Source organism: Danio rerio, chromosome 6, assembly GCF_049306965.1.
Source record: "Danio rerio strain Tuebingen ecotype United States chromosome 6, GRCz12tu, whole genome shotgun sequence".
Classification (NCBI taxonomy): domain Eukaryota; kingdom Metazoa; phylum Chordata; class Actinopteri; order Cypriniformes; family Danionidae; genus Danio; species Danio rerio.
In genome coordinates, this window is record NC_133181.1 from 26,347,966 (window position 1) to 26,468,515 (window position 120,550).

The 120,550-nt window shown below is 35.9% G+C and overlaps 2 protein-coding genes across 5 annotated transcripts; both read right to left on the minus strand.

The window, feature by feature from the left end:
• Window positions 1-4,418: 4,418 nt before the first annotated feature.
• gng12b (guanine nucleotide binding protein (G protein), gamma 12b) lies at window positions 4,419-97,823 on the minus strand. Of its 3 annotated transcripts, XM_073954088.1 has the most exons (4): window positions 97,507-97,823; window positions 89,923-90,013; window positions 9,741-9,853; window positions 4,419-6,679 (listed from the first exon to the last, which is right to left on the minus strand). In XM_073954088.1, the coding sequence occupies exons 3-4, from the start codon at window positions 9,831-9,833 to the stop codon at window positions 6,554-6,556; spliced, it is 219 nt and encodes a 72-aa protein (XP_073810189.1). In that variant the 5' UTR covers window positions 9,834-9,853; window positions 89,923-90,013; window positions 97,507-97,823; the 3' UTR covers window positions 4,419-6,553. The 3 variants fall into 3 exon arrangements, with proteins under 3 accessions (XP_073810189.1, XP_021332779.1, XP_068078069.1); XM_021477104.3 differs by lacking the exon at window positions 89,923-90,013; XM_068221968.2 differs by lacking the exons at window positions 89,923-90,013; window positions 97,507-97,823 and adding an exon at window positions 46,552-46,627.
• A 1,735-nt stretch (window positions 97,824-99,558) lies between these two features.
• On the minus strand, window positions 99,559-109,250 carry dr1 (down-regulator of transcription 1). 2 transcript variants are annotated; one of them, XM_009302372.5, is made up of 4 exons: window positions 109,000-109,249; window positions 108,526-108,901; window positions 102,878-103,041; window positions 99,559-101,035 (listed from the first exon to the last, which is right to left on the minus strand). In XM_009302372.5, the coding sequence occupies exons 2-4, from the start codon at window positions 108,743-108,745 to the stop codon at window positions 100,889-100,891; spliced, it is 531 nt and encodes a 176-aa protein (XP_009300647.1). In that variant the 5' UTR covers window positions 108,746-108,901; window positions 109,000-109,249; the 3' UTR covers window positions 99,559-100,888.
• Window positions 109,251-120,550: the final 11,300 nt, after the last annotated feature.

The window sequence follows — 120,550 nt, forward strand, 5'->3', positions numbered from 1 at the left end:
AAAAATCTGCTCTCTGTTAAACAGAAAACGGAAAAAATAAATAGGGGGCTAATAATTCAGGAGGGCTAATAATTCTGACTTTAACCAAGATTTATGCAGCAGATGGCCTTCCAGCTGCAACCCAGTACTGGGAAACACTAATACCCGCACATTTACTCATACACTAAAGCCAGTTTATTTCGTCCAATTAACCCATAGCACAGGTCTTTTGACTGGGGGAAACCAGAGCACCAAGAGGAAACCCACGTGAATATGGGGAGAACATGTACAGTAAACTCCACACAAAGTGCCAACGGAGCCAGCCAAGACTCGAACCAGGGACTTTCTTGCTGTGAGGCAACAGTGCTAACCATTGAGCCACTTTTTTAGCCAAATAGTGTAGCAGCTGGGTATTTGGACAGGCTCAAGCACATCAAACTAAAAGCATATTGATGGTCAGAAGATTGGTCAGAAGATTTGATGAGAAACTGAAATATGACATTGTTGATCTATTTTGGCAGAAGGGACAAACTGCAAGCTTTGGATGTGCACATCTTTTAAATTCAAATTTTGTCATTGTACTGGAGTACAATATCTTATAAATATACTAACATTCTGTTAATAACATTTAAAAAACCTTTTTGATTTCACAGGGTCTTTAAACCTGATTTCTGCCTCATGACTGTCGTGGTGTCAGGGTTTAGCAGAGAGTCTGTATGCACTTCGGATAAAAGTATAAATTGGCCATCAGTAATAGACAGTTTACTGCTCTATGAATAAAGTGCAGTGATACAAATGAGACTGATAGCTTATATTTATAATTTTAAAACATTGATCATGACGTTGATGTACACTAATTCAAATACAATATTTAAATTCAAATCTACACAGTATGTGATTTTGAGCACACCAACAAGCTATAAAAGTGTGTGTGGAAGGCAAACGTCCTAAAATTAAATGTGTGAAATTTCAATGTGTCTAATCATATTCACATTATGATCATGTCATGCAAATCCAGAAAGTGAAGAACTTTAGTATGTTAGACATACACAGATCCTATCATGGCAGCATTTTTTTGGGGGTTGATATAACACCTGATGTTTGCATATGTGCAATGCATGGCAGTATACCATGGCAATACCCTTCATAAATAAACCTGTGAAGTCTGATGTTTATATACATACATCCCTCCATATTACAGTGTCGCATAAACAAATATTATCTCAAACACAGCAGTTTTATTAGCTGTTGTGCTTCAGTGATTGCTTCTTGGGTTAGGAACAATTTACTCTAAATGTATGTATAAAGGGCCAAAAACCAAATGTTATTGATAGCTGTGGGCCAAAGATAAATATACCCAACTGTACTACAATCAAGTTGCCATAGGTAATTTCCTAATTCATTTTATAATATAAAAATGTAAGAAGAAAGCATTACTTTGAATCGTAATAACTATAACGTTGTATGACTTTTTTAATTAGAACTTAGTGAAGTTTATTTATAAACTAATTTAGAGAGGGTCACGTGCTTATGATCTCTTATGATGTTATGTTCTCAGCTGCTCCCGCATCAACTCATGATTGATTCTTCAATCAGATGATACCTAACTCACTATAATTGACCAGAGTTTTCTTATCTCAATATCTTCATCTTGAAGAATCCCTTTCCCCACCCCCCCTCCTTTCCAGATGGGTGACAAGGTGGCCCAGTGATTAGCACTGTTGCCTCACAGCAAGAATTTCTCTGGTTAAAGTCCTTACTATCCCAGATGGCATTTCTGTGCAAAGTTTGCTCATTCTCCCTGTGCTCACGTGGGTTTTCCCCGGGTTCTCCAGTTTCCTCCCGCAGTCCAAAAATGTAATAATATAATAATAATCATCAGCTAAGTCTGAACTCTTGAATTGGATAGAAACATAAAAAATGGCATTTATAACACAGTGGAGTTCAATACTTAATACACTAGTCAAGCAGAATCTGCCTTTGCCTTGATTCGCTCATCAGAGTCTCTGCATTGTCCTCTCTGTTGTGTGTACATTTTAAACTAAATCTGGTTAATTTAGATCATTTACATTTAATTTCAAATAGCTTTTTTGTAGCTTAACAATAAAAAAAGATATATATATATATAGGTTACATTAGGTTTACATTACAATTGAAATGACAATCTCTAAACCATTCGCAGAAGGCATTATATTTCTAAAATATTTCTGCCCATTTACTAAAATTCTGTTCAACCACAAATAAAATTTTTTTTAGAATGATTATGAAAAAATCAAATAATATCAATGGATTACTTTGGTATTTTACTCTGCTTCTGAATAAACTCAATCATTATAAATATAATACAAAATAGAATTGCTATTGTTTGTGTTTGTATATAGTAAAATAATGCAAATTTAAATCTGGATTCAGGAAAGAACATACAAGACAAAACGATTGAGAATAAAACTGTATTTAATTGAAAAAAATACATAAATAAAAATACAACCCAATGTTTTGGGATCCAGCTCTGGAATTTTGCACAGACAGGAATTCACTAAAAAATGATGACAATGAATGATCTTTATATATAAAAAAATATTTATAAAGGCATAAAGAGGTAAGAAGGCAGACTGAAGAGCTAGTGTTGACATATTTACAACACAACTGCACCTTCAGAAATGACCACAGAAACACTGTGACAACATTACTGTTGGGAAACATCACAGATCTGTCACTTTAAATGCAAAACTCAACAAGAAAGCAAGGGTGAAAATGTCATTCACAGCATACTGGTGTTCAAATAATGCGGTATTAGAAAATTTTGATGCATGTACAAGTTCAGTTGCAAACAGTCTTGGATCAGCCAATAATAATAAAAAAAAAAAAAAAAAGTCCAAAGATGAAGACACAGTGAATGTGTCTGGTTCACAGTAGTTGAACTCAAGTGGACAAGACAAAGCAATACTACCCTAAGGCTGGTTCAGCTGGTCTGTGTACTTATTTTGTGTCACTTATTTTCATTAAACTCATGGAAATTCACATTGTCTTGCTGCCTTAAATTTTTATTATTGAGTCTTACATTAATCAAATTGACAAAAAAATATTAAGCAAAATTTTGTTTAACTTAAAAAAATTTTGTCAAAACCTGATCAATTTTTAAAAATAAGTTAAAGCAACATAAAAAGCTATTCATTGTCATTGTTTCTTTTACATATTTTCTTTTTTTTTTACAGTGCAGAAGTTGTAAACATGGAATGAAGCCAAAATACATCTTAACAGTCACAAAAATCCCTACAATAAGAGAAAACAGCATGTGCTCAGTGTATATCAGACAAAATCAAATGCAACCCTGCATATATTAGTTCAGAGAATAAGATGGCACAATGTTATAAAAAGAGACCTTTTCCAAAACAAAGCATCCAACGAAATGTGAACATTATCAAAGCATCTCGTAAGTAATCATTAAAGGGTTATTTAAAGTACATTGATCTACGATAAAGTATTTATGTAAGTTCTGTATTTGTCATAAAAGGGGAATACATGAAACAAACTATCATTCTGCAAAATCAGACATTTTGAGAATGTAAAATCTGATCTACTGAAAGAGGACATTTAAAGAATAGGGGTATTAGGAAAGGGGCAAAACAAACACAACTCGGAAGCTTTAAACTCCTAATTTGCTCTTTCTCAAGTTTATGATGTTTCTTTTTTTTCAATAGAACATTAAAGATGATTTTAATAACAAACAATAATTGTATTAAAAGATTATTTTATTGTTTTGTATTGTAAAATATGGCAATGCCAGGACTCATTGGTCTCAAATGTGAAAGAGTGCTTTAAGGAAGCATTATACACCGTTTGTTTACCTAAATTGCCCACCACAAAGTCCAAACCATACCTGTCAACATTGGGATGTGAAAATAAGGGATGTGCCCACCATAATAAGGGATAAAAAAATCTTTTAAAAATTCCCAAATTACTAAATATGTTCAATTATAGCAGTTTCATTGTAAATGAACAGTTTAATGGTCAGTAATATGTTTTATTATTATTTACAAAAAAAAAAATAGTATACATTAGCAGCCAATAAATTAGCAAACAGTCAGGTTTATTAAAATTAAAAGCTATTATCAAGAAATAGAATCAAGCTATCAAATCTCATTAGCCGCTTTTTTTCACTGTATAACTTACACATTCTGATTAGAGTAACATACATCTTATTTATTTAGATTTTTTTTTTTTTCGTTTGATCACATTAAATAACAGGTGTCACTTTAGAAATGCGTTATATTGAAAGCATTTGATTGATTTTCTAATTTTTTAAGCTCATTTAGGACAAAAATAATTGTGTTTGAAAAAAACTACACCAAGATCGACATCTTTAGATATTATTATTATTAATTATGTATGTATATATATATATATATATATATATATATATATATATATATATATTATGTATATATTAAAACCCAAAAAGTCTTTTGCTCCGCTATTTAGCACTATGGAGCACGTCAGCTGACAGTCATGCACCGCTATATGACTGTTTTGAGGATTGCATTTGTAGGGGAGACAGCACCTTTAATGAAAAAGAAAGGGAATCCCAACATGAGTAGTCCTTTTGCCATTTCAAAACTTGAAACGATAGACTCCACCCCACTCCAAGCCTCACAGGACAAAAAGTCGACCACCAGCTAACCACGTGGGAACCCCCGCTCAACAGAGAGAGTCCTTCACATCGCAAAAGGAACGCCTCCAGATTACCACTGAACTGGTGTAAATTAAATTTAACTCTAAAGAACCAATACAAGGGTTAAATTGATTATTTTTAGTTCGCTGGGTTTGTTTTTTTGCATCAGTACACTCTTTTAAACTCTTATTTTTCTACCTTTACTCTTTTTCTACAACCCGTATGAATGTGTGTTTGTGTTAGGTGTAGTTTCTGTCTACACCTAGTCAACTGACCGTTAGAATGATCGCTGGACGATTCATTTGTTCGGATTCAAAGAGTCGATTCATTTGAAACCCCATTTGAATTCAAATGCACCTGCTGAGTAGTAGACAATTTTTGACGTAGCCAAAGACTGTTTTTGGACTTTTTTTTAAACATGTATATATATACAGAGATTTCCCAGTATTTCTGTGTTGCAATCGGTAGATATAGTTATCACAAACTAAAAAAAAGCCTCAAAAGTACATTATATTGTCCAACAGCAGCAACATTTGTCAAACTGTGAATTGTCCTCTATTTGTCGTTGTATGTGGGCGGAGTAATACACAAGGGTGAAGAGGCTGGACGAGTGCTGTTATTTGCAGAATATTGCACAGCTATCAGCCAATTAGATTCAAGAACCAGACAAAACTGTTATATAACAAAATTACCTGTGGTTCTTGATGATACAGTACATTGACCTCTTAAGCTAAATAATTGGTTTGTCCAAGAAAATAAACATGATTTAATACACTATTACCTGCAGAGCCTCAGAAAAATAGTTCATTGCAGTTCACTCCAACTCGTGAAAATGCTCAGGACCATTTGCAGAGGCTATAGATTCCAATACAGAAAATAATGTTTAAATAATGTTCAATTTCTCACAAAGACATAAGACTTGTACCAAAAGGAGTCATGGATATTGCTTGTATGTGTCAAAATACCAGTAAATGATTTGCATTTTATCAATCACCAAAGACACCAGTTTAAAAGTAAAACAAAATAAAACATATATAATGTTTTCACTGAAGAAAGGAAGCTCTCTAAAAACTTCAAAATAAAATCTAAAATCTAAATTTTGTTTGGCTACTTTAAAACTCTAAAAATGCTGATCTGCAAGTTTTGGGAGTATTTGACCTTTTGACACAGTTCAGCTGGTTTACTGTGAGAGAGAGACATGGTCATGATCTTGTGAGTAGTGATTTGACAGAAGGGGTCAGCTTTATATCACTCTATTGTTCATTCACAGTGAGTTAATGAGGGAGGGCCAGAGCAGCATTGCGTCAATGTGACGCCTCTGAAAACACCTGTTTCCTCCTCCACTGAGCACAAGCACCCTACACACATTCATGATGGCGACATTTCACCCCGTTCATCAGCCTCCAACAATGCCTCGCTGTGACTGCCTGCCTTTAAACACATCAGACACAGTCGAAGCTCTGCTGATGAGGCTCTGCTTATCTGCAGATATACATTACAGAGAGCAGTCATTAAAAAAAATATCATTTCCTGTGCTTCGTGGTAAAAACGCCCACTCTGACCTCACCCTTTATTTGCAGAAGACACAACCACATCAGTGGACACAATCACAAAGCAAACAACTCATCTGTGCTCTGCCCTAAAGCTACGGATTCATTCATGGGCTGGTTTTGTCTCTGCACAACAAATGGTTTTGTTTACTACGTGCTTTGGCTCTCCTTTTCAGATGGCAGGAACATTTCTAGTCAGTACTTTTGTGGATACAATTGAAAAATGGCTTGAGGTTTAGGTCTTTTTAAGGCAAACAGTGATTGTAATGAACGTTTGAAGATGAACGCTTGGAAAAAAAAAACAACAACAATAAAAGGCAACATTAAGAAGACACATCAAGAGTAAAAGCTCTCACAATATAGTGCAGGGCTTTTTATCTTTGAAAGGGTTTTCTGAAGCTGGGATGCCCATGAGTAGAGGATCATACTTGGCATGTTCACTGCAGTAATGCATGAGGTCTGCAGATGCTTTAGAAACCTGCAAAGAAGAGACCAAAAAACATCAGCTATCAATTAGTCATTTGACGGAAAGTTGAAATTCAAATTTTGTCAGTTCTGTGGTTTTTGTTATTACGCAAGATGTAAAATGGAGAATATGTACACAGTTTATATGCGAATGGTTTTATGCCTATGATGACTAAGATGGCCCATTTGAGTATTAGTAGACTGACTGCTTAATATCTGTTGATACTGCTGCTAAATAGACATTTAACTGACTATAAGAAACTTTGCAAGTACATGTCAATTTACACTAACCCTAAAGCCTGGTTTATACTCAACGTGTTCGCTTGTTCGCTTGAGTGCTAGTGGCGAATGTGACGTCATCACGGAGTTTGCGGCTGTTCAAACTTTGGGTGCAGGCGACATGATTCGCGGCGTGTTTGATTTGTGTACGCCTGTACACATATCTTTAGGATCCATGATCATAGAGATAACCTAATGATCAATAATTCTTGCCTATAAATTGCAACAGCCGTGGGAAAGGAGAAAGTTTTTGTTAAAAGGTTTGAAAAAACCTGAATTATAGAATATGTTTTTCCACCAGTTAAAGGTTTTATACTAATGTGTATATAACAATTTTAAAATTAAAACAATTTAATAGTTACAAAACTATAATGAAGTCCCAGAATTATTTCTTTGATAACTGGGAAGGAATAACTACATTATACGGATGGCCTGTTTTTCTAGACTTTATTGGTTATAATGGTAAGGAATGTTAGATCATTATTGCCTTTTTAGCATAAGTATAGGACAAAAACTAGCCAGATAGTAATGTGTGAACTGTGGTAAATTTTTAGTTTTTTTTTTTTTTTGCTTTTATTCTTGCCATAATAAAATATATTTGAAGAGCAACTCATGTTCTCTTGTCATTAATACTTTAATAAACTTTAATAGGTAAAACTGTCCGAGATATGAACAAAAGCAAGTGATGCGTCAAAGTTTGCTAAAAAAAAATCTTGAATGGTTCTAAAAATCCTTATGATCATTAAAATAATTAAAAACAATAACAATAAAAATAATTAGTTTAAAAATATTGAATGATATGATATGATGTAGTTCCGTTTCGCAAGGTGCGCGCGCAGTCAGCGGAGGTGTGCGATGTGGCGCCAGGCGAAAGTATAAATCCAGCTTAAACCTAACCCCAACCCTAACAGTCTACCTATAATCTTTTGAGAATTAGTAGGCATATCGATGCAATGTTACTTGAATTCAACAAACAGACCATCAAAATAAAGTGTGACCAACAAATCTGATTGATTTGTATAAATCTAGATTAACTATCAGTTCAAACCTAACTAATAATAATGACACATTGAATGACTTTTATAGACAAAAAAAAAGATAGTTAATAAAAAATTATTCAACTGATCTTTGTATATGAAAAGAATAGAGTACAAAACTACAGTATATGACATGTTATAAACACCATACATTTTTCAGATACTAATTATTACACAGTAGAGGGTTATTTAAAAAAAAAGGAGAAAGAAATTCCTATTAGGGGACGACTTCTAATTTAAAATAAAAAAGAGAATGTTTCATTAATTCAATCATTCTTTTTTTTCGGCTTAGTCCCTTTTAGTAATCTGGGATCGCCACAGCCGAATGAACCACCAACTTATCCGGCATATGTTTTAAACAGCAGATGCCCTTCCAGCTGCAACCCAGTACTGGGAAACACTGACACACATATTCACACAAACACTATGGGCAATTAAATAGCTTTAAGATGGCATCTTTAACCTGGATTATTAAAGCTCTCTTTTGTATCAGTTGTGAAATACAAGGATAAGGATGCACAGACTGACAAGAAAGCAGAACTGAGCAAACAAGCAATCTCGCAACAGGAAAAAAAAACAAGATATTCTGCGTCACATTCCCAAAGTTCTCTAATATGTTCGGAATCTGACAATTTTTTTGAAAAAGAATTGGCCATGGAGAAATATAAAGCATGTTCTTCCTGTGTTCGCGTGGGTTTCCTCCGGGTACTCTGGTTTCCACCACATCCAAAGACTTGCGCTATAGGTGAAATGGATGAACTAAATTGGCCATATTGTATGACTGTGTGTGTGTGTGTGAATGTGAGAGTTTATGGGTGTTTCCCAGTACTGGGTTGCAGCTGGAAGGGCATTTGTTGTTTAAAACATATGCTGGAATAGTTAGCAGTTCATTCCGCTGAGGTCACCCCTCCCTGCAGGCACAGGACGTCAACATGATGTCATATTGACGTTGTATCCCAATGTCGTGGGGACAATGGATTTTGTTTGTAAACCAAAAACGGGTTGATGTCAGAACCCAAAGTCAGGCCAACATCAATGTCCAAAGTCCAACCTAAAATCAACCAAATATCAACATTTTATGTTACATCTTAACGTTGTGTGGACGTTACCCCTATGACATCTATCAGATGTTGTATTTTGGTCACTTTCCAACACAACCTAAAATCAACGAAATATCCACGTAATATGTTGTAACATTGTCCTTAGAAGCTGCCTAGACATTGAATTTTGGTCACCTGACATGATCTAAATCTAACCTAACATTAACGTCTTATGATGTTGTGTGCCTGCTGGGCTGAACTGAGCTAAACTGAACTCTAACTCTGAAAACTGAACTACATGGTTTCAATTTACTATGATCTTTTATGTGAAGCTGCTTTGAAACAATCTACATCGTAAAAGCACTATACAAATAAAGGTGAATGTGAATTGAATAAATCAACGAGTAAGCCGAAGGGAAATGAATGAATGAATGGGAAATTGCAGCATATTAGATTGGTGAAACTTTTTTTTATTTATTTTAATTTTTTGTGGCTTCCTGTTCAAAGAAGGACACAAGCAGTTTATAAAAAGATTTAATTTCTGAATATTGTGACATGTATGTTGTGCATTAAACTGGTTTTTCCATTTACAAACAACAGAATTACACACTAAAGTAAGTCAAAAATGTAAAAAGCATGATAAAACCCTTTTAAATCAGTATTTGATAGTAACATCATGAAAAAAGTGTAGATTTCTAAGTGTAATGCGGGAAATTACCTTTATTCTTTCTACATTAGCTTCTATCCGTAGCTGTTGAACGTTCCTTCTGGCCTGGGCTATATTATTAGAGCTTTGCATCTTGGACAACATTTTCGATTATCTTCACAGACCTGGATTGAAAATGAACAAATAAAAGTTCACACTGACATGTGTTCTGTGAATACCAAAGCTAAAAATAATTGCAGTCCCATAATTCAGACAGCACATTCTTATGTAAAACATATGCAGGTCAGGGAGACTGGGATTTTTTTTGTGTATGTTAATGTTTACACACAGGGGTAACTCAGGGCTCTCTTTTAACTACTGCAATGGGTGGGGGTGTTTAGTGCGTCAAACCCCCAGCAAGGGGCTTTTTACACTTTACAACTGCAGGAGAGACAACTAAAGCAAGCTGTGTGTGTTTGAACAGATCACAGGCTGCCAGCAGCTCTACTGACTGTTCCTGCAGAGCACTCTTTCCGTAAGCCATCGTCACCAGTTACTCTGCCAACTCATCTTATGCAGTGAACACACGTGCTCAGAGTCAGCACTGCAGTCGCTCAAGCAGAAGGATTGGGAAATGCATGTGGCTAAAGGAAATGGGGGGAGAAAGGGCAGGTGGTCTCTCACTGACCAGGAGATAAAGTGAAGACCGTTAGTTTGCTACTTATTGACCTTACTGGGAATGTGTTGTAACAATAACACAAATTCAGTAGTAGATAGCAATATTAATGAAATTTCACAACAACAGCAGAATAATTAAATATTTTAATAAATGAATAGATGCATGTATGAACAGTTATATAATTTAAAAGAATAGTTTGGTCACCAAACATTTTTATCAATAGAAATATAATAGATTTAAATTCAAAGTAAATATTACAATGACAAAAAGTTAACTAAATTCTAATTGTTTATTTCTCTTGACTGAACAAACAAGAAACAAACAAACAAAAAACATTTCCCTAACACATTAATGTGGGTGTAGTATTTTTTGGACCGTTATTATAAGTTATTTTGTTAGATTAGCTCCAGATTTGTCTTTGTCTTGAGTTTTATGCTGAGCGCTATATATAACACTATATAAAATTTCAATAAGGATTATGAGGGAGAAAATCTTTTTTAGCATTGAAAAATAAAGGCTTAACGCATGAATCTATTAAAACTTGTTCCCTCATTAAATAGAGTATATGCAGAAAGACTTTTCATTTTTTTAGTAACCCGGTTCAATCCCTTCTGGTGAACTGTATGCCATTACAAAATCACAGCATTTAGGGTCTGTTTTTTTTAAAAATCAATGATCTCCACTGCCTGATTTTAATATGATATAAAGTGAGTATCAGAACGTACAAGAAGCACTGCAATATATACCTTTGATCCACACCACTATCATATGCCCGGTGCAATAAGGTGCAAAGGGTGTTTGGCACGATTTGTTGTTATTTTTCAGACCAGTGCAACAATAATTTTCATGTTTTATGTTTGCTGAAAATTAGAACTGAATTTAGAAAAAGGTTTAAAACAAATCTTTGCGTTTAACAGCCAACATTAAATGTGTAGGTTAGTGGATGTCTTCTGTGTAGTGCGTACAACACCTTTCCTTATCCACAAAAGTAATGGAGTAAAGAGTAGTAAAATAGTAAAGAGGCCGAATGGAGGAGGCTCATTCTTTACCCTTGTGCTGCAGATGATCTGTTTAACTGTTTTCTCACTAGTGAGGCATTCAGTTTTTCCACTTACAAAATCCAGCATGTAAATATTTCTTAAAGGGAATGAGAGATGAGACTTTGATTGGTTTAATGCAAGTTATGCTCAAAGCACACCCATAACTCATTAAGAGAATAAGCACAACCCTGTTAGACCATGTGCCGCGGCGCATACCATATTTCTCCATCCCTAAAATAGCAAAAGTGCATTCGGACATGCTCTTATTGCGTTTGCGCCATCCACTTTAGACTTAGTGTCTAGATCGCTAAAATAGAGCCCAAAGTCTTTAAAATATGGAAATTTATTTTACCACAGTATTTTTAATGGAGTCTCAGCACTCACCTACTGCTTCTAACGGCACTGGCATTTAATCGTCTTTTCATCTGGTTTACACTTGCACAACTAAATAAATGCATAAGTCTATATAACTGATTATACTTTAATTACATTACAGCATTGATGCTGTAAAATTGAACTGAATGAAATTGAAATAATCTCATAATGATTTCACTAAAAGTTAACTTGTAGGGGAAAAAACACTAGCTTTGCATAGACCCTATTAGCGTGGAATCTACAATGACCAAAAACGTCACTTTTATCTTTTATTAATTAGATCATACTATCGACTTCAAGTATTGTAGTTAATTAAACTTGTAAGTATAAGTCAATAAGCATATCATTAATAAAACTAAAAACATAAAATAGAATAGGGGCGGTGGGGGTGCAGTCGTGATATCTGTCTGCCATCGGCGATAGACGATTGCATCGTCTTTCTACCCAACCTTACCGCCAACTACTCCGGCATATATTTACAAAGCAGATGCCTTTACAAACAGCAACCCAGTACAGGGAAGCACCCATACACTCTCATTCTCACACACACACACACACACACACACACACACACACACACACACACGCACACACACACACACACACACACACACACACACACACACACACACTCATACACTATGGCCAATTTTGTTTACCCAATTCACTTATAGCACAGGTCTTTGGATTGTGAAGGAAACTAGAGCCCCTGGAGGAAACCCACGCCAACATGGAAAGAACATGCAACTCCATACAGAAATGCCAACTGGCCAAGCTGGGACTCAAATCAGCAACAATCTTGCTGTGAGGTGACAGTGCTAACCACTGAGTCAACATGCCACCCCACAAAAAAAGTTTTATGAAATACATTTTTATTTTGAAAAAGATTTCCAAGCTACAAGTCTAATATAGCTCAGTATATCATTAGAACAGCTCTGCAAGCACGCCCGGTTTTCCCCAAAATAATTACTTGCACAATTATAGCTATGCACAATGTTTGATTAGGCACTACAAACAACTAGTCAACAGTAAACGTTGATGCTACAATAGGAACAATGAAAATGGTCAAATCAACTTTATTTTCAAAGAAAATGTATTGAACAGACTAACAATCTTATTGTTATTGCTACTACTATGACTACTACTTTGACTACTACAAATGTGCAAAAGAGGAAAAAAGAAATAGTGGAAACAGTAATTCTATAATCTGGTCATTGTAATAGGGTATATCCACTGCTAGTGTTTTTCCCCTAACAATGAACTTTTGGTGAAAGGTTAATGTGACTATTTCAGTTTTGACGGTACGATTTTACAGCATCAGTGCAAATGAAATATAACCCTTTAAATAGACTTGTGCATGCCATGGAGTATTGTTACAACAGCATTTTTCTTCCTACTGTTGTAATGTCAGTTTTGGCAACATGGCAAATGTTTAACTGTTTAGCAGCTTCCACATTATTACACGGTCAGCTGCATAATCTCTAGCACAACAACCCCTTATATCCCACTTCCTGAGAAGCCCAGACAAAGTTTTATCAAGCATTAAGAGGAAGAGTGTACGGCTGTCTCCTGTGCGGCAGACACTGCACTGGTATCTCTACATGGAGGTCTGTGTTAGGAGGTGACATTATCTGCTAGCACACCAGACAAACTCAGAAGGGGTTAAGAGGTTTGGATAACAGCTAGTTGTTAATGCAGTGACATAATTAGTGTGAGACAGAGGCCGCAGTTGCTCCCACAAGCCCTGAGGTCAAGAGGCCGTCCATACATTTCGCTCTAAAGAACACACACACACACACACACACACACCGCTTACTGCAGCTTAAACAACATAGACAAAACATGACGCCTCTGACGACAGTGTTTCACTAACAATTGTACTTTCCAGGCAATAAAGCATCCCAGGTTGCTAATTTTAGTTGCTCAAATCAAACAGGTCAAACTGTTGGCATCCATGTCTTTTGTTTGCAGGCGTTAAATGGCAAACTTGATTAACAATGCATGAGAAACTTTGCTACGCTACAATGGATGTCCATCTCTGACTTTACTTCTCTGTTATTAATTAACTTAAACTAAAATAAAATAATTGTGCTGGGTAAAGATTAATTGTAATTAATCACTTCCAAAAATAAAAGTTCAATTTGAAATAATGTATATGTTTGTATTATATAGATTGGTATCACATTGATTTTTGATGGTCCCTTTAATGCATAATGTTGAATTTAAATTAAATTGCATCCACATGCCAAGTAATTCTCACTAGATTATAAGTAGACTGTTAGGGTTGGGGTTAGTGTAAGTTAACATGTACTTGGAAAGTTTCTTATAGTCAGTTAAATGTCTGTTGAAGGAGCAGTATCAACAGATATTAAGCAGACAGTCTACTAATACTTGAATGAAAGTAATCGGCATGCAATGCAACACTTAGTCAACAAAATGTGCAAGAGGGACCATCAAAATAGTGTTACCCATCACGTATTATGTATATGTGGTAAACACACATATGCATAGAATTTATTTTTTACAATTTTCATACTAATATTTTATAAAGTATTTTATAAAAAAAAAAAAAAAAAAAAATATATATATATATATATATATATATATATATATATATATATATATATATATATATATATATATATATATATATATATATATATATATATATATATATATATAGGCCCCCTGAATTAATAGCCCGTCTGTTTATTTGTTCCCCAATTTCTGTTTAACGGAGAGAAGATTTTTTCAACACATTTCTAAACATAATAGTTTTAATAACTCATTTTTAATAACTGATTTATTTATTTATACAAAATATTTGACAGTACAACAATTTCCTTATTTTTATATATAAAAAAAAATATAAAAATATATTAAAAAAATCCAATCTGGGCTAATAATTCTGAATATATGAAATATTAAATTGATGATATTAAATTAAATTTAATATTAAATATATGATATTAAATTGTCAAAACAAAGTTTTATTTTGAATGCAATTAATCAGGACAAATTTTTCTTAGCAAAAAAAAACAAAAAAAAACAAACAAAGCAAAAATAATTTTTATTACTCAAAGAAATATATAAAGATATTTTAATATGAAAACTTTTTTAAGCTAGATATGAACATAATTCTCATTGTCACTAGCATACAATGAGTACAATGAAAATTTATTTTTAAAATGATATATCTAATTTATGCTACATAAAATTTGTACTATTATCTGCTTTGTAAAACAGATCGATTCCACTCCAGTTCATTCCACTGTGGCAACCTTTGATTAAGCAGGGAATATGCTAAAGGAAAGTAAATTTATAAACAAATTTATCAAGTATTAATATTTTAACATACATCATATATTCATGAACTAATTACTAGAAATACTAATTACTACAAATTACAATACTATGTTAAAACTATAACCAATCCACAACACAATGCGTAATCTAAAGAAACAATATAGTATATAGTATATATATATATATATATATATATATATATATATATATATATATATATATATATATATATATATATATATATATATATATATATATATCTGTACATACACACACACACACACACAAACATTAATAATGCATTTTTGTATAGTTGACTTGATTGGGTTTATTCATTTATTATAATTTATGTATTACATTATACTGCTATGATATATTATTTTTTTATTTTATAAAAATGTAAAAAAATAAAATAAAATTTCCAATAAAAATGACATTTGATATCCTTTGGCTTTGACTTCAGATTTCAGTCAGGAAAAAAAATTCAATGTCATAAAAAAAAGTATAATTTTGTCTGCTGAGTCCTGCAGAGTTCTGCAGAGTCAGACTAACAAAACAATATGATTTGTTCAAGGACAGCTCTCAGTTGATCTCAGTCAAGGCTGAGTAAGAATGGAGCTCTTTGAAAGGCTGCAGTGTTCCTGCGAGTTAACGGTTCATTGGCTCAGAGTGGGCTCAGAGTGGCCTCAGCGGGACAACGAGTTAGTTTTCTGCAGACGCAGCACAGAGAGCAGAACTGTGATGCAGACAAACACAACTCAAAACCTGTGTCAATCAAATTACTCACTACTCATGATCTCTGACCCTTCAGGCAGATTGTTTCCCATCCACTGATACCAGTCAAACACAGACTATTGTGTGTTTTTGTATCAAAATGACAAAATGATAATATGACAACAACTTACTCAAATAAATCTCACTTTTGGGCATGCCCAACCAACACTTTGACTCAAAGTGATCCATTATACGTGTTTTTATGAGTTCATGATGTCATGTTTTTGCCAATTCATTCAGCAATCCAGTTACTGTACTTCAACAGTGACTGGATTGACAAAACAGTTGAGACATGGATCAAACAATTGATGAGCTGGTGATAAGCATATTTGTGTTTGGTCTGTGACAGAAACTGAACAATATTTAGCACACTACTGTGTTTGATCCACAGCCTTTGGCAAATCATTTTTTTGTGCTGTCATACGATTAAAGTCCATGTGAAATCAAAATTTACAATGTTTATTTTCTAGCACACATTGTTAGTCTTTAAGGTGAACTATTAATCCTCGCAAACTGATCCACTGAATTGGTAATTTTTTTGTTAATTTTCAATCAAACTGAACGTTTGCTTCCTCGCTTGTCTTTTTTTACATCAGTTTGACAGCTTTAACGACAATACTTACCCATGCCCCTCTTAACATGTTTGTTACAAGGGAATAATGGACAAAAAGAAAGCTCCGCACCCTACTCAATATTCTGTTTCAGTTGGAAGTACATCAGCATACTGATATTAAAATTGTCATCAACTTCCAGTTTATGCACACTTTAATCACAATTAACCGCATCTAAATTAAAAGTTGGTATTCACATGGTATATATTCAAGGAATAGCACAAGGGGCCTCATGCATCAACGCTGCGTACGCACAAAAACTTTGCATACGCCAGGTTTCAGACTCCCGTTTGGATTTACTAACGATGAAATGAACGTGGGAATGTGCGCAGGTCCGTGCCAACTTCATGCCTGGTGTACGCACATCTCTTGTGTGTTAGTTTTATTTCTATTGGCAAATCCTAGAGGCAGTTGTGTTAAATTGCACTCTACAAAGTGTCTTTGAGCCGTGCAGTGGCAGCTGTATGAGATGGGTTCATCTGCATGTCTAGCAGGTATATAAGGTTTCCATACCATGCAGTTGACCAGCCAAACATTAAAGCACAATTTGCAGCAGTTGACGTTTTTCCCAATGTAATTGGAACGATCTACTGCACACACATTGCTATAAAGGCGCCATCTGAAGATGAATTTGCAAACGTGAATCAGAAACATTTCCATTCAATAAATGTGCAAATAAAATATGATGCACAGACTTATTAATGATTCCTATTGTCTTCCTCATGATGAAGAGTATAGGCAAAATCTGATATGTTGAAGAGGGGGGTGGTGGTTGGGGGCGAATAAGTTCATCAGACGCTGGATTCAAACTGAGTTCATGCTCGCACATGTCAAATCATGTTTGCCACGCGTATCACGAGCTACGCCACTCACATTGCTATACACTATTTTTTTTTTTATCCACTCAGTACAATGTTCAGACCCAACTGTGTTAACCGCGTCAGCTAAAATCTCCCACTCAATTTTTTTTATTTTGTTATTAAATTCCGGAGAACAAACTTGCAAATAACACCGTTGTTCTCCGGTCTAACTCCGAAAGCAGCACCTCTAATTCACATTCTGTTCAAAGTTTCTTTTTTGCTTGCTTTTGCCTTTGCTTTTTCGTTGGGTTTTGCCAAAGTAGAGTGATTAGCATATTCATACGGGTGAGGAGGCAGGGTGGGGTTTTGCGCTTATGCATGTTGCGCTCAATTTCACATTCTTTCAGATGTACAAAGAGAATATGCGTGGGATTCAACATACGCAGTGTTTCATACATCTGAATTTTTTACTGCGTACACACATTTACAGCTTTGTGCGTACGCAATGTTTTAGTATGATTTCAATGCAAGTCTTCATACATGAGGCCCCTGGTCATCGAATTAGTGAAATAATACACCTGAGTATGTGATGAGGCTACCATGCTAATTTTTGGCTGTGAATTATTTTCTAATAATTCAATGGAGCTTTTACTTCAATTGCCACACGTAAAGACACTTTTTAGATGGTCTATTTCAAGACATTTGTCAGGCTTTTGTCCTCAGATACTTTCTTATGCATCTCAAAAGCTGTGCTCTAGATGACATAGGGTATGAGTTAAATGGAACACAAATGATTTTTTTTTATTACACTTATTTTTATCGTATGAATGAGTGATTATTTTCAGTGTAAATGCACTACTTGTACTATTTATGATACAAAATAGTGTGTAATAGTGTTTAAGGATACAATCTGGGATGCACCAAATGTGTTTTGTTCTGTTTTCACTTGATTTTGACTAACTTTTTCCACATTTTTTTTAAATCTTACCACCTTATTGCAAAATGGATTAAATTCATATATTTCTTCAAAATTTTACACACAATACCCCATAATGACAATGTAAAAAAAGATTTTTTTTTAATTGCTGAAAATTTATTAAAATAAAAAAAAACCTGAAAAATTACATGTGCATACAGTAAGTATTCAAAGGCTTTGCCCAATACTTTGATGAAGAACCTTTGGCAGCAATTACAGCCGCAAGACTTTTTTGAATATGATGCCACAAGCTTGTCACACCTGTCTTTGGAAATTTTTGACCATTCCTCTTTGCAGCACCTCTCAGGTTGGATGGAAAGCAACGGTCCTGCTGGAAGATGAACCGTCACCGCAGTCTGAGGTCAAGAGCACTCTGAAGCAGGTTTTCATTTAGGATGTCTCTGTACATTGCTGCATTCAGCTTTCTCTCTATCCTGACAAGGCTACCAGTTCCTGCTGCTGAAAAACATCCCCACAGCATGATGCTGCAACCACCATGCTTCACTATAGGGATGGTTTAAGCCTGGTGATGAGCGGTGCCTGGATTTCATACACATCATTTCAACATAACTCCTGGCATTCACTCCAAAGAGTTCAATTTTAGTCTCATAAGACCAGAGACTTTTGTTTCTTATGGTCTGAGAGTTCTTCAGATTTCTTTTGGCAAATTCCAGGTGGGGAATGGCTTTCATCTGGCCACTCTACAATACAGGCCTGATTGGTGGATTGCTGCACAGATGGTTGTCCTTCTGTGAGGTTCTCCTCTCTCCACAGAAGAATGCTGGAGCTCAGATAAAGTGGCTATCGAGTTATTGATCACCTCCCTGACTAAGGCCCTTCTCCCCTGATCACTCAGCTTAGATGGCCGGCCAGCTCTAGGAAGAGCGTGGTTCCAGACATCTTGCACTTACGGATGATGGAGGCCACTGTGCTCATTGGAACTTTCAGAGAGGCAGAGATTTTTCTTTAACCTTCCCCAAGTTTCACGGCAAAGGCTGTGAATACTTAAGTACATGTGATTTTTCCGAAATAAATTAATTTAATCCATTTTGGAATATTGCTGTAACATACAAAAATGTGGAAAAAGTAAAGCGCTATGAATACTTTCTGGATGCACTGTATGTTAAAAAAGAAATTAAAGCATTTAATTCATTTAATGTGATTTGTAACACATTATGTGATTATAACACACATAATGTGATTTAAAGTCCATATTAACCGGAAGTTACTGAGACTTTTATATAAGTATGTTAAACAGAATATTGAGTAGGCATGTGGCTTTCTTTTTGCGCAGCATTGCCTCATAACAACCTAAGAACAAAAAGGGTGTGACTATTATAAGATATAATAGTATAAGAATATTGCGTCTGAAGCCGTCAGTCTGACTTCTGCAGAGAAGGACCAACACACCAAATGAAGAAACAAATGGTTAGATTTTGATTGAAGACTTTAATTTTCCAAAAAATTTCAAAATAAATTCAATTGATTAACTATATATACAGTATATATAAAATAAATATTATCCCATATGAGAATTTTAGGTTCTAAAATTCTAACAATTTTTTTTTTTAATGTTCATTCATTCATTTTCATTTCGGTTTAGTCCCTTTATTAATGTGGGGTCACCACAGCGGAATGAACCTCCAACTTTTCAACCTCCAACTCCCACATCCAGCACGTTTTTACACAGCGGATGGCCTTCCAGCCACAACCCATCTCTGGGAATTTTTTTCATGTTATTAGATGTATAAAAAAACCTATGTTTTGAACCAACTATTAACATTAGTTTTTGACTATATAGGAACATTATTCTAAATGTTTCAAACATTTTAGTTTCATATTATAATAATGTTCTCAAAACATTTTAGAGCATTTTATTCACATTTATATTAATGTTTCTATTTTTAATTAATTTTACAAGAACGTTCCAATTAATATGATTTTTAAAACCTGATGTGCTGACATTTATGCAAATGCTAAGGGACATTAGCTGGCATTCATGTATATTTTGTAAATGCAAACTTTTATTTTAGATGCAAGTAATCAAGAATAATTATTTGACAGCACAAATTCGTTTAAGAGAACTAGACGAACCTAATCAAACTACACCTCTGAAACAGTTGACGGCTCAAATGTGAATTGTGAAACAAACAGACACTGCAAAATATCCATGCTAATCAAATTCTACTTGTTACTCGCTCACTCATGCACTCTGACCCTCCAGTTCGATTGTTCCTCATTCACTCACACCAGTCAGGCTCATGTGTGGAAACAGAATCAAGATGACAATTTGATTAACTGCCATATCCAGCGCCCAGAGAGCTTTCCAAGATCCCACATCCGTTCCTTTAACCCACTCACTCTTCACCCTGCTGTAAAAATGATTAAAGATGTGTATGAATGTATAAATAGCAATGGAACAGGAAGAGGGGGCGTCTGTGATCCTGGACTCAGCAGAGAAAGGGTCTGCTAATAACTGCATATCCGGACCCACGGGATTTCATTCATCCCTCTCATGTTCACCCTGATAAAATCCTTCACATGCTACAGAACTTGTCCTTTCCGTGCTGGGAATCTGCGTGTGACATTTCCGCTCTACTAAAGTGCTGTTAGCGCATGTCTACTGCTGTCTATGCAACAGTGGCTTTGGGCTGTCCAGCACTGGCATCTATATCAAAGGGACACAGGGTGCTGAGAGAGGACACTCAAGGTGCACTGAACTGTGCCGAATGGCTCATCTGGACATTTTACTGTAATTACAGCTTTAGAGCGAGAGAGAGGCACAAGAGTCAAGAACACTCTAAATGCTCAGGCTGACGCTGCAGCCTTCAGTCTTTTGTTACACCTCTCTCACCTTTGCCCTAGATGTGACCCTGCCCCCCAAAACCAACAGTAATATGGTGAGAATAAAGCTGGTTCACACCAATGCACATTTTTTGCAAATAATTAAAATAAAAAATAAATAAATAAAAACAAAACAAAATAACATGAAATATATAAAATAAAATAAAATTTAAATATAATAAAAAATTAAATTAATTAAATTAAATAAATAAAACAAAATAAAACAATGTAAAATAAAATATAATAAAACAAAAAATAACTAAATAAATAAAATAAAACAAAATAAAATAAAACAAAATTGATAAAATAAAAAAAAATAATAAAATACCAAAACTTAAATTTTTAAAAATAAAGTCAATAAAACAAAACTAAATAAAGTAAAATGAAATGAAATAAAATAAAACAAAATAATCTAAAATAAAATAAATAAAATATAATATAATAAAACAAAACAAAATTACAAAATAAAAATAAAATAAAAATAAAACAAAATTAATAAAATGAATGAAAACGAAATAAATTAACAAAATAATCAAAATAAAATAAAACAAAACATTCATTCAATAATTTTTTTTCGGCTTAGTCCCTTTATTAATCAGGGATCGCCACAGCGGAATGAACCACTAACTTATCCAGCATATGTTTTTTTTTTATGCAGTGGATGCTCTTCAAATACACTACGGACAATTTAGCCTACCCAAATCACCTGTACCGCATGTCTTTGGACTGTGGGTAAACCGGAGCACTCAGAGGAAACCCACGCGAATGCGGAGAGAACATGCAAACTCCCCACAGAAATGCGAACTGACCCAGCCGAAGCTCGAATCAGCAACCTTCTTGCTGTGAGGCGACATCACTACCTATTGTGCCACTGCGTCGCCCAAAACAAAATTTAATTAAAATAAACAAAACAAAATTAAATAAAAGAAATTTAATAAAATAAATAAATTAAATAAAAAAACTAAAATAAATACAATAAAATAAATAAATAAAACAAATAAAACAAAATAAAATAACATAAAATAAAATAAATTAAAATATATTAAAACAAAATAACAAAATTAAGTAAAACAAAACAAAAGAAAAAAATATATATACAAATAGAGACTAAATACGATAACATGAAATATATAAAATAAAATAAAAATATAATAAACAAAATAAAATAACTAAATTATTAAAATAAAACAAAACAACATAAAATAAATAAAATAAAACAAAACAAAATTAATAAAATAAAATAAAATGTAATTAAATTATATTAAATTGAGAAAAAAAGTCTGCAAAGTGCACATTTTACAAAATATGATGTGTAAACACTGCAGATGCTGATTGGTCAGAGAGAATCGTCACTACCTGTGTCACTGGATTTGCTACACAAGATTTTCTAGATTTAAATAAACAGTCAGCAACAGCAACCACATAATTATTTTAAAGAGCTCTTGTGCATAAATTAGCATAGCTGTACCATGTAGTAAACAATACAGATGTTCCTATGAGTTACCTGCAGTTTTCCAAATATTTATAATCTTCCCAGATTAGGTTTCCACTAGTGCACTTTTGTTAGAATATGCTTTTGTTTTGTTACATTATGCCTGGTGTTTTTGTTAATTAAAATAAAACATGCCTCATTTCTGTCATACTGGTGCTGTATATAGTCACATAAACTTGGCAATATTGTGCAGTCCCAAAAAGAATTGCGGAAAATTTGTAGTCAGATTTTTTCACCCAGAATCATGCACCCCAATTAAAACACATTATAGCTGCTGTTGATAAGTGATAGGGTCAGGAAGGGTTAGTCGCATGTTTGTGCTGCAAACATACAGAAACAGTGTGAGGGAGAGCAAGTGAGAGAAGCAGGAATGAAGGAACTGTAACTGGCTTTGAAGTGTGTGACTCAAGCTGAATCACTAACAAACAACAAGAGGGAGAAACTAAGACCACCAAAAGGCAGAGTACAGACCACCTTGGGGCACAGAGGTACTACTGCTGCAGACTGAGCTGCCCACTGGGCCACCCACACCTCTGCACCTCCCTCTCGATCTGGCACTGCCGAAGTCTGCTGGATCTCAGCCAGAACCAGACGGCTCCAGCCACAGGTCCAGCCTCTGATGTAGCACTCCAGGAAAAACAGAGAGCTGGCATACTGAGACCACCACTGTGGCAGACAGAGAGCGGGAAATCACTTTCAAATATGCTTTAAAAAAATTAATCTTCACCATTTCTGAAGAAAATTGCTAGTAAGAGTTAAGCTATATGGTTTTAGGATGGATGCTAAGTGGTCACTAGGGTATTTTGATATATAGCCTTAAAAGCAACACTGAAAAAGGAACCCTCATTATATTTAACTGTTAACTGCTAGACTGTTATGCTACAGTCCAAACCAAATGTATAACTAAGTAAATAAATACAAAATCAAAAATTATGGAAAAAGGAAATGTCACATCTTTCTTTCATCACTGATTCACAAGCTTTTACTCTGTTAATTAATTGGCACAATTCATTAAATTGCTAATTAAAGCAATGATAAAGGGAAAGTCTACCTATAAATGAAAACTTGCATATCCTAATGCCATTTGAACTAAACTTTTGTTTTGATGCTCTCTGATAATTTATCCATCTGAAATCCATATTTAATAAAACATCCATCTATAAATAAGTGAATCCGAATTTAAATAACAACACAAAGTCACAGTATTGCTTCCTCTACAGTGTGAAAAGTTATTCATACAAATACATTTCAAATGTATACAACTAGGTGCAGGGCAAAGAAAGCAACAGCAGCTTTAACATTTTCAAGACTGAGGTTTAAAAAAAAAAAAAAAACACATCAGAGATGCACCAAAATAAAAATCCTAGGCCAAAACCCAAAACTCTGGTTCCTCTTGTCCAAAACTGCTTTGTAATAATCATTTTCTATTTTAATAAATATATGAAGCCATTTTGTAAGATTTTTTTCTTTCATTCATTTTCTTTCCAGTTTAGCTCACTCAATTCACCTATAGCGCATGTCTTTGGACTTGTGGGGGAAACCTACGCAAGCATGGGGAGAACAAGCAAACTCCACACAGAAATGCCAACTGACCCAGTCAGGACTCGAACCAGCGACCTTCTTGCTGTGAGGCAACTGTGCTAACCACTGTGCCACCAAAGCTTTTCAAATTTAGCTCAATAACTTAAATCTTGATTTAAAAAAATGTATATATATTTTTTTTTGGAGTTTAAAGGGCTACCAGCATTGCAATGATAGCACAGTAGCATGATTACAAGGAAAATAACAAATTACAAGCAAATTACATAGAAATGTCCCGCTGACAAGCTATTTGATATATCTGACTTTGCTTTTTCATTGTGCTTGTGCAGTTCATGCTTATTGGCCTGTTTCCACTGAGTGGTGAGGTACGGTACAGTTCGGTATACTTTTATGGCTGTTTCCACTGTCCAAAAGTAACAAAAAGCGAACGGTATCGTACCATTTTTTGGGTAACCTTTCGGAAGGATACCTAGCATAACAAAAGGATATTAAAAGGTGGAGCCAGATGTGCAACTGAACGCTATTGGTTTACAGAGATACGTCACAAGCAGGAGAATGAAAACAAAGGAAGTGCCATTTTTAAATACACGACCGAGGCATTACACTGTAATAATATATACATATAATAACGAGCCAAGGTTGATCCGAGCTTAAACAAACCTTGTTGTTGTCTTGATGTAGAGCCACAAAGCCAAGAAGAACAAAATCACAAAATCTGCCATGTTCTGTTGTTTTACGAGGCTGATGATAATAAAATGTGCGAGATTACTAAATAGCTTCTGACATCTAATCCTTTCAGAAACGGACAAACGTGAGAGTGAAGCGTAAAAAACCAAAGGAGCAAGTGATTCTTTCAGCAACCTAAAACATGAACAAACTGCCACGTTTAACTATTATCATTACCTTTTGGACTATTATGAACTCTGAATTACTTCATTACAAGAGGTTACATGTGCTGGTAAAGATTAAAGATACAGATGAGAGGTTTGCACTGACTGGGCTGTATGTTGCGTGTTGTTTTTTAACCCAAATACGGACTAAATGTATGCTGTGTGCAGTTTTTCTGTATTTAGTATTATCGGAAACCATAAAAAGCTGTATGTGTTCATATATGTTGCAATTATTTATTTATTTTATGCAGTTTGAGACAATACTGTAGGCTATTTTATTCATTTCATTTCATTCATTCATTTTCATACATTCACTGATCTGCACTTAGAATCAAATCCTGTTCATAGAGAGTTTAGTAATGAACATTTATGCACAGGTTTTTAAGTTTTAAGCATCTGTTTTGTGAGAAATGTTTCTCGTATGATATGTGAACGAACTCTTGACATTTCCTCAAGCAAGAATAACGTCGACTTAAACTTTCTGTCGTACACCATGGCCACCATAAGGATACCATTGGTCCCCTTTGGATCACAATACTGACCTATTTTGAACGTTGACTGCAGCACTAACACAAGCTACTTGACAGTACACTCTGCTGCTCTTTTGTTTTGGCTGATGCAGCAACAAACTGCCCTTGTGCAGTGCAAGCCGTTGAAATGAATGGGTTTCATAGAGCAGTGAATAAGGCTAGAGAGAGTGAAAAACCAGATTGCTGAACACTTCAGACCAGTGCAGCAAAGCAAAGCCTTTTTTTAAGCTCCTATTTTCAGACATTGGCTGCATCCGAAACCGCATACTTCTATACTATATAGTACGCTAAAATCAGTATGTGAGCTGAGTAGTACGTCCGAATTCATAGAATTCGACAATCAGTATGCAAGAAGAACCCGGATGACTTACTACTTCTGACGAGATTCAGAAGTGCACATCGCATGCACACTGCGCTATCCCATGATGCCCCGCGAGAGAATTCATAAATGGGAATAAAGCAATGCAACTGATGCAGACGGGTCACGTGACCATAACAAAATGGCGGATGTACTGTAGCATATGCGAATTCCATTCATACTTTTCACGTTTATACTGTATAGAACGTACTTTTCTAAGGGCCGAGTAGTATGTTTAAATTCAAATGCAGTACCTGCTGAGTAGTACACGGCTTCAGACACAGCCATTGTTCTCTTTTGGAAAAAATCCAAAAATGCTATTTCAGTCAATCATTTTCAGCGACTGATATTTCAATGCATCCCTATAAAATATGCAGAAAACTGCTATGAGCAATACTTATACTAAAACTAAACAAGCACAACTACTATCCCCCACTTTAGGTATGAGAACTATTTCAAAAATGCATTTAGTTAGTATTACTATGTGCTCTCTGCCGCAAGAATGTTGATATGTCTAGTACTGAACACCTTTCACTAAACGTTTTTCATATGCACACACTAAACTAAGATTGTGTTATTTTTATTTTTTAACAAGACTCGAGGAGAACTATGTACACAGCTGAGTTTCCAAAGCTCAGATGGGAATTTGTTGGCTGGTCGTACCTCACATGAGAGCCTCTACCACAATGACAGCCCAAGTCTGACTGGACCACCATCACTGGGACAGAATCCAGCAAGTATGCACATTAAGTCTTCAGCATTCTGAACATAACATCTTAAGATGTACATGAATTGAGCACTGTGTTCCCTAATGACTGGGTGGCGGCATGGGTTACAAAGTTCTCAGGAGAACAAGCTATTTTTTAACCCTGCTGTCCCACAATGTTCTTTTGGCAGGTCTATTATCTCTTCTTCACACGCCTGATTGCTAAGCGATGGTTTTGGCTTAAAACTGTGCCTTGTTGTACTCTATTAACACAATAAGACTGTTGAGTCCTGGCACACAGAACACTGAAAGGACAATGAAGACTGTGCTATCAGGGAACGGACGCACTCCAGCTTGTAAACTGAGAGATTACGGATAGACAGCAAAACATTGTAGAGGTAACCAGTTTAACAGCACCTTCATGGAGGCTAATCTCCATGAACCTGATGCTATCAGACAGACAGGCTGAAGCGTGGGGAAGAAGGGAGACAGCCTCTCTCACAGTGACGCAGGGCTTTGGGAGCAGAAAGAAAGGGGTGAGGAGTGTTGACAGAGGTGAACATGCATGTGTTTGTTTGAATAGAGAGCTCGAAGTCACCGAAAAAAAAAAAAGATTTCCACCCACATTCAATTGGCAAACTGCAACAATCACTTTAGTGCTGTGTGTGTAGGTAATTCTATAGATAAGAGCACATTAAGAAACTTAATTATGACAGAGTAAAGATGAGAGATTGCAGAGTGAATACCTCAGAGGTGTCAGGTATAGGCGATTACAGAGGTTGTTTTATTTACACTGTGTGCTCAGGGCATTTAGTCGGTGAGTCACAGGCTAAACGTTTCTCCCATGTCTCCAGAGAGTCTCGGACCGAGGGAATGAAGAAAAGTGGTGAAAAGCAAATGCACACCTACGTACATCCCTGACACATCCGGGACAGTAAAGGAGTGGTCACATTTACTGATGATCTGCAATCATTTTTGAGGGCAAAATCCACAGATGTGGTTCTTGTTAGTCACGCAGAGTCACCGCAGTGACCAGCATTAATCTGCTCGTTTTGAAAGTGATTTCTGTATGAGATTTTAAAGCTCTGCACTATTGAACAATTTCTTTTTTTATGCATTTTCTTGCAATCTTGCTATATTGCTATATATCATATCCCATATTGTTATTTCAAAGGTTCTTCATTTTGGAGGTTTCAGACAAAAGGTTTACATTAGGGGTGTGATGAGACCCAAATCGGCAAGACAAGAGACTGGGTTTATGAGAACGAGACAAGATCACATATTTAGACTTTAAAGAAATCTTTAATGATAGAATATGTTGAAATTTTTTTTCTTCCTTTTTTTTTTACTGAAAAACTTAGGTGCATTTTGAGTTCAACATGTTCTTTAAAATATAAAACTTCTGGTTTAATGCATTATAAAACACACACACACACACACACACACACACACACACACACACACACACACACACACACACACACACACACACACACACACACACACACACACACACACATATTTATATGTATTATTTGAAGGCCACATTTCATGCATTTGTAAAAGGCATTTTTTTCTTTAAAATGTTGTCAAACTTTGACATTACATTACTTAATTTAATTTCACATTGCATTAATAGACTGTTGAACGGTAGGCCTAATTTACAAATTTCAGCTGGTTCAAAAGCCAGAAGAATGATTATATATTCAAATATATATAAAATATATGCTGGAATAGTTGGCAGTTCATTCCGCTTTTGGCGACCCCTGATTAATAAAGAGACTAAAGCAGGTCGCACACCAGCTCGCACATGACAGTTTAAAGTATCACACACCTGACGCGCACATTCGAATGATATTTAACAAGAAACTAATCAGATGGCGCTTTGTGGCGCGGCTGAAAAATGAACTGCGTCCTGAGCCGTGGCTGGGCGCCGCCGACTTGCGGCGCTGGTGTGTGTATCCTGATAGAAACCTATGTTTAGAATTCTAAAATGCATGGCGCTGCGTGGCGCTGTGCGGCGCGCCGCAGAGCGGCGCTTCTGGTGTGCGACCTGCTTAAGTCAAAAAGAAAATGAATGAATGAATGAATGAATAAATAAAAATAAATAATAACAAACAAATTATTTTAAGTGCAATAAATAACCACAATATTCAGCTATAATCAAAGTCAGGACTTGATCTCTAGAAGCCTGAAGTGCAATGGCACTATAATACCGTTTTCCCAGAGATTATGAGCAGTGATAACGGTAACACGATCCCACAAGGTCTTGTCACAATCCTGCTTTATATGCATCCTGATCCAAAAATGCTTTCATTTTCTTATGATATACATCGCCTAATTTCTCAAAAAGTCTCATTTAAAGATTTATTCTTTCTAAACATCTTCTTTCTGAGTGGTTTACTGTTGATTGTAAAAACTGTACGACAGCAACGATTATGTTGATTTCACTAATACTAAGAGCAATCATTACATAAAAAGCCACAAAAATGCTGTAGCAAAAAATCTGTATCCTTATACAGCGAGTAACTGTAAATTGACTTTTCCTAAATTCTCTGCATGACACTTCACTTACAGTATGCTTTTTTGTTGGACATTGCTATGGTTGTTTTTAGTTTTTTTTTCACATCAACATCAGAGTTTAATCTTACATCTACTGTTGATAAATAATATTTATTGAATTAATTTTGGACATGATGTTGTTCGGTATTTTTCTCTGCTTGTGAAAAAGCTGTTTTAGATGAGCTTGTAACTTCATGTAACTCACGTTCATCACCACCTGCTTTTGATGGTGTTTTTTTTTCAGCAGTGTATTTCAGTTTTTGAGTTCTTATATGACACCTATACACAGTTACTCATTTGTTTTCTTTCTGTTTAATTTATTTCTTATTTGTTGATCATGCACTATGATCTTTAAAGCTTTGCAGAACTTTTGCACTAACGGATATTACACTATAACACTTTATTAAATATACATTTAGAAAAAAAAAATAGTAAGGCGCTTTAATAGCTCACATATAATGAAATGTCATTATGTCTAAAGGCAAAGCTGATTTTTTTTTTTTTTTGCTTAGGAGGCAAAAACAGCTAGTACCTCAAAACAATATACTATTAGCGAACATTCTAACATCCTGCTGACAATGTTAAGCGCATTGTTTAGATAAATATGAAAAGATGTGCTTGCATGTTATCCTCCAAAAAAAAAAAAAAAAGTCAATAAGAACCATATATCAGTTTAAAACAATTGCATATATCTTTTAGCTTTCCAGTGTTTATTGTTTATAACCATTGTCATGGTTGCCTGACCTTGTAAAACTGAGCAGAAGTGATGAATTGATCAGCACACCTACTATATTATGTAATCACTATAGACTAATGGCAGTTGAAAAGTGTTTACCAGCTGGAGTAAATTTTTCCAGAAGGTTTGCTTTAGTAAACTATTTCAGACACCCAAAACGAACCCCAAACAAACTTTGTTTAGGCCCTAATTTGTTCCGGATGACGTCAAACCAGTCCTTTCTATCACATCCAAAAGAAGAAACAAGTGCTCGAAGCATTATTTAAAAAGCTAACATTGTCATCAGATCTTCAACAGCATTTCAACTGATGCAAAAAAAAAAATCAGCTGAAATGTTATGAAGCCACAAAAAAATTGCTTTAAAAAACAGAGGGGCTGTTTGGTATTTTGATGTTCTGACAGGTCACCTCAGAAGAAAAAAGACAGTGGCAAGGAAAGAGTAAATGTAATTTTATAAAACAATGTACAGATTCAAATAAAAAAATCTCATAAAACTTGGTCGTATAAATAAAGGCAATGTGTGATATAATTCAAACCAATGAACCACAGCACAACTGATTAAAATCATCTTCTGCAAGTGACTTAAAATATAACGATTTAATAACAGAGCCAAAAATGTTTATAGTGAATATAAATTTGGTATAAATGCCACAAAATACTCTCAACTCATCCTTTTCTAAAAAACAAAACACGCTAAATATAAACATTTTAAAAAAGCACTGCAATGAAATTAAATTGAGCCAATTTCTGAAAATATATAAAAGGAAAAGTGAAACATTTGATTAAAATTACAATAAATCCTGAGCATTATATTTACTGACATTTTACTGTTTATGGGACCATGGCAACATGGGTGCATTGGAAATACATGCTATACAGCATAATACAGTCTACAAAACCGTAAAAACTTGCTTAAAAATACATTTGACTGCAGTTAGGTATAATGAAAGCTTTGGGTCAACACCAACAACTTTTCTTCTTTTTTAAACTAATGATGTTTATAGGGACATATTATCAACAACTAAAAGATTATCTTTGTGCAGTTCTTTGCACAACACCAACTAAAATAACTTAACAATGTCAATGATTCATAACCAAATATGGCCACAATGGCTATTTCTGCTTCAGCTAGATTATTGCAAAGCTATTTTATATTAAATATATAAGTATATTTAAAGTATGTTTTTATCAGCTGTATTCAAAAGACAGCCAGCATTTTACATTCTTTTTTGCGAAAATTGGTATACTCATTAGAAATTTTTAGAAATACCCATATCTACGGTGGCCGGGAGAGCTTAACGTGCTGCAATAAAAAAAAAAATAATAATAAAAAAAAATAAAAAAAAACAGCAGCAACTCAACTCAATATGACTCTTTGGGTACCAAAGTGCTGTACATAAAAACACATAATACATGCAAACATAAAAGGAGCCAAAGTTCATAAACTTACAACACATGACTAAAAACTAAAGAAAAGTGTTTTCAGTGACCTCTGAAAAGACTCAAAAGTTTGAGAAGTTGTGAAGAGCGATGAAGAGCGAAAGATCATTCCAAATACTTAGAGCTGCTACTGAAAAAGCTTGATCACCATGATTTCAAGAGTGATCGTGGAACTTGCAAATAGAGTCGATCATTAGAGCGAAGAGATTTTACGTGTTGGTGCATATTAATTTTGTACTGGATTCTAAACTGGATTGGTAGCTAGTGTAGGAAAACCAGTACAGGTGTAATGTGCTCTCGTTTTTTTGTGCCTGTTAAAAGCCTGGCAGCTGCGTTCTGGCCCAGCGGCAATTGCGAGAGAGAGGCCTGACTCAAACCCAGATCCAAATTACTGAGAGGACAGACTTCAGCTTGGCAATATATCTAAAATATAAAAGACTGTTTTTGACAACCGCACTAATTTGGTGATCAAATTTAAACTCAGAGTAAAAGATGACATCAAGACTTTTTACAGAGGAAATGCAGTGAAATGTTGTGAGAAAATGCAGTGCACATTTTGCAAATCCTCACAACGCAAACACATTTTTAAAAAAAACTCTCCGCATTTGTTTTTTATGCAATGCAAACAAATTAATAAATGAATAAACGCTGCATTTTCTCACAACACTTTTAAATAGTTCGAAACACAACAAAAATATTTTAAGGAACCCTAATACATGATGGAGCTGGTTATTTAGGTTATGGTTATTTAGGCTAATAAATACTTAAGACACAGGAAACTCAACTTTCAAAGATCCCCTACAACTTCACTGAGCAATAGTCAAAGCGTTACGGCGTCCGTCATGTTTTGGGTCCGCTTGAAACATTTCTGTTGCGTTTCGTTCTTTTCGAATTGTGAGAAAATGCAGCGCGTTTTATTATTTGTCTGCATTGTGGGAAAAAAGGCAGCACATTTTTTAATGTGTATGCGTTGTGAGGATTTGCAGCACGTGTGCTGACAAACAGATGAAGATCTTTTGCTGGTGTTTTTTGTAATTGCATGTGTTTTCTTAAATTGCAGAACGTTATGTTCTCTCAGCCACCAAACATATCTCACGTGCTGACAATGCAGCTATGAAGCACGTTTGACTAGAACACATTGAGGTCAGAAATGAGGCATTTTGCTGAAATTCCTGAAATTTACCAAGAGCAACGCATGTTTTTGCAAAAAAAAAAAAGAGAGAAAAACTGAGGCATATTTTCCAATGAGCCTGGGCAGGGTCATGTTGTTTTACCATTTTACCATTTTTATATTTTTTTAAACTTACAACCATGCATAATACACAAATTGTCTTGAGATGTTACAGTTACAATAATTTTAAAGGCATTATTGTTCACATTTGCTGGCACAGTCATTCTCAGGATTTAGGGTGTGTGAGCTGATCAGACAGTGATACCACAAGTGAAAGTGCAGCATTACAATGCCTTTGATCTCTGTCACCAAACACAGACATTAGACCTCTCTCTCCTCACACATTCCTTAAGCCGGCCCGCACACAATTCTGCCCAATTTAATGTGGATGGGCCAGGTGAGAGACTTCAGAGACATCGGCTTCACTTTCAAGTGCATGAGCATCTCACCACATCTGTGGGGCAGAACGAGGGCCAAAGAAGAGAATCACCATCAAATGAGCGGCGAGGAAGGATGTTTGCAATGGGATGGGCGTCCCTTTCTGAGGTATAGCGGGGCAGGAAATGGGTCGGCACAGTAGGGAGAGTTCAGTCAGAAACAACCAGATGCAACATCAATGAATAAACCCACCATCTGCTTCTATTAATACACCAACATAGCATAAAGAGAGAGATGGGTGGGGGAGAAAACTCAGACCTGGTGAAGAAGTCTGTTTGCTTTTAGACCTCGGCTATTGAGCGAAACAATCTTGGCATGAAATGCTAATGAAATGGATTGAGGCTGTGTGTAGCTTGAAGTGGCCTCAACTGGCCTTTTGTAGCATACTTTCACCCTGAATCCTTTTACTATGTTAAAGCTTTTTGTAAGTTAAGGATCCACCATTTCCGGGACCTTAAAGTAAGCATTAAACGTAAAAGGGTTGCTACTTGGAATGAAAAAAGTATACACTTTAATGTTGTCAGTGTAATACAGTTAGACACCAAAGTACTGCAGAAATGCCTACAAAAAAAAAAAAAAAAACTAAACTATAGACCACAGGTGTCAAACTCAGTTCCAAAAGGGCCGCAGCTCTGCACAGTTTAGTTCCAACCCTAATTAAACACACCTGATCAAACTAATTGAGTCCTTCAGGCTTGTTTGAAACCTACAGGTAAGTGTGTTGGAGCAGGGTTGGAACTAAACTGTGCAGGGCTTCGGCCCTCCAGGAATTGAGTTGGACACCCCTGATATAGACTGTAAAATATATGGACGTAGTATCTGTGACATCACCCATAGGTTTCTTAAGAACACAATAGAAGCTACAAGTAGGCGTGGCCAACCGTCGCCATTTTGTTCGCACGTCATCGCACCGACCAGGGGATACCAAACAAAGGCAAATAGGCGGAGCGTGAGCGAAGCTACAGTTGCCTGCTAGCATTTTGCTTACACTGGCTTTTCTTTGGGAGAAACGCGTAATACTTCATTACCTGCAACTCATTTGTGTTCTGACCACTTGTGCTTGGTTGTTAACTATGTCAATAAAATGTTTAGATTTTTAAAAACACTGTTGTAATACATTGAGCCACTAGGCATAGTTCTTGTGACGTTTTACTACAAGAGGAAAACGCAAATTACTTCCAAACACTTAAAAAATAGTCTGTGTTAGTAAATGCAAGGCTATTTATGAAAAACAATCATAACACATGACAACGTTTCAGATGACTGTTTTTTTAGCCTACATCTAATCAATCTGTCAGATTCTGGAGTGCATTCAAGTTCTAAAGAAAAATATAAATAATAAATTATCTTAAAACAAATACATTTATAGATATGGTATAAGTATGTAATTTCACTAACCTGGGAAATAGAGGCCACATAAATAGTTTGTGACGCTGTTCAGCACCATAAAATGCACAGAGCATACCATATCATCTGATAATTGAAAAACATAAAGCAACTGACTGTGTAAAGCCGCATGAAACAAAACAAACAAAAATACAATGCAGAGTTCAGCTGCTAATCAGCAGGAATCAGCTAAGATGAAGTGAAGGTGACCGGCGAAATAATATAAATAAACGAAACAGATTAATCATAAAAAAATTCACCCCCTTACAGTAGTCATGAAGGGTAATATTAGCTATATAAACCCAAAATCTTTGTACCAGGCTGTAAACACTTTTTTTTCTGCTGTAAAATTGGCCATTTTAACAGTGGGCTTAATAGAAATCTGCTCTATTATGGAGCCAGGACTAGCGGAACTACTTCCATATTTGGAGGTTGCCGCTTGCTAAAAACCCTTTGTTTTAGACATAACGGTACACAATGTCCTAAGGAGAGACAGCACAACTAATCAACACATGGACTAAAATGCAATAAATGTTAGTTCAATGTTAGTTAGTTAGTATGTTCAATGTTAGTTTTGAAGTCAGAAAAGGCCCAGAATAACCTATTACTTAATTGCTAAACATAACAGTTGTAGTTTGTAGGTGCTAAAGCAGATATTTCCAGATTCTGATTCTGTCTTGAACACGTCTACACAAGAGGGCTGAACAATATTTTGTTTGAGTATCAATATCGTAATGTGTGTATCTGCAATAGTCACGCAGAGGATTATACATTCATTAATGAAAAATAAAGATATTATTAAATAATATTATTTTGTAATTATTACAATGATGACCATGTTATTTTACATTTGATTGTTCAGTTTCTCTACTTCAGTACCGTTAAGACTCCCCAGAAAACCATAAAACACTGTTAATTTATTTATACATGCTTGTAATTTACTATAATTTATGCAGATACACTGAATGGAAAAAGATCAGTTGATGTAATTTAATAAAATCTCTCCAAATAGAGATATTCAAACCATCTGGTGAAATTAAATTCATAATAAAAATAAAACTCAAGAAAATATTGCAATGTCAGATATTTCCAATATCATGCAGCCCTACTACACACAACACACTTTAGTTCCCATTACTAACTACTGGCTTAATAAGTGCTTAAAATTAAAATATATATAAATTTTTAAATGTACTAAAGTAGTGAAGTTTTTTCTTTCCAACTCTGGATAAAATGCATGTTTAAGTCGATGCAAAAAAAGTGCCTACTAGACAACATATTACTTTAGATGCAATGTTTTGAAGTACTATGGAAAACTTAACTGGTTCAGCTGGGTTTATTTAGGGTTGGAGCTAAACTCTGCAGAAACTGAACTGGACACCCTGTTCTAAGTCAGACAGAGTAAACACTGGCAAAACAATTTGTTGTTTTGGAAGTTCTGTTGAATATTTACCCCATAACCTCATGAAATATTTAATCCCCATGAGTCATCGGCACCATTTCCACCTGTGTTTAAAGATGCATTTCCACCTATCCCAAGGGTGTCCAATCCTGCTCATGTAGGACCAACATACAGATTTTGGCTCCAACAACATTACCCATCAGCTTAAGTCTACAGGACAGCGAAACAGGTTTAGGTACCTTATCTGATCACAAGTGGATGACATGTTTTTAAATCTCAACCCCTTCTAATGGCAGACAAAAATGCATCCAGATTGCGTTTGCAGCAAACAAGTTCATGAATGCATTTGAAGTTACAAAAGACCTACTGATTTCTTGCTGACCTACAATGTGAGCATTATGGTATTTGTTTTTTAAAAGCACAAACAGACATCATTTAAACCCTGATATATTATATATAAACATCAATTACAGCTGAAATTGCCATAATCATTTATTTCATTCGCCTTATTTCTGGCTCGCTAAACAAGATAATGTCTTCATTTAAGAAATCCTATTTAGACTAAGTGAAACTTGTTTAGGCTTTTATCAGCAGCAGGGTGGATTACTGTAATGGACTCCTTACTGGCCTTCCCAAAAAGATAGTCAGACAGTTGCAGCACATCCAGAACGCTGCGGCCAGGATTCTGACCACAACCAGAAAATCAGAGCACATAACACTCAGGATGATTAATCAAAAAGTAATTGAAAATGACATTCAGAACCTATAATCGATCTAGTTTTTCTCTGTTAAAGTCAGAGGGGAATTATATTTCTGCGACCAATTTTTAGCCACTTCTGATTGTCAAGTAGGATGATGGACCAATTATAGAGCCTTACTTTGCACTGACATTGATTGGAAGCTGCTCTGAGATGCCTTGAGATTTTCCATTATATTAAATTGTTTACATGAAAATATTTGTTGACAGATGATGCAAGAAATGCACTGTTTAAAATATTATTGGCAGGATATACACGAGTTATTTTATTTAGAAGAAACACTTCTTATTTTCTACTTTTAATATGAAAAACACTGACAATAATTAATTTTGTGTCCAAAAGTTCCTGCAATTAATTACTTTTTTAATAAGAAAATTGGTTCACTTTAGGCAATGTGTATTTAAAAATATGATAGGCATCATATTTAAAAAAAAAACATTTGGCTGTGGACAATTAGGAGGGATGATCATGTTGCCTTAGTTCATTTTAACCCCTGGCTGACTAAAAAAATTGACACAATTGTAATTCGTCCAACACAAAAAAGATTGAGTCACTGATTCGCCCTCAGCTAATACTAATGGCCCAAGCATACTGGACCTAGGTGACGAAGCTCCAAAGCTCCAAATGGGTCTCAGCGCTAGCAATACTGGAAACACGAAATGCAGGAAATACCAAGATAGTTAACTGAACTATGGGTTTTATTCCATTTTCTCGAAGCAAAGAGTCCCTGACCCAGACACAGTGCATTTTCTGCACCAAAGTTCTTTCTAATGAATGCATAATGCCGTCCAAATTATTAATACATTTGCAGACGACTCATCCCCAATACTGTGACAAGCTCAGAGCAGTTTTTGTGCACAAGGCGAAAGAACTGATACACACCCAAAATGAGATGAAGGACATCACAGCTACTGACAGGAAACTTTTAAAAAATTGGCAACTAATAAATATGGCCAATTTAAATATGGCTTTTCAGTCACATATGGCCTACTGATGTTTTGCTTTTATATTTTGCATAAAATGCATAAACATATCTAGATATACTAATAAACATATTGTTTGTTTGAAAACAACATTTTTTGTCATCCTTACTGCAAACTTATATGAGCGATAATATCATTAAATGTTTAGGGGGCCTTACAATATTTTCCAGGGAGAAAAGGGGGTTTCATGCAAAAAAGGTGGGAATCAATATAAACAGATCACTCAAATCTATAGGATCATATAAACTAAAAATTCCAAAGGTTCAGTCAAAGCAGGGTGAATCTGTCTTCAGCTACTACGTGCCCTGCTGCTGGAATCAGCTTCCAGAAATGATCAGATGTGCTCCAACATTAGGCAGATTCAAATCAAGACTGAAAACACACCTGTTTAGCTGTACCTTTACTCAACGAGCACTGTGCTACATACATATTATGCCTTTCTTTTCTTTTCCATTCTTTTATAACCTGTTTTAACACGTTTTAATCTGTTTTTAATCAATTGAATTATTTGTTTTTATGTTCTTATACTTGTCTCTTTTATTCCTTTATAAAGTGTAAAGCGAACAACAATGACCATTTGTCATCTGATCACTGACAAAGAGAAGATTATGGTCTGCACAGCAAAGGAAACAGCAAAACACATCTAGAAACTCATAAGATGCTATATCTGCCTCAGAGATTCTTTGTGTTCTTTCGTGGCATCAGCAGCTTTTATCATCAATGTCACCAAGTTAAGTGCACCGACAAAACAAGATGAATCACTCAATATCCTCAGAGCTGCTGGTGGCCAATCACCTTTTCTTCACCTCACTGTCATATTATGTACAAGTGTGTGTTTGTAAAGATAAAAGAGGACGAGTGAGTCATGCGGAGGTCATCTTTTGCGGTGCGCATGTTCACCTTCGCTGAAAGCTTGTATGAGCAGGTCACAACTTAGTACAGCTTTTGTTTGGGTCTCAAGGTGTTCTATCATTGAGTGGGGTTTGATAGGGGCTCTGTGTGTGGCGAGAAAGCAGAAAGACATCCTTCTGTCTTTGAACAAACAGAACAGGCACTGCGCAGCATTGACTCACCTTTATAAACCTGATAACACATTCCAGACATGAAGACGAGCAGTCTGTCTGGGCTCTCTTTGTTGTTCAGAAATGCACAACAGACACTTTCATTTTTCAAACTTTTTTTATGGTTCATGATATCTAAGTGGATCCTTTTCCCTCCTTGTGATCGTGGCCAACAGACAGTAAGGAAGTTGTGGTTGCAAGTGTGCTTTAGTATTTATAATATGAAAAGAACTGCGTTAAGTTTACCAGAAATGATAGTAAAAAAAATAGAAGGATTGCAGTTCTCTGAATCTCAAAGACTCGTTGACCTGCTGAGAAATGTTGCACTGGTGAACTCTACTTGTGAGGCCTGAACTACATTTAGCTTACGGAAGCAGAAAAAACTTGCAATTTCACCCAAGTAAGCCACTGCTGAGAAACACTCAAACACCCTGTTTGCATAACTTTGAGGAAACAAACAAAATGTTCCCATCATTAATTGAAATTAAAGATTGAAAATAAAGATCTCTATTGAAAAATAGAGATTTTCAAAAATAAAAAGTTGAATGAATAATAAAAGGCTATAACCTTAGAACAACATGTGAACAATTTGGAATGAAATAAAACCAAATGAAGCCTTCTCTGACCAAAGATTTCCTATAAATGGCTGCATGGTCATTTTCATGTGATCATAGATGGATGCGATATGACACGTGCTATTATTTAAATCCACTTTAGTTTTAGGGTTGTTCGTAAATGGTATTGCTATTTTCAGTTTAGATGAATAATAATAGTTTTGTTAGTACAGTATATAGTTAATAATACAGTTAATGCTAATTATACAACACTGTAAAAAATCCAACGTAAATAAAGTTGAAATTACTTGTTATAAGTGAACGCCCTTCCACCCACAACCTAGTACTGGGAAACACCTTTTTCCAAAGGTGCTAAGCACAAATTTCTAATGAGCCTGGTTGACTGATTTGGAGGTTTATGTAAACGGTGCATGGGTTTAAGGGAAATAAACAGAATGCAGACATTTTCATAGTCATTTTCTAGTGTTTTCATAATTGCTATGAAGCCAAATTAAAACACACAAATTGTCTTGAATAGCGTGTCATTATATCTTATTTATTGTGGTTGTGGTTTGTGATAATCATATTGTATTGAACTGAACCACTACTGAACTAACTACAACAAAACCAAACAACTCATGCTCATTCAGAAAACGTAGTTCCATGGACGTTTCTGGAGACCACGAATTACGTAGCCGGAGGTACGTATGGCTGCATTTAATTGTTTTAGGCGAACGCTATGGGGCAGTATGACTCTGTTCCTTTTGGGACTTACCGGCTGACCGCTTACCTCCGTGTGGAGGGCTTTCCCGCCGCAACCAGTTTGTCCTGCTAGCTCGTCATTTACGTCGGTGGACTTGAGACGCAGAAAGGAGTTAACCACGACAATAACAGTGTTCGAGTATGGGAAAAAGCGGTTCCAGAAATCAGGTAAGACAAATGCAAAAAATAAAACTAATGATTGAACAACGGGGTGAAAATGTGGTAAAATCCAAAAACGTGATAAAAATCAGTCGAGGGGTTTCCTTTTTCTGGCTGGCTTTTGTAAACTGTCAGCTCGGTTTAGGGATGTAAGAGTGCTGGTGGCTCAATCGGTAAAATTGGTTGGGTTTAGGGAAGGAAAAGGGTGGGTCGGTCGATTGGCCAGTCGCCCAGTCAATCATTCAGTCGGTCGACAGCGGCCTCTGGTGGGTTCACGCGAGAACAGCGTGGGCTCAAACAGCCCTCGTCAGAAGCATTTGAGATGATAAAAACTGCACACAGTTGCCTCTCGCAGATTCGCGAAAACAAAAACTGCAAAAATACGTACCTCCCGGGATGCATTTTGCGGTCTCAGAAAAGCCCACGGGACTACGTTTTCAGAATAAGCCTGGGTTGAAACCAAAACAATGATGTACCCAGTATATTGAACTTAAATCACTATGTTGAACCTTTGACCCAGTAATTCTTTGTTATTGCCTGTTCATCTGCTTTGACATAATCTGCATTGTATAAAGCACTACAGAATTGAATGTGATCTGATTTAGGAAGAGTGCTTTTCTGCAAAATGTCTCCTTTTTTGTTGCATGAAAGAAAGTTCTGAAATGACATGACAGGTTGGTAAACGATGATAGAATTTCTTTAAGAGCAACATTCCCTTTAATTCAAGCTTCAAAACAAAACCACAACCCCACTGTCATTTACTGGAACATGCTGCAAGACACTTGCGTAAAGCCTCTGTGGAGGAGCCATTGAGTATCTGGAGTATTTCATGTTAAGCTGCTCAACCCTGTGTTTCCTGCTGTGCAACAGTACACACGCACAACTCTGACGTCCGGCAGTCGAGCAGCGATCCAAATGAGCAAGAAGAGATGTCATCAATTCTCAGAGGAGCACATATGAGGGACTAAAAACAAAGGCCCTCCAGTACACCTCCATGCAGGAAAGCCATGACAGGAAGAGCCTGTATCTTACGCTCGAGCGGAGCGGTTTGGCCATGAATCCCACCCCCAGGGTCAACAGAGGAGGGGCTGATGCTGACAAGAACTCAACCCCATTTTTCCCCTGCACACACCACTTCCTGGAGCCATGAGCAACGAGTTAGGCTATTTTTGTGCTGCTCGAGCAAACACACCAACCAACCAATCCATTCCATGTCTAGGATCCAGGCCAGGCTGAGCTCATTTGAAAAGAATCCAGTTTCATTTTCACAGTTTCTCAGATGGACATATATTCTGACTCTATGTATTTTGACACATGAGCCACAATTAAAATCTATGAATGCAAATGTATGAGATAAACATCAAACTAGATGTCATCTGTAAACATTTCCAGCTGGATCGATGATTAATAGGACTGGTTAAGTAAAAAAAAAAAAAAAAAAAGAACAACAATCTTGCTTAAAAAAGTGAAATGTTTGTATTTGTGGTTATATTTTGGTTTAAATGGTTTTGAAATACATTTATATATTATTTAATTAATTTATAGTTGTGTACATTTTTAATAAAACATTTAATATATGGGGCTCTATCATAAACCCAGTGCAATAAGGCACAAGATGTGTTTGGTGTGATTTGTTGCTATTTTCAGAGAAGTGCAACCCTAATCTTCAAATTTTGCACCACATTGTTTAAAAGCAAATCCATTTGCACCACTTTGTAGACTCATGGGTGTGCTGGTCTAAAATAGAAGTGTGTTAAGGTGCATCGTTGGCACGTTGCTATTTTAAAGATCTGAAATAGACTGTGCCATTGACCAACTAACACCTGATCAAAAGTCCAGCGCAGAGTGTGTTAGTCATGCGCCTATGCAGGTCCAAAACACACAAATAACTTTACAAATGAAAAAAAAAATTAAAGGATTAAAATGTTTTTAGAATTATTATTTTCTACAAATATATAAAAGCCAATGTCTTCTTCATCTTGGGGGGCTTTTTATTTATTTTTTTTATACGTGACAATTTGCATTTGTATGTTATTAGCAGTATTATTATATGCATATTTATATTTGCATATTTAATAGTTTTGAAACAAATCTTTGTGCTTAAACTAAATTAAATATGTAGGCTAAAATAAACATGTACGAGTGAGTTTCCACCATTTCCTTATCCACAAAAGTAAAGGAGTAAGGTAAAGAGTAAAAGTAAAGAGAAAGTAAAGAGGCCAAATGGAGGAGGCTCGTTCTTTTTTCTCACACTGCAGATGCTCTGTTTAACTGTTTTCTCACCAGTGTAAGGTTCAGTTTGTCCACTTACAAAGTCTGCCATGTAAATAGTAAATGTATATGCTCAAAACACACCCATAACTCATTAAGAGAATAAGCACAACCCTGTTAGACCATATGCTGGAGAGCAAAGCATATTTTTCCATCCTTAAAAATTGCAAAAGTGGATTGTGGCACACTTTTGGAACAGTCTTAATGCTTTTGCACCTTGTGCTTTAGACTTTGTGCCTAGTTCGTTAAAATAGAGCTCATGGGTGTACACATCTTCATCATCAACTTAAAAAAACAGCTTTTAAATCCATTGTCAATTAATTATCTTTAACAATTATCAATTATTATTTATTTACAAACTATCTTGTCTTACAATATGGATTTAATTTTAGCTTATTCACTTAATTATTTGTATTTTTTTCAAAGCATTTATAAAAAGAAAATTATAGAAAAATGTTGATAAATCTTTTTTCAAGAACAACTGGCCTGTGAATCCTGCATTTTATGCATTTAGGTTACTGTACTGTAGCAGCCATCAGTAAAAGATTGGAAAACAATACAACAATTCACTGCTTTAGTATTGGTTAAAAAAAATGAACCTTACTCATTTTATTCTGCACCCTCACAATGCAAAAACAAAACAAAACATGATGCTACTACAGGTCTATGTGTGCAATAAATGGATAAGCATCCTGTTAATGTTTCATGTTAACATTAAAAGTTTTAAATATGGCTTGTTTTAATGACTTTGAGAAGATTAACTTATAGGGTGAACTTTGCAGGATGTTTTCATTCATTTAAAGCTTTTACACACTGCATGAAAGGTCATTTTCAAAAGTCTATAAGAGAGGTGCACTTTAAATAGGAAAATCCATCCATTTTTGCATGTAAACCTTATTTACTCTCACTATCTCTATGCATACACAGAAATCCCTCAGCAAATAGTCCGAGTTAAAGAGCAAAGCAAGGCAGTGTGTGCGTACGTATGAAAGCACAATAGCACATAACGTAAGCAGCCCAGGATCTACAAACCGCTGTAGATGTTCAGTACAGTAAATCTCTGGGTGTGTTCCTGAAACTGCCCCATCAAGGATGCAAGGAAAAAGTGTTCATTCACCTTTTACCTTCTTACCTTTAAAAAAAAAGGTCTCTGTTGCAATAGCAGCATACATTCATGAAGAAAACAGAATAAAACATGCACATTCACACAATGAAAGATATGCACAGACTTTCCTGCATCAGAGATTTAGCTACAGCTTCTGTGATTAATTCTGTGTTTGATAAAAAAGTAGTCTTAGTAGTGTCAATCTGTGCGTCAGTGACTAGTGTGCTCTGATGTCACATTTCCATGCAAATCTTTGTTTACTGTCCGGCAATGTGCCAATATAATCAAAGTAGTAAGACAGTACTGACGTAATGTCCCAAAGCAATCTTCAAACGTCCTACAATAACTCTGATCCCCACTTTAATCTATTTCAGTCATCCACACGGCAAGCAGCACAAAAATATGATTCCAACTAATTTGCTGTTTCTTAGGAAACATTACAAAAATTTTGACTTACAGTACCAGATAAGAGTTTGGTGGAACTGACAACAGGCATGATACAAACTACAAAAAAATGAGTGTGATGCCATGAGACAGGAATGTGAAGTGCAGTTCCACACACACACACACTTCCAATGATTTTTACAGTAGAAGAATACATTCTTATCTCTGAAACACAGTGTCACATGTACTCTGTGAGGTTATGTGCTCTCGTTATCTTGTAGATGGCGACAGTCTCTCACACACCCGTATGAAACAAAAATCACAAATGTTTAATATCTTGAATATATCAGTTGTCCAAGACAATAAAGGCTACAGTATATGTGGGAGGTAAATAATGAGTTTTCGCAAGCCTCACATGTCTCAAAGAGTATATCACCATGTCTCCTCATGTCCATGTCTCAAAACTCAGCAAGTAAAACTCATGATTTCATATGATCAGTTCACATTCTTTTTTTAGAAGACTAAATCTATTGGCAGTGTACTATATGATACTGCAATTTATAGCACTGCAATGGGCTATATGCACAGCTAAAGTTTTTTTAGCCAATGATAAACTTCTGGTGAAAGCTTAATGTCAGTATTTTCAATTTCAGCTTTCAATTTTAAGCTTTTATTTAGTCGTACAATCGTTAAAAAAGATAAAAGAACGTTGTAACCAATACCGCTGTCAGTAACAACAGGTAAGCGCAGAAATTCTATTGAAAATACAGGGGTAAAATAAACTGTCATATTTTAAAGACACAATGGGGGGGGGGGGGGGGGGGGACGGAATTTAATGCAGTGCTTCTTGTTTGATCTCTGATCGACTTTACATCGTGAAAATTTTATAATGGAAAGACCCTTGGGCTGCCTGGCTGAAAATTGCATATTCCCATTTCTGCTGTGCATTTTTATTTCTCAAGGTTCTCAAAGGTGATATTATATTTACAATTTAGTATGCATTTATGCATGGCTGAACAATAATGATTATCTTCAGTTGTATATTTCAGATTTGTCTTTGCCCTGCTAATATTTCAACCAGCCAGATAAATAAACAAGAAATGCAAATGCTATTCTCTCCCAATTTGAATTCTGTCAATAATTACTGACCCTCATGTTGCTCAAAAACCCTATGACGTTTTTTTCATTTTCAGAATACAAATTAAGATATTTTGGATAAATAAATAAGTTGGGACCATTGCTGTCTATAGAGAATGAAGCAGTTCCTATGATATTTCACCTAAAATATCTTGATTTGTGTTCTGAAACAAATGTAGGGGGTTGGAAGAACATGAGGGAGAGTAATTTATAACATAACTAAACATTTTGGATGAACTAACTCTTAAACAAGTGACTGTTTTATCAGTTGATCCACAACTCTCTTGTGTTCTTATCACAGAGCTCTGCAATTATCTCCTAAATCTAGAACAATAAATTTTCTTACGGACATAACTTTTATGCTATGTCACAAAAGCAAACTTTCCATGATGCAGAAATTACCACAGTATAAATCAATCTTTTTCCATATATGTGCACATATAGATATGAGATACAGTATAAGCACAGGATCTCTTTATGAAGGCTAAAACTACCATAAACATTACAAAGGACAAGCCCCACCTAAAAAAATTCAATGGTAACACTTTATTTTGATGGTCCATTTGAGTATCAGTAGACTGTCTGATTAATATCTGTTGATACTGCTCCTTCAACAGACATTTAACTGATAATGACAAACTTTGCATGTACATGTCAACTTACACTAACCTTAACCCTAACCCCAACCCATAACCACAACCTAACAGTCTACTTATGATCTAATGAGAATTAGTTGGCATGTAGACGCAATTTACTAAATTCAACAAACGGACCATCAAAATAAAGTATGACCAAATAATTTGTCCAAATATCAGTTGTTGTTTTATTTCCTTTCTTTTCCTTCTGCTTCACAACTAACCCTTCTCTTAAATTATCAGAAAAACAAAAATCAACCAAATATTGAAAAAGTGTATCCTGATCTTCAAGCTAAATGTGTATTTTGCTAATAATAAAGCTTTGAATAAGTTCAAAGTGTTTGAATAATTTTAAACCACACTCAAAACATATCTAGAGTCTTTTGAACTTCTGAAAAGCTACCGCTAATCAACATTAAATATATTTAGGTAACCAAGACAACGAACTTAAAGGGATAGTTCTACTCACCCTTCACTTGTTACAAACCCATTAGAGTTTCTTTTCTTTTGTTAAACACAAGAGAATATATTTTAATTAAAACTGAATACCTGTAACTATTGACTTCCATAGTATTTGTTTTTCCTACTATGGATGTCAATGGTTACAGTTTTCAGGCTTTATTCACATTCCATTGTGCTCAACAAAATAAAGAAACTGCACAAGGTTTATAAACACTTGAGGGTGAGTAAATGGTGAGAAAATGTTCATTTTTAGATGAACTATCCCTTAATTCAGTGTTTTGCTGCATTTTTTAAATATTTCAGTGTGACTCAAAGAGGAAAGTCCCTGACGCAGGTGAACATAGCCTCATTTGTTTTTCTGAAGGGGAAGACATAAAACATAAGGATGACCTCATGGTAGCAGAATCTAGTGTTCTTCAACAATGCTGTGAGCTCATAAACATAAATGACTAATGTAAGTGACTCCACGCTGTCTCTACTGGCCAGAAAAGGAACAACAACAAAAACAAAAAAAAAGCAGTGTGTACAAGGAAGAGTTTTAAATGTGTTTATACCCAGGTCATGTTGAAGCAGTAGGAAGTGGTAGCATCAGGAAATCAAGCTGGATTCTTAAACGTTCCAACAGCTGATGAGAAAACACCTGACCAGTGATCACATTCCTGCACAGTTAGTCACCTTGTCAGAGCAGTACAAAGAGCACACACTTACACAAAGCACTTACAACTATTTATGAGAAAAACAAACGCACATGAACTTGCATGTATGTTTACTGGTATTCAAACAAAGGCAGCATTTTGCACAAACCCACATTAAACAAAACTTTAAAAAATGTTTTACAATGTGTACAGTCTATGAAATATACTGAATGTAGCTTGCAATCAACACACTGATTTGTCTTACAAGAAAATGTTTTAATATATAAATAATTAAAACAATATAGTACAATTCTACAATTCTAAAGACAATATAGTACTATTCTTTACATGAGCAGTAACATTAATGTTACTTAAAGTAAATGAGGTGTTCAGACGCAAAAACCTCTAAATCCCTTCTGAAATTTTCTCCTAAAATGGACATTTTTCTCAAGCTCCTGTATGTATGTTAAGTAAATCCACTTTTATGTTAAATAATGTGTTCTTTGCATTGCCTTTAAAGTGAAATAACTGAACACAAACATAGGATTCTAAGAAAAATGCTGCTTTTAGAAGGAAATTTCACATGGCACTTAGAAGTTATTGCATATGAACTCTTCAAATAGTACCTTACATTTAAGTAACAATAAAGTAAACAACATGCATAACAATTACATTTGAGAGTGACCCTACAAATTTAAAGGTGCAGTGAGTGATTTGCCTAAATGCCAACCGGTGCGCATAATATCTTTCGAATACAATCCCTCCACTGTCGTCCAAAGCCACAGGTCCTGAAATCACGCAAACACACACATCAAAGATGACAGATGTGTTCATGTCATTCGGTAGTTAGAAAACGTTAAAGTACTTTATAATACTACAATTCTGAACGAAAAACTGTATTATGTCTTGCTTTCAATTATGTAGTTAGCAAGTAAAACTTGTCATAATGAGCAATATTTTATGCATGCAAGGATCGCTGGTCTCACTCTCTCATGCGCTTTGTCCTAAAGTGACTACTGTATGCTTAGTGGTTGGCTGGCAGCGTGCAAGAATTATGCTTACTACTAAGCCTTACTCACGTGCTATTTCAGAGCGAATATTCAGAGTAACATGGTAAACAATATAGGGAGCATCACAGGTTGATATTGTTAAAAAATGAACCAATGTGTATAAACCAACTTCAGCTCAGTAATGCAGGATAGGCGGAACAGTGCTATTTACTGATGTTTTGTTGTAAAACAAAATAAAAATCTGCATTTGAAAACAGTCACGCGGAACATTTTAGTGGCTGAACAACACTTCTGTGCATATAACCCATTTGTAACAATAAAATCTACATCAGCTTTGCATAACTAAAATACTTTTAAACCGCGGGCCGTATAAACTTGCATCTGCAGATCTGCATGAACAGAGGTGCGCAGTTGTACAAATCTACATTTGCTGACAGACAATTTGGGCTACTTATCCGAACTATGGAAATTATTGGTCATTCAATTTTTAATTGGATGAACATTTTTTAGTTTTATGTCTTAACTAGAACACAAAAATACATATAAACACATTTAGATCATTTACTTTAATCATTACTTTTAGAACATGAAGTGACGTTCAACCCGCACAACAAAAAATGTTCTGAACACAATCACCTACTGCACCTTTAATTAAACCATCAATATATGAGAAATAAGTTATACTGTTAAGAGGAAAACACTAAAACTGATTGATGCATTTAATTGAAATAAATTGGCAAAAAGACAAAGAACTGTTTATCTTTTATATGGGCTTTACTATATTATGTAAATAGTAAAAAAAAAAAAAAAAAAAAAGGGAGGTTTTGTAACTTTAGTTACTTCAGAGGTTTTTGCATACATGTTGAAAATGCTTTTAAAATTCTATTGAAATTGATTTAAACCATTTTGCACACAACATGTAAAATGCTTACACCTTGAGACGTTGACTATGTGCAGATTATTAACCAAAGGAAGTGGTTAGTTGCAGCTCGGAATTGCACAATTATTAAACTTAAACAAGTACTTTTTTTTGTTTGTTATACCAGTGCATTCATGTTAGTTCACAATCACAGGGCTTTAACTAATGTTAACAGATGACCTTTGATTTTAAAATGCATTAGTATAGATACATACAAATAAGTATATACAACTATAGTTGTTAAATTAATATAAATGCTTAAGCATTAATTATTGTAATTTTCATGTTATGTTTCATAACTAATAAAAAGATTAATAACTAATAAATAAATTGTATGCAATTTTGACTAAATAAATTGCTAAAGGAGAAAAATTTAATCCATCTTTTCTAAATGCTAACATATCAAATGCTATACAAATCCTAAAATTGTATAATGTGCTGTTTAAAAAATGGATAATCACCTTAACACTATGCTAGAGAGACTTGCAGAGTAGATGAAAAACACAAAATATAGCAGTAATTAAAGAATTCATGATTTTATCTACTTTGGTGTTTGATCAAAACAATGCTAATAATGCAATTCGAAGCAATTTAAAGGCTAATGGATAATGGATTACACCTTACAAAAGGTCTCACTGCATTATCTAACATGTATTTACAATGAGAATGTGCTATAGCTTTTTTTCATTTATTCATGTTAATTTACACTCAGTGCATTAACTAACCTCTAAAGATGACATACTAAAATGCATAAAATATGTTGAAAATAAGATTAGCTATGGTTATAAAATAAATAAGCTGCAGTTTCCATACCTAATGTAGCTAATTAAACATTGAAAAATAAAATGTATATATTCAAATTATATACAGAACATCTCAAACATAACCAGAAGCATTATGATATTGCATATATATAGTTTCTTGCACACTAATGAATCTGTGGCCTCTGTGCATAGCTGCAATCTTGAGAAGGGGCCTCAGCGCAGGAAAGTCAAAGTTAATGCGTAACTGGAAGCTGGGCGTTAGTTCAGTTCTGTTCAGTTCAGTTCCTCCCTTGATTCCTGGAAGTGCCAGCTCTGTTTCTAGTGAACTGCAATAGACAGATTTCTCTGAACAGGTGGAAAAGGATCAGCCTACCTGAAAAAAAACAGAGCCTACAGGGCCAAGGACAAGAGGGGAGCTGCTTGTGGTGTTATTGAGCAATAACATGTTCGTTAAAAGATGGAAAAGCAATGGGGACATTTCAGAGAAATGGTTGTCTTCAAAGAGGATGTGATTACATTGAGCTGAACAAATGGAAATATAACTAAAACTGAAACTGCTACGATACATAACTCTATTAGGTTGGTGATTGTGCAGCAGGATTAAGTGGTTAAATCAGAGACATTTGCACAATAAATAAATAAAAGACAACAAACTTTTCTTGTTCTTGCATATGTGCTTTAATATTCCACCATACCCAGCTAACAGGGAACGTTTGCAAAATATTCAACAATGTTCCGTATAATGTTTTTAACATTTTAAATAACCCTAATTTATATTAACCTCAGGAGAGTTCCACACATAGTACCAGATGGCGCCACTAACTCGTGTAGTGCTATCATGTCCATGTATTAAAATAATTTGAACTAAAATTCTGAGAAATTATGTATTTTGCAGTTATTCCAGCCTGATCTCACAAGGAAACGTAAGTATTTTTTGTCTTGCCAGTTTAGTGGCTAATTTGTACAAGTTCAGTCATACGAAAATGTACGATTTTAAAAAGGAGGCGTGGCACCTAACCCCACCCCTAACCCAAACCGTCATTGGGCGATAAGCAAATCGTACTAAATTGTACGAATTAGATCGTATGAATTCATACAAATTAGCCACTAAATCAAAAAGTTACGAATTGCCGTGAGATTTTGTTGGTTATTCAATAAACCCTTTATTCCAACATGCAAAATAATCTACTAGTCAGTCAACCATTTGAACCATTTCAAGTATTAAATAATTTGATTGGCCTTAAAATGGTTTAAACAGGCCACTCAGCATATGCTTACTGCTGTAGTTAGTGTTCGGCATTAGAACTAAATTAGGAAAGAAGAGAAAGGCATCTGGCAATTGATGATTTGCTATAGATCAGTGATTCTCAACCAGTATAGGCCGTGTTCTACTAGTAAGCCTCAGTGATCCTGCAGGCTGGCCGCGAGATAGCTTAAAATGAGAGCTTAAATATTATGCTATAAGTATTTAATTTTATTAATAAATATGTTAGATTAAAATGACCAAAGTAATGGCATTTCCTGTTTTCTGTGATTGATTACGTAGGGCTTAGTGCAAAAACAGCCTGATTCTTAAATACAAACTGTGGCTTTAACTTCCAACCACTGCACGTCAACTACTACAGTCTCAGTTGTATAAATCAAACCTCAAATATAAAGGTAACGATGATTAGAGTTATAATAACCAGCTCGTGCATGCCTCACGTCTGTGACTCGTACTGTATCAGAGTCGCACAAGTCTGTTGATTTACACAAACTATGCATGCTCTCTTTGTGTGAACATTTTAAAATGTCCGCATATTTGTCCAAATTGATGTCCTGCGAGTATTTTATAATGGACGTGCAACCATACAGAAGGATCTAGCAAGACCTGTGGTGTTTAAGTAGTGAACAGCTATTCAATGTTCCTATCAGTGAACTCCAATAATAATATCCAGCTGCAAACCCAACCACCTTCAGATTGACACATTTTTAACAAATTTAGAGTGTTGTTACTGTGTTTTACCTTTTTTTTTTTTTTGTCTATTTTGAATGCATATGAAGAGTAGATCAATAGGTGAATAGTAGTCAGTCCAATTCAAAGCAGCAGCTGTTTTTTTTTTTTTTTTTTGTCATGTTTTGCTTTTTATAAAATGCTATGGAAAAATAAGAGAATAATAGTAGAAGGCAAAATAAATGTTTTGCTAATAAATAAAGGTTTAAAATAAGCATTTTGTCTAGACAATCAGATTAAAAAAGTCAGATAGGTGGGTCTTCAAAATATTTTTTGCAGAAGAAGGTGGACCTGAAGTGAAAAAGGTTGAGAACCCCTGCTAGCTTATATGTTATCTTGAAAAATGTGCAGTCAGTCCTGCAGATCTATTTATATATACAAGCTCTGTTTATGTACATATAGAGGTCAGGAACTCAAAAGCGAAAGTGTGTACATGCATTAAAAGTGATTGCATATTGATAGCGGCTGCACATTACATGACTACAAAGTATAAGTAAATTATATCCAGTGCATCCAACAGGCATACTAAATCAAGTTTAAGATTTTAAGATATTAACACTATTATGAGTTAAATTTATACAGACTTATAATGTTAGAATTAAGAATAAAATCAAGCAAATCCTAGTTGTACATGGACATTTATTTTTCAACATATTTCTTTAAAAACTCTAATAAAATAAATTCACAACAGTCTTTCCAGGTAGGTGCCCTCGCCACATGAGGTCTATAATATATAGAAGAACCTGTAAACAAATGATATTGTATAAAAAAGAAAATTAAACCGTATTGATAAATATTATAAATAGCTTTAAATGAAAGTCAAGAGCCCATTTTAGAGAGCCTAATGATTGAAGACCTTTGACCTATGAATTTAAAACTTCAGGCCTAAATTATTGATTTAGGAATGTAAGAATTTTAAAGATCCCGCAGACACCCTGTACATAAGACATTAGGGGTAAAAATACATCTCTGTATAGTTTTGTGATGACGAAAATCCTCACACACAATCAACACACAAACCTCCCTCACCCTCTTAAAAGAAATAAAGAAAAAACATGTATTTACACAAAGTACAGAGCTTGCTACACAGAACATGGAAAATATGGAAATCCATTTTTATACAGAAAAATCAACTAAGAGAATGCAATGTGTTTTTTTTTTTTTTTTTGAATTTAGAAAAACATGGAGAACATTTAAACAATGGTTGAATTATGTTTTGATTTACGTTTTTATAACCAAAAAACATTATTACAACATCTAAATGTAATGTTATTTAATGTGAACATTGTGGAAATGTCCATTAATGTGAATGGAAATGTCCATACCTTGAATTTGATTTTATTCTAATAAAATTTTAAATCAAGTTCTAAGAACATTAATTTAACAACGCTGGGATATTCTAAAACCATTTTAATAATGTTCTTTTTTAACCTAAATTTAACATAAAAAAAATGTTTAAAAACAGACATTTTGAGCATTCTTAGAACCTAGAGAAATACTTTTATTTATTTTTTTTTCATGTTTTAGAAACATTTTTATAACAAAATTGTTAGCGGAATACTGTAATGTTTTATAGTGCATTTATTCATTCATTCATTGATTTTCTTTTCGGTTAAGTCCCTTTATTCATCTGGGGTCTCCACAGCGGAATGAACCGCCAACTTATCCAGCATATGTTTTTTACGCAGCGGATGCCCTTTCAGCTAATACCCATCACTGGGGAACACTCATACACTCTCATTCACACTCATACAGCACAACCAATTTAGCTCACCCAATTCAACTGTACCGCATGTCTTTCAACTTGTGGGGGAAACTGGAACACCTGGAGGAAACCCACACAAACACGAGCAGAACATGCAAACTTCACACAGAAATGCCAACTGATCCAGCTAAGGCACAAACCAGCAACCTTCTTGCTGTGAGGCAACAGCACTACCCACTGCGCCACTGCACTGCCATAGGGCATTTAACTGTATTTGAATAAGGAAGTGAATCTCCTAAATCTGTCATTTTGCATCTGTACAGTATAGAACTCAATTGCGAAACTGCAATAATGGACACACTGGTAGCCATAGGTTTTGTACGTAACTGTATGTGTGGTCAGAATAGGATTTAAACTAGCATTTGAGGCAGGTGCAAGCAAGGACTCTAAAATCCACAAGCTGTAGCATCTGTTGTGTGTCTCCTGAGGCCATTGAAGTGACATTTATACTTAAGGCTAGTACACACCAAGCTGATGTCAAACAACTAGCACAGACAAATCCCCAACTGCACTGGCCCGCGTCTGGTCTTGTCTGGGGGAAAAAAAAGCTGTGTGTGAACACACCAAACGGACGCCTGCTGTCTGAAATATGTCTATGGATGTGTCTTTCCACACCTGCGGAGGGCAGTATATGCTTTCTCATTCTCAGTTGGAGACTGGAACTTTCCATGTGCATGTGCAAAGTTTAAACAAAGCAGCATTAAGTACTGTTATAACATTAATTGTCACTCGCCATAAAGGGATTTGCTCCTGCAAATATGTCTGATAATTCATGTCATTTTCAAATATTTGAGAAATGTAGCGAAATTACAGCTGATCTCCTTGTGTTCCTTCATGTCTCTTGTTTACTTGCTACATCTCTTCAATACATCACACTCGTGCTCTGATTTATTGTTAAATACCCGGTCAGAGCGGTCTCTTCAGCCAATGACCCGAAGGCAATTTGACAGGTTAAATTGGTCCACCGACGTTAACCCAAAAAAAGGCAATGCGTGGAATACACCAAACAAACTAGCAAGACCGACGCTGACCAACAGTCTGACAAGGGTCACTGGCCAACCGTTGGCTCGGCTTAGTGATTATAGCTCCTACTTGTTGGCCTCAGTTACACTCAAACCCTAAACTCCATCCAATTCACAGCACCAATGCAACCCCTCTGGTAAACACTTACACAACTTTTCCTGCATTTCTGTTATAGGAAGTAGATGGAGTCTCTAGAACCAGTGTTATAAACTAATGCATCTCTTTTGTAAATGTGGTTGTAATTGGCCACATTATTACAGGTTAGTTCAGTTGTAGAATGTTGATGTGCGAAACAAGATTTAAGGTGTAGTTCAAACCCCAAATTTTGAAATTCTGCCATCATTTACTTACGCCTCATGTTGTTCATGTTGACTTGTGTTTACATTTGTATATATACAGTGAACATGCACTAGATTGCCAAATGTTTTAGGACATCTATCTTCAAGTGTACATGAACTTTTATGACATCACAATCTTAATCAGATATGGATTTGTCCCACCTATTTCAGATATAACAGCTTCAACTCTTTAAGGGAATCTTTCCTCTATACCAATGTCGCTCATCCATGTCTTTATGGACCTTGCTCTCTGCACGGGTGCACAGTCATTCGGAACAGGAAGGAGCCATCCTAAAACCGTTCCCACAGTTGGGAGCATTAAATTGTCCAAAATATGTTGGTATGCTGAAACATTAAGTGATCCTTTCACTGAAACTAAGGACCAATCCTAAACCCTGAAAAACAACCCACAGGATAATCTCTCCCTCATCAAACTTTACACCTGGCACAAAACAGTCAGGCAAGTACTTTTCTTAACTGCCAACTGTTGAACCCAGACTCATCTGCTGCATCCCAATTTACAAACTCTCCATCCTAAATCGTATTTGAAAATAAAATTAGCCTGTTTAAAATGATAGTTTCTCCCACAATATATTGCATGTCAGCCGTAAATGCTGACCACTTTAACACTTGACCACTAGGAACACTTTAATTCAATAATTTAGAGTGTCCTAAAACCATTGGTAATATAGTGTATGTTGTTTTTTTTTTATCTTATTAATTCTGCTTGTCCACCAAAGAGTTGCAGAAATGCCAGCTGAGTTTTTTTTTTTTTCTTTTGATGTCATTGGTGGCTGCTAAGCCAGGCGCTGAGTGTGCACTTGAGTGTGCACTTTATGCTAAGTGGTAAGTACTCTATGTTTTTTAAATGATTTGACAGTTGAGGGAAGCTTTACAGCTGAGTGTTTGTAGTACAGCGCTATTTTCTGCAGCATGAAAAAAAAAAAACTTAACTGATCATGTCTCATTAGAAGAATCCGATTATATCACTTGATCAAATGTTTTTTTGTTGTTGTTGTTTTTTTTTAAGGGTGAATTGTCTCTCATTAGAGGGAACACAAATGTCAGTTTCGATAAAATGATGTTCTTTTGTGTTCCAAAAATTAGTTTTAAATGCCATGAGGGTGAGTAAAAAAAATAATTATTGTTTTTGGTGGTGAAATAATCCTTTAAACTGAATTTAAATGTACTGTAGAACTGACAAACAAATTTAGCTGCAGTGTACACATTTCTTAATCTTTTTCCTTGAGAGTCAGGAGGACAGAACAAGGTAGGAGTGAGTGTATGTTTGTGAAGGTTGTGAAAGACAGCCAGTCCTGCAGTAATCTGGAGGCCGTTTTCTTGACCTGCAGGTGGAATATGTAGACCTACTTGTGAGCAAACTGAGTGGGGGGTCAGTGCTTATACAAACCCTAGAAAGACAGCACGGAGTCCGGAGACTAATGGGAAGGTCCCTCCCTGCGATGACGGGCTGAGGATGAATTGGAAACCTTGAAAAGAAATACCTCTCAAAAACAAAAAGTAGTATCAATCTGTCTGTGCTAGTTTACAAAGAGCAAACCAACACAGTTAATCTTAGCTTTTGTTTTTACAGCTCAAAAACTTCATGGGCACAACCCCTAATACAACACACTTGTTGTTCATGCGACCTTATGCAATTTGTTCTATTTTTAAACCAAACCTACAGGACACAACTACATTTAGAAACATTAAACTTGGTTAAAGAAACTTTACAATATTTATACAACTTGAGCTAAATTAATAGTAGCCACTGCACCTGGAAGGCAAAACTTCAACAGAAATGCTTTATAGATATCCAACCAAAATTAACTGAAAACATGTCGGACTACATTTTTGTAAACTGTAAACTACATTACTTCGGTTACATTTTATTGAATGTTTAAGATGACAAATCCATTAGAGGGCCCTGTCTACATTTTGTGAATCTGAAATGCAATACTTTATACACGTGTCAGATACAAATTCAATCATGAGAAGGTGGGAATTGTTGTCACACAGATCCCCTAGAGCAGGTTTTCCCAAACTATTTATTATAAAAGGCCAAAAACCAAACTTGATTGAAGCTGGTGGTCGAAGCTAAATATACCAAACTGTAGTACACTAAAGTTGCCACGTTAAAGGTTCTATTTAAAATTAGAAATGACAATCTCTGTTTGAGGGATTCGCCCCAACCTTCTCTGTCATTTGTCCATCTCTTCTCTGATTGGTTGGTGGGCTAAAACAAATGTTACCATGAGCCAACTTTGGCCGTGGGCCCTAGTTTGGGCATCTCTGACCTAGAGAATTACTGACCTAAACCCTTCCTTGAACCCAACCAATAGTGTTTTCAAAAGCTAAGAGAAGTACATTTTCACATTTATCTTGACTTTGCTTTTGCCTTTGCTTCGATTGAGGAATGGTGCTTCACTCAAACTCAAGCACTCTTCATCACAAGTACAACATCATACAAAGTGAGTTACAAAGATAAACGATTATTGCTTCATATACTGTCACTTTTCCAGTTGTACACATTTGTTGCTCTGCAAAGCTCAGTTCCACATGAAAAATGACTAAAAGCATGTCCTGTAATGTAACTTTTGCAGCACGGGATGCACATCTTTATATTTTTAAAGGCGTGAAAGAGCACATGCTGTTGAGTGTGTGCGCACCATGCTTAGCCTCGGATAGGTAGTGTGTGTGTGTGTGTGTGTGTGTGTGTGTGTGTGTGTGTGTGTGTGTGTGTGTGTGTGTGTGTGTGTGTGTGTGTTTGTGTGTGTGTGTGTGTGTGTGTGTGTGCCGCGCTTAGCCTTGGATATCAGAGCACACACATTTAACGGCATCTCAAATGTGAGCACTTTTAAATACATGCACATTTGTGTCAGAGCGTGGTGTTTAGTGATAATTTATATTAACACTCATTAATCTAATAAACAAACAAGTTGAGAAAGACATGTGAAAGAGAAACCATATCAGAGCTGCACTATTCTTAAAGAGACAGTACGCAATACTCCTGCTGCTGCATATTTTTATTATTAATCAAACAACAAATGGAGAAAATCCCTCACTGCTCTTGACTAAAGGACTTTTGTAGCTAGTGTTTTTCTTACAGTGAACATAACAGATTTAATAACTCATTTCTAAAAACTGATTTATTTTATCTTTGCTATGATGACAGTACATTATATTTTACTAGATATTTTTCAATATACTAGTATTCAGCTTAAAGTGACATTCAAAGGCTTAATTTGGGTAAATAGGCAAGTCATTAAATAACAGTAGTTTCTTCTGCAGACAATAAAAATATATATTGCTTGAGGGGGCTAATAATATTGAGCTATTAAAATAGGTTTCAAAATATTTAAACCTGATTTTATTCTAGCTGAAATAAAACAAATACGACTTTCTCCAGAAGAAAAAATATAGGAAATACTGTCAAAAAAATTCCTCTGTTAAACACCATTTGGAAAATATTTCTATATAAAAAAATTAAAATCACAGAAGGGCGAATAATTTTAACTTCAACTGATAATCGTTTTGAATAAACATGATTATAATTATGACCAAAATAATCGTGATTATGATTTTTCCCATAATCGAGCAGCCCTAATAGATAGGTGATGCAAATAGATGGCTGTTTTGTGGTATTTATTTGGTGTTGTGCAAATACCTGCACAAAAAATAATCCTTTATTTGTTAATAATGTCTCTGTAAATATCATTAGCGTAAAAAGGAACAAAAGGTGTTGGCGTCATCTTGCCCCATACCACTCATTTTACTTATAATAACCTTAAGTTAAGTTTGAAGTATGCTGTTGTGGTTTAATGAAAATGTCGGCTAATATACGCATTTGTAAAAAGTCCATGGAAAAGAACAACAGCTTTACGAGGCTGTTAACAGGCAATTGTGCTCATCAGCCACAAAAGCGAAGCCACGAGAAAAAAATGCATAGTGTTGCTTTAAAGAGCCCATATTATGGGTTTTTGAAAATTCCCCTCTATGTAGTGTGTAACACAGCTCTAAGTGAAGTGAAGTATCCAGCTAAGGCTTAAATCTGTAAGAGTACAGTGTTTAAAACGGTTGATTCATCTATAAAAGAGTCGACTCATAGTGCTTCAAACGAGTCGCCTTGATACCGAGTCATTAGGTGTTTCGCCATGACGTACGAACGAAACCCGGGAGATTTCAAACCTGAGGCGCTGCCCTCTGACGCAGAAACGCAGACACACACACACACCCACAAACACACAAACATGCCGGTCGATTGAAGTCACACTGCAGATGGATATTATCGAGTCTCTACCCAAAGATGAAACCTCAGCATAATAACCAAGCAGTTGGAAACTACTGGAAACTTCTGCAAACTACATGCTATAAAGAATACTTCATCAGCGTTTGTTAAAGGAAGGATCAGTAAAGAGCAACTTACTGATGGACGTCAGGATGGGTTTCTTCCTCCAATTCTCAAGTGTAAGTACGTGCGATTAAAGTTGTAGCCTCGTTGACTCTAGCTTGCAAATGTATTTAGTTGTGATTTATTACTTGGAACCACGTGTACTGTATCAGGTTAACTGGCTATATTCTCTTATCGCGTGCAAAGCCACGTTAAAAACGCAACGCGAATATTGCTATGCAAATGAGAGAGAGAGAGAGAGAGAGAGCTTTGCCTGTGTGTCTGCTTGGTGCTTGTGTGTGTGTTTATACAGACAGCTTGGCTGTCTGGACTGTTTAGCTGGGTGATTTTCGGTTATGTTCTCTCCCGCTCTTTAGCGGGATCGGGCGCGGCGGGCAGAAAACGGGGCGGGTCGGGCACCGGGACAACAAATTCTTAATATAAGCGGGAGCGGTCGGGTTCAGTCTAAAAACTGGCGGGTGCGGGCGGAAGCGGGAGCGTTGTCGTCCGGAGGTGTGTGTGTTTGTGTGTGTGTGCGCGCGCGTGCAAGGACGGGGGCAATATGTGTGTTTGTGTGCATTTCACTCTCTGACTGAAGGCAGTCGACCAATCGCAACAGACTGTCATCGGTCCAGTCAGCGCAGATTAGCTTCGCGCTAAGGAGGGGTTTGGGAACAAATGAATCACTGGACGATTCATACGGCAGTCGCTGGAATAATTAGGTAAAAATAAATGCAGATTATAAGACCATGAAAGTGTTTTTTGACCTTGCATGCATTTTAGACTGTTGTTGGGGACCCTTACAACCAAGATATGACCCTATTTTATGTATAATATGGGCTCTTTAAACATATCTGCATTCCAACAACAGTTTACAATAAAATAATACTGTCTGGAGTCGCATAACCATTGACAAAGTGGACATGCTATTGAAATTATTAATATAGTTTGTGTTAGATGGTGCCTTGATTATCTAATAGCATGCTATTAGATAGGTCTAGAAATCTTAAACTATAGTTAGCCTAAATTTATTTTAAATTAATGAGAATAAAATAAAATAAAAACATGTTGATTTCCTGCATTCGTACATTGTTATCGATGAATGTACGAAGTATTACCAGTAGTTACATAAATAAAGGCATTGTATTTAAACAGGGTAAAGCAAGTTTCTATGCCCCTGTATTTTGGCTTGTTTATTTGTTTGTTTTTCCCCTAACAATGCATGAAGTCCCCCCTATAGTACACAGGCTAATCTGTATGTCAGGCGGCATGATGGCTCAATGGTTAGCACTGTCACCTCACAGCAAGAAGGTCACTGGTTCCAGTCTTGGCTGGGTCAGTTGGCATTTCTGTGTGGAGTTTGCATGTTCTTCCTGTGTTCGCGTGGGTTCGGGTGCTTTGGTTTTCCCCACAATCCAAAGACATGCAGTATAAGTGAATTGGGTCAGCTAAATTTTCCATATGTGTGCAAATGATTGTGTATGGGTGTTTCTCAGTACTGGGTTGCGATTGAAAGGGTATCCGCTGCGTAAAGCATATGTTGGAATAGTTGGTGGTTCATTCCACTGTGAAGACCTTTAAAATAGAGACTAAGCTGAAGGAAAATGAATGAATGGATGTTTATTTGTCTTAAATTCTCTTTTATTTTTATTAATTATCCTCTAATGTTATGTGAAGGCTCTTTAGCAACCATTTTGTTGATTAATTATCTATTTATTTATTAGTGAAAATTAATATTTGATGTTATTAACAATTAGCCACAAATGCTTTAACTTAAACCCAGATTATTCTTCAGTTTCAGATTAGGTGATGTACTGTATCCATCCATATATGTCATTCACTCGCTCTGAGAAAATGGACATCATGTGCACACATAAATATTAATGAGGCTGATAAGATAAGGCCTCCTATCACTGGCAGATAGGATTCATGTAAAGACTGAGGGACTTCTAAGAAATGTGTTGTGTTTAAAATGTACTCATCCATCAGACAGAGACACATATGTGCAAGTTATGTACATAACAAGCACAAAAATATCACAGGCTTCTGAACCAAGCAAACTGTAAGTTGCTCATAAGGTTTGCTGCTTTTTTAATAAAACAAACTAGAGCTGTGGTGCAAATTTAATTGAGAAATTGATTTAGAAATTTTCCAAATACCTTGCTTTTATCTTATGAATCGATTCTGAGATTATTTTTAACAGAAGATGATGCTCTATATTGGTTTATCACCATGAAATAAAGATTTTTTTTCCTCTACCGTGATGTACATCCACTTGAAAGTCCTGAAATTAGGGGAAAAAACAGCAGTGTATAGCAGTGCATGGTTTTATCTTTTGGGAACAGATTGGATTGATGATTGGTGTTGGTAACAAAATGAAAGAAGATTGACGAATGGAAGTCAGAACAGAAATGAGACCCGCACTGATAGGCCCACCCTAAAGACATTCCATGTGAACAGAAGCAAAAAAAGGTTGTTTAGAGGAAGAAGAAAATCATGACATTTGATTAAAGATTTTGAGGGCAAATACATTTTTACAAAAAAGGCATTTATAACAAGCAATTATAATAATACAATTTATATTAATAAATATATAATAATTGTATTATATAATACAATTTTCAATAATAAAGTCTTCATTGTATAAATTATTAAACAATTAATCTTTGTTAAAGGGCATCGATGTTATCTCTTTTAAAGATGCAAGATAAGACTTTGGTGTCTCCAGAATGTGTCTGTAAAGTTTCACCTCTAAATACTCATCATCTTATTTATTATATAATGTAGAATCTGCCCATTTTCATGTCTGAGGCGTAGGTAGCTGTTTTTGTAGCCAGTGACTTTAAATCCAAATGAGCTGCTTCTGTCCGCCCACCGCTCCGACGTGCGGGTCTGCTTCTCATGCGTTACATCAGATAAACAGTCGTCAGTGATAGAGACAGACATGGACAAAACTGAAATAAGGTCACTAGTCAAAAATACCAAGTAAATTTTTTTGAGGTGCATTTGTGGAGTCTATTCAAGCCTTTCTGAAATGATGAGCCACACACAAATTTCATTTGCAGTTTGCACACACATATGCACGTTTAATGACACCATGCGACCGTGGTGATTATATCGGTTAAGAACTACATGGAAATTTTACTCCTTATTTCAAACATGCTCTGTTTTAATAATTTTTTAAACTTATAAAGTTAATTGTTGAGATGCAGCTGATCACAGAGGGCTGTAACATATGTTTGAATACCAGTTTCTTTGCAAAACAATGTTCTGTGGCTATGTTATTATGGAGACATGGCACTTGTCAATCAATTCAGTCGGCAGGCTAAACGCACTCCTATCACTTGGATTTGAATCCTATTTTAACGTCAGTAAATTTCAAAAAAAGAGACTTGTTGGGTTTATATCACCATAATATGACTGGACACACTATACCTACAAAGAGTTCTGTCCAAACAGCTTACAAAAGGTTTTCATTCATCCTTTTTTTTTTTTTTTTGACTTATTCCCTTTATTAACCGGGTCGCCACAGTGGAATAAACAACACTTTTTTTTACGGAGCAGATGCCCTTCCAGCCGCAACCCATCTCTGGGAAAGTAAATTTTTTTTTTAAATGGTATTATAGGCACCCTTGAAAATAGTAAACATTCAAATTTCTAGTGTCCAAATGGTTTCAATTTACTTGAAATTGATTGACATCCATCCTATGATGTGACTATTGCAGATTCTCACATTACAATATCAATGCTAAAACAACATATTGTGCAGCCCATAACCATTACTATACATAAAAAAATAAGAAGCATACATTTTGATTTAATTCCAACTTTAAATGCTCTCGAAAAAGAGATCTTGTACATTTGGCTAAGTCATATAAATTGGCTTTTATGTCACAAGATTAACTTAAACACAGGTTACTATGAAGAGTCTTTTGTATTTTGTACCTTCATTCATTTTCTTCGGTTTACCCATACTTATCCAGCATCTGTTTTACACACACATGCACTTTGGCCAATTTAGTGTATTCAATTCACCTACACCACATGTTTTTGGACTGTTGGGAAAACCGGAGCACCCAGAGGAAACCCACGCAAACATGGGGAGAACATGCAAACTCCATACAGAAATGCCAAATAATCCAGCTAAGACTCAAACCAGCGACCTTCTTGCTGTGAGGTGACAGTGCTAACCACTGAGCCACCATGCCGCCCCATGTAAAACTTTCCTTACTTTATTCATTAATATTTTAAGTTTAATTGATATCTGTAAGGAAAAGTACATCTGTTAGTAAAGCATTCAGATCATCTACTTTAAAAAAATTCAACTGATGCAGAGTGGATTTCTCAGAGAAACACTGTAACTGCTTGAAATCTGTGTCCTAATGTCTGATCTTGATGTGCAAGTTAAAAGACAAGGTTTATCCTACAGGAAACCCAGTGTCTAAACTGCCTGTGATTCACACAGACTAAACATACAAAAGTGCACATGCAACAACAGCACATTACACCCACATGCACAGACACATGTCCATACTCTAATGTGATGGGATTTCCTTTGAAATGGCAGACTGGTAAAGACTCATAATTTAAGAGCAGTTAAGCCAACTATCTGCATTATATTTCCACTTTTGTTAATTTAGCAGTAAGTGTTTAAGTTGTGTTAATACAAACTAAAGCAAGAACATAATACTAGTAGTGATAGCAAACCACAATGCTGAAAACTATCAAAAAGCAGAATTTTCTGTTAAAATGTATGACTTATTCACACTTGACTGGTTTTATTCACTTAAAATCAACGCTTAATTGCCCAGTTAGTATAATTCAAGAGTGAATGCTGCCATCAGACTTTTGCTGCGCATCAAACAAGTGAAATGAAACTGATTTCAAGACTGAAATACGACCAGCATAGGCTAAAGACTAAGAAAGACAAAGACAGATCAAAGACAAAAAACTGAAGATGACTACAATTTCTGACTAGAAATCCACATTTAAAAATAAATAAATAAATAAGTAAAAGTTTTCTTGTAATGTGCTGCATCCCAATACAGATATAATTAGATAGTATGCAGTAAATAACATTCCCATATTGTGTGATTCACGGGTGTTTTCCATTAATTTGTGTACTTAAATCCCATTAGAGAATTTGATCTCCGACAACATTTAATGTCAAAAGTTAAACAAAGAGTGACAATTTTTGTCTTTTTGACTGGCTTTTTATGGCTTTTATGGCCTCGTGTTTTAATGTATATGTACTGTATATGTAAATGTGTGTGTGTGATCCTTAATCATCAAAATTATAATTATAAGATCCTTAATTAGGCGACTCAGTGGTGCACTAGGTAGTGCTGTCGCCTCACAGCAAGAAGGTTGCTGGGTCACTGGTTCGAACCTTGGCTCGGCTCGGCTCAGTTGGAGTTTCTGTGTGGAGTTTGCATGTTCCCCCCGCATTCGCGTGAGTTTCCTCCGAGTGCTCCGGTTTCCCCTACAGTCCAAAGACATGCGGTACAGGTGAATTGGGTAGGCTAAATTGTCAGTAGTGTATGAGTGTGTGTATGAATAAGTGTGTGGATGTTTCCCAGAGACGGGGTGCGGCTGAAAGGGAATCGCTGCGTAAAAACGTGCTGGTTCATTCCGCTGTGGCGACCCTGGATTAATAAAGGGACTAAGCTGACAAGAAAATTAATTAATAAAGATCCTTAATTAAGGTCAATAACAAAAATAACCAAAAGGAAACCCTCATAAATCACAAAATAGGTGAAACTTTAAATCAACAGCATACAATCACACATTAATAGCATTCCAAATTAGCTTTTATTTGTTTTAAATTATTCAATAGTATAATAAATTAATATTCCCAACTATGATCTATTTTTGAGTTTTTCTGCAAAGCTTTATGTAGAGTTGAAGTCAGAATTATTAGTCCCCTTGAATTATTAGCCCCCATGTTTATTTTTTCCCCAATTTCTGTTTAATGTAGAGATTTTTTCAACACATTTCTAATCATAATAGTTTTAGTAACTAATTTCTAATAACTAATTTATTTTATCTTTACCATGATGACAGTAAATAATATTTTATTTGATATTTTTCAAGATATTTCTATCCAGCTTAAAGTGACTTTTAAAGGCTTAACTAGGTTAATTAGGTTAACTAGGCAGGATAGGGTAATTAGGCAAGTTATTGTATAATGATGGTTTGTTCTGTAGACAATCGAAAAAAATATATAACTTAAAGGGGCTAATAATTTTGTCCTTGAAATTAAAAAAAAAATTTAAAACTGATTTATTCTAGCTGAAATTTAACAAATGAGACTTTCATCAGAAGAAAAAAAAATGAAAATTTCCTTGCTCTGTTAAACATAGTTTGGGAAATATTTAAAAAATAAAAAAAATAGAAAGGGGGCTAATAATTCTGACTTCAACTGTATGTATGTATGTATGTATGTATGTATGTATGTATGTATGTATGTATGTATGTACTGTATGTAAAAGAAAGGTACTCATTGATTGACTTAGAAGAATGTTTGTTCTGTTGTACACAGAAGATATTCCGAAGAATTTTGAAAACATGTAACTACTGTCTTCTACAGTATGAAAACAAATACTGGAGGGCAATGGTTACAGGTTTCCAAATTGTTCAATATATCAGAAAATAAAGAGGCTTGGAACAAATCAAATTGTGACTGAATGATGATAGAATTTTTTTTGTTGGGGTGAACTATATGCCTTTAAGCTTACAAATAAAAAATGTTATTGAAACTGGAAAATTTCCATTAGACTGTGAGGGTGATAGGACTGGTAAAGCTGCCTCCCTTTCCTTTCCACCACATTAATAATCCATGTCCACTGACAGCCACTGCCGCTGCAATTAAACTCTACTTATTTATGGCCAGGCAAATATTTCCTTTTCCTCTGTCTACTAGGAGACATGGCTTCAAATGAACCTCAAAAAACAAAAACAAGAAAAGAGAGGAAAATAGCATGAAAGGCAGAGTGCGAGTAGAATTTCAGGCATTTGGAGATTTTTTTCCTGTGAGACCACAGTGGGACTGGTCACATGCAGCAGCTGTCCTGTGATCATCACTGAACTTATCATCTCACATCCTGCAAACTACTAAAGCCGAGGATGCTGACACTAATTCTACATACAAAGTCATTTAATATTTTTAGATTATTGACACTGACTGAGGGAGGTTTCCCAGAGATGGGTTGCGGCTGGAAGGGCATCCGCTGCGTAAAAAACTTGCTGGATAAGTTGGCGGTTCATTCCGCTGTGGCGACCCCGGATTAATAAAGGGACTAAGCCGACAAGAAAATGAATGAATGAATGAATGAATGACTGAGGGAGCCTGAAAATAAGTTAAAACAATCAACATATGACTATTTTACGGATTCTGAGCAACTTATTTCACAAATATTAAGGATGTTTCATAATGCAGAATGCAATCCTTCTGCAAAGTAGGGGCTCTATTTTAACGATCTAGGCGCAAAGTCTAATGCACATGGTGCAAAAGCATTAAGGGTATGTCCGAATCCAATTTTGCTATTTTAATGACGGAAAAATACAGTTTGCGGCGCACGATCTAACCGGATTGTGCTTTTTCTCCTAATGAGTTATGGGTGTGTTTTGAGACAACTTGCATTATTCCAGAGTCTCATCTGCAATTGAAAGGGAAGGTAAAGAGTGTATTTTTAAGGCTTGGTTGTGTTTATGGGGTGAAAAACAATGTGTGCTCATGCTTTATTTATAGAAAATTATGTTATTTTTCATATATCTTTGATTATATACTGCTGCTCGTTTAACATGAAAAAGACATATGGAGTTTGCATGTTCTCCCTGTGTTCGCGATTATAATTATAATCAAACATGTTTTTATTGTTAAATAATAATTTTTTTGTAATATTTAAATCCTTTAATTAAAATAATTATCACAAATCTTTCTCCGGGTGCTCCGGTTTCCCCCACAGTCCAAAGACATGCAGTACAGGTGAATTGGGTAGGCTAAATTGTCCGTAGTGTATGAGTGTGTGTGAATGAGTGTTTGTGGATGTTTTCCAGAGATGGGTTGCAGCTGGAAGGGCATCCGCTGTGTAAAAACATACTGGATAAGTTGGCAGTTCATTCCGCTGTGGCGACCCCAAATTAATAAAGGGACTAAGCCGACAAGAAAATGAGTGAATGAATAATAGAGGTTTCCTATTCATAATATAGTCAGTGTGCTAATTTATATGATGAATAGACTATAAGTCACTAAACTGATAATGTCAAATAAACAGAATAAAAAGAAATGTCTCAAATGACAACAATCATACTATATATATTTTTTTTAATCATTAGCATTACCACACTAAAAAGACATTTGTTCAAACTACTTACTGAAATTGAGCTGAAACAATCCAATTCTTATGTTTTTTTGGGGGGATTGTTTTATTTTTAATAACTAATAAACTAAATTTGTAAAAATGATTAAGTTAACTTAATTCTTTCATGTTGTCTCAACACAAATCGACTGTGTGGAACCCAGTATTTTTTTTTTTTTACAGTGTATTATCAGCTTAACGGTGGCATAAATACCTCTTTTTGACTAAATCCAGACTTGACTGAACAAAAACAAGTAAAAATTATATTTGATACAGTATATTTTATACAGTGGTAATGTTAAATTAGAATGAACTCTATATTGCATGCACACACACAAATACCATCCTGAAATTAAATAATAGCTAAAGTGCACATCTGCAGAGGATGCCATGATTAGCACTCATTGTCAGCGTGAGAAAGAAAGGCTGAGTTCCAAGAATGTGATCTTAGATGACCCACTTAAAGAGGTGAAATAGGCCAGTGTGACGGGGTCTCGCTAACCCACACATGGTGCTTTGATACTCCCCAGATAATCTTACCACACGCTTCTAGTAAGGCACAAAAAAGGTCATCACAGGCAGAAGTCCAAGCCCAGATTTTGACTCCAAGGGTGGACAATACACTCGTAAAGAGCACTTCCTGTCTCCTGCCAGTCAATTAGTGCCTGTAAGATTTGAATTGGCTCCTTTCCCAGTGGACAGAGCTGCTGAAAGTACACAACAACGCAGGATTCAGACTCTCTTATCAGAGCTATTACTGTTAAACAAATCTGACTGCTGTCAGGAGACCATAACTGCACAAGACATGCGACAGATTCGACCACGAGGGAGAAGTGTGAATGCATTAGCTGTGTTTTATGTGTCTCAATGTTTGTGTGTGTTTATATCAGTCTGTATTATCACACAAACACCACACTCTGTTCTTAAACTATTTGTGCACACAAGACTTGAAGGAACAACTATTTTGGGCTAAATCAAACTGAACAAAATCAAACTTAGAGGGATAGTTCAATCCAAAAAATAAAACGTGACGTCTTTTACTCAGCCTTGACTTGTTCCGAACCAGTTTGAGTTTGTTTGTTTGTTTGTTTTTTTTCTGTTTTGAAGACTGGAATGTGCAAATACTGATTTCCATAGTATTTGTTTTTCATACTATGGATTTTATTGATTAAAAGTTTCCAACATTCTTCAAAATAACTAATTTCGTGTTTAACAGAAAAAAAAAAAAAAACAACAACAACAACAACCTCAAACTGGTTTGGAACAAATCAAGGCTCTGTAAATGATGGCAACATTTTCAATGTGTGTGAATTATCTCTTTAAAGGGTTAGTTCACCCAAAAATTAAATTTGTCCTATGATTAAATCTCCCTCAAGACATGCTAGGTATAAGTATTCATTTAGCCTAATCCAGGGATTCTCAAGCCCTAGGGGCCCTCAGCGATCCAGCAGGTGGGCCACGAGATAGCTTAAAACTAACTTAAATATTGTACTGTGATTAGCCTATATGATTTCATTAATAAATATATCATTAAAATTATTCAAGTAATGGCATTTTGTGTGTTCTGTAATTAAATAGACTAATTTGGACTCAGTTAAATGCAGATCCTTTTCTTAAATTTCCAACTGCTGCGCGTCAACTAGGATTACGATCTCCGTTGTATTGTGTTAATCAAATCATCACGGAATTGTAAAGTTAACAAAGCCTGCCTCACGTCTGCGACTCGTACTGTATCAGAGTTGCAGAAGTCCGTTGATTCAAAAACTATGAATGCGCTCTTAGTGTGAACACTTTAAAATATTCGCATGGTCGTCCAAATTAACGTCATGTTTTATAACGGACGCATGCCCCTACAGTAGGATCTAGCGAGACTCGGTGGTGTTTTAGTAGGGAACAGCTGTTCACTGTTCCTGTTAGCGAACTCCAATAACGCTCAGCTACAAACCCTACCGCTTCAGATCAATGTGTTTTAACAGATTTAAAGTGTTTTTAGTGTGTTTTACACTTATTTTTAATGAACATGAATAGTGGATCAATTAATTAAAAGTAGTCAGTCTAATTCAAAGCAGCAGCAGTTTTTTTTGCCATCTGTTATCCTGTCAGGTTCGTTTATTAAAGAAAAGCCCAAATACTCTGCAGTTGTTAAGATTAGCTGAAGTAAAGAATTCAGGAGATTTAAACATGTCTGTGCATTTAAAAAAAAAAAAACACAAACAATTATGTGTATATATATATATATATATATATTGTTGAAGGTTTTTTTATAAAATGATGTAGAGGAATAAGAGAATAATACAAGACAAAAGTAATGTTTTGCTAATAAATAAAACTTTAAAATAAGCATTTTCTCTAGACAATCAGTTTAAGCCTTCAAAAAAAGTTTCAGAGAAGGAGGTGGGCTTCGAAGTGAAAAAGTTTGAGAACCCCTGGTCTAATCCATCCTTTATTTGCTTTTTTTTTCTTCTAACTTTTTAATACACAGCTGTCAAACTCAGTTCTTGCACTGCAAAAAAAAAAAAAAAAAAACACAAAAAAACCCACAAAAATTGTTTTATTTACTTTGGCTTTTTGTCTTGTTTCTAGTTCAAATGCCTTTTTTAGACACGTAAAAAAGATTGTTTCATTTTAAGAAATAATACGCAAAAATAAAGTGAGTTTTTTTTTTAAAGAAGCAAAATAATCTGCCAGAGGGGTAAGCAAAATAATCTAATGCCAGAAGAAAAAAACAAGATAATTTTGCTTACCGGATTGGCTGATTATTTTGCTTGTTTTACAGGAAAAACTCACTTAATTTTTGCATATTATTTCTTAAAACAAGACTATCTTTTTTTACTTTTCTAGAAAAGGCTTTTTGAATTAATAATTTTTTAGATAAAAAATTAAGTCCCCTAATTAAGTCCTTCAGACTTGTTTGAAACTTACAGGTATGTGTGTTGGAGCAGGGTTGCAACTAAACAGGGCTGCGGCCCTCCAGGAACTGAGTTTAACACACCTGCTTTAACAATAGAATAAATAAAGTCCAATAAAGCACATCCATCCATCCATACATGCATCCATCCAAAAAAGTCCCTCAAATGGCTCCAGTCCAGGGTGTGAATAAAAGCTTCCTGTATCCAATCTATGCGTTTTTTAAGAAAACATGAATTGTTAAAACTTTTTTAAACTGTTTTGGGATTTTTTTCATTTTGGGGTGAACTAACCTTTTAATCAAACTTTAGTTCCAGATTGATGAATGCACATACTGTAGCAGCATTTTTAAATATTGGTAAATTAAAACACAAAAAAACCTTTCTGTCAAGAAACAGCTTGTTGTCAATGCAGATAACTAATGTTGTTAAGCAAAGTAAAAAGATAATTTATGCAATCTAAGTTGTTACAGCCAACAGTATTGCATTGTACTTCAAAACTTTCATGCATAAAACTTGCATTTAAATTTATATTACAAAGTTGCATATGTGTAATTTTATTCAACATGCACTATCCAAATCCAAGTGCGACATCAAAAATAATGAAAAGTAATAACGAGGAGAACTGCACCATTTGTGGGGAGTTGTGAAGCTTTAAACTCACTAAGACTGAAATAAAATAGCTTAAATCCTGATTTTTTTTTTATATTTGTTTAATAAAAAAGATCAGGACCTTTCCTTCTATTCCACTTTGAAGCAAACTGTGATAACCAACCACTGAATAAATGAGGTTTTGTGAATAAAAAATAGGAATTAAGTAGAACAACAAAGCCACATATTAACAGAATTGAGGGAACAAATGATTAATACACGGCCACAAGTGAATAAACCATGGGAACAAATTCTTAATAGATGTGAACAAATGTGATTATTCTCCTTCTGCATAGTGACATTGGAGTGCACTTGATGCCCGAATTGTAGCCTGCTATGTGAACAACCGGATATGACAGATCAGTCACATCAGGTAGATCATGTGTGCACAAATCTTCTCCGTGCTGTAACACTCAGTTCCTTTGTTTATCACTGGCTCTCCTGGCAGGGTTTCTCCCTGTTTTCCGCCAAATAAGGTCATGAGCAGGAACCTGCTCTACAAGTCACAAGATGCAGTTTTTATGATAACTCCAAAACCTAGAAACAATTATGCACATACAAGGACACTGGCTATTGCTTCTATTGTTAACTGTTGTAAAGGTGCGCTAATCACTAAAAAATGTTTGATTTCATTTTCAGGTTTTAGGATTTTTAATAAACATTCCAGTTCTTAGTATTAGTTTATCATTATTGCAATAATATTAATAAAAATAAAAATAATAATAATAAAGTAACTAATTATCTTTTCGACTTAGTCCCTTTATTAATTAGGGGTCACCACAGTGGAATAAACCACCAACGTACACAGCATATGTTTTACGCAGAGGATTCCCTTTCAGCCATACACCCATACAATCTCACATTTATACACATACACTATGGCCAATTTAGTTAATACAAGCACCAGAAAATCGAAGCACCAGGAGAAACCCACGCAAACACAGGGAAAACGTGCAAACTCCACACAGAAAAGCCAACTGACCCAGCTAAGACTTGAACCAGTGACTTTCTTGTTGTGTGGCGAAAGTGCTACCCACTGCGCCACCGTGCAGCCCGCCCATAACAATAACACTAACAATAATAATTATAATAATAATAATGATGATGATGATGATGATGATGATGATGATGATAATAATAATAAATGTAAAGCACTTTTATTAAACCCAAAAATTTATTTTACAAATGAAATGAAGAATAAATATAACATAAAAAACATTTATTTAATTATTTTATTTCAGGTATTGTTATTGTTTTATTATATTTACTTATGCATGCATAATGATTTATTAACTTATGTGTGTTGATTGATGGATGGATAAAATCGAATGAACTGGTTGACTAACTGACTGACTGACTGACTGACTGACTGACTGACTGACTGACTGACTGATTGATTGATTGATCCACACTGTCTGCTAAATAAATATCCAGCCAATTTAGTTTAAAATAGAAATCTAACCTATTTAGATAAATATATAATAAATAAATAAATAGATTTTATCAAACTCACTTATTTTGCAATACTATTAATATGACATACTGCAATTCACATCTATGCTGCATTATTAATTTTTTAAAGGATTTTTTTTCTTCTTTTTTTTTCTCATTGACACGGTTTCTCCTGGTACATTTTGTCTCCACAGTGTAGGCAAAACATGATACACACACACACACACACACACACACACACACAGAGGAACAAGCAACTACAAAGTTATCTGTGGTCAGCAGCACCCGAACCGACAGACAGAGAGAATAACAAATCTTAAATGAAGCACTTCCTCATTTTCCTGTGGGGCAAACTAGAACACACATGATCAAAAAGAGCCAAAAAACATCACTTCCTGCCAGACTACGCCTGTCTGTGCTTCGGGATAGTTTTACACGGATGTCATATGAGTGAGTTTCTGTATACGTGCTTGCGGAGGGGGAGCTAAAAGACGGAACCGAGCCCCGGCAATCTAATGCAGTGCCCATATATGTGCAGGGGTTTGCAAAACAGGAAGGTACAGATGCCTTGAATGGGCAGGGCTTACAATAAAGAAATCATGAACTAAAAGTAGGCCAAATGTGACATTTCACTCTTCGACATCAAGCATGATTTTGGTATAATTCATATCAAATTTTTAGGTTTTAATGTTTAATTTTTTTATATTTGTATGTTTTAGTAATTTTGTTTGTGCTCACTCCCAATCCTTTAGCTTAGTCTCAATTTTATCAGGGGTTGCTGCAGTGGAATGAACCACTACTAACTCTATGTTCCACTCTGCAGATGCCCTTCCAGCTGCAACCCAGCAATGGAACACACATATGCACTCTCTCATTCACACACACACACTCAATCATACACTACAGTCAATTTACTTTATCCAATTCGCCTGCACCGCATTTCTTTGGACTGCAGCTTTATTCTTATGACCACTGAGCCACCACGCCATCTTTGTTTGTGCTTGTCATGATTTCTGTTTTTTTTTGTAAATTTATATTTTCTGTTTAACTTTTAGTTATTTGTAAGGTTTCTGAGTAATTTTTGGAATACATTCCATATTTACATATTTTTAATTTAGCTTTAGTAACTGAATGAAATGGTGCAATATTTGACAAACTGAATTTAATAGGCTGTAAAAGGCATGTGTGAGCTGTAATAAATTAGATATTAGCCAAATATTGCACATTTTTCCAGTGATGGGTTGCAGCTGGAAAGATATCTGCTGCGTAAAACATATGCTAGATAAGTTGGCGGTTCATTCCGCTGTGGCGACCCCAGACTAATAAAGGGACTAAGCCAAAAAGGAAATGAATAAATGAATGGATGAATATTACACCTACTTGTCTTTGAGATTAGCTTCAGGAAATGGGTTTCTCTTCCTTGATTGCCAGGAGAACTGCATTGTGCAAAGAGTAATGTTTGGTGGAGGGGAGATTTTGGTGTGGGTTGTTTTTTAAGTAATGGGCTTGTCCCCTTAGTTCAAGTGAATTGAAGTCTTAATGCTTCACCATACCATTTTAGACAAATTTATGCTCAAAATATTGACAATTTTAGAATATCCCTTCCTTTTCTGACATGACTGCGCACAAGTGGACAAAGCAATAAATACATGTATGAGCGAGTTCGGTTTGAAGGAACTGGACTTGCCTGCACAAGGTCCAAACTTCAACCCAACAGAAAACCTTTGGGTTGAATCAGAGCATGGTCCGTGAGCCAGGCCTTCTTGTTCAACATCAGCACCTGCATCTGACAAATGCACTTCTAGCAGAATGGTCTAAAATTCCCTGAAACATTTCTATACCTTGTGAAAACCCTTTTTTAATGTTTTAATAACTGTAATAGTACTCAATAGATGTTTTCTATTTAAATATTATTTTTTGTGCTGGTTAATTTAATTAGTTATAGTTATTTTTATTTTTGCACTTGTTATTCATTCATTCATTTTCTTTTTGCCTTAGTTGGTTTATTAATCTGGGGTCTCAACAGCGGAATGAACCGCCAACTTTTCCAGCATATGTTTTAGGCAGCTGATGCCCTTCCAGCTGCAACCCATCACTGGGAAACATCCATACACTCTCATTAGCTTAATCAACTCACCTATAGCGTATGTTTTATGGACTTGTGGGATAAACCGGAGCCCCCGGAGGAAACCCATGCAAACACGGGGACAACATGCAAACTCCAAACAGAAATGCTAACTGACCCAGCTGAGACTCGAACCAGCAGCCATCAGGCTGTGAGGCAAACATGCTACCCACTGCACCACCGTGATGCCCACTTGTTATTTTTATTAATTATTTTTCTATTTAATTTCTATTTAACTTATTTTAATGCAATTATTTTATTTCTTACCCTTAGATTTCATTGCTTTTGTCATTAATATTAATATCGTTTTTTCATGAATTTCTATAATATTAGTTTTTTTTTTTTTTTTTCAGCAGGTTACAATGTCGCAAATTTTGATTGCCAATCTTAGGTCAATTGTTTAGGAGTGTTATGGTTCAATTTTGAATTTCCCCAACAAGTGCAGAGCCCGGAGGACCAGAGTGAGTGCTCTGGTTCTATAATTTTTATTTATATTTATATTTAAATATTTATATTGTAATTTTTTATTTTTTTTACTTTTACTTTTTTTACACTTGCTAAGAAGAAATTGAGTACATTCCTAGAAAACACTTGAAAAGTTACGCAAACACACTTTGTATAAGTAATAAGAATTTCCTGCAGGAGCACAATAGCACAGATTCCAACCACAGTCAGTGTTGTTTTCAGTTCTGAAACAATTACAGCATTTCCCTTCAACAAATGTTGACTTGACTACCAACCTGTCTGTCAGATTTAGCACATCATTAATGCAAGCGCATCAGAACACACACAATTATGAACTCTGAGAAAGAAACAGCCATCGATTTCACACAAAAGACTGAAACTAAAACCTGCTGCTCTTGTTGTCCTGCAAGACGAAGGAATTTTTCCCACACTTCCTCCAGCAGGGGTGAAAACAACCTTTCTCAGCCAAGAGTAGTTCAATAATATGACACTCCATCACAGATTATATTACACTTTATGCATTCCAGGCTTCTCTGTTTAACAAGAATACACTCCTATTCATGTGAACTACAACTGTGTTGTGAGGAACTGAACGCACACTTGACCTGCGCTTACTGCTGTATTATTACAGCACTAGATGAGTTTTGACCGTGAAACTTCAGATTCAAACAAAAACTTTAGTTGTTTTTTTAAGAGCAGAACCCACAACAGAGTGAAAAAACAACACTATTCCTCCATGAGAAGTGGAGAAGAAGAGCTAGAGAAAGCAGGTGTTTATCTCTGCCACATCCACTCCAAAATGTACATTTTTAGTCAAATTTATTATCAAATAATAGAACATTACGAGTTTACACATTACAAGAACATTAAAAACACAAGTTACATTTATTTAACTTACAAGCATGATGGAATCACATTTGTTTAAAAAGAACATTCTGTAGTTAGGTGGCTCCCTCTAGTGGATAATTCAACGTGAAAAGAATAACGTATTATGGTGCAAGGAAATCATCTGCAGCTGGAAGTTAATGAAAATTATTTCATTTATTTATTAAACTATCCATTTCATTGAGTTTTATTAACGTTCAAACGTTCAAACATACCAAAACCCTAAACCTCTCACAGAAAGTAATGTGAGAACAGTAATAATTGATGTATGCTGTCACAATGTGTTGTCCTATTGATTGCAACACAATGTGCAACACAATGTGTTGTCCTATTGATGCGTGCATGCCCAAGCAGCCACAGATGTATCCCTTCTAGGTTTTACTGTACTGAAGGGCCACTGACTGCCTTGCACAGTTTAGATTCAGCTTGCCTCAACACCTGTCTGGAAGTGTCTATTCCAAGATCTTGGTTAAGCAATTAAAAAAGGTATAGGAGCTAAACCATTTAGGACATTTGGCTCTCTATGAGCAGGACTGTAGACCCCTGCCTAGCAAAACCGACTTAAATTGGTAAAATAAACTGACAATTGCAGCACTAGATTAGAGATTAGTCCTGGATGGTCACAATATGCAGCGTATTAATATACTAATGCAACAAAGACTCATTGGAAATACATGCTTCAGTCTGCCTTTTTGTGAAACCGCAAAAATATACTTAACTAAACTTTACTAAAATACACTTTCATTAATCCATTCTCCTTCGGCTTAGTTCCTTATTTATCAGGGGTCACCACATTGGAATGAACTACCAACTATTCCGGCATACAGTGGATCTTCCTGACCTTCCAGCTACAACCCAGCACTGGGAAACACCGACATACTCTCGCATTCACACACGCACGCACGCACGCACACACACACACACACACACACACACACACACACACACACACACACACACAAACACACAAACACACAAACACACAAACACACACACACACACACACAGTACAGCCAACTAAATTTAGTTTATTCAATTCACCTCATGGTATATGACCTCATTTTAAGACCTCATCACCACTTCAGATTTCATTTTAACTTGCAATATATTTACAGACTATAAATACTGATTGCAAGAAATCAAATCAAATCAAATCAAATCAAATAAAAAAATCAGGCCTTAATTTGTCACATACACTTTCGTATAGTGAAATTGAACCATACACAAACATCACAATTTTCAGGGGAGACAGGTCAAAGAAGGTAGCATTTAGAAACAAAGTAAAATACATCTGGACAGAAAAAAACACCCCCCCTCAGCTTGCCCTTGATTAGGGCAAAGTGAGAAAAGGGAGAAAAACAGCCCTATCTTAGCATAAGCACAAAACCCTAAACTAAAACTCTATTTATATACTGAATAAAAATGTTAATCCAGCCTTTACAACAACAGGAATAACAGTGTTTATCTGGTTTACTGCAAAAAACAAAGCAGCGTAATGTTAAATCTAGAAGGATTTGTTTAATTTCAGAAACTCCACACCATCCCAATATTCAAAAATTAAATTCAGTCAAACTTTAGCATACTGATACAACATTTAATTCCTTGTGAAATAGCATATCAGACTTTTTAATACTTTTAAACGGCCTTAAATTTCTCTAAATTGATTGATCAATTTTAATACTTTTTAAGACCCCGCAGACACCCTGCACCTATAGTGCATGTCTTTGGACCGTGGGGGAAACCGGAGCACCTGGAGGAAACACAAGCAGACACAAGGAAAACATACAAATTCCACACAGAAATGTCAAATGGCATAGCAGGGACTCAAACTAGCAACCTTCTTGCTGTGAGGTGACAGTTCTAACCACTGAGCCACCATGCCACCTTAAATAGTTTAATCCTTAAACATTTGACTGTAGTTTTAAATGAAATGAATGCTATGGGTCAGTATGACTTTTTTCTTTTTTACACTAATCATATTTACATGGACATATGAATAAAGGATTATTCTGTGCAGTTCTTTGAACAACACCAACAAATACCACAAACCCACTTAACCGTGTCTATGTTTACTCCTTAACTGTGTCTATGTTTACACCTTAACAGTGTCTTTGTTTAGTAATCAAACACAAAACATAGACTAGTCTGCATTATTTAGTCAGAAGATGGCGCCAAACCGTCTAAAATGCAAAGCTGTTACAAATAACAGAAGCATTAGATTAGGTTAGAAGCATTAGTAGTTGTAATATAAGTAACTTTCTGTAGTAGTAGTTGGTGTAGCACTTGTGATTTATTATTATTGTTGTCAGTTATTACTGTTGTCCTTTCTCTCTTTTTACTCTCAAATTTACTATCATACATTAATAAGCATTGTTGTTACTCCCTACCTCTGACTGGTTTCTTTCTATATGTTTTATCTATATCTGCGACACTTGCTTCATTTATTGACTGTTATTGTTCCTAATGTATGTACTCTGACCTGTCCACCAAGTTACCTTTACATGCATACACACACTCACACGCACACACTCACGCACATACCAGTTCCTGACTATATTGTTGATGTTTTTGTTGTTTTTGTTTTGTTGCTTTGTATTTGTTATCTGTTGATGTTTTCTTGTATTTGTATGATTTTTGCATATACTAATAAAAAAAAAAGAAAGAAAAAAAAAAGAAAAAAAAAGAAAAATGCCACGATGGTGTTATCAAGCCTTTCAGAAAAAGGAAAAAAAATAGTGTGAGATTGATAACGGCAGCCAGAGGAGAGAATAACGTCAAATTTAATGTCAGCCCCATACACGCTGCATTAAAAATACCTTGCATTAGCTGTAGTTCGTTTTTTGTAATTTGGCGCAGATCATATAATGCATTTATAAATACGTATACATGTTCATAAGTTTTTTTTTTATCTAAATGTTAAAAACTTTCAAGGATTTTGATGACCGTTAAACGTGTTATAACAGGCTTGTAAAAAGGGTCCATTACAAAGACTACAGAAAGAAAAAGCTGAATCCAGGACATTTTAGGAGACTTAGAAAACCCAGCCAGATGAAAGTCTCAAAACGAAAACAAATGGTCACACTAGTTTAGAGAAGGGTTTAGGGCAGTATTTCACTGGACTGAGCGATCTGTATGACCTTCTCAATCCTTCACCTCTTGCGTACAGATGGACATTTATCTGAAATATTCAACAAAACATTTTTAAGTAATGTATTTCTGTTTTGCAACAATGTAGACAGTGCCCTTTAGTGGATTTACCATCTGAAACATCCCACGAAATGTACCCCAGTGTTCTCCACCAATCAGCTGGTGTGTGTGGTGTGCAGTCTGGCGCAATATGGCTGCTGTCGCGTCATCCATGAGGATGCTATAGAGGTGGATAAGCAGATTCCCCCCCAAAAATGTTTAAAGCGCTTCGAGTGTCCAGAAATGTAATTAATTATTATTATTAATTACCTAAAGGAAAGTATTTCCCATTTAAAAAAATTACACTGATGTACATATTTCCTATGAGAATGTGTTCTACTAATTAGAAAAGTCTGTTAATTTTAGGTAAGGGGAAGGAATAAGCAATCTGAAATGTAGTCACGCTGAATAAGGCATTAATCAGTACTAATTAACAGCCAATATTATGGTAATATTCACCTAATACGCAAGTCATTACGTAATACTGATAACTGAATGCTCAGTTACTATGGATTTCAATAAATCTGCATGAGTATTTCCAGTGAACTGTCATGTCATTCTATTAATCGCTTCAAATCATTAAAAATCATCAATAATCTACACTGCCTGATGCTGGGTCACACATACAAGAAGCATCGCAACGGCCCTTATTGTGCAATGCCAAGTCTTCAAAATATGAACATGCTATTTATGGCTGTTCATGTGCTCAGCAGCTTCCCTTTCCACTTAAACTTATTTCACTTAACTCGACTCATGCTTGAACAGTTAAGTTAAAGAATGCTTAACTGACTGTATTCTGATTATAAACTACTGTAAGTATTACATTATCATGATGTTAAAGCAACCTTGTGATACTGATTAGATTTAGAAGAGAAAAAAAAAGAAAATTTACTGTCCGCACATTTGCTGGTAAAGCCATTGGCTATAGGAACTCTAAAATTTGTGTGGACTAACTAACTAACTGACTCCCTAAAATATAGACTTAATTAAATGATTACTTTTATACCAACCTTGTACAAAAGAAATTAATAAAATTTAATGTGGAAAATGTTTACTTCAAGGGAGAGTTCACTCAAAAACGAACATTCAGTCATTATTTTCTCACCCTAGTATTGCTCTTACGTCGTATACCCTTTTTTTTCAATTTCTATTCATTAATATTTAAGTTTCTCCTTTAAGTTTGCAAAGCAATACAGAAGTCAGCACTGAAGTCAGGACCTTTCTACTGACTTTATTGTGATGTACTTCCAACTATTATAGATTTTTAATAGCGGAATAATTTTGGTTATTGCTCATCCTCACCATCTCTCACTCACAGTAAACTAACAGTTGGAGAGGATTAGTTAATGCCATTGCACAGCCAAGGCTAACATTTATTCCCCCTGTAGATTTACCTGCATTTATTAATAGTTTACCTCAGAAAAAGCAGTGTGTGCCATCATAGTGAATAGTTCCATTATAGAAATTCCATAATAATGTTTTAACTTCAACTAAATGTTTGAATTCAGTGTCACATCTTGCAACAAGCACCATTCAAAAAAAAGTGATTATTACACTATAGTATAGCTGCACAATATTGGAAAATTCAGATATTGCAGTATATGGTTTTGCTGCGATATACAGTATATTCCAATATGAATAAAAAAAATTTTTTACCAGATTATTTAAATAGCACTTTTAGGAAAGATTACAATAATTTAGAATGACTGGGGTAATCAAGCCTTTTTTTATCATAAAATAATAAAAAAAATCATGCATAGATAAATACTACAGAGCAAAAATAAAAGTTAAATAACAGTGCTTTATGCTTTTCTGGAGAGTCTAACAGAACAAGTACAGAAACTGGCCAATTGGCCATCATTGTAAAAATAATATTTAAGATTATCTTTATATTTTAATCTTTGATGAATAATCTAATCCTGCGATGTTGTTATTACACACATTGCTAAATCAATGCTCAAACTATATATTGTTCAGCATTACACTGTAACTACTAGTAAACAACCTGAAGTCAGCTAATTGCATGAGATAAACACCTCTGAATAGAGTTAGCTTTTTATTTATATAATTTATTAAGTTAAACTAGTTATGTATAATTAATTATGGTCCAGCAAAACAATAAATTCCACAAATAGTCTACTCTTTAGAATAGGGGAGTTTCAATAAGTAAATACGTCAATACACACATTTCAAATTTTTTATATATTTTTAATTGTCCATATGTGGTTAAAAAGAGAATGACTAGATTATTATTTTGACAATTATTATTATGGGTGATGCGGTGGGTAACGATGTCGCCAGTTCAGTTGGCATTTCTGTGTGGAGTTTGCACGTTCACCCAGTGTTTGCGTGGGTTTCCTCCAGGTGCTCTGGTTTCCCCCACAAGTCCAAAGACATGGGGTACAGGTGAATTTGATAAGCTAAAATTGTCTGTAGTATATGTATGTGAATGAGTGTGTATGGATATTTCCCAGTGATGGGTTGCAGCTGGAAGGCATCTGCTGTGTAAAACATATGCTGCATAAGTTGGTGGTTCATTCCGCTGTGGCGACCCCAGATTAATAATGGGACTAAGCCGAAAGGAAAATGAATGACTAAAAGAATGAATAATTATTATTATTGCATTTGCTGCATGTAACACTAGGGGTCAGTGTTGCCCAGGAGGAGATTCTCTTACAGCTTGAGACGGCAAGAGTATTGATTGTAATGGTCAGTGCATTTATTAATTTTAATTAATTTTATTTCAGCTTAGTCCCTTTATTCATCGGGAGTCGCTACAGCAAAACAAACTGCCAAATTATCCAGCATTTGTTTTACACAGAAGATGCCCTTTCAGCTGCAACCCAGTACTGGGAAACATCCATACACACTCATTCACATGCATATATTACGGCCAAGTTAGTTTATTCTGTTCACCTAAACTGCATGTCTTTGGACTGTGGGGGAAACCGGAGCATCTGGAGGAAACCCATACAACCACTGGGAGAACATGCAAACTCCACACAGAAATGCCAAGGAGTTGAATCAGCAACCTTCTTGCTGTCAGGCGACCGTGAGCCACCATGTCACCATTTTCTTTCTAATATATACTATTTTAAAATTAGAATGTTGTAGCTTTCTCATATCATGCAACACTACTTAAGTGTTTGAATGCTGTTCGTTCAGCTTGCCTCATTATCACATGAATATATTACATCAATACAGCAAAGTATATATATATATATATATATATATATATATATATATATATATATATATATATAAATATATATATATATATATATATATATATATATATATGTGTATGTATGTATATATGAAGAAATGGACATTCTTTACTGTATATTGCACATTGCACTTTACTTTACTTTACAAAATATCTTTAGGGATAAATCTCACTGGGACAGTACCCCCAAAAGAATAAATTTGGACCATATTAACACAAAAATAAATAATTGTAATAATGTTCACCTTTTTAAGCTAGGACATTCTTTTAAGAGTTATTCAACTTTTTTTGCACATTGTTCTGTTTACATTTTTTTATGTAACCTAGTTAAGTTTATTTTAATGGTATTTTGGTATGGTATATAGTATACCGAACATAGCACTTAATAATTAACACTTGCACATGAAAAATTTGTTCTGTCTTCGCTTTATAATACAGTCCATGTTTCAGAAATGAAATAAAGCCATTCAAACCACATTATAATAGCAAATAAAAGACTGTATAAAACTGAACTTAAAAATTAAACTGAAAAAAGTCAAATCATACTGATCCTACATACTATATGGAAGCTTGTTTATTCTAGTATATCATATATATCCAACCTTGCTAATTATTCAATTTTATTTTCTCAAGTTATGTTTAACAAAGCAAGTTTTTTTAACATACAAATTAATGTTAAAAATTATTAACTTATTACAACAAGTCATAACATAACAACAACAAAAAAAAACATTTGTTGTCATGATATTTTGTCATATAATTCTATCCACAGTGTAAAAGGAAGTTCTAACAACAAAAATTCCAGGGGAAAATAATACTCAAAAACAGGGAAATGCTGATCATTTGGCTCTGATTGGATATCAGATATCATGGACATTATTTGGAACAGGATCACAAACCAGTTTAACCTCAAAAGCTTACCATTCACCATACGCAGGTTGGCATAAACCACAGAAGCACGACAACATCTGAGAAACATATTCTTGGAAAATCCCTACGGTCTTTATTTCCTCAAATGTTTCTGAGACTGCATTACTTTTTGCATGATCCCAACTGCCATGAAAATAAGCGATAGCCAAAACTGTATATGGAATCTCCAGCTTTTCTACAAACGTTGTTTACAACAAAACATTATTTTAACCCTCAGAACACGCACTGTACCTTATAAACACGGATTAAAAAGAATAATGTACACCTGGAAGTTGCGAATGGTTAACCAAAAGTAGAGCTTGCCAGACTGAGAAAGTCTTTTCAGTTTTTTTTTTTGTTTTTTTTTTGTGCAATATACATCAGGCAGTCGCAGATAAATGAGTGTCTTTGAGAGTGCCATTTGAGAATGAAACTATACTAGTCTATATTAAAAAGTATGTTTATTTTGGACATAAAGCAGCTCTTATCTGTGTGAGGTGTTAAATTTATTACAGTCTCTTGTATAAGCAGCTGGAGGGGTCAATTTCGCCATTGCCTGGCAACTTTTTATATGCTTGCACACTGCAATCACTCAGCAAAACTCATAGCAGTACAATATGGCTGTATATCAGCACTGGTGGGAGGCGTGCTTTGGCACGAGGCAGCGGGCAGAGTGGCTTATTGTCTTAGCAGTGCTAATATACAGCCAAATCGCACTGCTAGAGTGTGATATTGCATTTATACAACAGTCTGATGGCATACTCGTGTATATGAAAAAGAAAATCAAACATGAAGAGTCTAAAAATCCTTTTGTATGAAAAACTACTTTCTTCCGCCATTCCTTCACATCTGCAGCTGACATTAGAACAGCAGAAACTGTTGCTGCATGAACGTCACTTTAGAGCTAGTATTTGAATGATTATCTAGCATAATAGAAAAAGTGATGACAAAACAGGTGTTTTTGCTCACATTTTAAGATTATAAGGCTGAACGGTATTAAATGCTATCAGTCTACAGGGATATCTCCCAGAATTTTTCTGTTGCAATCGGGAATAATTAACCCCAAAAAAAGCCAAAGCAGCACAAACACAACCAGATTACAGTTGCGTTTGCGATAAGTAAGGCATTTCTTCTTTCTTTTTACTGAACTAATCTGCAGAAACGACAACAGGAGACTCTGTAGAAACAGATGACCAAGCAAAACATAACTTAGGGTTTACAAAGAGTGGCCAACACTACAGTTATATTGTATAAATACAGCACTACAACACAAAAGAGAGAGATCGACTTAGAAAATCACTTACCAGTTTAATAATGACTTGATCATCGATTATTAAGAAATTATTCAGTTTTTCTCTTTTAAGTGCTTATTATACGATCTCTGTCGCCATCTTGTGGACGAACAACGTCTAATGGCTAATGGCCGCCGACACGCTGTCTCTTCGAAATTATAAATATTTAAAATAGGCACTATCCTTATAAATAAACTGCATAGATGCAATCTAAAGAACTATATTCTCGGCTAAAAAGCCTCAAAAGTACATTATGTTGTCCAACAGCTACATTATTTGTCATGATGTTTATTCACCTGCTGTCACTCTATGTGGACGGAGTAAAGCTGTGGTCACATTAGAGTTTGTGCATGTGAAATTCTTTCATACGGCGCCGCGAAAAGGAGCGGGATTAAACAAGATTATTAGACATTAAATAACTGAACCGGTCTGACGCATTTGTGTGCTTATGCATGGAAGTCTATAGGGAGAAAAGTCCAGCGTGACCGCAGTTTAATCCACAAGGGTGAGGAGGCTGTACGAGTGTTGTTATTGTGGCAATATCGCATGGCTATCAGCCTATCAGAATCGAGAACCAGACAGAACTATTGTATAAACACAAATATATACAATTGGTACACACCTGAACTAATTATTTAGGAGATGAACAGCACTTGCTAATTACAGGCAGGTGTGTTTGATATGGATAGCAACTGAAATATGCAGAAAGGTACATCTCCAGAAACAGGGTTGGTCACCCCTGGTATTAAAAATACAAATTGGTGGATTTTTCAGTGGATTTCCACCTAAATGGAATTTTAACATAATTTGTGTATCTGACCATTTAGGCACAATAAAACTTGTAAAACAACTCAGTTCTGTTCTTGCACAGTGTTTGAGAAGCGGCAGTAGACAGAACAGTGTGAAAGTTCTTAGTTCTCTTCATCTTTTTAATGTTTAAATTTAAATTAGAAAGAGCTTAAAAAGACAAAAAAGTCAACATTATTGACAAAAAGCCAGATCAGAAAAGTAACAATTCAACTGTTACAATTCAGACTATGCAGCACTACTGATTCGATCCAAGACCAGCAACGAGATGATCCCAAGGTTTCCATATCCTGGACCAGGCCGTATCCTGAGCAGCTGCTGTAGTGTTCATGGAGGAGTCAAGAGAATATGATACTGATTCCTGGGACGCTCCAGGGACAGACAAGTCTTCGGTGAGGTCTAGCTTTGGAAATGGTCGTGCCCAACTGATCCTGGTTTCTTGCGAATTCTTCTTCTTGTGAGGCTGCTTTGACACAATCTACATTGTAAAAGGCGCTATACAAATAGGTGAATTGAACTGAATTAAACTGTTCTGAAACATGAAAAGTCTTATCTTAATAGTGCAAATCCCAAGTGCTAATGTGAAGACATTTGTCCACAGAGTTTACAAATTACTGATTGGATGTTTGGATAAATTTCTTTGCAAGATTTTCCTGTAGAACCTGCTGTTATTTGTAAAAGTATCTGCAAATATGTATGCTTTGCAGTAAATCTCTAAACCTTTCAAAGTCAAGATCTGCACAGAGAGACGTAAGAAGCTTGTAATTGTTAAGTCTGAATGCTGTCAATAAATGACTAATTGTAGCACTAAAACTACAAAAACAACATGAAACTAAGAGTGTGGCTTTACAGAGAAAACTAAGACAGGGGCTCAAGTCTGGGTTTATAGATCACTAGGCAACCAAGCAGGAAGGGGGACAGAAAGTACTCCAGATGAAATGGTTTAATAAAACAAGAAGTCATAAAGTAGAGGCAAAGTCCAAATATTCTGTCTCACTTCTGATTTAATAAGAGTATAAATCACTTACATGTTTTTTTAAGCTTAAAATCCTTTCAGATTCATTTGGGACTCATATTCGCCCAATAAGTCAGTCATTTGTGTAATCTAGTTGTCAAAACACAACCGTGACAGACGATAAAGCTTTAGGGACTGAGAATTGTGAGAGCTGAGGTTATTCTCAGTCATGCTAATACACAACACTAGCTCAGATTCTGAACTAATTTCCAGAGATAGTAAGGCATGCCAGCACCACCTCATCTGTTAAACAGCATAAAACATATGCTGATAGAAATCTGGGGTTGCCACAGTGGAATGAACCGCCAACTTACACTTTGTTTCACACAGTGGATGCCCTTCCAGCTGCAACTCATCACTGGGAAACACATACATACTCATTCACACACACACACACACACACACACACACACACACACACACACACACACACATCACGGTCTATCGTAGCATACCCAATGTACCACGCCTTTGGACTTGTGGGGGAAACCAGAGCACCCAGAGGAAACCCCCGCGAACACGGGGACACCATGCAAACTCCACACAGAAATGCCAACTGACTTAGCCCAGGCTCGAACCAGTGACCTTCCTGCTGTAAGGTGAACGTGCTATCCACTGCGCCACCTATTTCTTGATTTTAATTTTCTTAAAATTACAGGTTCTAAGTTCTGTTTGTTAAAACCAAAAGTTTCTTTCGTTACTGTTGAAACTAAAAGCAAATTACATTTGTCTCCTCCTGTTTTTGGCTAATCCATGACTTAAAAACAGTAATGTGATCAGAACCGTTAAAGATTTGTGATCAGTAACACACAGTTACACACACACACACTTTCATTCATTCATTCATTTTCTTACAGCTTAGTTCCTTATTTATCAGGGGTCACCACATTGGAATGAACCACCAACTATTCCGGCATATGTTTTAAGCAGCGGATCTTCCTTACCTTCCAGCCGCAACCCAGCACTGGAAAACACCGACATACACTAGCATTCGCATTCACACACACTAACACACACACACACACACGGTAAGACGGAGAGCTATGCCAAGAGCAACATTTAACTAAAAACAACAGAACTTGCTATAATCATTGACACTGTCTAAATTAGATATGACATAACTAATGTCTCTTTCAAAAGACCCATTTCGGACTTTAAGAATGTAAACAGCTTCTATCTGCTGTAGCATTAGGCAACAAAGACTGTGTGTAGACGATGTAAGATCCCACAACAATAAAACTCACCCACAAATGCACTTGCCAAGGCTCCTGTCAGAGCATGAGTTGGAAAATACAATATTTTTTATGTACAGAAAATGTTTTATGGCCTGTTTGTTTTGTGCTTTTAATTAAATCAATATGCCAAGTGTTAACACACTCCATTAGTTTTATTTGTTTTTTGAACAACCAAAAATTCTCATCAATAAATTAATAAAAACAAAGGATGCTCATCTCTACCCACACATCATGCTTTACACTATTGGTTTAGGTGCTGAACCTATTTTGTTACTTTATTAACTACTGTGTGTGTGTGTTTAACAGTTGCTTGGCAACCGCTTGCATCCCTAGCCAATGAGTCGGTGAGGTTTTCTTTTTTCTGCCTTTCCATAGGCAATAACATGAATGAAGCATTCATTACTGACACCTAATTAACCAGCTCTCAGCGAGTGACCCTGTTCATCATTATTACCTTTAAATAAGCTTTCTGCAAATCTCTCCAAGGTCCACAACTGACATCCAAGATGACACAAACACCTGGCACATCAGGTTGTAACCTCAATAAATACTGTATTTGACATCTTCTTAGATTTTTCAATGTCTTTAATACAGTTAAAGTCAGAATTATTAGCACACCTTTGAATTATTTTTTTCTTTTTAAAATATTTACTAAATGATGTTAAACAGAGCAAGGACATTTTCACAGTATGTCTGATAATATTTTTTTCTTCTGGAGAAATTCTTATTTATTTCGGCTAGAAAAAAAGCAGTTTTTAATTTTTTTTAAAAATACAAAAAAAATTTAGGACAAAATTATTCGCCCCTTTAAGCTAATTTTTGATTCGACTGTCTACAGAACAAACCATTGTTATACAATAATTTGCCCAATTACCCTAACCTGCCTAGTTACCCTAATTAACTGAGTTAAGCCTTTAAATGTCGCTTTAAGCTGTATAGAAGTGTCTTGAAAAGTATCTAGTAAGATATTATTTACTGTCATCATGGCAAAAATAAAATAAATCATAGAAATGAGTTATTAAAACTATTATGTTTAGAAATGTGTTGAAAAACAATTATCTCTGCAGTAAACAGAATTTGGGGAAACAAATAATAAACGGGGGGGGGGGGTAATTCAGGGGGGCTAATAATTCTGATTTCAACTGTATATATTATTTTTAATAATTTCATAAAATATGATGGCAGACATGCAAAGCTTCATTCAAATATCTCAATAAATGCTTAATGCAAATATGATATCAGTATGAGAATGACCAAAATGAACAATATGTACAGTAGGGCCAGACAGAATCTGCAGATATGTTTTGCTATTTCTGCACAGAATTTTGTACAAAATCTGCAGATTTATGCGAAAAGATTTTGGGAGCATCTTACTAAAAACTTAATATATGAAATAAAGAATAATACCTTTTTACTTCTATTTAATGTTTACAATGCAAATCCAGTTAGATCCACATATTTGGTAAACAAAGCAATTCTCTCATATAATATGTCTACTAAAAGACAGAAAATATTACTTTACAAACTATATTGTAATAAATCATATGAACATTTTCATATTAGTCTATAATATTACTGAAATTAATTTAAAACCTGAATAAATATTAATTTACACACTTTTACACAAGTAAATAAATAGACTAAATGATGGGCCAAAAATATGCAGATTTCTGCACGTACCAGTAGTTATCCCAATTACCAGTTATAGTAGTTATAGAATTCTGATTTTGCAGATTCAAATTAATCCAAAGTCCAACAAGCAAGCATTCTTCAATAAAATATACAACAGTGTTGATAATTCTTCCTTCAATAAGAATCATCCTATGAATCCCATATTGTATGCATTAATCAATCAGTAAACGATCTGGACACAATGCATGTTTGGGGCTTCACTGCTGTGGTGTAAAAATTAACTTTAACCATTGACTCTCAACCTTCTGAAGTAGTGAGGAACAAAGCATTTTCCCTTACAGATCACGATTCATCTTCTCGACATGATGCATATACCAAGTCTGTGCAAATAACAACCATGAACTCCGGAAATAACTTTACGATTTGAAACTCTGCAGGATGTTTTCAATTGCTTAGCATTGTGCTAAAATAAAATGTATTAAATGTTTTAAAAGGTTATTACATGGACATTTAAATAATTCCTGGCAATATTTTGCTTATGTTCTTATGTTTCTTTGCTTACCAATATTTGCTTTTAACATTACTGTATTTATTTCATAGGCGACATTTTAATTACGTTCAAATTCCAGATTTTTTTAACAAAACTGGTTCTGATTCTAAAAAAAAAACGTTATTAGTCGAGTATATGTTGCTGCTCTTGAATCCATAAGATCAGTACGTTACACTTGGCTGAGTTAAATATTGAGGCAAGACAGGAAAGCTGCTTTCAGATAGTGCTTTGAAGTTTAGCTGCAATTTAAGCTGTTAAGAGGTGTTACTTCTACCGTAAGTGTCTTGCATGGTGCAATCACCAGTGCCTGAGCAAAATCTTCTGGGAGATTAATGAAATGAGTCAATGAGTGAGGTAATGTACTCTCTAATGGTTAGACTAATGAGTTTTACCTTCAGTCCCCTGAGCCAGATCACACTGATGCCAGAACAGCTCGACAGAGTCTTAGTGTGGGCCAGATCACATGAGGTTTGCCGGGTTTCTCTACAGCAGAAAATCAAAAATGAATTGTATTCTTTAATTCAGTCACATAACGGATACAGCTGGGGTGGCCATAAAATTACAGACTTCAGCTCAGATTAATAATGTCCTAAAGTGATCATCACTAGAGTTTGTGGCATAGACCAAAATCCATCTGCGTCGGAATTGGTTAGATTGGTTTGTGGGCTGAAAAAAATCAACCCCAAGTCTACTTAAAAATGTTGGTGGGGTACAAGTAATGTGACCTTCAGTAGAATTTGAATTTGTTTTTAGAAAACAACCCCACTTAATGTGCAGAAGTGAACAGTCACAAATGACAAACTTTCAGTCAAGCAGAGAAAAATTTGTATTAACATGAACAAACTGTGCAAAATGTGTTTACATGCAAACTATAAACTAGCTACGCTGAAAACATGAGTTTCTAAGGTTTTCAGATTTCTCAGTAACATTATAGGCTAAATGTCAGTAGCTCAAAAACACTGTTTGTATTGTTAAAGTTGATTTCACAAACTTTTGCTGCATCAACAATGTTTATCTCTGCCTTGCAGATGTGTTTAAATTCATTATTTTTTATAACGATATCTCTTAATCTTCAACAGAGCAGTGAATTGGTGACTAGTAAGAACTGAATCAAATTAGGCTTGTTTGAGATGGAAAAAATCTGCGCAGAATCGATCACCGGTGATCACCGCAAGATGCATGCCAGTTAGAAATGTGTCCGAGTTGCTTTCGCCTCAAGATATTCTCTATCTTGTTTTTACTGCGGTTTTCACAGTATTTTCTAGTCTAATAGTTTTTATTCTGGAGAAAGTCTTAGGCTGTTTATTTTAGTCTGGCTGGAGTAAAAGCAGATTATATAGGCCTAATTAGCATGTCAATATAATAAAACCCTTAAAAATTTATTTATGTCAAACAAACATTTGTCATGACCTGTCACTCAAAAGCATCTTGCTATAGCTACTTATTTTATAATGTAGCCAAATGAGATTTCTTGAAAGTTTTCTTGCTGTAGAAGCTGTTTATTTTGTCGTTCTTTTAACATTTGTTGAATATACAGATTTACATTTTAAATACACCCTTTTAAGTAATGAACTGTTCATCTTCTTTGATTGTGACAATCTTTTTGTAAAAACAGTGATATTTCAATTGCATCCACTCCCACATTAAAAAAAAATAGTATAATAATTTATAGGAATACAATAGTGTTTTTGAACCATATAATAACCTATTTAAATTCTATAATTGCTCTGGTATCACAACAGCTATAAAAAAAAAATACTGAAAAAACATGTTTAAAAAAAGCTTTAATATTTACTATAAATCACCATAGTATTTTTTCATGAGATCATTCATCCGCGATAAAAAACGCAAAAGCGATCTCGGCCAGTAGTGACGTTCTCGTCTACAATGCAGTCAAGGCGATGCGCACCTCAAACGAGCCTATTGACTCATGTGTGATTGGCTGTTTGTTGCAGGTCATACTTTCAGCTGAATGTGTTTCATAGTTAATCTGAAGGGTTAAACCTGGCAGAACATTAAAATCAAGTGTTGTGGAACCTCTTACTTAATCTTAACCAGGTTGGATTTCTTAGGTTTTGTCAACTCTACTTTTACTCTGTAACCCAGAGTTTGTTCAACTTGTTTTGCGCAACAGGCCTCAGGAAGTGTTGATAAAATTCAAAAATATAAATTGGAAAGAAATTGATGTTTGTAGTTAGAATGCTGATAAAAGCATTTGAATGTAATGCTAAATTGAAGTATTGGGCAGAAAACTACCTGTTCAGGTCAGATTTTGCTTAGGCTGTTTTTAAAAAAAGAAATCCAGGTAACGTATTTACACAACATTACACGTAGCATCTAATTTAGCATAATTGGTTAACGACACATGCAAGTCTGAATGCCACTTGCCCTGTGCAGAAATGCTCTGGTAAGCAATTAATACACTTTTTGAAGTTTATTTATAAACTAATTTTGAGAAGATCACGTGCTCATGATTGCTTGCAGCCAGTCCCGCATTATTCAATTTATGATTCACCAATCAGAAGATTCCTAAGCCACTATAAATACCCTAAGTTCCCTATAACAGCCATCTTCGATTTGAAGAATCCCCCCTTCCACCCCTACTCCTCCTTTTCTAGATGGGTGGCACGGTGGCCTAGTGGTTAGCACTGTTGCCTCACAGCAAGAAAGCCACTGGTTCTAGTCCTTACAAAGCCAGCTGACGTCTCTGTGCGGGTTCCTCCCACCGTCCAAAAACATGCACCTTAAGATAATTGCCTAATCCAAATTAGCACCATAGACATGCTCCTAGTAAGTAATTCTTAAGAGCAGTCATTATCTGTTCACTAGCTACTACATCAGGGGAGTTCTTGAGATCTACCTAACCTCAAACTCCCCTTTCGCCTTGCAAACTGGAGGGAGCCCCGGACTAGAGGATCTTATGAGCTCAGGGCTCTCTCCCGGGACAGCATGCCAATCAAGCTTTATAATCAATCATCATTGTAAACTCTTGAAGTATTTATTTTGAATAAATCCACAACTCGCAAGATTTATGTTAAGTTTGTAGTAAAATCAAAGAAAAGTTTTTAAAAATAGAAGGGAGGTCTCACTTTTGAACTTTTATTCACTTTGAATCGTCCTACTCCTTTTTTCATAAAGTTATTAAATTATTTCTATCCATTAAATAAAACCCACTGCAAAGTATTGTTTCAGAAATAGTAACACAGAGCAATGCAGACAGAACACAGCAGATAAAATGCTTGTTATGCCATCAGCTACAGTATGTGCATGCTGCTGACTACAATGTTCACTCAACCAAAAAAGTATAAATTGGGCTTTATTGATACAGTAAATCCGTAGAAAAAAATGCTAATTTGTGGACTGGAAAGGCATCTAACTGTATTGTGGTGACTTAATGATATTGCTGTTTTCCACATAAGTTTTGTTGAGAATATCAGGGCTATTTTTTCAGGCTTTAAACTACTTCAGATCAACAAAACATTCACACTGAACTCGAGAGCTGTTTTACAGGACTTCCTAACACTTTAGTGGTCTTGTGACTGAAACAGTTTTCTTAAGCTGATAAGTGATTTTGTAGCCTCACCTGCCAGTTCATTACCAGAAAGTGTCATATGACCTGGAATCCAGCAGAAAGAGGTTGATCTGGTTATTCTCCGTTTGAGGTCTGTGCAAATTAAAGCTTTTCGGTGCTGTGTCTTTTGTATTTTTTCTAAAGCCAGGTTTTTTGCAAAAACATCAGCTAGTGTTCTCCGAATACTAAAAACATCTTGTTTAAAGACAACTTTAAACAAGTGTGTCGCCACTGGCTCGCATGGTTCAGGATTGGTAGAGCTACGCATCGATGAATTTGCTCTTCAGAGTTTGAACTCTCAGTAATGATTAAGGCCCCGTTTACACTAATGCGTTTTAGTTTGAAAACGCATAAGTTTTGCTACGGTTACGCCATCCGTCCACACTACGCCGGAGTTCTCGAGCGCCGAAAACGGAGCGTTTCGAAAACGCTGGAGAGGCCGTTTTCATTCTAAAACGCTGCTGCTCCGTCTCAGTGTGGATGGGTAAAGACGGAGACATCTGAAAACGGAGGCGGGGCTGCAGACATTCGCCTCTCTGATTGGGGCTTTTCCTCAATATTAAGTAGCCTAACACACAGTTCAGTCCTGAATCTTCTCCGTGTAAGTTCAGACTTCGCAAGTTTGATCAAGGCTGCATCTCTTCTTCTCAGTTTGATATGGAAAACATACCGAGGACACGCGTCAATCTTCACAGGGAACAGTGTACTTTATAACTTCATTCACATCACCTTGGCTACGTTGTTTCACTTTCTCAACAATAAAATGTAAACTTGATATAAGGAACTGCCTATTTTTATTTTAATATTAACAACTAAACAGACAGCAGAAATGTTGAGGCGTCGTGCTGCATGAGCGTCATCTTCACTGTGTGGATATTTATAACAAAACGGAGCCGGTAACAACTGCCTCCTTTCAATTTCAGTGAAAATACGAAACACACCCTCTCTTTTGCTGAATATCAGTTTTAATTATCGATAATGGCCATTATAAAAGTATAACATACAATAAGTTTATACATTATAGGAAATAAAGGCAAGCGATCAGTCAATATACAGAATGCTACGTGCTTACATTAATCATTAACTTATCTTTGCGCTCAGCCAAAACACGTTACCTGAGAACAAGTAATAGATTCCAATGACCAAAGTCAGGGAATATGTCGTTAGATAAAGACAACAACATGAATGAAATATCACGTTTAGCAAATATAGTGAGATTAGATCCAGCGGGAGATGCTTGATGAGAAGTCCGACTAGAAGTGCTCTCATCTGGGTAGATGGGCTCCAGCTTCCAGCGATTGCCAAAGTGTGTGTGTGTGGTCACGTGATGTGCGTTTTCAGCGTTTTGGTGTGGACGGAGAGCTGTTCAGAAACGCTGGGTAAAACGCGAGTGTGGACGCGGATCGTTTTCATTCTAAAACGCCGTTTTAAAACTAAAACGCACTAGTGTAAACGGGGCCTAAATCACACTGAACTAAGCTAAACTGAACTGAACTGAACTTAAACACTAAAAACTGAACTACCCTGTTCCAGTTACTATGACCATTTATGTGAAGCTGCTTTGACACAATCTACATTGTAAAAGTGCTATACAAATAAAGCTGAATGAACTGCTGCAGATACTCCCTTTGTCTTTTTAATCCACCTATTATGAGGAAGATGAGCTACAATTTCCTATGAGTTTGATCCTTTTGTACTCATTTGGAAGAGTAAAGTCTTTCTGTTTGGAAAAACAATTCATACTCATTTGGTTTGAATGTAGCTAACCTATGGAATTAAAATGGGATCCTGCGTTGACATTCTGTCCTACTGAATTCAGGTGTGTTTCCATGCTACAAACTGTATGAAAGGGTTTGGTCTTTTTTACTTAGTAATAGCTATTAAAAATACATTTGATCACCATGAACTATTATTTCCTACATTTGCTGGTCACTTGCAGGTGGTACCTAAATGAAAAACGTTCTCCTTTTAGAAACCATCTGAATAACAAAAATCAACACATGTGGTGCACGATCATCAGTAAGTTGCTATTTGCTTCCAATATGTGTATAACTGCACATTCTAAATGCATTGCAAATATCTGTACAATGTGATTTTGTCAATATTTAGAAGTAGGGTCTGTTAAATTGTAAATTTGACAACCTTTTTTTAACCTTGGTCTATGTCAGGGATGTCAAACTCCATTTGTCAGGGATGTCAAACTCAATTCCTGGAGGGCCGCAGCCCTGCAGTTTATTTTCAACCCTGCTCCAACATATTTACTTGAAGGTTTCAAACAAGCCTGAAGGACTCAATTAGTTTGATCAGGTGTGTTTAATTAGGGTTGGAACCAAACTGTGCAGGGCTGCAGCCCTCCAGGAATTGAGTTTGACCCCCCTGGTCTATGTGCTAACAAACTCTTAGTGTCTCTTCATGGGTTTTGCCTGTCCATGTTTGTCTGTATGCCTCCCTTATATGACCGTGTTTGGGTAAACAGGTAGTTCTTCCTCAAACTTACACTATTGGTTGACATCATAGCTCTTTAACCAACAAAGTTTTCAATGTGCCAAGAGTCAACATGTTTACATTATTTCGGAAGTCAACCACAGGGTGGAATACTTATAGTTATATTAAACTGGAAGTTTAATATATTTGACCTTTCAAGGTCTACAACAGAAAACAATGAAACACACCAGCGGTAACACACCACTCAATCTACGGAAAAAGCAATAACTCTACAGTCTAAATTCCGTGATCAGCCATGCAACTCTGCTTAATGAGGAGAATACCAGCTACTTACAGATCAAAGACCAGGGGCAAAATGTGTCACAATATGTAGGTAGTAGGTACAACACGATTTTATACAAAAAAAATTAATTGTTGTCATACTTTTCTAATCAAATATTGAGGAAAGAATACCTGGGAAAACCAATAAGGAAAAATTTGGCCCTCGATGTTCACTTCAGAAAAAGTTGCACCAGCCAGATAGTTCTGGGTAAAAAGCAATAGGATGACACTAGATATGCAGAAGATGTTAGGAATCCCATAGTGTAACTATTTATCATAAAGTCTGATGACAAACGTTGATGTTGACATAGAGAGGAAAATGCCCTGAAGGTATGAAACAATTGTCTAAGCTTCAAGGTTGAATGTTTTATTGTCAGTCAGTCAGACGAAGACATAAAACCAACTGAATCTCACACAGACTACATTATATGATTTCTGACCCCATCTGACTGTCATTACAGTAAAAAAAAATGTATATTTCACATCAAACATCTCATAGGACCACTAAGAAATCACATGAGCATACCAAGTCTTAACAATTGTTAAGTATTTTAGCATGTCACTTTTTTGGTGTTATTAGCATGAATTAACATGTTCAATAACATTACCAATGTGTTTTTGCATTGTTTGAATGTTGTCAGCGTCTTTTATCAAGTTGCAAATAAGAATTTGTATGCTGATAGCATTTTTTTTAACATTTAACATGTTGCTAGCATATTTGCAAGTAGACAGCACATAATGAAGTTTCCTATAGGACTTAATGAGAAAACTGCAAGGTGTTTGTTAATTGAAATGTAATGTAATCATGAATTAACATCACACTATAGTGTAGTGCAGTGGAACTATATCTGTATATTTGATCTTTTTAAGCTGTAAATGACTTAAACATGAAAAGCTTCAATAGAGTTGAGAGCTGCAGCTGAAAATAATTAACTGCCTAGAAATAACCATGCAATCTGTTACGAAGTTATTTAAAAACAATACCTTGTGCATTTTTACTATATATATATATATATATATATATTTTTTTTTTTAATTATTATTATTATTAAAAATTAACCCTAACATTGCTTAGCTTTTTTAAATCTCTTTATGAGAATATCTATAATAGCTTGTCTAACCTGAAATGAATTGCCTGCATTTAACAGATCAATTTACAAAGTCTTTTACAAGTTTACAGATCTATATCCGTCATGATCGAGTCTGTTCTGGCTTTCTTCTGGATGACATGAAATATGTTCTTGAATTTCCTGTGATTTGTCTCATTTTGATTTGTTACAGCAGAACAACGATGATCAACTCACCATACGTTCGGGTGTATTCCAAAGATAATTTGATCTTAAACTGGCAAAAATATATTTCGCAATGTAAAGTTTGCAAGACATTATGCTTCGAATAACATATTAACGTTTGCTGCAATTGTAAACATTTTATCATCTGTTCAATATTCATTTTTTGGGAACAGCAACTATCAAACTACACCAAGATCAAAATATTGCCTACTATCGCACACAAATCAAGCGTGCAACCGTGTTTACAAACATGTACACGATTATTTCCTCTGAACAAAATAACACTTCATGAGAGTAAGGCAGAACAGAAATAAACACACAATACATTCAGTCATTTTGACACTTACCGTAGCTCAGTTCAGTGGGTGTAAGTTAGTGGGGAGAAGCAAACGGCAAAAGAAAAGCACCCGTGCTGCTGCCAACATAAACCGATCTGTCGATGGCAATTCTTCACAATAAAGTTCTCCTTGTAACTGTCACCTCATGAACTGTTTTATTCTTGGCTTGAATGTTCTGCAAAACTAACGTTACCTTTTTATTTTAAAACAGTCGAACTCAGAAACCGACCCTTTACTTCTATAACGTTACGCGTAAAATAAAGCAGAATGGTGGGAACGCTGGAGCGCAACAGTTTCTCCGTTACGCGTCCACATAAGACATTTACGAAATCTACTATGGCAGAGACAGTTGCTAATGAATATTAATTCAACCTTACTGATGTTGCCTGGTAACCTTCCGGTAGAGTCTGTTTACGTAAGACGATAGCGTTAAAGAGAAAATTATTTAGCAAATCACCGATAGAACGTCACCTTGGCGTGATTAATATTAATGTAACAGGCCTACGCAATAGTAGGACGCTCGTCTCATCAATTATGTTTACAAGAGCGCCGTCTGTCGGTGAGATACCATACGTACCATACGAACACCACCCAGTTCACAGAGGGGTCAGTATGAGGGATTACAATTTTCTGCATTAGTTTTGTTCTTGCGATAGTTAAATTAGTGTTGGCAGCAATAAAAACGTTAGTTGCTTATCATACAATAAAACTCTCATAACTCTTTTATACTGTTGCATTTCTAGTCAAACAAACCACCCATGATTAAATTTACTATTCAAATACTGTCATTGATATACAGTGCCTTTAGAAAATCATCATAGCCTGTGAAAATATCTATGCTTATTCACATTACACCCTGCTTTCAAGAGACTTTAAAAAGACTGAGGTAAAACTGTAGAAGCAAATGTAGAGGCTACTAAAACATTTCAAATGAAAGACGATTTATTTTGGATGTGATTTCATTTCATGCTATATTACAAATAATGTAGTTATTTCAAAAGAGTATGATGATTTTCTATTGTGTGTTTTTTGTATCTAAAAGACGTTACCCTATATACAATAGCAGTCAAAAGTTTGGGGTAAGTTTTTTTTTTTTAAGTCAATTATTCTGTTCATCAAGGCGGCATTTATTAAACTTAAAAAAGGCTAAATGTTTATTAAAATTTTACATTTAATTAAAAACATTTGTTCAAGTTAAATGATTATTCCAGTCATTTTTGCTTTTAATACTATTACCATTAAAAATAAGAATAATAACTAATACTAGAGTGAATTCTAAATGATAAGGTGACTCTAAAGAATGGAAAAATTAAGCTGAAAATTCATCTTTAAAATCACTGGAATAAATTATTAAATTATAAACTAATTTTAAAGTTATTTTCTAGTGCGATAACATTTTACAATTTGTACTGCATTAATCGTGTATGGCCATACACCCAAAGAGCTCCACATACATGAGCGGGGTACCCTCTCTACACCACCCCCAGTGTGCAGCATCCACTTGGACGGCAGCCACAGGACAGCGGCGCCAGTGCACTCACCACACACCAGCTGTAGGTGGAGTGGAGAAACAGTGGTAGAGCCAGTTCGGTGATTGAAATGATTAGGAGGCCATGATCGTAAGGGCTGATTGAGGGATTTTGGCCAGCACACTGGGGTTACATCCCTAATGTTTTTACGAAAAGTGCCATGTGATTTTTAATAACCACAAAGAGTTTAATGACCTTTCAGTTTTATGTTTCATCCAAAAGACGGATAAGGATAAGATTATTTTAAAATATTGAAAAATCTACTGACCCTAATCTTTTGATTGGTCGTGTATATTATGGCCAAACTGACTCGATTATGCATTTGTAAATAGTCACAGCTCCAAATAATTTCTCCCTGTAATTTGTGTGCATTTTGAATTCAACATGTTTCGCCTTGCGCATTTAACTTCCAGTGTTAAAATTATGTTTTGGTAATCGCTAATTTTCCAATTTATTTATTTATTTTTTTACAATTTGCAACTTGTGAGATTAGCGTAGAATTTATATTAATAAAAAATACACAAAAACAGGCTGTCTATAAAATGGGTTGACTTTATTGCTTAGAGAATACAGCTTTTGCAAAGGCATGTGAATACGTTTCTCAACTACACCATACCAGTCATCACAAGATATGAATTAACCACACATTCACAACTTTTACACATTGCACCTGGAAAAAACAAAACATAATCTGCTATCAAAAAATTGTACAAAGTGTGAGTTACAGAGAGCTCAGTGATGTCTGCAATTAAACGCTCTCATGTCATATAGAGAACAAATACCATGAGCAGATTTCTGAAAGCCTATCCGGTGACTGATTTGTTAATTATTTTTTCATAGTTTCATCTATCTTTGGTACTATGAGACAGATATTATTCTGCACGTGTAAATCTTTTCCTCGGAATACTGTTCTGAACACAGGGCAGGTAAAAGCCTATCTACATCATCTTTATCCTCACTTGAAAGTAAAAAAAAAAAAAAAACGAACCAAAATGCAACATCCTACATTACAAATCACGTTCTCTGATATCGCTCAGCAGAACAAAGAGAAATACAGAAGTGGGGATGAACGGCTGTAAAAATCAGTTACCAAAAATGTTCCCCAATTGTGTCTCTTTAAGCTATTTTACAAAGACAAATATAAGAGAAATACGCAAGTCACCTAAAACAGGACGCAGCGATTCAAAACGCCAGCTCCTGTATATAACCAATGGCGTGCCTCGTGTCACAGCCACATCACATGACTAAACATCCTTCCCACACACATACACAAAGAAACTTATGACAACTGGCTTTAATTAAATCACAAAAAAATAACTGGAGTTTCAAGAGCTAATGATTCTAGTTAACAAGTGAACTGACGTGAACGTAGCAAAAAATAAAAACAAAAATGAATCACAGGAGATGACCCATGACTGCTTCTAAACCGTCAGTTTATACTGCTGATCTGGGATTTTAAAAGTTTATATAGGAGACAATACTGCAGAGCTTCTTCTCTGCTAAGGTTTACGGAGGGCTGAGTTGTGTGTGGGAGACAGTACATGTCTGTATGTATGTATATATATGTATACATATATGTATATGTATATGTATATATATATATATATATATATATATGTATATGTATATATATATATATATATATATATATATATATATATATATATATATATATATATACATATATATGTATATATAGATATCTATCTATATATATATATATATATATATATATATATATATATATATATATATATATATATATATATATATATATATATATATATATATATATATATATATATATATATATATATAATTTGTAAATCTATCCGTGTGCTTCAGCCAAAGCCTGCCAGGATTCACATGTCGTCCTCTTCATCTTCATCCTGGGAAGATCCGGCCTGCTGAGTGGAACTGGCCGAAGCCGCAGCTAACTGTGCCTGCTGGGCGGCCTGCTGCATCTGTAACCACTCCTGCTGTGCCAGTTCAGCCTGTTGCTGCCGTGCCTAAAACACAGCAACACTCATCAAAAGCCATGTGGAAGCTTGTTACACAAATATGACAAGTTGTCTATTCAATTTGTAGGCAATTTACAGTGTTGCCAACTATTTTCAATGAAAATGTGCTAAGCTCTGCTTACATCAAATACATCAATTTGCATTTTACTGACATCATCACGTCCAGTAGTTTTTGTTTAGCAGTCTATGGTTAATAACAGGTTATTTATATTTACACTAGGCTTTATATGTGCAATATATGTCAATTTAACTAAATGTATTGTTTGAATACAGTATATCAATATAGATGTATAATGAATTTGCAGTAATCTCCCAGACACAATAAACTCACAAAAGTTCAGAAACTCACTAAAATCTCTCTGATTGTGAACAAGAAAAAAAAAAACAGCCAAATTAAATTGTTAAATTTAAAACAATGGAGAAGCAGATCGGTTTGACTAACTTTGCAAAGAAAATGAACACCACTGGCTGCTAGTGTGCTGATGACATCACTGACAGCGTTTCAAGCTTCCAAGGGAGCATTTAAAAATATAGTCAATTAGCTGAGCAGATTGATAACTCATCTGCAAGGTTCAAGTGAATAGAAACAGAATTTTTCATTTTTTTAATTTAATAACTCTGAAAAAAAAACTAACAAATCCTCAACACCTGGACATTTCCTAAATATCTGTGTATTTTTTTTAACATTGATATTTTTTTAATTGACAAAACAGTAAAGAACTGAGCATTTCTACCTTTAATTACCGTATAGGTCAAAATGACTGCATGCATGCCAGTTACTTTTCACTGTGACTGTAAATATAAATGCATTTTTTGCCTAGCAACTTCCTTCTAACATAAACATAACTTTCTGCTTGCAAAAACTCCAGATATATCTTTCAAAACTGCATTTTCTGTGTCATGAAATTGCTTCTGTTTGAAAGTGAAAATGAAGGCCCAGACCTTTGCGTGTTCTAGTATTTAACTAAATATTTACAAGCTGTATTACTGAAAAAAATAAAAGTTTAGGGTAATGGTGTGAAAATGTTGACAGGCATTCAAAGGCTAATTTTAATATCTTAAAAGAAGTTTAGAATGTAAATATGATGTGACAATATGATGTTTTATATGAGAATGGTCAGAATGACCAGTATACAGAAAAAGCAATGATCCAGTTACAGAATTCTAGTTCCACTGTTATTACAGCCTATTCTCGTGTCTGTGTTAACACAAAATGAAGCGAGTGCATCGATGCCCATTCTGGCCAATCACAGACATTTCTGTTGAGCTCCTGAGCACACGTTCAGCTCATGCTGATATGCTCTCCCTCATTGGCTGCAGCTCATCACTTCATATGAACGCGCGTGGGGTCGAGTCGGCCGACTGCTCTGGAATATTCAGCATGCTAGATATTGTATTTCTGTCTGCGAGGTGTCATCAAGCCTTTTTGATCCGTTATTCAGTAGTTCATAAATAAGACTGCAGAGCGCCGAGCACCAGGAAATTGTTTTTCCCGATCACAGTCCGATCTGTCAGCAAGCTCGTTAACTTTCAAATCGGGCTCAAATCAGGCTTAAAATCCTTTAGTGTGAACTAGGCTTAAGAGTCCATAAAAAATCTCCAGTAACACCAAAAAAAGTTGCTAGATTTTTTGTTAGTCGCTTTTTTTTTTTTTTGGAATATTTGCCGCTAAGGGGGTCTGAAAAGTCACTAAGTTGGCAACACTGGTGATTTAATGTAATTTGTGTACCTTTTTGCATTAAAAAAAAAAAAAAAAAAAAAACGAGAAGGCACCAACTGCTAAGCTAAGAGTGAAATCTTTAGAATTAACCATTCGGCATGCATTTTTACCTTAGCAAATAATTCCTGTTGTTGGCGGAGAAGTTCTTCCTCGGGAATGCCAAGGTTCTCTAGTCGAGAGCTGGCCTTTCTTCTTTTAAGTGCTACAGTTTTACACTCCTGCAGAACGTCTTTTACTTCTGCGATGTATGACCCAAATCCTAGACTTTCCAGTGCTTAAAAAAGAAGAACACATATAATGTTATTTAAGAAAAAAAGTATATTTAAGTGAAAAATTGTAACTACAGTGAAAATATTCACTGTAAATATTCACAAAAAATATTTTTCAGAACAGGAAAACAATTACATCCATCCATATGCTCCGTAGAAGCGAACTTCAAGGGATAGTTCACACAAAAATAAAAATAAAATTTGCTTAGTTAAAAGGCTGTTTCAATCCACCCTCTGTGATGTATATTATTTATTTTGGTAACAAGTAGCCACTGATATACATAGTAAGAAAATATAAATACTACGGAAACTAATGACTACCGGTTACCAACATTTTAAAAAATAGATTTTTGCATTCAGTTGACAAAACTAAAGGGTTTAGAATAAGTGAAAAATAACTTATTTTAGACTGAATATTGTAGACATTGATACAGTTGGTCAAAAATTTGAGATTCGAACTAAAGGCTTTGAGATTCAAACTAAAGGCTTTGATATACTTTAAGTGAAGTAAATTGAAAAACTGATGTGGCAAAAAATAAATCAGGTCAAAACAGAGTTTGTGTGGTATTTGCTTTATGAGGCCAAAGCAGCTTGTCATTGTAAACTTCCCAGAAGATTTGCTTCAGCTGGTAAACACCTTCCCAACAACATTTTCTCCGGCAGTTATGTAAATCTGCATGTAGTTTGACTAGGAAATTTGTTCTAGTTCATTTCCAAAAGTAGTAACAATCAATACAGAGATGCTTGTCAGTAGAATTTGATGTAAAATTATAATTAACAGCAAGACTGACAGTTTTCTCCATTCTATGCAGTTTTAATAGCAATCATCTGCATAACGTTCAATAAAAATAAGCATGACTTTACTGGCGTCCTCAAAATGAGTGCTAACAGCCACATTGTTTTGTTAAATGCTGATTTCTCACTTCATAATTTAAACAAACTGACCTAAATATTCTGTAATGTTCCGACAAAACACTGTTCAGGTGTTTATCAAATTTGTTTTACACAATTTTCTCACTTGTAGACCATGTGTATTGTTTGGGGGGAAAAGGGGTTACTGCTTTTACTATGTATCAATTTCTTCTAGGTTGAATTTGAAGATTAAGCTAATATCAGCTAGTCTAAATCAGTGTTTCTCAATGCCGTGCCCCACCAGTCCGAACATTTTGCATACTCTTATTTAACACACCTGATCTTGATAACCAGCTCGTTAAATAAGCTCCATGCATCAACCATGTTAGAATTAACAGGTCTCCACACAGTGTGCATTACTCCCTACTCGCTTTTTCTTCATTGAGCTCTACCTGAGCACAAAATACATTTATTTCACTTCGGAACACTCATTCACAGATTTGCACAATAGCATTGCCTAAATGCCTGCAGAGTCTTCTTACTTGAGATGTGACATGCCTACATAAATATATTGTACAATACATTTACATATCACACATTGAAACTTCCTTTGAATAAAATATATATGCTGTCTTCAAAAATAAAACATGGCATAATATCCTCTAAAGTCACTTTGCAGGGAACTTGTCAAATAAGAACAAGTGTCTGAAGTGAAAAGAAAACCATAAGAAACGTGCAGTTCAGTGGGCACAAGAAACAGGATTGTGAAATCAGTCCAGAGCTTCTTAATCTTGGCTCTGGAGGTGCAGTGTCCTGCAGATTTTAGCTCCAACCCAAATCTAATGGGGCTGGCTAATCAAGCTCTTAATAGGCTTTCTAGAAACATCCTTTTTTTGGAGCTAAAATCTGCAGGACACCGGATCTCCAAGATAGAGTATAAGAACCCCTGCGCTATTCTATATCAAAGTCCCTTTAAGTCAGGGGTGTCCAAACTCAATTCCTCGAGGGCCGCAGCTCTGCATCATTTAGCTCCAACCACTTCCAACTCACACCTGCTTAATAGTCTATAGTAGTCTTGAACACCTTGTTTATTTTAATCAGCTGTTTAATTAGGGTTGAAACAAAACTGTGCAAAGCTGTGGCCCTCCAGGAAACCAGTTTGAGACCTATTCTTCAAGGCAAGTCAGTTCACTCTGCAGCCATCTTTGAAACGCCTCTTGGGCACTATGCTCAGGCATTCTGTCTGAATATGGATACATCCAATTATAAAAAATTGCTTGCCAAGCTTAGGATTAAATTTCATATTAGGAATTACAATAAAATTAAACAATAACGGTGTCTTTAGTTTTAGTTCTAAAACGTTCTAATCACACAAAATCTTCAGAAACTCATGGCTGTTCCGAATCCCTCCCACAGAGGGAGTTAGTCTATAGTCTATAGCGATAGCTGATATAGAATAGCGATAGCTGATTGGCTCCTGTACTAGAAGGCAGGGCTTCATTCACCATGAAACTACACAAGTGACAGGTTGTGTAGTCTATAGTCTTTGTCTATATGCACATATCTTATCATACCCTTTAAGGCAGGGGTCTCAAACTCAATTTACCTGGGGGCCGCAGGAGGCAAAGTCTGGGTGAGGCTGGGCCGCATAAGGGATTTCACAAAAAAAGTCCTCAAATGTCATTATTAACAGTTTTAATTATTTCTTCTGAACATGAAGTGTCCTGGACATTAATAGAACATTGAGTGAAGATTATGAACAGTTCTTCTGAACATGGCATCTTTTGCCTACTTCTTGCGGCCAGAGACTTGACAGCGCTTATTCTCACAAATCTTATATATGTATATATGTGTATATATATATATGTATAAATAAAACACCCCCACCCCACTCCAGTCACATCAGTCTGTACCAGTCTGTATCTACCTATAATATATACAAGATGCAGGCTGTAGCTAGGTAGGTGGCAGGCTGCAGATAGGTAGCTAAGTGGCAGGCAGGGGCGGGAACAGCTTACCTTGGTTCTGGCCGGCACGAGTTCCCTCCCTGCCTGGTTTATACTTCTGCGTCAAGTGACCGGCGCAACTCACGGCGCAGGCAACGCGCGCAGCTGTGCATTTAAAGTATAAATGCGCAGAAGTATAAATGCACAGCTGCGCGCGTTGCCTGCGCCGTGAGTTGCGCCGGTCACTTGACGCAGAAGTATAAACCAGGCTTCTGCGCGCTGTCTCTGTTGGTCTGCATTAACACTTCCGAAACGCTAGTGGGCAGTGAGGTGTAAATGTTCCTCTGTGTCGAGTTTCTTCGCTTCTGTTTTGCTATTCTGAACACTTCCTGGATGTACAAGTGACTCAAACTCGCTCATTTTGAGGCAGGAACCGGCGGACGTGCAATAACTTTTACCATGAGGTAAACACAGAACAAAACTTTCCATCCGGAGCTCCTTCACAGGACTCCACACTTGTAAACAATCGCTCGCGCCATTCTCGCGGCTCTCGGTCCCGCCCAGACTCGTCGGCGCTAGCAAGCCGACCAATCACAGAGCTTGCGCTACGCGTCGTTACAACGTGTAGTTACAATTTTTGAGAGGTGCACGTCAGTGACGGCGACGGCCACGGCGAAGGGCTATGCGTCAGCGACGTAGCCTACGCCGGTGTTTGACTCAGAAGTAAAAATCAACACTTCCCGCCCGTCACAGCGTCTAACAAAGGGGCGGGGTGCGTGGTGACGTCACCAGCATCCCCGCCCCTTTGTTTACACGGCAGGCGGGGAATGCCAGTGACCGCTGTGTACGGATAGAATCAGCGGTCGGCGCGGGCCACAAAATATTGCACTGAGGGCCGCAAATGGCACGCGGGCCGCGAGTTTGAGACCCCTGTTTAAGGTGAATTGTTTTCTCACCACAAACCTAGGGCTTGGCGATAAAACCATATTTATTGTAATAATTTTTCCCTCTGTAAAACAACACGTTATAAATGTTTAACATAATAGTGGAATACATTAGCATATCATAACTGCATTGTTCCTTTGCACAACATAGATTGTTTATCCATTAGCACAAACAGCTGCTCGAGTTTGTTTGTATGTTCACATGCTAAAGGGTCTTGCTCATTAGGTTGGATGTTTGTCATCTTTGACAATAAAATTTAGTTTTACAATTTACTATTCTGGTTTTTGGAACTTTCTCCCAGAGGCTATAATCTGCACTTTAACTAAAGAAATAGACATTTTATTTTGATAATTATTGATACTGACTCTGATGTAAACAATTTTAGCATATTAACATGGCCATACTGCCCAGTCCTACATAAACCACCGCATCATTTATTTTCAAGCGTCTCAAGACCACTTGCAGACCAATTGAACAAGGAATAATTTACAATAGACCATTGAATTTAGGCATAGAATGATAACCATTTTCAAGGTATACCGCGGTATGAAAAAGTCAAGGTTTTAAAACCATCAAATTTTTTTGCAATACTGTTGCTAAGGTGATGTGTAAGATTGTTTATTTACATTTTTCTTGCTTTTTTTTGGACAACAGTTTGTCCAGCATAAAAGATATCCAAAGATGCTGTTTTTAACTGTAAAAAAAAAATGTGTTTTTGAAATAAGTGAAGACAGCAGAAGTCAATGATTCATTTGAATTATTTAGTCTGAAGTTTACTGTTCCAGAATATTTTAAATGTTTCATAACATAAAATATATTGTGTTCAAAAGGGATTTTTTTGTTTTGTTTTACCCCGACATTTAAAAAGAATATATTATTTTAGAGCAGTAATCACAATACCATGAAACCGTGCAATTTTTATCAAAGGTTATCATATAGTCAGAATCTTACACCAGCCCATGCGTATTTAATTATTCAAAAATAATGCACAACCAAGGTGGTGATGCGGCCACAATGCAAAGCAGATGTGCATTATTTTCTAATTTAATGAATAAACCAGAGTAAATTATTCCACTTGTACTATGGTTTCCAGACTGAAAGACGTAATTTAAGACATTTGAGAGGTTTTTTCCATTAAACAGCTCTTGTGTGTTAAACTACTAAAGTCTTGTGCATACCAACTCATTATTTGATTTGTGACACTTGCAGCTTGTGAAACCATTCAGCATAATGATATTGAACTATAATGCTGTCTGGAACTGCTTTAGCCGTTTAAATAATTGAAAACTGAAAATAATTGCACACCTTAGAATGTTCATCAGACAATCAGAATCAAAAGTAGTATATAGAGGTAAAGTTGGTTTTATATTTGGATATATTTAGACATTCTCCTTAATAATAACATTTCAGAAAAGTATTCTTTGCTAATTCTAAATAGGGAAATCATATTAGCAGCAAATGACTATTAAAGTACAACACTGTTCACACAGATAGTGTAAATGTTGTTTAGAAGTCATATTTCCATGCTAATTCCGATTGAATATTCAAGGCAGGATGGTAAACAATATAGGGACTGCTAAATGAACGAATGTGCGAATATAAAACTAACTTTACCTCTACAAGTAACGTTACTATAACTCTGAATAAACGATTCGCCTTATTACAAAAGCTTTGAATGAATTAAGTGCAGAAACGAACAATTTGTTGTTGGAATCTCACAGCATTGAACAGAAGTGACATACTGACCGTTTATAACATGTTCCGGGGATATAGTTTTCTTTTCTGATTTATTGCAGATCTCGTTGGCCTCTGATGAGACGAGGTGAATGAACTCTGTGCAGCAGTTTACCACCAGCTCTCTGGCATCGTTCGCTACCCGCACATTGGGAAGCGTTTCTTTGATCATTTTATTGATCGCCGCCCTCGGGATGGTCAGATCATCGTCGTTCCCCGAAGAAGATGCCATGAGGGATGAGCAGCCGAGACGCTTCTGTGTTTGAAGGAGTCAAACCAGGAGAGGAGGCTCAACGGCTTTGTTGATGATAAAACACCGACAGCAGCGGCGGCTTTGTGTGGAGACTCAGATGGTGCGGTCGGTTTTCTCGGAGCAGATCACGAAAGGCTGGGAATACACACACGTGAACACATTTGAAAATCCGAAGACGTCGGAAAGACTGTGAGTGTTTGGCACAAGGAAGGGAGGAGGATGAGAGTCGGTACCTTTCGGTTTGATCAGTTTACGCTGACTCTCCACATCCACACATCAGTGCTGCTGCTTTTGCTGTGCACGTTTATAATCATGATTCAACTCCAAACATTCATTCTCGAGCCGCCTGGGTAACTGAACAGATCCCGCGCTTATTAGACTAAAGCACGGGGAGGAATGTTTTAAGCACCCGAATCTATTAATTCATTACTTCACCCGCTCGGTTAGCGATCAACGAAACGAACCCCACAATGCAACACTCCCGGATATCCGGTAATTCTTCTGCTTGTTATTGTTTCGTGGTGTTGCTCGGCATTGCCGCCTACTGTACAAAAATGATGTTACAATTTATGCGCATGTTTTCTGCTAAAAAAACAAACTGGCAAAAACTTTTTTTATTGTTTCAAGCTGAACATACAAATAAAATGGAACATATTTACAATATTCCATACTGTCATCTCAAGGTTGAGTAATAAAATAGGCAAACACAATATACATCGAAAGAATAAAACGACCAGTTTTTGTTAAATGAATTGCAATAAAATAATAAAGGAGCTTAGAAAATTAAATTAGCTTATAAAAATCCCAAAAATAGATGAGGTTATGGGCTTTTTTATCATTCAACAATTTTACAGATTCGCACAAAAGTTTTACCTCATTCACTGATTAAAGGAGTAGATTTGAACCATCTGCATTTGTGAATAAAGATTTTTCCCAAGCATAATAGAACAATGACAGCAAAATGAAAATTCTTTGTTTTCAAAGATACCAAACTTAACTGTTTTTGAGGGGAGGGAAATATACAGTCCTGGGGCCTCATGTATCAACGCTGCGTATGCACAAAAACTTTGCATACGCCAGGTTTCACGCTCAGAATCGCTCACGTTTGGATTTACTAACGATGAACTGAACGTGGGAATGTGCGCGGCTCCACGCCAGCTTTATGGCTGGCGTACGCACATTTTTTGTGCGTGTCTGTTTTATTTCCATTGGCGACTCGACAGTTGTGTTAAATTGCACTCTACAAAGTGTCTTTGAGCCTTGCAATGGCAGCTGTAGGAGACGGGTTCATCTAGCAGGTATATAAGATTTCCATAACATACAGTTGACCAGCCAAACATTAAAGAGCAATTTGCAGCGGTCGCCTGTTTTCCCATTGTAGTGGGGGCGATCTACTTCACGCACATTGCTATAAAGGCACCAACTGAAGATGAATTTGCACGCATGAATCAGAAACATTTCCATTCAATAAATGTGCAAATAAAATATGATGCACATACTTATTAATGATTCCTACTTGTCTTTCTCGTGATAAATAGTAGGCAAAATCTGATATGCTGGAAAAAAAAGAAGAATGAGTTCATCAGACGCTGGATTCGAACCGAGTTCATGCTCGAACGTGTCAAAACATGCTACCTTGCGTTTTACGATCTGTGCCACTGAGACTATTAAGGGTATTACAACATTTTACACCTATAAATCACACTATTTCTCTTTTAACTCCACAGTGCGTTGTTCAGATCCAACTGTGTTAACCGCATCAGCTAAACTCTCCCCACTCTATTTTTTCTTTTGTTGTTAATTCCGGAGGACAAACTTGCAAATAACACAGTTTTCCTCCGGTCTACCTCCGAAAGCAGCACCTTCAATTCACATTCTGTTCAAAGATTCTCTTTTTTCTTGCTTTTGCCTTTGCTTTTTCGTTGGGTTTTGCCAAAGTAGAGTCATTAGCATATTCATACGAGTGAGGAGGCAGGGAGGGGTTTTGTGCTCGTGCATGTTGTGCTCAGATTCACGTTCATTCGGATGTACAAAAGAATATGCGTGGGATTCGATGTACGCAGTGTTTCATACATCTGAATTTTTTTTCTGTAAATGTGCGTACGCAATGTTTTAGTATGATTTCCACGCAAGTCTTCGTACATGAGGCCCCTGAGATAATGTAAAAGAGAGCGACGTTCGTCTGACAGGTCCATTTGTGATAGCACCCTTCCAATGGATATTGGATAAGACAATATGGCCAAGCATCTAGCCCGAAATATACAACTATCTCATTGAAACTCCAAGTGTTTTTACAAGAGAGAAATTAAAGGCCTGCAAGTCTTTGGATGCCTGCAATGTTGCTCTGTGTGGTCATGTGCAAGAAATAATGTTCCATGATGACCAGATTCAAAACTTTGTAGTGCTAAAAACTGAGGTTCTGCCTAGCCAAAGACAGGGAAAGAAGACAGAACTGTACAGAGCCAAGGTAATCAACTGCATTTTGTCAGTGAACTGCACCCGTTTGGCATGGTAGGTGAACTTAAATTTTTTTTTCATTTTATTCTAAGCATTCAGTGTCTGCAGTTTATTGTTGGAATTTAAAATCAATTCCATGCGTGTTCAAGAAAAAAGGTCAGGAGAGGTTTTTCTTCAATGTCAAAAATCGTAACAATTTATTGGATACAAATGAATAATTTGATTCACAGAATTCTGTTATGCTCAATGCAATGCAGAAGTTACATTAAGGAATAGCGCAACTAACATACATTTCCTGACTCCAGCATATATACACAACTGATCTTAAAAGGTCTATATACACAACTGATCTTCAGTCCTCCATTGGCCGCACCTTAGACATACTTCCTCTTTTTCTACGAATTCTCTGCACAACAAAAAAGCATACAACTTTCTGTGTTCTGTGTTCAGTTTTAACACCTCTCTTCAGACAGGAAGTTTCTGCAGAGCTGAATTTAATTTTGGACCCGCATCTATCTACTTCTGCAAAAATGCTAATTAGTATGCACAGCACTCACATACAACAGTAGACGTTCAATTAATATATGACCCTTACATGACCAATACAAATAATTGTTTGATTAAAAGAACAAGAGACAAAAATATTAATAAAAAAAGATTCCTATTTTCCAACATTAATTAACCATATTTAACTGTATTTGCTGAAATCATACATTACTGCAATCAAAAATGAGTAATGTGTATGATTCAGCATAGCAGGAACTGCAGAGTCAAGCATTTTTAATTAGGTACTCACTCAATTCAGCACTTCTGATGAAGTGTGTGTACGCAGAGTTTTGTGTTTTCGTCTGTCTGCAGCGTGGTGTTTCATTCCCAGCGTCTCAGTCTAGTTGGTTTCGGTTTTGGTCGGCGCTGGGATGAAGCATGCACACTACGTGTGTGAGCACATGGTGAGTGTTTTCATTCACGTGGTCACGTGCTTTTGTCGTGTGCTTCAGTGTTGTGCTTTTGTTGTCATGAACATGCGGTTAATGAGTTCTCTCATTGGCTGCATGTTCTTGTCCTGTTTTATGTGAGCGCATGGCTTGTCTTGTCTCTGTGTTATGCGCTCTCCCGTCTATTGTCTAGTCCCACCCTCCTTGTTAACCCATTATTAGTTAATTGTGTTCACCTGTTTGTGTTAATTTTCTACTGCTTTATAATCCCCTCATGGTTTCTTTCCTGTGCCAGTTCGTCGTCGATCTTTCCCTATCCTGCTGTATCCAGTCCTGCCTTGCCTTGCCTGCCCAGTCAACGACCGTGACAGTACGAACTGGCCAAAATGAGGACCCAGCAGAGTGAAGACAGCCCCTTCTCCAGCCGCATGCTGCAGCTCATCAGTCTCAGCAGATGCTTGAGTTGGGAGGGCTATCTTACCACCAGTTCGTGGAGCATCTGGTTCATCAGGCTGTTCATGGTGAACATCCTGATCCCAGCTTTCTGCTGTCCTCTGCTCTGAAGCAGCGAGGAAAGAGGCCATCAAACACAGCAGCCGCCTACCCAGTCACGGGCGACCCCTCTACAGCACTTCTTCCTGAGGAACTCGTCCTAGACCACTCGGCACTCCCAGAGTTGGGTGAAGTTGGTACTCAAGTTATGGATGAGTCTAGCCCTGTGTCTTCTCGCTCGAGGAGTCGGAAGAGGAGAAAGACTCCAGTGTCGGCTCCAGCCCCTGAGCACCCTCCAGTGTCGGCTCCAGCCCCTGAGCGCCCTCCAGTATCGGCTCCAGCCCCAGAGCGCAGCTCAGTGCTGGCCCCAGCCCGGCTCCTTGCCCTGCCGGCCCCAGCCTGACACCTTGCCCTGCCGGCCCCAGCCCAACGTCTTGCCCTGCCGGCCCCAGCCCGGCTCCTTGCCCTGCCGGCACCACCCAGACATCTTGCTCTGCTGGCTCTAGCCCGGCTCCTTGCCCTGCCAGCACCGCCCAGACGTCTTGCCCAGCTGGCCCTAGCCCGGCTCCTTGCCCTGCCGGCACCGCCCAGACGTCTAGCCCTGCCGGCCCCAGCCCGGCTCCTTGACCAGCTGGCACCGCCCAAACGTCTTGCCCAGCCGTCACCACGGGGGGTTGGTTCTGCCACTCTGGTCTTGTAAATTCTTGTTTTGGTAGCAGAATCCGGACACTAGTCATGTCTAGTCCTGTTGTGCTCGGCTCGAGTTTTCTTGGGTCGAGCACTTGTTTCTGTCATTGTGTGTCTCTGTGTGCGCGCCGTTGTGGGTGTACGCAGAGTGTGCGTGCTCCCGCTTGATGCAGCCGTGCAGGCTTTGCGTGCATAAGACGTGCGCGCTCTTGTACTCGTGTTTGTGTTTTCGTCTGTCTGCAGCGTGGTGTTTCATTCCCAGCGTCTCAGTCTAGTTGGTTTCGGTTTTGGTCGGCGCTGGGATAAAGCATGCACGCTGACTGTGTGAGCGCACGGTGTGTGTTTTCATTCATCGTGTGCTCGTGTCTTGCGTCTGTTGTCAAAGGACGTGGCTATGTGTTTACATTGTGGTCACGTGCTTTTGTTGTGTGCTTCAGTGTTGTGCTTGTGTTGTCATGAACATGCGGTTAATGAGTTCTCTCATTGGCTGCATGTTCTTGTCCTGTTTTATGTGAGCGCATGGCTTGTCTTGTCTCTGTGTCATGCGGTCTCCCGTCTATTGTCTAGTCCCACCCTCCTTGTTAACCCATTATTAGTTAATTGTGTTCACCTGTTTAATTTTCTACTGCTTTATAATCCCCTCATGTTTTCTGTCCTGTGCCAGTTCGTCGTCGATCTTTCCCTATCCTTAAAATGGCCTAAGACCTCAATACATTACAGATATGCTCACTGAATACAAACCCAACAGATCACTCAGATCTTTAGTATCATATAAACTAGAAGTTCCAAGAGTTCAGACAAAGCAGGGTGAATCTGCCTTCAGCCACTATGCCCCCCGCTGCTGGAATCAGCTTCCAGAAATAATCAGATGTGCTCCAACATTAGGCACATTCAAATCAAGACTGAAAACACATCTGTTTAGCTGTGCCTTTACTGAATGAGCACTGTGCTGCGTCCGACAGATTGCACTATCATGTTTTTCTCTTCTTCTTCATTCTTTTATAAATCACATTTTACTTGTTTTTATTTTTTTATCAGTTTTATTATTTGTTTTTATTTATTTATTTTTTATTATTATTTTTTTACTTGTTTCTTTTATTCTTGTTTATGTAAAGCACTTTGAATTGCCACTGTGTATGAAATGTGCTATATAAATAAACTTGCCTTGCCTTGCCTTGCCTTGCCTTATCCTGCTGTATCCAGTCCTGCCTTGCCTGCCCAGTCAACGACAATGGAAATGCATTCCTTGTTTGCCAGGCTGTGAAATATTGAGACCCAGACTATACTATATGAATATCACATTATAATAAAAAAAGGCAAACATTTGTGTGTGAGTGTAGGATGATCAGACTTGCATCTATGCTATTGTCTGATTTGTTTATTGTATGATGCACAGTTTTTCTTATGTAACCATTTACAAAAGTCTGCAAGTGTGCATTACCTTGTGCTTTTAACTCAGACTCAAAAAAAAAGGTCCAGTCCCTGATGGCATATTTACAATAGCCGCAACAACTGTGGTGTCTACCCTCATCTGTTGACCTCAAAAAAAGGTATTTTGAAGAATATTTCTAATGTTTTTCAGAATTTTAAAGAATTTACTGCCATGTTGTTTTTCTACTGTGGAAATCAAGTGCTACAGGAGTTCAACATTTTTAAAAATAAAGTATTTTATGTTAAACAGAAAAAAAAACTTACAAATATTTGGAGCCACTTGAGGGAAATTAAATGGTGAGTAAATAGTATTTTTGGATAAACTATCTATTTATAGTTTTTGTTTTAAGACAGGAGCTCATATGCACCTCTTCGAAGAAGCTGCTCCCTCAGTATCTTATGAATCTTCATTGAGGTGATCTCTGTGGCCGACTTTAGTGCTATAGTTAAAGTTGTATTACATCATGAAACTGTGAACTTAGATAAAGTCCACAAAGATCTAGGCCCATTTCCACTGAGCAGTGTTCTTTAGAATGGTACAGTGCAATATGTTACACATTTTTGTCTTTTCTACTGTAACAAGTACCAAAATCTGAAATAATGAACTTGAGTTCACAACAAACATAATGTTTGAACAGCCTGTAAGGTTTTATTCTTCAAGCTAAAATGACATTGTTTGCAACATTCTGGGGTACACCATGCCAACAAAATGGGTATCATTATCAGTGGAAAAGAATGATTAGGGTGACCCCTACTGTACTGAACAATACCACTTAGTGGAAACAAGGTATAAGAGTGCCAACTGGGATTGAGCCAAAATGGCTGTGCACCATTGCAGGTTTATTCTGCTCCTGAAAGGCCAGCATGCAGCACAGTTTACTGAAGATTACAGCCAATAAATTTTGTCAGTTCTGTGAGTTTTAGAAATGATTTTGCTGTGCACTAGATCCAACCTATCCCAAAAGTACATTTCACATATTCACGTCATTCCGCATATTGAAGCTAGTCCTCCATTGACTTCTGCTAAAATGGGTATTTTCTTTGTTTTCTCTATAGAGTGTTTTCACTTAAGTCATGATTTGTTCAGTTATACATATTGCTGTTTTGATGATATTCAGATGTAGCCAACAAAAACATCTACAAAACAATTTACTAAATATGTTATTCTACTTATTTATGCTGTCTAAACCACAGAAAAAAAATATGTCGAAGCTAGATTATATAGTGAGCCGCTTGGTAAGAAAAAAGCAAGAAACATATTGTCAGACTGACTTTAATATACTCTATTCTGCTTGATTCATAATAGCAGTCTTTAGTACTCTAAATGTTTTTGTTTTTTTTAGGTCCGACTGATTAGAACAGGTCAAAACTTAGCAATAATTGCTCATTTTAAGAAAACACTGTATTAAATATGCTTTTATTAACCATTGATACTATTTTATTCTTTAAAGTTTGGAAGATTTACTCTTTATATTTTTATTCATTCATTAATTTTCCTTCGGCTTAGTCCCTTTATTCATCAGCAGAACCACCAACTTATCCAGCATATGTTTTATAAAGTAAAGGGCCCTTCCAGCTGCAACCCATCACTGGGAAACACCCATACACTCTCATTTACACACATTTACGGCCAATTTAGTTTTTTTCAATTCACCTATAGCGCATTTCTTTGGATTGTAGGGGAAACTTAAGTCCCCGGAGGAAATCCACGCAAACACGGGGAGATCATGCAAACTCCACACAGAAACGCCATCTGGCTCATCCAGGACATGAATCAGTGACCCTCTAGGCGACAGTGCTAACCTCTGAGCCACGATATCACCCCTACATTTTTATTTGCTTGTTATAAATTATGTATTGTGCACTTCATTATTTTGTAAAATGTAATTTCATAATCTTTATTTTAATACCATACTATGATTTCTCATTTTAGGTTGTTTCAATTGGTTGAACATCATGATATGGGCAAAAAAAGACAATCATATTTAAATATCAAACTCCTGGAATGCAAGACCTCTGCACAGTTTTGTCGCTAATCAACCACACCTGGTCCAACTAAACAAGGTGTTCAAGACTGCTTGAAAGTATTATTAGGTGTGAGTTGGAGTTGGTTGGAGTTAAACTCTGCAGACCTGTGGCCATTAAGGAGTTGAGTTTGAGACCATTGCATTAAAGCGACTCTGGTTTTGCTCCAGCACCAATTAAGCACAAGTAAACTAGCTAATCAAGGTCTATCAGGCTCATTAGAATCTTTTTGGCAGGTGTGTTGGAGATAAACTCTTTTGGAAATTGGCCATTTAGAAGCATGATTGGGCATGCTGTACAGGTGGAGGTTTATATTTAGTCCTCTTATTTCCATTTTGTGATGCATCTTATATAGGGTATAGGGAGTATAGGTGGTGAAGTTAGCTTGTTCAGTTGTCCAGTGAATGTGGTCTGTCTGTTTGTTGAAGATAAGTTACATTGCATCAACATGCCATCTATATCTCATTAGATTATAAGTAGACTGTTAGGTTGGGGTTAGGGTTAATGTAAGTTGACATGTTGCAAAGTTTCTTATAGTCAGTTAAATGTCTGTATCCTTTTAAGGCCCAAGCTGTTTTTATTTATTTTTTTACATGCATTTTTTTATTTATCTTTGGTATTTGGGCTTATTGGAACCTAATTAGAATACAACCTAAGCATCAGCTTTTGATGTGATGTACTTTTAGAGAAAAATGATGTTCATAAAAAATTATATATATATATATATATATATATATATATATATATATATATATATATATATATATATATATATATATATAGTTTTTTTTATTATTATTATTTTTTTTAACATGCTTTGACTATCAGAGAGTAAAAACAATTTTTTGTGCCCATTTCGGACAGTTAAAAATAGTGTTTGGGACAATTCAAATGCTGCAAAACAGTTGCAGGATGACACTATGTCTGTAATAAATTATAAAACATTCAAAGTATTTTAAATAGCCACTTGAGAGCTTTAAATGTGCTGTCCACGTATGTGGCCACTAAGCCCTAGGAGGGTATCAACAGATATTAAGCAGATGGTCTACTAATGCTCAATTTGACCATTAAAATAAAGTGTTACTGACTTTTTGGTTAAAACATGTTATTGAGAGCGAGGCTAATGTGAGACAATTACCTTAAATAAACTAATGTAACAAGCTCTTTTCAATGTGTACACTGGAGAGTGTGAACTCACTCTATTTGTAATACCCTTTTCATTCTTTCTTGTGACACAAAGTAAACAGAGTTGTCATGCTGAACATTCAAGCTGAACATCAAATTATTTAACATTGAAAATTATGGTTAACCCTTACACTAACCTTGAATCATAACCAGCTTTGGAGCAAGTTTTGTTCAGACACTCAAAAATAAATACAAGAGGCTATTCACTGTGGTGTTTTTGTACCCTTTAAAAAGGTATGCATTTGTTCCTAAAAGGTATATTTTAAAATGTTTTTATATACAGTGACCTGAAAAAGTATTCATACCCCTCTAGCTTTCCCACATTTTATCTTGTCATAACCACAAACATAAATGTATTTTATTGGTATTTTATGTGACAGACCAATACAGAGTGGTATATATTGTTGAGACACAGTAAAAAGGTCACTGGTTCAAGTTCAAGAGTAACAAGTGGTTCAATCCACTGTGGTGACCCCTGATGAATCAAGGAATAAGCCAAAGGAAAGTGAGTGAATCTGAAAAGTGTTGCTTGTATTTGTATTCAGCCCCTTGAGTCAATACTTTGCTGTTATTACAACTGCATGTCTTGTGTGGGTGTATCTCAAGCTTTGTACATGAAGAGATTCCACAGATGCCACAGATTCTCAATTGGGTTTAGATCTGGACATTAACAGGGCCATTCTAACACATAAATTGATCAAAACCACACCATTGTAGCTCTGGATTTATGTTTAGGGTTGTTGTCTTCTGTACTTCAGTCTCAAGTCATGTAAAAACTTCAAAGGCAGTATGTACCAATCCTAATTCTACCCCTTAGCCCTTCCACTTATTCCATTCCACTTAGGGCGTACTCATACTGTGTACAGTTGCCTTTAACCGAGCCAAAGCACACTTGTCCACTCTCCCGTCTCCCCCCGACAACCTGCACTTACGTTACGTTGCTTGCGTCATCGATGAAGTGCTGTTCAGTAATCGCTTTCGCTCAGCACAGAGGAGATGTCTTTAGTTATATTGTTTAAGTCGTTTGAAATGCAGTGACACACAGTCAAATATTTTGCCGAACAGATCCGCCACTTTTGACGCTCATAAATAATCATAAAGTCCTCGTGCTGCAGGAATTTGGACGTTTGCTGAAGGTGGAGCTGTGGTGCAATGAAGGGTTTGCGTCTTTAATAATCTATGACAGTTTGCGTTCATTGAACAGTAAGAATAATTGATAAACCAATATGAAACAGTCCCTTAAAAGTCACGTCTCGCTTTCAGTTTCTGGCTTAGGCGTGTTATGCTCTCACACACAAGCATACGCGCCAAAGCCCAAGTGAACCGCGCTCTAGCACACCTCTTCCAACCGGGCCAGGGCTGTTCAAGTGAACCGTGCCTGAGCCCGCTTCAGAGCACTCACACTTCTCAAATGATCTAGGAAACAGGCCTGAGCACGGTTTGGATAGCATAGTGTGAGTAGATCCTTAGTCCCAATTCTGTTTAGCTTGAAGACATAAGGCTAAGGAAAAGGGTTAGGTTGTCCTTGAAACTGTCCTTGATTGTCCTGTTGTCCTTGATTTTTCAGGACCACATTCGAAACCAAAGGGTACGAAAATTTCCCAGAATACACCAGCTACATTGGCAGCATGGCTACACATGGAAGTCAGGAGATGCACAAACTATTTATTAATTTATTTTTTTGTCATTATTAAAATTATTTACAACAAGCAAGCATATGTTTTAATATATAAATAAACATGTTAAAATTTTCCGGCATGCTTTAAAAAAAAATAAAAAATAACGCTAATATAAAAATCACAAAATTCTGCTAACTATAAACCCTAAAAACTCCTGCATAGCGGGATAACATTCTGTCACTCGATGCCACTCGAATACTTGTCGAATACACTGTTAGAAAAGTCTAGTGGCTGGGTATAATCTCTTTACAGTGTCAATGATATAATGTCAATGCTGTTTTTGTGTGTTTACATGAATATGGCCTGGGTGTAAATGCACAGTCATACAGGTATGGGTACAAAAATAGAATTGGGATTGGGCCTATACTTCAAATGAAATAGAACAATGAATTGAAATGACATATTTTTAAACAAAATCTGACCAAAACAAAGTTTTTTTTTTTTTTTGCTTATTTTGTCTGTTCGAAACAGCTCACAAACAGCCAAAACAAACTCTCAAAACAAAGTTCACTTTGACTCCTAAACAGCTTCAAACCCCCATTGGTCTGTGACCATTATGCAATCATTAGATGTTCTGGAACTCTTCTTTAAAGCATGGTTCTTTCCTCTGATTCATTTCTCATTCCCCTGGGGTCAGTAAGTAGAACAACATGTAAAAAAACCAACACTAGCCACATGATTTTACGATTTTACTGGAGAGTTAGGTAGCAGAGCTGGTAGAGATATGTCCATAGCTTTACAATCACTTGCAGAGAGGGGTCACAGACCAGACAAGAAGGCACATCTTTTCTATGAGTTTGCGCATACCATCGGTGCCCTTCAGGGTACACATAGCATTTTGCATTCTGACCAGAAAGATTACATTTGGTCTGATCTGACCAGAGCACATTCTT

What these genes read in the sequence shown, in the direction of transcription:
- gng12b (XM_021477104.3), bottom strand. Translation starts at nt 9,833, where the DNA reads ATGTTGTCCAAGATGCAAAGCTCTAATAATATAGCCCAGGCCAGAAGG. An exon ending in CTAATGTAGAAAGAATAAAG is followed by an intron (nt 6,680 to 9,740) that starts GTAATTTCCCGC and finishes TCTTCTTTGCAG; the next exon opens with GTTTCTAAAGCATCTGCAGA.
- dr1 (XM_009302372.5), bottom strand. Translation starts at nt 108,745, where the DNA reads ATGGCATCTTCTTCGGGGAACGACGATGATCTGACCATCCCGAGGGCG. An exon ending in CCCGGAACATGTTATAAACG is followed by an intron (nt 103,042 to 108,525) that starts GTCAGTATGTCA and finishes TTCTTTTTTAAG; the next exon opens with CACTGGAAAGTCTAGGATTT. An exon ending in AACAGGAATTATTTGCTAAG is followed by an intron (nt 101,036 to 102,877) that starts GTAAAAATGCAT and finishes GCTGTGTTTTAG; the next exon opens with GCACGGCAGCAACAGGCTGA.